Raw genomic sequence first — 121,896 nt, 5'->3', positions numbered from 1 at the left:
GGCGCCCCAAAGTGATCCTTCTCTTAATCACCCTCACTAGTGCAGCCCTCCTTCCCCAAAGAGCAGTAGCAAGTTAGGGGTACTGAGTCCTGTGGCTCTCAGTCCCTTACACAATCTGCTCTCAGGCTCTCTGTCCCTGGCAAGCAAATTTCCAGGCCTCTCCTGACAATAGATTTTAGTCCTCAACCTGATCCTGGAGCAGGCTGACAGGGGGATGGGTCTCAAATTCTTCCTCCCCAAAGGCCCTGGGCTTGAATACAACCTGCTTCCTTCCCTCCCATGCTGTCACCTTCAAGGCCGCTTGAAAAGGGGTCCCCACGGCCACTCAGCCATGTTTACAGAACTATAGGAGATCACTGAAAGAACCCCAGCCTTAACAAAGAAAGCCTGTTCCCACAAGACTTACGCTGTCCACTTAGACTGAGAAGGAGTGGGGAGGGAAGCTTCTGGAGCCCCATTACACACCACAGTCAACTGAAGAAACCACTCCCAGGAGAAGAGGCCCAGAGCTACTGTGTGACAGGACACAACTTGAATTTAGGTCTGTGCCCCTAAAGCCCTCAACCTGCTGTCTCCCAAGACCTTCATTCAACCCTTCCTTTTTCCCTTAGTGGTAACTTCCAGGTGTATTTGTGGATTTTTGCCCCAAAGCCCAGAGAGTAGAAAAATGTTATAGCCAATGAGTAGTTTGAAATCTGATATTTTGATGTGTGGAGGAGGCCAGGAGTATTAGCACTATAAGAAAAAAAAAATCCAGATAGTTACTTAAAATACTGTGAAGAAAAGCTTGTTTCAAAAATACATTATGCTTGGGGCACCTGGGTGGTTCAGTCGGGTAAGCCTTCAACTCTTGATTTTTGGCTCAGGTCATGATGTCACGGGGCGTGGGTTCGAGCCCTGAGTCCGTGCGCTGTAAGTGCGGAGCCTGCTGGGGATTCTCTCTCTCCCTCTCCATCTGCCCTTCCCCTGCTCTCACCCTCCCTCTCTCTCTTTCTCAAGATAAACAAATAAACTTAAAAATATATATATATGCTTTAAAGCACAACCCCAAGCTATCTCCTTCTAGCCCAGTTCATTGTCCTTGAGCTATCTTGCACCTTTTTAAAAATTGCAGGTACTGATGGCTATGGAAACACTTGTCCAGAAGAGCTTCCATTGACTTCTATCCCCCCTGTGGAAAAACCAGTTTTGCCTCCGTTTGCAATTCAATTCTGTCACTCCATATAAATTTGTGCTTGTCAATGTCTCCTGTGTGCCGGCTGTATCATCTGATTGTTCTCGTGTGAATAAAATAAAACTTTACCTCGGGGGTCATTTTTAGATCTGTACGAATTATAAATTTATCTTTCTCAGAAACTTCTCTTAACAAGTTTTTATATTAAAACGAACACAAACTCGGGGCGCCTGGGTGGCTCAGGTCACCATCTCTTGGTTCATGAGTTGGAGGCGGTGACCAGCCCTGTGCTGACAGTTCAGAGCCTGAAGCCTGCTTCAGATTCTGTGACTCCCTCCCTCTCTCTCTCTCTCTCTCTCTCTCTGCCCCTCTCCCCCTCACTGTCTCTTGAAAACAAACACTGAAAAACGATTTTTTTAATAAAAAAATAAAACGACACATATTATGGAGCGGAATGCAATTTTTGCATGTACTTCTAGTACAAAATTTACATCTTGGAACAAATTTTACACCACCTAGGTGAACCCAGGCACACAGCTCAATCCTTTTGGACAGGACTCAAGCCCCCAGGCTTGTCTGAAAAGCTCCCCAGGGAGCTTTGAAAAATGCTGGCGTCCAGGCCCCAACCCAAGCGGTTCCTTGCGAACCTCGAGAGTGGACGAGAGTCTAGGTGTTTGAAACAGCTGCCCAGGTCACTCGGACAAGCACCCCAGGGGGAACTAGTGGCCGGACGAGCATTTACTGACCCTGCAGTGCAGCAGGTGACCTGTTAGGAATTTATTTTAATCCGGTGCGGCCGAATCTACCAGGAATGCCCAGAATTCTTGCCCCCGCCCCTAGGCTGGGCAGCCGTCCCCCCCGCCCCGGGGCTTGTAATCTCGGTGCAGAAAAGCGGTGCTGGAGGGCGCGGGCGTCCCAGGGCGGTCAGGCCAGCCGGCGACCCAGAGGCCATCCCAGAACCGCCCCGGGCTTTAGTGGGGACAATCGCGCTTTGCCATCGGGCTGGGGGCGGAGAGGAGGGCGGTGAATGGTGGCGGAAGCCGCAGAATCCCGGGGGTCCGGGCAGAGGACGGAGAGCGCGGCGCTCCGCTCCCCCAGAGAGGCGTGTCCGGGCGGGACGCACCTGCCGGCCCGCGGCTCCGCGGTGGGGGCGGCGCACTTACCCCCGGAGCCGGCTCGGCAGCGGCGGACTGGGCGCGGGGCCCCGCGAGGACCGAGGGCGCGGTGCGGCGGGAGGACGGCGGAGTCCTCGGCTCCCGGGCAATCCCAGGAGAGGGCGGGGAGCGCCCCCAACTGCCCACGTAGGGTATCGTGACCACGGGACGGGAGGGACGATTTGCGCCGGTTTTGTGAAATCTATAATTTGCGTTATTTGTACCCCAAATCCCCGGCGTCACCTGAGGGCATGTGTGCCCCACAAACGCTGGAAAGCCCCACACCAAACTGTGTAACAGGAATTGTTTCGAGGTTTTATCCTTTTCCTTTGGCTTCTCTGTGTGAGGCTTTCTAGCACGTAGCCCTGAGTTGAGAGGTAAAGTTTAGGAGGTAGAAACGTGCCAACATCCGGACGGACATGGTGGCTTTGGAGGGAGTGAGATGGCTGTGAGGTCTTCTGGGCCACCTTAGGGTCGCTATTTCAGGGGAAGGAGGACTCATTATTTTACCCACCAACGAGATGAATTGCAGCCCCTTACAGTTGACAGAAATCACAGGCCAGGGCGCCTGGCTGGCTCCGTGAGTAGCAGGCCACTCTTGACCTCTGGGTTGTGAGTTTCAGCCCCACATTGGGGGTAGAGCCTACTTTAAAAAATAAGATGGTGGCTCAGTGGGTTAAGCATCTGACTTCAGCTCAGGTCATGATCTCTCAGTTCGTGAGTTCCAGCCCCACGTCCGGCTCTGTGCTGACAGCTCAGAGCCCGGAGACCGCTTCGGATTCTGTGTCTCCTCTCTCTCTGTTCCTCTCCTGCTCACTCTCTGTCTCTCTCTCTCTCTCAAAAATAAATAAACATTAAAAATTTTTTTTAATAAAAAATTAAGATGAAATTGGGCGCCTGGGTGGTTCAGTCGGTTGAGCATCTATCTGGCTCAGATGGTCTCTGGGATGGAGACCCGAGTAGGGCTCCCTTTTGAGCATGGAGCTTGCTTAGAATCCCCTCTCTCTCTCTCTCTCTCTCAATCAGCCCCTCTACCCAACTTGCCCTCTCTCTCCAGCCTGCCGGGTGAAAGCCCGCCTGCCCTCCCAGGCCTTCTGACGTCAGAATGAAGGCCTTAGATATCAGGGAATAGTTTGCTATCACCGTAATTGTTTAGTGTCTGAGCTCTCAGACACATGATGCAATACTCTAATTTTTATATAAAGCTAACATTGGATATAGCCAACATTGGTTAGGATATGTTTGGTTGCAAGTGACATAAAACTCAGCTCAAGTAAAAGACCAAGGGCCACCTGCAGCATGATTGGTCTGAGTCCACTAATCATCCAGGAGAGACACATAGGTCAGTGGTCCCACCTGCTGAGGCAGGCTGCCCTAAGCGATGGAGTGAGATCTGTGCTCAGGCAGCTGGGGCGCGGAAGCTGAAAATTACCCACCACGCTGAAGCCATGCACGTGGTCTGGAAGGCTTCGAGAAGGAGCGGAGCATCCCCCAGAGCTGCCTGCAGTTAGCTAAAACCATCTGCCAGTGGAAAGGTGGGACTCACATCAGCTCAGCTCATCCAGATCCCATCAAACGTTTCTTGCTAGATTTGTTTTATGTGATTTACAGCTGTGCTGTTTGGCACTTTAAAAAACAGAAAGTTCCCGGGGTGCCTGGGTGGCTTAATCAGTTAAGCATCCAACCTCAGGTCATGATCTCACAGTTTGTGAGTTCGAGCCCCACATTGGGCTCTGTGCTGACAGCTCGGAGCCTGGAGCCTGCTTCAGAATCTGTGTCTCTCTCTCTGCCCCTCCCCTGCTCATGCTCTGTCTCTGTCTCTCAAAAATGAATAAATGTTAAAAAAAATTGTTTTAATAAACAAACATTTTTTTAAAAGTTTTTTAAATAGAAAGTTCCTTGGCACACTTGGGTGGCTCAGTCAGTTAAGTGTCTGATTCTTGCTTTCGGCTCAGGTCACGATCCCACAGTTTGTGAGTTCGAGCCCTGCATTAGGTGGCTCGGTTGGTGTCCACTTTGGCTCAGGTCATGACCTCGTGGTTCATGAGTTCGAGCCCTGCATCGGGCTCTGTGTTGACAGATCAGAGCCTGGAGCTGTTTTGGATTCTGTGTCTCCCTCTCTCTCTGACCCTCCCCTGCTCATGCTGTCTCTCTCTTAAAAATAAAATTCAAAACACATTAAATTATAAAAAAAAAAAAATCCATGTCAAACTCTGTACCACACACAGCTTATACTTCCTTTTGCACATGAAACGTTTAGCACATGTGTGTATTAAGAAGAAAGAAAACATCAAGTATCCTCCAAAACAGAAATCTGACAGGCCAAACACTATGTCCAGGATACAATAAACCAGAGATTAGTCACAAAAGTAAAGCAAACAACAATCCTAGCCTCCTTCTTAAGTAACTTTCGAGTCAAAGAGAAAATAGAAACTATAATGGTTGATTGTTTTGAATTAGGAATACCACATAATTACGAGATAATGCCAATTTACGTCATTATGACTTCAAAGGTATTATATGTCAGGCCTTAGCCCTGAAGTCGTGACTATTTGAACATTGTAAAATTTACCAACTTTAAATGCATTCATTTTTTGTAAGAAAAAATACTATAAATAACTGACCTAATATTTCAACTCAAAATTTCAGGGAAAGAACTTTAAAACAAAGCCAGAAGAAAGAAATAAGAAATAAGAAAGAGGAAAGTTAACTTTAATAAATGTGAAAGCAGTAGAATTGATAAAGAAATTCAAAAGTCGATTTTTTTTAAGATTTTTTTAATATCTTAAAAAAATTTTTTTTTGTATGTTTCCATTTGAGAGAGAAAGAGAGAGACAGTGCACGAGCAGGGGAGGGGCAGAGAGAGAGACTGAGACAGAATCTGAAGCAGGCTCCAGGCTCTGGGCTGTCAGCACAGAGCCCAACGTGGGGCTCGAACTCATGAGCCATGAGATGATGACCTGAGCCAAAGTCGGACGCTCAACTGACTGAGCCAGTCAGGTACTCCTTAAGATTTTATTTGTATGTAATCTCTACACTCAACATGGAGCTTGAACCCACAGTTCTGAGATCAAGTCACATGCTCCACCAACTGAGCCAGCCAGGCGCCCCCAAAAGTAGAGTCTTAAACAAAAAAATTAAGCACTTCAATAGTTACAGTTTCTGCCAAATTGAATAAAAGGAGAGAAAAGACAAATGCAATTAGCAAGTTGATGTAATTAACACAGTTTATAATGTAAAATTATAAGAATTACAATTCCCACATGAACATGTGAATAGGTTTTTAAATCTTATTGGAAAGTATGGTTCAAATTAATACAAGAAACAGACTCACAAAGAAAAGAAAATCCTTATGTTCCCCTAAGTGAGGAAGAACCTCAAAGCATTATCAGAGGATCATCTTCCCAGGGGCGCCTTTGTGGCTCAGTTGGTGGAGCAGCCAACTCTTGATTTTGGCTCAGGTCATGATCTCATCGTTTGTGGGATCAATCCCTGTGTCGAGCTCCCTCCCTCTCTCTCTCTCTCTCTCTCTCTCAAGATAAATAAATAAGCTTAAAAAAAAATCACCTTCCCAGAGTCCCTGTAGATCATTTGGTCAGTAAGTTCTTTCAGATTCCAAAGAAACAACTCACTCCAGCCTATGTAAGCCACTGCTGATGTGGAAAAGGACAAACTGTCCAACCCCTTGTATGAAGTCAGTACAACCCGGATGCGAAACCCAGCAGAGCGAGCCCAGCTGCACGATGCCAGACTCCTGACACTCATCCAGAACCCCCTTCCATTTCCTGGTCTTGAGCTCCCGGGTTCTTGCCCTCCCATTTGTCCCTAAATCCTTTTGATCAATAGTCCCCCTTTTCCAGGGCAGACCCAGCCTTCACTTTAATCCCCCCAAGGGGCTTGTGTGCTGGATCATTCTCACCAAAGCTGGGTTTTGCTCGCTGCCTTCCTCAACACACTTAGTGACTTAGACCCGGTTAACCTACTCACCCAACACCCTGTGCCCACACTGCCGCTGAGTGCCTCTGACCCTCTAGCAACCCATGGGCATTGCTGACCAGCTACGGAGCAGAAGGCCCCCTTGGGGGCCTTTTGCATGCCAAGGCTGCCTCTGTTAGGTCTCTGCTAGAGACAGCAGACTAGACAGTGACCATCCTCCCCTCCTGGACATTGCCGATGCCCTCCCCACCCCCCACCTCTGTATTCACCCCACAGCTGTCTCACCAGCACCTCTGCATCTGCACCTCCCTGAGACACATCTCCCCTTCTCATGCCTTGTTCTCTTACAAGGGATGTGGATCCCACAGTGAAATGGCTCAAGTCCCTGGGGGAAATATGGTTCTTTCAGTTTTGCCACAAAGCTTTCCCCTATTCTGGTTGCAGTCACTGGTAACTGACAGAAACCCAACTCCAAACTTGGTCAAGAAAAAAAGAACTTTTAAGTGGATGTAACAAATCTCTAGGGCTTCGGGTATGGCTGGATCCAGGTGCCTAAATGATTGCCTTTCATCTGTTAGCTCTTTTTTTCTCTGAGTTGACTTGATTCTCTAGCAGGCAGCTTCAGACTTAGGTGGTCTTTACAGATCACGCTCCCAAAAGAAAAAAAAAAAAAAAAGTAAGCAGAGTTAGAAGAAGAAAAAAAAAGGAGATACAGCTTTTGTGATACCAGAGAAGTCATTTCAGACCTCCAGCTATTTATGCCCTACTGTGATTTATGCCCTACTTGCCCATGCCCATTGCCCTACTTGCCCATGCACACTTCTTGCAGAACTTTCTACGAGGTGTCAGAACGGGGGAAAAATGCAAAGACCTCGATAGTTAAGGATTTAAAGGGAATGCAAAGATGAATAGTCTCTACCAGGCCAGGAAATAGTCTAACCATAACAGAGACAATAAATCAGTGGTCAAACTCCCAGTGCTGTTTCAAAGGTAAGCAAGGCCCTGCATTCCTTACCCAGGATAAGGATCCCGAGACCTCATCCAGTTTATTCCAGCTCTAGGCTCTTGGAGCATCCCCATGACCCTTCTCCTTGTCCAGTTATCTCTGCCTCTTTATAATTTAAAACCTCTACCCAAGAAGGAGCACAAACCTCATTAACATAACATACAATGTGTAGGCATGTTTCCTTAAGACACAGGCATGACCTTATGCCCGTCTCTACGTACGATGGCAAAGATCTCCTTTCTGAATGTTCATCCTAAGCCTAAAGAAAAGAAACCCACTCACCCCTGCTCAGGGAGCCGCATGGCTTTGGAATTTATTCCCCCCTCATCTCCTTATTTGCCGCAAATAAATTTTCCTGTCTGTGTGACAGCTCCGCCCAATGTTATCTCTATCTGTACGTCACCAAGGAGCAAACTCGCATTCATTCAGTTCTGAAATGAGTATCTTCCCGATATTTCTGGCAAACACTCAAGGAGAGATTCTCCTTAGGCCGGCGTGTATCATATATCCAAGCCGGACCAGTGTTTATGGCGAGGAGAACGGAGTCCACTAACCAGGATATCACTGAGGCCCGGGACAGGGTTAGGCCCATCCAATCCACATGGCCCAAGCAGGATTACAATGAAAGGGGGCTGTCAAGGAAGGATGGATTCCCCAAGGAAGGGGTTAAGAGCAAACAAAAATGACAAACTCAGCCTGCAGCGCCCCAGGCTGGGACAGATTATAGTTGACCCTCACACTCTGCTCAGGATCTGATGCTTCACACCCTTGGCCCCCAGATGAGCCTGGACCCTCCACCAAACCCTTTTCTCAAGAGATTGTTTTCCTCTTGGGAACTTTTTTTTTAAAAGTAATCTCTGTGCCCAAGGTGGGACTTGAACTCATGATCCCGAGATCAAGAGTCACGTGCTCCACAGACTGAGCAATCTGGCTTCCATTCTCTGCCCACCAAAGCCCATCAGGATTGTTCATTCGTGACTGACCTCCAATTTAAACAGGTTCATGGATCTCCCCATGGGGCTTTCAGGTCTATGCAAATCTGGAATTGCAGCTTGGACATCAGATTCTGAGTGAAGGAAAGAGGAACCCAGAGCAGAAAGAACAGGAATTTCCATTCTCTTTGCGCAAGAAGGGGGCCTGCTTTCCAGAACTGAACCTGGGTAGTGAGCTATTGGTACCTAACAAACTATACCAAACTTTAACAACCCAAAACAACAAAAAACATCTCTGGAACTTGGGAGCAAATTAAGTGGATTCACCAAACACAAAAGTTCTAAATGAAAGATTATACAATACAGTTTAGTAGCATATTAAAAGTTCAATAGGGCAAAGGATCTGAATAGACATTTCTCAAAGAAGATAAACAGCCAATAAGCACACGAAAAGATATTTAACATCACTAGTCATTAGGGAAGCAAATCAAACCCACAATGAGGTATCACTTAGGCATCTCATTAGGATGGCTCTTATCCATGAGGATGGCTAATAAAAAAAGAAAAGGGGGTGGGCCTGGCTGGCTCAGTTGGTAGAACATGTGACTCTTGATCTCAGGGTCATGAGTTCAAGCCCCGCATTGGTCATGGAGCCCATTTGTGGGGGAAAAAAGGGAGGGGGAGGGAAGAACAAGTGTTGGCAAGGATACGGAGCACTTGGAACCCTCGTGCGTTGATTGGTGGGAATGTAAAACGATGTAGCCACTATGGAAAACAGTTTGGTGGTTCCTCAGAAACCACTTGATGCAACAATTTTAATTCCAGGTATATACCCAAAAGAACTGAAAGCAGGGACTCAAACAGATACTTGTACATCGGTGCTCATGCAGCATTATTCACAATAACCAAAAGGTGGAAGCAGGCCCCAAAGTCCATCAGTAGATGAATTGATAAAGAAAACGTGGTCTATCCATACAGTGGGATAACTGAATGAAATTGCCACAACGTGGTACATACACGCTGCAACACGGATGAAAACCTCACGCTAAGTGAAATAGAACAGACGCAAAAAGACAAATACCGTCTAATTCCACTTACATGAGGTACCTAGAGTAGCCAAATTCATAGAGACAGAGAGTGGAGTCGAGGTTACCATGGGAAGTGAGGAGAGGAGGGAGGGAGTGTTTAAAGGGCACAGAATTTATGTTGGGGATGATGAAAAAGTTCTGAAGTTGGATGCTGGTGATGGTTGCACAGCTCTGTAAATGTATTTAATGCCACTGAACTGTACGCTTTAAAAAGATTAAAATGACAAATTTTGTATAATGTATATTTTACCACAATAGTAGATAGATGATAGATAATTAAAAAAAAAAATTTTTTTAATGTTTATTTATTTTTGAGGGACAGAGACAGAGCGTGAGCCGGGGAGGGGCAGAGAGAGAGGGAGACACAGAATCCCAAGCAGGCTCCAGGCTCTGAACTGTCAGCACAGAGCCCAGTGCTGGGTCCCTTCCTGGAGGCTGGCCACAGGTTGTACTCCCGCCGCCCCAGAGACAGGCCAATGAGAGGGTACAAAAGCCCTACCCCTGCCTCCATCCGGAACAATCTGAGGGATAGTCCCAGCTCCAGAGCTCCCATGGGAACTGAGACCTCCATTTCAGCTGCATCCCAGCCCAGCTGTTCCTGTCCCCCATCTCCCTCTCTCCCCCCTCCTCCCCCCCTCTCCCCTCCTCCTCCCACCCTTCCTCCCCCCACCCCCAGGCGCTGAGCCTGAGAGCCCTGCCCAGTAAACCTCCTTTTGCAAATTTCCCTCTCAGAGTCTGGGTCCCGGAGACCTGCCCAGTGACTCCACCTATACTTGGTCCAAAAAACTGAACCTCAATCTGATCTATTGTCTAGAAATACGAGGGGGCAGAGAACATGGTAAACACCACCCACAGGGACGTAATCAGCAAAACCAAGAGGAGGCCCATTCTGCAGGCAAATTACTTGATGTCATCGATGAACAAACAGCAAGAAAAATGAAAAGAGGGAAGGAAAATTCACAGACTGAAAGAGCCTCCAGGGGCTCCTGGGTGGCTCAGTCAGTTGAGCGTCTGATTCTTGATTTCAGCTCAGATCATGGTCTCACAGTTCATGGGATCGAGCCCCAAGATGGGCTCTGAGCTGACAACACAGAGTCTGCTTGGGATTCTCTCTCTCCCTCTCTCTCTGCCCCTCCTCCGTTCTCTCTCTCTCTCTCAAAACAAATAAACTCAAAGAAAGAAAGAAAGAAAGAAAGAAAGAAAGAAAGAAAGAAACTCCAAAGCCATGTGTGCCTCCTTTGAATGCAGGTTTGATAAGGGAAGTGAAAAAAAAAAAAAAAAAATGATGAGCTAATCAAGGAAATCTGAACACTGAATATTTGATGACAGCAAGGAATTAATGTTTAACTTGTAAGATGTGATAATGGAATTATTGTTTTATTAAAAGAATCATTAACCTTTAAAGATACATATTGAAATATCTTAAACAAATTAATATAATGTTGGAAATATGTGGACAAAATATTGGGAAAATTGGAAATACGGATGAAATTATATAATATAGAAAATATATTTCAAAAATTTCTGAGGGTTGTGGGAAGGATGAGGGACAAATGAAACAAATTTGGACAAAGCTGGGGGCCGTGGGGTAGCAGGTTCTTTTTTCTGGTCTTTCTACTTTAATATGTGCTTGACAATGTCTCTAATAAATTTATTTTTATTTTTATTTTTTGAATTTTTTGAGAGAGATCATGCAGGTAAGCAAGCAGGGGAGAGGCAGGAGAGAGAGAGAGATTGAGAGAGAGAATCTCAAGCAGACTCCATGCCTGGCTTATGGCCCAACTCAGGGCTGGATCTCATGACGGTGAGATCATGACCTGAGCAAAATCAAGATTTGCACACTTAACCGACTGAGCCACCCAGGCGCCCCAAAAGATTTTTTTAAAACATCAATTTGAACATAAAAGTTGGCATCCTATGTAATGGTAAAACACTTGGGTGGTTCTCAGCATGATCAAACGTATTCCCTCGAGGCCACAATTATGAGCTAACTAGGTCTGGAAGTCACAAAGCAAAAAGATGTGAAACAAGAAAACGGACACGAGAAATAGGACTAGTGAAAAGGAAGTTATGTGATTTGCAGATGACACAGTTGACTACTACAGAAAAACCAAATCAAGTGAAATACGTCACACTTATGACAGTGTAGCAAAGAGACTAAATGCGAGAAGAATAGACATGTGGGGTTTTTTTGTTCTTTTTAAATGTTTATTTTTGAGAGAGCACAAGCGGGGAGGGACAAAGGGAGAGGGAGACACAGAATCCGAAGCAGGCTCCAGGCTCTCAGCTGTCAGCACAGAGCCCAACGCGGGGCTCGAACCCACCAACTTCAAGACCATGACCTGAGTGGAAACCAAGAGTCAGACACTTAACCACTGAGCCACCCAGGTGCCCTAAGACATGTTTTCTGATATGTTAATAACATTCAATTAGATTACATAATGGTGGGAAAGACTCTATCAAAATAACCAGGAAAAAACATTACTAGGGGCGCCTGGGTGGCTCAGTTGGTTAAGCGTCTATTGATTTCAGCTCAGATCATGATCTCATGGTTTGAGTTCGAGCCCCGAGTTGAGCTCTGTGCTGACAGTGCAGAACCTGCCTGGGATTTTCTCTCTCTCCCTCTCTCTTTGCCCCTCCCCCGCTATCTCACACACACTCTCTCTCTCAAAATAAATAAACTTAAAAAAATTTTTTTAGGGGCGCCTGGGTGGCGCAGTCGGTTAAGCGTCCGACTTCAGCCAGGTCAGGATCTCGCGGTCCGTGAGTTCGAGCCCCGCGTCGGGCTCTGGGCTGATGGCTCGGAGCCTGGAGCCTGTTTCCAATTCTGTGTCTCCCTCTCTCTCTGCCCCTCCCCCGTTCATGCTCTGTCTCTCTCTGTCCCAAAAATAAATAAAAAATGTTGAAAAAAAAAATTTTTTTAATAAAATAAGAGAAGAAACATGCAATTCTCCTTTAAAAAATTATTAGGATAAAAAAAAAAAACATTATTTGGAGTAGCCTTAATAATAAATGTAAGAGATGTGTGAAGAAAGGTAAATTTTTTTCTTAGTGATATAAGTCACCTGTTCCAGGATGGAAAACTGACGGTTGTAAGAATGTCGGTCTTTCCAAATTAATGTTAGTGTTTTAATACAATTCTAACCAAAATGTGGGGAGTCTTTTATGCCGTTATTGAAACATACGGACATACAATAATTTCACGTACTGAAAGTGGATAACGTAATAAGTCTGACATGCATACTCATGTCAAACCATGACCACAGTCAAGAGAGCGGACCACCCATCACTTGTGCCCCTAGGCACTCTCTCCCTTCTTTCCTTCTTTGCCTCCCCCTCTCCCTTCCCTGGTCTTCAGCAACCACTGATCTGCTTCCTACCATCATGGATCAGTTTGCATTTTCTGGAATTTTATAGCTGTGCAATCATCTATATAGCACCTACTCTTTTTCATCTAACTGCTTTTACCTAGCATAATTATTTACAAATCCACCCACCCTGTTGTGCATATCAATAGCTCCTTTTCAGTCTTGGTTTTTTTTTTTTTTCCTAAGTAAGCTCTACATTGAATGTGGGGCTTGAACTCACAACCAAGATATCAAGAGTCGTATGCTGTATGGACTGAGCCAGCCAGGCGCCCCTCAACAGCTCCTTTTCATTGTTGAGTGGCATTTCATTGTATGGATATACTAAATTTTATATCTTTTTTATTTTTTATTAATCTTTGAGAGAGAGAGAAAGAGGACAAGTGGGGAGGGGTAGAGAGAGAGGGAGACACAGAATCTGAAGCAGGCTCCAGGCTCTGAGCTGTCAGCACAGAGCCCGACCCGGGGCCCGAACCCGCGAACCATGAGATCATGACCGGAGCCAAAGTCGGATGCTTTAACCGACTGACCCACCCAGGCGCCCCATGGATATACTAAATTGTAATCAGTAGTTGAACTTGCAAATATGAGATCTAAGAATAATGAAGGTCAGCTGTATATACTGAAATGTATTACAAGGAACTGCCTCTCACGACTGTGGGGGCTGCCAGAGGGGGCTGGCAAGCCCAGAATCCACAAGGGCAACCCGTCAGGAAGGGCTGGCTAGAACTCCACGCCCACAAGAGTTGAACTACACAGGCAGAATTTCTTCTTTCGGGAATCTTCCACCCTGCTCTTTAAAGCCTTTCAACTGTTTGAATTAGGCCCCCTTAGATTATGTAGGATAATCTCTCTTAACATCAATTGCCTATAAACTTTCATCACCTCACCAAACACCTTCCTGGCAACACCTAGGCTAGTTCTGACTCCAGAACTGGGGGCTGTAGCCTAGCCAGGTTGAGACATCAAAAGGCCATCACAGTCACTGGACGAAACCACGCTGTAGCTGCAATACTGAAGACAGAGGACTATGATAAAAGCTACGTATTATCCCGCTTCACGTTTAATAACGAACATGACAGAACACAAGAGCCAGTGTTCTTGTGCTGGAAAAATCTCGCGAATGAATGGGAGAATAAAACCGGCGACACTGAAAGGGCATGGCGCGTCTGGCCCTCCCAAAAAAAATGCATTTAAAGATGCAGGGGGTTTTGTTTAAGGAGAGCTCAATTCGGGAAAAGTTGGAACACTCCCGACACTGGATGGGCTCACAATAAGCTTTTACTGCCGCGGGCTCTGAAACTGCTCAGCCGAAGACAAATCTCCCACACTGTTCGAGAGACGTGTGGAAGGCAAGGGCGTGCGCGAGGAAATTAACGAGCTACTTTTTGGGTTGGATCAGAGGACAGCAGTGGAAGCAGTTCCTTGTCGAACGGTGTGATATGTTCTAGAATAGATGACCTTTCTTTTACCAGTGGAAGCAGGTCGTTGAGGAAACAGCCTCGCTTTCCCCTCCAGCAGGCAAATGGACGAAACCGCAGACCCCTCTCAGCGAGGGGGCATCTCCTTGCTTTTGGTCACGAGGGACGCGCTGCCGCTTTCTTACTTTGTGAGTCGCCCCGTGCAAACTACAAAGGCTGTCGACGTTTTGGAAGCGCTAAACACGTTTTTTGCCAAATCGGTTGTGCCTGGAAAGAAACGCTTCATTCTCTGGCCAGATGGACCTCCCGCAAAGCTTATTTTGCAAACTCGAGTGATAAAGAGAGCTCTGCACGTCGTCATCGCTCGATGCTTTTTACGCAGACCGGCACAGGCAGTAGAGACTTGCCCAATATCTCTGAGAGATGTGTTGTCAACATTCATCAAAGTCATCAACTCTGTCGGAAGCAGGTCCCTCCATCACTGCATTTGAAAAAGTTTACGAGGAAATGGGAAAACAGTTTATAGAGGGCTTCTCACTGGCTTTTAAAGAACAAGTTCTTTTTTATTTTTTAATGTCTTTAAATATTTATTTTTGAGAGAGAGAGAGACAGAGAGACAGAGAGACAGAGAGACAGAGTGAGCAGGAGAGGGGCAGAGAGAGAGAGAACAGAATCCCAAGCAGGCTTCAGGCTCTGAGCTGTCGGCACAGAGCCCGATGTAGGGCTCAAACCCATGAACTATGAGATCAGGACCTGAGCTGAAGTCGGGGGCTTAACCGACTGAGCCACCCAGGCACCCCAGAATGTTACTATTCTTTGAGAAAACCCTGTCTTCACCTAGTGAAGCAAGCCTTGGACGCTTAGATATATATCTATCCAAATCAAGATTTTCTGGACTTATACCAGAAAAAAAGAAAGCTGTTACAAACATTTTCATACAATTTTTGTGTGTGTGGACACATTTTAATTTCTCCTGAGTAAATACTTAGAAACAGAACTGGAGTCATAGCGTAGGTATATGTTTAACTTTACAGTATTATAAACTGTCGGTGTAGCTGTATGTTGAATTTTATAATAAACGGCCACTTTCCAAAATGGCCGTACCATTTGACATTTTACTGGCAATGAGTAAGAGATTTGGCTCCATAGCCTTGACAGCATTTGCCCTGCCAGTAGTCTTAACTTTAGCCATGCTGGTGGGTAGACAGTGGTATCTCTTTGTGGTTTTGATTTGTATTTCTCTGATGGCTAATGATGTTGAGCACTTTTTCATGTGCTTTTTTTTTTTTTTTTTTGCAAATTCAGATGTCTTCTTTTATAAAGTGTCTGTTTAAGACTAGTCTTTTTATTGGGTTATCTTTTTCTTGAGGACTTGTAATCCTGTATAGTTTATGGGTACAAATCCTTTATCGGGAATTCATTTGTGAATATTTTCTCCCAACTTATGGTTGTCTTTTCATTTTCTTAACAGTGTCTCCTGATGAGGGGCACCTGGCTGACTCAGTCAGTGGAGCGTGCGACTCTTGATCTCTGGGTTGTGAGTTAGAATCCCACGATGGGTGTAGAGATTGCTTTAAAAAATAAAATCTTAAAAATAAATAAATAGGGGCGCCTGGGTGGCTCAGTCGGTTAAGCGGCCGACTTCGGCTCAGGTCACGATCTCGCGGTCCATGAGTTCCAGCCCCGCGTCCGGTTCTGTGCTGACAGCTCGGAGCCTGGAGCATGTTTCAGATTCTGTGTCTCCCTCTCTCTGACCCTCCCCCATTCATGCTCTGTCTCTCTCTGTCTCAAAAATAAATAAACGTTAAAAAAAAATTAAAAAAAAAAGAAAATCTTTAAAAAATAAATAAATAAATAAAACACAAAACAAACAAAAAGTGCCTTCCGATGAGCAGACATTTTAATTTTTTTTTTAATGTTTATTTATTTTTGAGACACAGAAAGACAGAGCATGAATGGGGGAGGGTCAGACAGAGAGGGAGACACAGATTTTGAAGCAGGCTCCAGGCTCTGAGCTGTCAGCACAGAGCCCGATGCGGGGCTCGAACTCACGGACCGTGAGATCATGACCTGAGCGAAGTCGGACGCTTAACCGACTGAGCCACCCAGGCGCCCCCCGATGAGCAGACATTTTAATTTTGATGAAGTCCCATTTAACATTTTCCCCCATTTATAGTTAATGCCTTTTGTATCCTAAGAAATCTTTCCCTACCCTAAGCCATAAAGATATTCTCCTTTGTTTTCTTCTAGAAGTTTTGTAGTTCTATGTTTTGTATTCAGGTCTGTGATCCACCGTGCATTAATTTTTATATATAGGGTGGAGTAAAAGTTGAGGTTCATTTTTTTTTAAATATAAATAACCTAGTTTTCTAAACACTATTTGTTGAGAAGACTGTCTTTTCCCCCCATTGAATGCCTTAATGCCATTTTAAAAAATCAATCAAATCAATATATGAGGAATTACTTCCAGAATACCTTCTCTATTTCATTGATATATTTATCCCCACAACAGTAAGGCACTGCCTTGGTTTCTGCAGCTTTCTAATAAATTCTAAATGAATTGAATTCATTTAGTGTGAGTCCTCCAGCTTTGTTTCTTTTATTTTTCAAGGCCATTTTAGCTATTCTAGTCCTTTGCATTTCCATATAAGCTTTTAAGTCATCTTGTCAACGTCCACTAAAAACGTTGCCGAGACTATGATGATTGGATTGAATCTATAAATAAATTTGGAGATGATGACGTCTTAACAATATTGTGTCTTCTCATCCACAAACGGGGTATATCTCTCCAGTTCCCTAGTTATTTCAGTTCTCGCAATGTCTTCTCATCTTTTGCTGCAGTTATTTTGGCGGTAAGATGCATGGGAGGAGGCTCCCGCCGGGACAGCAGCCGCGCGTGTGGCGAGGGAGGGAGCGGCGAGTAGCGGCCGCCAGGGCGGCGCCCGAGAGCGGGGTGGTGCGCGGACTGGAGAGCCAAGTGGGCCCCCCTCTGCCTGCCCTTCTCTTCCGGTCCGCACGCGAGACCCTGAGCAGCACCTTGGGCCAAAATCCGAAAGGGCGCCCGACGCTAACCACAAGGGGGCGCACGAGCCCTCAGAAAAAGAACAGCAAGAAGCAACTGAACATATGGATGAAGTACAAAATGCAATAGTCAGACTTAATGGCCAAGCCAGTAAGGAGACTTTGCAAAGACAACAGAAACATAACAAACCCCGCCAACCATTTTTTCAGGAGGGGTCGGAGCTGGTGGCCCAAATTCCACATCTGGGGGGAACGACATTTGTCAGCCATCCTCAAGTATCTGCACCGCTTAGGGAGGAGGATGAAGATGTGAGCATTGTTCGCCAAGAGTGGAAGCGACAGAACTTCCAGGTATTAAATCAGGTGACAGAATAGATTTTTATCTTGGTGAAAACCTCACTTCGAAAACAAAGTGCTTTCCAAAGAAGTTCATCGGAGTGTTGATCCACCCCCAGGGCTCACGGAAGTCAAGTGGAAATCTGGAAAGGATTTGGCAAAACGTTCAAGTCCGACTCAGAATCAAGCCAGCAGGAGGAGAGAGCGTGGGAGCCAGAGGGTGTCCTCCTCTGGTTTACTGACCAGTCTGCGCAGGTGCGGGTGAGTGGGGCGGGGCAATCAGAGAGGACATGTGGCAAATCCATGGCAGCACTCCTTGGCTCCCGACATGGATGATGAAGAAGAGGAAGGAGAAGATGATGACGGAGGAGGAGGAATGGAAGATATTGACAAAGTGAGGATGAAGATGATGTTGAGCGGGAGGAAGGGGAAGGACGAGGAGGGAGAAGCCGACTCATGGAACAGGGATGGATTCCAGCCTTCCTTCCTAAATCGTCTCCAGTTCCTGGAAGCAAATTGCAGCCTTCCCCCCCCCCCCCCCCCTCTCCTCTTGTGCTCTGTCGCCCTGTTTTTTGAGGTCCCGTTTCTCTCTTTTACACCAGCAAAGGCTCTCAACTATCTGGGGAGGAAAAAACCTTGAGCAGAATACATTGGCGGGAAAAATCTCTACTCCTTTCTGTTCCAAATTCATTTTCATCCCTTCCTGTCTCAACAAAAACTTTATGGAATCAACACCGCCGGGGAGCGGGGAACAAAACCAAACCACCTTCTGCTCCCTTAATTCGCTGGCCGCTGAAGGGCGCTAGGCCCCTGTGTAGAAGGGCATAGAAGTCTAGCTTCTCCCCTCCTATCTCCGTCTGTGGGCTAAGTAAGAGATTACACTGCGTCTCCATGTGCGTATAGACGGTTGGCATTTACCAACGTGTATCAGTCCACCTTCTCTTGTGTAAGAAAAAAAATTTTTAGGGGCACCCTGGTGGCTCGGTTAGTTAAGAGCATCTGACTCAATTTCAGCTCAGGTCACGATCTCACAGCTCGTGAGATTGAGCCCCGCATTGGGCCCTGCACTGACAGCACGGAGCCCGCTTGGGATTCTCTCTCTCCCTCTGTGCCCCTCCCGCCCCCTCAAAATAAATAAAATAAACATGAAAGTTTTTTTTAACTTTAAAAAATGGGGTTATGAAAGGTCAGCAAAGGGTGGATTTGAGATGTTTGGGTGGATTAAAGGAGGCATTTTGACATTTGGCTTCTCCTTTGGCACGTTTAATTGTGATGTGTTTTACTTTTACAGGTTTTGACTTTAAATTTGTTAGTTCACATACAGTATCAAATTAGTTTCAGGTGTAGAATTTAGTGATTCAAAATGCACGTACAACAGCCAGTGGCCGTCACAAGTGCACTTTTTAATCCCCATCACTTATTTAACCCATCTCCACCCCCCCCCCACCCCCCACCTCCTCCCTGGTATGATCGTGATGTTTAATAGACATCTCTGCATGTAAAATGACACTTTAGAAATAAAATTTTCTCCTAATAATGACTTGAGCCCTGCCTCTTGGTGAGACAATCAGCAGAACCTGTAGGATTTTATCTGGAATTGACCTGCTTCCATTGTGGAGTGTTTATTTAAAATTTGTATTTTGTGTCCCTGGAAAGCTGATGCTCAGTTTTAAAAGTAAAAATTGCACAGGGGCGCCTGGGTGGCTTAGTTGGTTAAGTGTCCAACTTCAGCTCAGGTCATGATCTCACCGTTTGTGAGTTCAAGCCCCGCATCCGGCTCTGTGCTGATGGTGCAGAGCCTGCTTGGGATTCTCTCTCTCCTTCTCTCTGTCCCTCCCATGTTTGTGCACTCTCTCTCTCTCTCTCTCTCAAAATAAATAAACTTAAAAAAAAAGTTTTTAAAGATATCATCCACTGTCTTATATTTTTCTGATAAGAATGTAGCCATTATTCTTACCCGTGTTCCTTTGCAGGTAATAGGTCTTTATTGAGTGGCTGTTTTAGTCTTTGTTTTTGAACAATTCGGTTATGATGTGCAGAGGTGTGGCTTTCTTCTTGGCTCTGGGGGTTGTTTCTCATCAAATTTAGAAAATTCCAATCATTATTTTTCAAAGAGATATTTTTCAGCTCCATTCATTCTCTCCTGTCCTCCGTGGACTCAATTACACGTACATGAGGCAATTTGATATGGTCACTGAGGCTCTCTTCAGTTTTTTCCCTAATCTTTTTTCTCTTTGAGCTTCAGTTTGGATAGTGTAGGGGAAGTTCTGGGCTTGGAGCCCCTGTAACAACAGATAAGTTAACAAGAGAAAAATCACACAAATTTCTTTAATGTAAGTTTTACGTGCCACGGGAGCCTTCACAAGGAAATGAAGACCTAAGCAGTGAAGCCTAACTGTTGTTAAGTTTGACAAAGAGTGGAGAGCTGTGGGCACGCCTGGTATCCGACTCTTGCTTTCTGCTGGGGTCATGATCTCACGGTTCGTGGGTTCGAGCCCCACATCGGGCTCTGTGCTGACACGGCAGAGCCTGCTTGGAATTCTCTCTGTCCCTCTCTGTCTGCCCCTCCCCTGCTCATTCTCTCTCAAAAAATAAAAAAAAAGACAGAGTGGAGGGTCGTGGGAACATGTGACAGGACCAAAGAAAGAGAAGGTATGACCTGAGTTCATGCAACAGGGGCAAATCCCATTCCTTCATCTCCTCTTGGTGTCCCTGTCTTCAGAGATAAGGGTGCTCCTTTCACTGAAGGGCCTATGACCCGCCTCAGGGAAGGTCACAGAGTCCTTCCGGAATCTGCTCTCACATTCCTTCCGCTTGAAATACTCAATATGCCAAGCTGCTGCTGTATTTTGGGATACCGTGTGCCAAACTCTGTCAATAATTTCTGTTGAACTGTCCTCTGGTTAACTGATCCTTTCTTCTGCTGTTAAGCCCTTCTAGTGAATCTTTTGAGATATTTTGTTTTTCGGTTCTAGGCTTTCCATTTGGTTCCCTTCTTAGAGTTTTCATAGCTCTCCAGAAACACCTCCATTTCTTTATTATATATACTCCTCTTCTGCAAATTGTTTAACATATTTATGATTGAAGTCTTTGCCTTCATATTTCAATATGTGAGTTATGTGTTTATCGACTTTATGATTGCGGACTACATTTTCATACTTCATTGCATGTCTAGTAATTTTTAATTTTTTTTTAATGTTTGAGAGAGAGAGAGACAGAGAGTGGGTGAGGGGCAGAGAGAGAGAGGGAGACACAGAATCCGAAGCAGGCTCCAGACTCGGAGCCATCAGCACAGAGCCCAACGCAGGGCTCGAACTCATGAGCTGAGATCATGACCCGGGCTGAAGTCGGACGCTTAACTGACGGAGCCACCCAGGCGCCCCTGTAGTAATTTTTTTTTTAAAAGTCAGCTCTATGCCCAAGGTGGGGCTCAACCTCATGACTCCAAGATGAAGAGTCACATGCCCTACAGACTGAGCCAGCCAGGTGCCCCTAGCAATTTTTTGCTTACTGGACATTGTGGATGATGCACTGTAGACAGTCTGATTTCTATTATCCTTCTCTGAACACTGTTGAGTTTTGTAGGCAATTAAATTCCTAACACGTCATCTTGAGCATGAGGAGGGGCTCAGTTTCAGGCTTGAGGCTTTGTTAGGGTGAGCCTATTTTGGTTTTGCGTTTTGCCCCGCATCCTAGGCTCAGTCCTTAGGTGTGGGATGTGACTGTTACTTCTGAATTGTGACCTTTCTAAGTCTCAGAGAAAAGCTTGAAGTGCTTATTAAAAGCCTCTATCTAACTGGGCAGAATTTGAACTCCAAACTCTGCCTCCCCAGCACTCGGCAGCTGCTGGCATCTATAGCCAGCTCTGTTAACTTTCCAGTTGTTTTCCCCTGGGCTCGTCAGAATCTTGGCCTGTGCATACACAATGTAGGACTTGGCTGAGAATTTGAAGGCAGTTAAGTGTGCAGGTCTTATGGCTCAGTGTCTCTTTTATTTTCAGGAAAATTTCCAGACTTAAACTCCAAACGGACTCCTCAGCGCAATAAGACAGGCCCCCTTTCTGATTAAACTCTGCGTCTGGGGATCCATGCTAACTCATGGGTACCCAACAGGAGAAAACTGGCTAAACATGGATCTCACTCAGTACCCTTGTCTTCTAAGGGTGATAGACATCTGCTTCAGTTTCTATCTGGTATTATCTGTCCAACAACTTTAAAAGCTGATTTATATTTTGTACAGTTTATAATTGTTAACAGAACGGTCTGTTTTCAGACACTCCATCATTACCAGAATCAAACCCTAACTTAACTGTATTTTAAATGCAAATACATCTTATCTAATGCATTAGTGAACGCATATAATTCTATCACAAAAGTTGTGCATAAATACTTTAATAAATTTACTTCAATATAATTGGTTTCCCTTGTAATCCTTTCTTTTAAAGCAAATAATCTTGAGAACGTTATTCTGAGAGGTTCAAAGTCTTTACCAGGACCCCCGACATGCAAATGTTAAGAACTCCTGGCCTAGGTTCTCTCCTGCTGCTATCACAGCTCTTTCCCTGCATTTGGGGGAAGGACTTTCTCCGGGGTTCCGTTTATCACTTACTGAGTACCTACTGCATGTCAGGCACTGTCCTAGGCCCACGGGACAGAACAATGACATCAAGCCCCTCTACTCAGAGGTTGGCAGGGATACATGTGTGCTTTTCATGTTTCCACGTGGAGGGCCCAGCAGTAGAGGAACTCTCCAGGCCTTTTCCCGGCGTTGCTGGGTTACCTGAACTGCGGGGGATAGCCACTGGCTCCTATCTAGAAACTGGAGAGAATGAGCCTGTTGAAAGGCTCTAAGCCGAGGGCTGCTTGCTCTTCCCCTCTCCACCTCAGCCAAGGGTCACAGAGGGTCACAGCGCACACCGCTCTACTGTCTGCCCAGGTTTTCTAAGGGCGGGGAAGGGAGTTTCAGGCAGGAAGGAGGGCTCATCTGTCAAATGCTGCAAGGAAGCAAGGGGACATAAGTCACAATGCTAGGGACAAGGAGTGGGACGCAGGAGTGTGGTCCTTCTCAAAGTTTGGCAATGAAGGCAAGTGGCAACAGCTGGGTGGGGAGGTCGGGTCAGGGGACAATTCTTTTGACGAGAAAACTTTTGGCACTTTTTTAGGCTGAGGGGAAACAGATTGAGATACAAAGAGACAGTGAACCAAGCCTACAAAAATGGGATACCTCTGGGAAAGGGCACAGGCCAACCATTCCATGAAATTGAGTTCTCTGTGCATTCCACAGCATCTCTTAGTGTGCTGAGTGGACTTCCTGCAGACTCCCAAGCCCCATCACTTAATCCAAGTGTAAATCTGAAGTTAAAGACACATTGGCCTGGGAGCACCTGGGTGGCTCAGTTAAGTGTCCAACTCTTGATGTCGGCTCAGGTCATGATCTTCCAGTTCCTGGGCACAGACAGCACAGCACAGAGCCTGCTTGGGATTTTTTTCTCTCTGCCCTTCCCTCGCTTGTGCGCTCTCTTTAATGTGTTAAATAAACATTAAAAAAAAAAAAAAAAACACCACGGGGCACCTGGGAGGCTCCATCGACTTTGGCTCAGGTCATGATCTCACTGCTGGTGAGTTCGAGCCCCACTTCAGGCTCTGCATTGACAGCTCGGAGCCTGGAGTGTGCTTCAGAGTCTCTAATATAAAATGAAACAGAAGAAAAAAAAAAAGTAAAAGAAAAAAAAACACATTGCCCTGAAACGCAGCCTTAGGTTTCCACATCCTTGTGGATGTGCTGCCACCTACTGGAAGAATGACAGAAGTGGCGACAACCATTTGCCAACGGGAGCTACTTTTCTAAAATGGCTGCAAAACCTTCACCCAGCCCACCAACCTGGAGACCAGACCAGTGTCCGGGAGGGAAGAATTAAGACATTTGCAGGATTCTAGTCCCTAAAGGTAAGCATTAATGCTCCTCCTTCGCCCTCCAGGGTGAAGGACTACCCTCCAACCTCCTCTCCATTCCACACAAGTCAGCACACCACCCCCTGGAACAACCAGTAATAACAGGACTCGACGGTCCCCGATTTAATGGTGAGGAACCGAACAGCAGAAAGGGAGAACGAACCTTACTTTTCCGCCCACATCAGGTGTATGGAGGGGCTGAGGGGAGGGGCTGAGGGAAGGGCCTGAGGGAAGGCACACCATCAGCAGCATTCGCTTATTAAAGTAGATGTGTACAGTGATTCTAGATTTTTATGTTTATTTTTGAGACAGGAAAGGAGGGGCAGAGAGGGGAACAGAAGATCCGAAGTGGGCTCAGGACTGACAGCAGAGCCCGATTTGGGGCTTGAACTCACAAACCAGATCATGACCTGAGCCAAAGTCAGATGCTTAACTGACTACACCAGCCAGACACCCCAAGAGCAATTCTAATGGTGGAATACGTTTCCCTTCCCTTCAGCAAGGGAACCTACAGACACCCCACACCTCTAGGGCTGTGAAGTCCTATTTAGTAACAGGTACTTAAGCACTGGCTGTGCTGGGCCTGGACTCATAGCAACCCTGGTCTCTGTTCCTAATGGCCAAATAACTTTTCAGGTTTATTTAAACCTCTAGGCCTGCCAGGTAGAGTAGCCAACCAAGGCAAGCACCTACACGAGAGAAGGCTGTAGGGTCACGACAGCCCTAGAATCCTCCTTTGCTAGGTCTCAGGAGACGCAAACACCAACCTCACAGGCCTTGCTAGCCCAGTTTTGGGACACTGTTTTGCCCAGATGCAAATTTTGACATTAGGCAGTCTGAACTCCACTGAGTGAACAGCAACTTTTGAATCCAGAGAAACACAGGCTGCCAAGCTTTTTTTAAAGTTTATCCAAGAACATCTGCTTGCTGGCTTGACCTTCATAGCAGCAACAAGCTTCCACTGGTGCGCTCACCCTCAAAGCAGGCCATCATAGCTATCCCCCATATCCACAAGACTAGCTTAAGCTGCAAAAAATATGCATACAGCTGAGATTTCCTTAACCCACAGTGAAACTCAACCAGGTCTAAAACGAACATTTACTTACAAAAACACTTTTTTGATGTTTATTTTTAAGAGAGAACATGAGCAAGGGAGGGGCAGAAAGAGAGCTCCAGGCTCTGAGCTGTCAGCAGAGCCTGACGTGGGGCTTGAACTCATGAACGCTGTGATCATGACCGGAGCAGAAGTCAAATACTTAACTGAACCACCCTGGAGCCCCTTTTCTTTGTACACTCACATTAAAAATGTATTGTAAGAGACACCTGGGTGACTCCATTGGTTACGCGTCACAAGCGGTCCGCAGAGGCCACTTCCATCCTGTCCTCCTCTCTCTGCCCCTCCCCTGCTCTCAAAAATAAAGATTTTATTTGGCTAAAATGCAACAGTTGGTTTTTTAAATGTTTGAGAGCAAGCACAAGCAGGGGACAGACAGAGAGGACCGAGAACCCCAAGCAGGCAATCCCACAAACCCCAGAGATCATGACCTGAGCCAAATCAAGATTTTTTTTTTTTTTTTTTTTTAATGGTTTTTAATGGGGCACCTGGGTGGCTCTCTCAGTTGAGCATCCCACTCAATTTCAGTTCAGGTCATGATCTCACGGTTTGTGGGATCAAGTCCCAGGTCAGGCTCTGCGCTGACAGCTCAGAGCCTGCTTGGGGTTCTTGCACTCTCAAAGTAAGTGTTGAAACTAAAAAGTCACATGCTCTACCAGCCAGACACCCACCTACATTTTGATTTGGCACTTTGACTAGTCTAAAACAGGTGGTTAGAGTCCATGGGCTTTTTGGATGGCTGTTTTAACATCTCTGCTCCGCAGCATCTAGGGCATCGTTCAGTAATCCTGTTAATCTGCTGGCACAGACCTTGGGGCCCTCGATTATTAGTAGTGCTAGAGGGAATAAGGAGTAAATTAGTGAATACTGAGTATCGTGTAATACCAAAGCCCTTACTTGGTTGGTTGAACCAGAGGTTGTTGGAAGATTTACAAAACACAGGGGCCCACCTACTGGACTTGGTTTTCTTCCCCAGGCTCACCATAATCCCCAAGCCCCCACCGTTCCATCCGTCTAGCACAAATTCTATTGAATTATCGCCAATTCCAGAATCCATGCTCTCAGCTGCAGGTTTCAGGAGGCCTGACCGATGTGCTCCTAGCCCCTCTCCAGAGTACTTCTTCAGAACACCTGATCCTCAGGCCTGCAACAAACAGGATAAGCCACAGCAGATTTCCAACAAGTCTTTCAAGTCACTTTACCAACCATCTCACCAAAACTTGTAGCCGGGATACTTGAACCCAATGTAACGAGCATTTCCAGGGCAGGGGGTGGGGTGGGGTGATCTGGAGCCACAGAGCTGGCTCCGCCACGCTCCATCCACCTGCAGCGGTATTCCGGGAGACACTCTAGGAAGTACAAGTCTGGCACCAGAGTTTAGGACTTTTAATTTGTCCCAAAGTTGCTGAAGCAAAAATCATGATAAAACATTCTGCTTTCCTTTACACCCCCCCAACGCAAAAAAACAAAAACAAAACTATTCGTAGGAAAAAAATGGTTTTGTACATGGGAAGAAACAATATAAATTCAAAACTTACAGATAAGGATTAGCTCTATCACTCATCTCTTTAAAAAGTTTATATGAATATCCAGTCAAAACCAACAGGGTATCTCCCTTGAAATGTTATCTATACCAACTTCCAAGTAGACCACAGGACCGTATACTGTCTTGGAATGTCCTCAGAAGGCTCTGTCATTGATCAGGTAACAGAGTAAAAACCCCAGAGTCCTTTTCTTTCAAACAGAAGAGGGTAAAGACAGAGGGATGGAAGAAACTATTCAAACTTCGTCTTCTTTCCTTGTGGCTTGTGGTCTCCCCCTCCTCCTCTGCCTCCTCGGAAGCCTCCTCGCCCTATAGGAAGCCAAGACATTGAAGAATGAGTACAAAGCACCCAGGAGTCCTCCCCTCCCCACAGTGATCGGTGACAACCTGGAGGTTGATGCAGGAACCCTGCCCTGGGCTCTGGACACATCGTGAAGGACACGTGCCAGTGTCCAGCGCACACATCGAGGAAGCCCAGCGTCCTTACCTCCAAAGCCTCCCCGGCCTCTGCCACCAAATCCACCTCGGCCTCCTCTGCCACCACCTCGGCCTCCAAAGCCACCTCTGCCTCCACCGCGACCTCCAAAGCCACCTTCGCCCTTCGGTTTGGCCCAGTCCAAAGTAACTCTGTTTCCATCAATTTCACCATCTTCCATGGCCTCCTTGGCGGCTTTGGCATCTTCCTCACTGTTGAAGTCTACAAAACCAAACCTGAAATGCCAAATGAGATTACTCGTTATAGAAAGAACACATACTGCCAAGTGCCGAGATTAACCTCACATGTTGGGACAGTGATTCCACAGAAGTAGATTTGCTCAGTGCAGGAAAGACCCAAGTGACAGAGCGAAAGGCTTCCTTGTGGAAGGCTGGAACTCATTTTATCGACCCCCAGAAATGTCCCACAGATCAGCAGAATATACCTCTGTGAAGACAGAGGGCAAAATAATGCTAACTGTGAATTGTCTCTTCTTCTCGTGCGAATCCGTAAACTGCCACCAGTCGACAGAAAGGAGCTCAGTGAGAAGGTATACTACAGAGGAGGTCTCCGCTACGTGGACAAGTATTTCCTTTCATCTTACCCTTTGGAGGACCCAGTCTCCCGGTCAGTGACTATCCTTGCCCGAACAGAGCCGTCGAACGATTCCTTTAATGTTTCTTCTGTGGTATCCTCAGACAGACCTTTGACAAACAAGGTTTTGGACGGCTCTATGGAAGAAAAATCGCACATTTTACCTAAAGCCACAATAACCAGATGGTAGCTTTTAATAACGTCCAGTATGGGACTACTGGCCAAGAACACTCGGCTTAGCAGAAGCTAGCCTTTCACTTAAAAATCTCTGGAAAAAAGGCACATAAAAGCAACTTAGCAAACTAGTGCTCAATTAAAGCAAAAGGCATAGATCAATCATCTCAAGTTTATACCGATCACCAGAGCAGCTGAGGTCCTGTCTCAGATCCTTTATGGGAAGAAGGAGAAGCAATGCAAAGACCGCAATCCCTAAACAAGCGGGCAGCTGTTGCAATCACCACATAGGGCAGTAACTGTGGGCGAATGTGCTGCTAGAAGACCTCACTGGATCAGAACTTGACTATCTAGAGGAATTTTCTTGGGATTTCATCAGTTATGTTCTCAGATAATCAATCATCATATCCAGTATCTTTCACTCAGCAGCAACAGGAAACACAAACGTTAATGATGAAGCATAGCACCGAGGAGTGCCGACCCTCAATGTAACACCATGTCAAACGTAACTCACGGCTTCTTGCATTAGGTGATCCCCTGGGTCCTTGCAACTCCAGCCTGATTGCTCTGCCCTCAATTTCCCTTTTATTACAGGAATTTAAAGCTTCTTTAGCATCTTCAAATGAAGCAAATTCTATAAATGCATACCTGAGAATAATAATCAATACTTAGAGTTAGTTACCAAGCACATAGTTGCTGGGCTGCACACATCTAATGCCACCAAAGAGATACTTAAATGATGCTCTTTATACCCAATTTGTGAGCTAAAATGATTCAGCCTCTTAAAGCCCATAATTAATATCCTAACCATACTAATTATTTTACCCTTTAGATTTGCCATTTTGGTTCTGGGGCACTTTAATAAAAGTCGCCTTCTCAAATACTTCTTGAAGAGTTTCTTCTGTTGCATTGTAGGAGAGATTGCTTAAAACCAGAGTTTTTGATTCACCTACAAAGAAAAAAAAAAGCCAAATGAAGACTCTGAAACAATAGTTCCTAAGTTCAGTCACAGCTATACCTTATTCGAGAACTTCTATGACTGGGAAGAATTAACATGTCAATGGACATGCAGGTGGACTTCCACTTGTTACTCATACTGAGTACTTACCATGCACTGTTATATTCCTATTACCTAAATATGTAAAAGCTATTTGTTTATACGTTCCTAGAACAAATATTCTAATTTAAAGACGCATATCATCGAAGTCCTTTAAAGGGTCAAACACACAGGGAGATCTATGTTCCAATGCAAAACGACTTCATACACCTCACTCAAGACACTGAATTACTATCATAGAGATACAGAACTTGACCGATCTAGAGCTATATCTAATTTACTAGTGAACTTTAAAAAAAAAAAAAAAAAGGCAGTAAAAATGCAAAGATGTCCCTCCATCAATCCTGGAATTCTGTAAATTCTTACCACTCCAAGTGCTATTCTTTCCACCTCTGTAGTCTTGATTTTGACCCTTCTCTCCAGTATAGTACAGGGAAATAGATCGCCCATCTATCTCCGTTCCCTGCTTTTCTTCCAAGGTTTTTTCTGCATCAGCTTCTGTCTTAAATTCAATATAAGCAATCCTGCAACAGTAGAAAAAAAATAAAAAGACATTAAGAACTTAAAAAACACTGATTTTTAAAAAAAAAAAACCATGTAGGGGCGCCTGGGTGGCTCAGTCAGTTAAGCGGCCGACTTCGGCTCAGGTCATGATCTCATGGTCCATGAGTTCGAGCCCCGTGTCGGGCTCTGTGCTGACAGCTCAGAGCCTGGACCCTGTTTCGAATTCTGTGTCTCCCTCTCCCTGACCCTCCCCCGTTGATGCTCTCTGTCTCAAAAATAAACGTTAAAAAAAAAATTAAAAAAAAACAAAACAAAACAAAGAAAACCCATGTTAACACAAATGTTCTAATCTCACCAACAGAACCTTGTTTCAAATGAGTACAATAAAAATGTTCTTGAAGAACTGAAATGTTCTGGTTTCCTGCCATGTTTCACTTGTCCATTAAAATTTTCCTTCCACTACAGAAGGTTGCCAAGCACACCTAGAAAACTTGTTCATGGTAACCCCATCTCACTGCACAACTGCTATTACTTACAAAGCTAGGTACATTTCACAATACTTTGTATATATTTGAAGTCTTTTACAATGACCCTAAAGTATGTTTTCCCACTGCACAGGTAGAAAGTTAAGGCACTGGTTAAAGATTAGTTTGCACCAATCACACACCTAGGAAAGTGAGATCAAAATTTCTTTTATAAAATCAGAGAAGTACATTAATTTTAATAGAAGTCGACATTCCTTACACACAAAACATACCCTTTACTCTTTCCATCCTTGCTGACTAATCTGATTTCCACAGCATCTTCAAATACTTCTTTTAATTCATCCTGAGTAACTTTGTAAGGCAGATTTTTAGCCAAAAGTGTTCTTGCGTCTCGATCTAGATTAAAAAAAAAAACAAACAAATGAAGCATATTGCTTGAAAGACATACCCTCCCCTCCCTGAAGAACTAACGGAAAAGTTCTGTTCAACAAATAATTCGAGATCCTAAGATATACAAGGCATGTACATATACGTACACACACTTATACATGGCATGGAAGTATAGAGATGCAGCAAATGGCAAAAACACAAGCTGCTGTCACCAGTGAAATCAAATTGCGTGTTGGATACTCAGAGCAGTGCTCAAACTAAAACAGGTGCTAAATGCTTTTTGAATTAAAAAAGATTACGATCATACATTTTGAAACGTGACAAACAAAGAGAGAAAAGATAAAGAATACAAAAAGAGTAGTTAGGATCTAATCTAGTTCTATTGAGGAAAGACCTCTATTAACCAATTCTTTTTTAAAGAAGTCTATTCTTGCTCGGGAATTTAGAAAACCGGCAAGCAGTACATTTATCACTTGAACTCATTTAAACCCTCACATTATAAGGAAACCAATAAAAGTTAAGCTATTTACCCTGGCCAACTAGCTCCCAACTAGATATATAACCATTAAGAAGTTAGAGGTCAGTTATCACAATTACCCAGTCTTACATACCTTTCTTACTGTCTTTTCCCTTTGGTTTTTCTAGTTTAATTTCATTGCCAAAGACTTTTAAACCAGTGAGTTCCAAAGCTTTTTCCAGATCTTCAGCAGATTCAAAATCCACATAGCCAAACTTCCTTTAAGACAGTAAGATGAAAAATACAAAATTACGAATGGGGGGGAAAAAAAACCCATGAAAACATGACTACACAATCCCTTCCGGGCAGGCAAAATGTGACGATGTGATGATGCAAACAAGAATTAAGCAAAGAAACACCTATGGTCTTAACAGAAGTCAAGGCTCTATTAAACTGCTGCTATAGAGCAAGGTATCAGGGAACTGATGCAAGCTCACCTTTGAGGTCTGTATTAGCCATACTGCTCCTAACAACTGATACTAACAGCAATCAAAAGAACCCGGTTTAGGGGCTCCTGGGTGGCTCAGTTGGTTAAGCGTCTGACTCTTGGTTTCGGCTCAGGCCATGATCTCACAGTTTCCTGTGCTCGAACCCCACACTGGGCTCTGTGCTGGCAGCTCGGAGCCTGCTTGGGATGCTCTCTCTCCCTCTCTTGCTGCCCCTCCCACACTTGTGCTCTCTCTCAAAATAAATGGAAGTTAGAACCATTACATCTCTTCAAATCCAGTAGTTTCAGATCTTTCTAGAAACCTAAGATTCAAATCTTGTAACTTACTAAAAATTAACGCTGTAACAAAATGTAAGGGAGATTTTAGGAACTTCAATTTGGGATTTTACGTTTTGATAATCTAGTAACTTAACTCATTAATGTCTAATATTTGAAAACTTGCAAATCCAGGAGTAATGTGCAGAATTCCTCCATACTCACCTAGACACACCAATTCTGACATCCACAACAGCAAGATCATTTTTAGCAAAAATATCACTAATGCCTGTTTTTAATTCAGGAGCAGATTTGCTGAAATTCAGGTTTCCAACAAAAAGATTGAATGATGTAGTTGGTTCTGTACCTGTACAAAACAGGAATTCAAATTAGTCTATTTATAAAGTATGGCATGAACTTAAATTTCCAGCGTGAAATTTCTACAGAGCACATCAGACATCACAATATCACATCAGGCTTCAGTATTAAGTCCCTCTGCTGTTCATCACTTGTGCGATCAGGTGCCACACCCTTCCCCTACCCCCCCATTCTGCCAAGTTACCTTCTACTTTCTGTTTCTTGGCTTCAGGAGCCGCTTTCTGTTTGGCCATTTCCTTCTTTCGCTTTCCAGGTGCTTCTTTAATAGGCTCTGTACACAAGATTTTCAACACTGTTACCAGTGAGTAGTCACACATATTGAAGTGCCTTTTCTTCCCCCCAAGTAACCTCTATAATTTTTATCACTGTACTTCAGAATCTAACTTGATTACCTTCTTCTTCTTCTTCCTCCTCCTCCTCCTCCTCTTCTTCCTCATCATCATCCTCCTCTTCCTCATCCTCCTCCTCCTCATCTTCATCCTCATCATCCTCCTCCTCATCTTCATCTTCAGCTGCACTCTTGGCCTTCACAGGAACGGCTTTTGCAGGAATTTTCTTTCCTTTGGCTGGTGTGGTCTCCATAGCTTCTTCTTCAGAGTCTGAAAGAGATGCAACTTACTCAAAAACTCAAGAGAATTCTCCCCAAACCAACTTTAGTTCTTGGAAAATCTAAAGGAAAAGAAATGCAATCCTACCAACGCCACCGTGCTTAGCAGTTACAGAAAGGAGTAAACAGATCTGTTGGGAGCAAATCCCACCTTATGAAAAATACTCACAAAATAGGCCATTTTAAACATTTTCTCAGGGGCAGGCAATCATTTTGGGTGACTTAAGACTTCTGTACCACAGACACCCAGAAAATCCCTGGGAGGATTTTCATCTAACTCCTAGACCGTCCTGGAATGTGTAGCATTACTGCCAAAACCTCACCTCTAATGCACCTTCTAAAAACTAGTCCGGAAACAAAAGAACTCCTTACCATCGTCATCCTCATCCTCATCCTCTTCCTCATCCTCATCATCTTCCTCGTCGTCGTCGTCGTCCTCATCATCTGAGGCAGGGGCAGCAGCGGCGGCTTTCATCACTGCCGGCTCGAATTCATCCTCCTCTTCATCCTCCTCTTCCTCGTCCTCCTCTTCACTGTCCTCGTCATCTTCCTCATCACTGTCTTCCTTCTTGGCATTCTTCCCATTCTTTGCTCCCTTGGCTGGGGTGGCTGCTCCTTTCTTACCAGGAGTTGCTACCAATGCCTTGCCCGGGGTGGCTCCCTTCTTGCCAGGTGTTGCTACTGCTTTGGCTGGTGCAACGGTTTTTTTGGCCGGTGTGGCTGCTGCCTTTTTGCCAGGGGTGACAACTGCTTTCTTGGCTGGTGTGGCGACTGCAACCTTTTTTGTTGGGGAAACCATCACCTTCTTTGCTGGAGTTGCGGCAGCCTTCTTGCCTTTTTTCTGAGGAATGATAACCTGAAGAATAAATAAAACCAAACATAAATCTGTTTCCAATCCCGAAGAGTGCCTTGGTCCCATGAGCAAGTACTAAATTCTCACACTGGTTCTGGCTCAAGACCACACACATTAGATGTATGTTAGTGTGTTAAACTACAGGGCCATGACATTGGGTCCTCCCATGTGCCTGAAGTCACAGCCTTCTTCTTCAGATAAAATACAATACTGAAGCATAAAAAACTGCTCTTAACAGTTAAAATACCTCTGAATTCCTGTACTTCATACATTCTAACTGCATTTAAAGTGGCACAGCTTAATATGGACTCTGACAACAGTCAGTTTGGATCCTACCTGCCACTTTAGCAGCCTTAGGAAAAGCTTAAAATAACTTTTAAGCCTCAACTTTTTTTCCTCATCTGTAAAGGATAATAACATCAACCTCTCATACTGTTAGAGAGATTATGAGTTGGCATATCTATTAGAAGTCTTGCACACAGAAAGCTCTACTTGTTAAGTACTACTTAATCATTTAGGATTCTTACAGTGGGTGCTGGTATAAAAAGCTCATTCTTAGAACTAGAAAATAAAATGAGTAACAAATAGACTGGACAGTCAACCGTTGCAAAATTAATAAAGAGTGAGCATCTTAAGCTTGATAAAAACTTCCATTCGTCTACCTTAATTTTACACTCAAAGCCACTTTTTGCTCCTAGTTTCATCAGGTAATGAATTAACAGTAAAACCTTTATCAAATCCTCAACAAATCTAGGCAAAAATATAGGGATTAGTGGTCTTTACCGTGAGCAAATAGTAGCCAGGCATGTTATCAGTTAATACAGAGAGGTGGCCACCGTCAACCCACACCAAGAGGTTAACAGTAACTAGTATCACACAGCTCATAATCAATCCTCCTTGGAGGCTAGGAAAGGATCTGGTAAGGCTAACCGAGACCTGAAAACAATGCTCAGCAATGCCACTTACTAGACACTTAACAGTCCAGGCTGTTTATTCATCTAGTGTGTTGGCCTAACATACTAAAACTAGAAAAATGTCACGATTTAATACAACATATGGCACCAAGCCCTACAGAGAGCACAGGAAAAGGAGACTCTAAATCTTTTCTGTCAAATTCATTCAAATACTTACCCTGTATCTCAACATGCCAATGAAGAGCTTGGGAAACAATCTCCACAAACCATGGATGAATGAATATAATCTTATTTTTGCCAGTATTTTCAGACATCTGATACCACCTGTTTTAACTCTCCATTTCGTAGTTTAACACAACTCGGCATGAAGCTATATAGAATTACCTCTTCTCCACTGCTATCATCATCTTCATCTTCTGACATTTCCTCATCTTCACTGTCTTCTTCTACCTCCTTAGGAGGAGGAGCCATTTTCTTGGGGTCACTTTGATTTTTACCAGCCTAAAACAAACAATTAGCACATCACACCTCCAACATCTCAGATCATTCATATTTTCCCATCATTCCTAAGCGTAGTAAGCCACCTGCTTTTTTTAAATCCGCTTTTCAGACTGCTGGATAAAAATACTGACACGTGAACTACTAGGTAAACTAGTACTGAGGTCAACGGTAAAGCGGTAAGACTCTTGAGCCCCGCTCCCCCATTTTTCCTGTGATTTACAAACATCACGAATGCTTTTAACACTACAGACAACTGGCCCATTTTAACGGCCAACAACCCACAGCTCTTTACCGCGTGGGGGGGGAACTACCTTAAAAAAGCCTTTCGTTAATTCTGGCACCACGACCGACACTCTCGCCTGAATCCAAATTCGGGGTGGTGAGGGTCTTTAAGACAAGTTTTCAAAAAACCACGCTAGCCCTTACAACCTTCGCTCTTCCTAAGTTCTTTCCCGTGGAAACCCCGCCCCTTCCAGACCCCGCGGAGCCACGTGAAGATACCGCGCAGGTCACCATGTGCGCGCAGCACAGCATAAAAAGCACGAGGCAGGGCCTCCTCCTGGAGCCCACCTCGTGCCCGCCCGTCTGGCCGGAGCCGACATCCCGTAGGCCGCAGGCCCTCCGTTTAAAGCAGTCCCGCCTCTGCCCAACTCACGGCCAGGTCCCCTCCGCAGACGCCGGGACACACGCGGCGCGGCCCACGTGGCGGGCCGCGCGCTGGGGCACGTGCGTCAGGAGGCGGGGCCCCGCTTCGGCCCGTCGCAGGAGTTTGGCATCATCCCTCCACCCCAAGGCCCGGCGCCCCCTCCCCACTCAGTCTCGAAGTCTTTCCGCCCCACCACAACCACCCGCGGAACCTGCCGAAGCCCTTCACCTCGCCACCGATTAGCCAAAAAACGCGAGACCTCCCCGCTAACCGCGCGAGATTTCCCGCAGCATGGCGCCCTCGAACGCGCCCGGGACGGCGCGCAGGCCCTCCTCCTCGCGGCGCCGCGCGCGCCCTCCTCAGAAAGCAGGCCTCGACGTCCATGCTTGCGCAAGCAGGCTTCTTACTTTTGCGAGCTTCACCATGATGGCGGCGTATGCCGGCGGAGTGTGTGGCGGGCGAGTGGCGCAGACGAGTCCAGAGGAACCCAAGCGACGGCGATGGCGGCCGCTGGTACAGAATATCCCGGAGCACGTATGCTTGGCTGCCAGCTAGAGCTCGAGACTGAGGCGAAAGACTGAGCCTGCCCAGTAATCGCCTCTGGAAAGGCGACGACGGCGTCCTCGTGACTCCGTCTCGGCCAACCAGAGGTTGCGTCCATCCTATGGACCAATCGCGAGCCTCTACCCAAGAACGGCGCGAGGCGGGGCGCAGGCAGGAGTGGGCGGGCCGAGGCGGGCACGGGAGGGGGAGGGGATTCGGTGGTGGCGCCCTGGGGGCGGGATTCGCTTTGTGCAAGGCCGGCTCTGATTGGGTGGTAGGCGCGCGGTTCCTGAAGAGCCTCTTCGCTGCCCGCGCTCGCGGCGCTTGCGCCGTGGGACTGACGCTTTTGGCGCCGCTAGTTCCCGAGACGCGGGCGGCTGCATATGGGTAGTCTCAGGTACCTGACCGTGTCGGTGTCCTGTCTACTCGGGGGAGGGAGGGGTGCGTGGAGATCTTGGGCGGCCCCACGAGCGGCTGCAGCCCGCTCTCCACGCTGAGCCGCCCGGCGGCCGTGGAGAGAGTAGTTCGTCCCCATTTCCCTGCTGATGAGCCCGAGACCTCCCGAAATAAAGGGACCACCAGGTTCACAGCGCCCGCGTAGGAGGCGCACTTCAGCCTGGCCCGCCAATGAACCCGAGCCAGAAAATCCCCGTCTGCAGGTGATTCTCTCCCAGGCCACGTGCCTGAAGCTGCCTCCTAAGAGCTGTTAATAAAGACAGTCGCCTATGTCTGTGAACAGTGCACAAACATTACATTTAGTGTCAAGTAGCCTCATGAGCTGGGTATTTCTCCCAACGAGGAACAAGACCGGAGAGATAACTTCCTGGTGGCCACCGGGCATTATAACTGCGGTGGGGAGAGGAACTTGGTGAGGCCAACCACAGGCCAACCCTTTGACCACTCACAAGTTACCCTTTTTGTTATCTGGGACTAAAACATAAATTAAAATGTGACTTAGAAGTCAGTCTCACCAAATGGTCCAGGAGTTAGTCAAGAGGCAAGGAAAGGTTTCCTCAATGGCAGAGGCACAGGAGATTCTTTGGGTGGTGCTTTTGCCAGTTCTGATGGGTCACTGCGGGCAAATTTAGTTGGTGCCAAACTTGACCCAGAGCACTTCCTTCAGTATAGAGCCTGCCTAGGATATATCCTGGGCATCTGGTATCTAAATGTCTCTGCAGGGTTGCCTGGGTGGCTCATTCGGTTAAGCTTCCAACTTCTCAGGCTCAGGTCATGATCTCACGGTTCATGGGTTCTAGCCCCACATCGGGTTCTGTGCTGACACCTCCGAGCCTGGATCCTGCTTCAGATTCTGTCTCTCCATCTCTCTCTCTCTCTCCGCCCTTCCCCCCTCAAATAAATAAACACTAAAAAATATTTTTTTAATAAGAATAAACGTTTCTGCAAAACCAGGATACCTTCAGCTATGATGATATTTCCACAATTGAACTGATGTCCAGAGTTGCCTCTGGAGATTCTAATTAAAGAGGTTTGAATTGGGGACCAGGATTTTGTATTTTAACAAGGGCCCATGGGGATTCTTAGGGAGCAATCAAGTTATTTTGCAATGCTTAACTAGCATACTCCTGGGACTGAGTGTGTAGGAAACCCACAGCTAGCCACTGGGGCTCTGATTAGGGAGGAGGTTGGGGCCAGTTCTGGGGTCAGCACCCTGCTTTTCTGACCTATGGAGACCCCCTGAGGAAGTTCATATTTTGAACTCTGGGATGGGGACCAAGGGGACACTTACTGGGTTATGGGGGACAAAAAGAACAGCATGGGCCCAGACATGGTGGAATAAGAAGACTCTGGTGTTTTCAAGCAGTTTGGCACAGAGCAAGATTAGGGTACTCATAGGAAGAGCCTGGAGAGATGAGAGATGAGAGGTGGGCATGATCAAGTGACAATATTCTACAACTTATTGGTGTGGCTGGCTTCTTGTCATTCAGATCTCAGTTTATATCACCTCTTAAGAGGTGATCATCCTTGACCCTCCAATGAAAGGTATCACTTGGGGACTCCCTATCACATCCCCCTAATTGAGTCATCTGCAAGTACTTATTACTGGCATTTTTCTTGGCCGTTAATTGTCTGTTTGCTCCCTCTCTGGCCTTGAGAACATAGACTTTGTTGTCTGCTGTATTCCTGGCACCTAAAGCATTGCCAGACACCGTAGAGGTGAAAATTATTTGCTAAGTGAATGAGTGAATGATTCAGGTAAAAGAAGTAATGGGACGATTCAGTGTTGTTTAGTGTTCAAGTGCCTTGCTTTGGAATCAGTCTGGGACAGAAAAATAGTAATGCTTAGTATTTATATAATGTTCCCCGAGCTCTGCTGTATTCCTGGCACCTAAAGCATTGCCAGACACCGTAGAGGTGAAAATTATTTGCTAAGTGAATGAGTGAATGATTCAGGTAAAAGAAGTAATGGGACGATTCAGTGTTGTTTAGTGTTCAAGTGCCTTGCTTTGGAATCAGTCTGGGACAGAAAAATAGTAATGCTTAGTATTTATATAATGTTCCCCAAGCTCCAAACACTATTCCAGTTCTTTGTATATTGATTCATTTACTTTTATAAGAAAGGTATCTCTGTTTTACAGAACTAGGGCGTAGAGAGGTAAATTAACTTGTCCAGGGTCACACAGCTAGTAAGTAGAGCAGCTAGGACCCTACTCTGTCATCCCAGGTGCTTTATCTATGAAATGGGGATAATAATAGTACCAGCCTCTTGGGTCATAATGTGTATTAAGTGAGATGCTGCGTGTACTTTTCGAGAGCACATACTAAGCCCTCAGCCCTCAACTAATATTAGTTATTGTCATTATGGACAGATTTGGTGACCCAAATAGAGGAAGAGAGGATAATTTACCCATTATCTGTTGAGTGTGTGTGTGTGTAAGTGGAGTGATACAAACAGGGCCATAGGTTTTGGAGGAAGCTAATGAGTTCAGTGTGGGACATGTTGCGTGCATGAGGGATCCCCGTTGTTTCAGGAATGGTCACACAGCCACAGACACAGGTGGTATGAGGAACATGCCCAGAATAGCAGCTAGAACAAGGAGAGGAGAAGGCTGGGCAGCCCAGGCCCGGTGATGAGAGACGTCTCGGAGTGGGAGAAGGCCCAGAGGCAGAAGCAGAGCTAAGACGGGAGTTTTAGAAGCCAAGGGATCCGCGGGTTTCAAGAAGAAAGAAAGAACAGCGCCCAGTGCCATAAAAGGGTCAGATGAGGTGAGGTCTGAAGGAGTCTGCTGGATTTGGGACTGAGAAATGATGGAGATCTTGGCAAGACTTGTTTCAGTGTGCTGGGGGAGAAGCCACACCGCCCTGGACAGAGAACTGGCAGCGCTAAGTGCAGGGTGCCTGTGTAGGAAACACTCCCGGGGGAGAGGAAGTGTTCCCTCTACTGATGCTGCTGGAAGAGGAAAATGAACGTATCTGTACAGCCTGTGGGGAAGAGCCGGTAGAGGGAGAGATGAGAGGTCAGAAAGGAAATGAGAGGACAAGATTCAGTGAGGAAGAATTCTTGAATAAAGGGGCTGGTCACCCCTTGATATAGACCAGTTTGAGAGTAAAGGTAAGAGCACCTATGTAGCTACCCAGTGAGTGTAAACCAAAATGTAGGCTGAGGGGCGGGGGCAGCAAGGCTTAACCGTCCGTCTGGTGCAGTGAGTGCCTCCTGAGTGCCCAGACAGTGCCTGGTGCATAAAAGGTGCTTAGTAAAGGGGCATCTGGGTGGCTCAGTCGGTTAAGCATCCACCTTCCGGCTCAGGTCATAATCTTGCAGTTTGTGAGTTTGGGCCCCCTGTCGGGCTCTGTGCTGACAGCTCAGAGCCTGGAGCCTGCTTCCGATTCTGTGTCTCTCTTTCTCTCTGTCCCTCCCCTGCTCGCACTCTGTCTCTCTCTTTCTCAAAAATAAACAAATGCTAACAAAAATAATTTTTTTTAAAAAAAAGGTGCTTAGTAAATATCCACTCAATGAATGGAGTGTGGATGTGAGAATCATGGTAGCTCGTGTCTGTTGTCTTCTAAAGGAGAGGGAAGGGGTGGGATGGGAGTTTATAGAGCAGAGAGTAGTAGGAGAAAAGGAGCCACCCAGGTGCCCCAAAAATAAAATCTTTAAAAACAAAAGATATGCAAGGGAATGTAAATTGGTGCAGCCACTATGGAAAACAATATAGAGGCTTCTCAAAAAATTAAAAAGTAGAACTACTGGGGTGCCCGGGTGGCTCAGTTCAACGGCCGACTCTTGATTTTCACTCAGGTTGTGATCTCACAGTTTGTGAGATCAAGCCCTGCGTGGGCTCTACGCGGACAGTGTGGAGCCTGCCTGGGATTCTGTCTCCACGCCCCCTCTCAAAATAAATAAATAAACATTAAAAAAAATAGAACCATCATATGATCTAGCAATCCCATTTCCGGGTATATTTCCAAAGGAAATGAAAACAGGATCTCAAAGAAATGTCTGCACACCCATGTTCATTGCAGCATTATTCACAATAGCCAAGATATGGAAACAACCGAAGTGTCTGTCAATGGATGAATGGATAAAGAAGATGCGAGATATATATATATATATATATATATATATATATATATATACACACAATGGAATATTATTCAGCCATAGGAAACAAGGAAATCCTGCCATTTAGGACAACATGGATGGACCCCGAGGTCATTATGCTAAGTAAAGTAAACCAGACAAAAACAAATAATGCATGTTATCATTTGTATGTGGAATCTACAAAAGACAAACAAACAAAAACAAAAACAAAAAAACCCTCCTAGAAACAGAGTAGAAAAGTGGTTGCCAGGGGGTGGGGGTTTGAGGAAATAGGGAGAGGTTGGTAAAAGGGTGTACACTTTCAGCTAGAAGATGAAGGTCTGAGGATCTAATGTAAAACACAGTGACTATAGTTGGTAATACTGTATTGATAATATTGTACTGTATAACTGAAATTTGCTAAGAACAGAACTTTCATGGTCTCACCAAAACAGGAAAGACAAGTATGTGAGATGACGCATGTCGTCAATTAACCAGTTGGGGGAATCCTTCACAACGTCTATGTACATGGAATCACCACAATGCATACACTTTAAATATCTTACAATTTTAAATGTCAACACTGAAATTAAAAAGAAACACAGAGCATCTGAAAATAAATTAAAAAATAAAAGGTGAGTAAACGCCATGTGAAATAAATTGCTTATAGCCAGCACGAGACAGAGCAGACCATTGCTTTGAACACAGGATGATGCCCTTCAGGGTGGACCTCCCTAGCAAGGCCCAAATACATTGGACCTTGGATGAGGGGAAACTGTAGTCTGAACCTGCAACCTGAACCTGGTGGCAGATATGAAATATGAAATATTGCCTCTTCACTCTGATCTTCTGCCTCTGTGTTTTTCATCTATTAAATGAAGGCAGGGATTATTTTTCCCTTTTCCAAGGATACGGCTAAGTATGTTTTTAATGTTTATTTATTTTTGAGAGCGAGAGAGCACGCGCGAGCATGAGCGGGGGTGCGGCAGAGAGGAAGTCACAGAATCTGAAGCAGGCTCCAGGTTCTGGCTATTAGCACAGAGCCCGATGTGGGGCTCGAACTCACAAACCACGAAATGGTGACCTGAGCCTAAGTCGGACGCTTAACCGACTGAGTCACCCAGGCACCCCAATATGGCTAATTATTAAAAGTAAAGCAAAGGCAGCTCAGATCCACGTCCTTGGGGGTTCTAAATCTGAAATTCTGGAAAGGAAACCTTAGCTACCCAAATACCCAGAAACTTAAGTAAGGCTAACTCCAGTTTTATTCTCTTGCTGCTAGAATCCCAATGCTCCCTAACCTCTCCATCTATCCCTAACCTGTAACTGAGACCACGGGACCTACCCAGAGTAGAGTAACCACAGCACAGGAGTTTTGTTTCCAAATGCTGCCTTTTTTTTTTTTTTTTTTTTTTCAGTTTTCTAAAAATGACTTCTTTATTTGTTGTATTGCAAAGCACACACATGGTATAAAGTTCAAAAAGATACACAGTAAATGGTCTCCTCCCTCCCTGTCCCCCGGCCACCCTGTTCCAACACAAGTGCCAGCAGTAGCCTCTTGCATATCTTTCCAGATTCGACCAATGCATTTACAAATAGACATGTATTTATTATATTTCACACAAATGCTATATGCATACTATACACTCATCTGAACTTGGCCTTCTTTTTTATTAACTAGCCCTCTCTTGTAACTCGCATCAGTGCACGCAGAGCGGCCTCATTCTTTTCAAGAGCTACAGAGTGTGCCTCCTGTGGGAGGATCCTTTATTTAACCATTTGTCCTTATTGCTGGACATTTGGGGTTGTTTGCTGTATGTTTCCACAACAAGGCCGCCACAGTAAATAAACTTTTTACATACTTTATTTTGCACATATACAGTTTGTATCTGTAGAATAATTAAATGTAGAACAGTGGGGTCAAAGAGGACAGCCTTTCACATTTTGGTAGGTGCTCTCCCAAGTGTGGCCTTCGGTTGGAGTTCTTGGAGGCAGCTCCAGCCAGGGGTGATCCCCCCTGTCTGGCTGGCTGGGGTTATCTGCTGCCCCCGGAGCTCCAGGGCTGAGACAGCACTGTACATTTTTGCAGAGGAGGGATGAGATGGGAGAGAGGTGTGAGGTCACCACTTCCACCGGGGTATAACTCTAATTCTTTACCTTGAATTTTCTTTTTTTAAATATTTTCTTTTTTTTAATGTTGATTTATTATTGAGGGGGAGTGGGATAGAGGATCCAAAGCTGGCTCCGCGGTGAGAGCTCGCTCCAACAGAGAGCTGGATGCGGGGCTCGAACTCACAAACTTTGAGATCATGACCTAAGCAGAAGTTGGAACGCTTAACTGACTGAGACATCCAGGCACCCCTCCTTGAATTTTAATACTAGGCATCCGACCAACTTCTGACAACAGCCTAGGGCCTGGGGTACTGCCTTGAACAGCCAGTGGCCACCTCTTCTACCCACTGCCTGGCACAGCCCCGTTACCAACCCCCACTCCCACTGCACCTGTCTGCACTGAGGTGCCCACTCTGAGCATCCACGGGCACTTCTGCACCCCGAGGCCCAGTCGGCCACAGTGAGCCTCACATCCCACAGGGCAGCGGAGGAAGTCTGTGCATCTTCAGAAGGAGAAACTCCAATTCCCAGATGCGGCCTTCAGGAACCCAATGCCTCAGTCAGGCTCCAACCAGCAAAGAAAAATTGCCTCAGATATTTAAAACAGAGGGAGGGGTGTGTGTGTGTGTGTGTGGTGTGTTTTAAAACAGAGTTTAAAGCAGGGAACTGGTTGACTGAATTGCCGAGAAGGCAAATGGGGGTGTGAGGCACAAGCAGGAAACTGCTGCCACCCTCAGCCCAGGGGCCCGTGGACGGCTAGTCCACTGAAGGGAAGGCCAGTCCACCGAAGGGAAGGCCACGGTGGAGTGATCAGGGCAGATGCCCAAACCAGAGGGTCAGCGCTCTGAGTAGGGGGAGGGGAGGGAAGGGTGCAAGGCAGCAGAGGGCGCCCTACTGGCCTTGAGAGGAATTCGCAGCCTCAAGTCCAGGGCTCCGAGCTTGCTGTGAAGAGGTGAAGACGGGCAGAGCCAACTTCCCTTTACCAACCCGAACCCTGCTTCTGCCTTTTTCTGTTTCGTGGGGCCTTCAGATGCTGTCCAGAACTCTTCCTTCCTTGCTAGGCCTTGCATGGTGTTTAGGCCAGTGTCCCCATGTGTGAGGCGACCTGTGCACGGAAGCCACCTAGCCTTTGTCTTCTCTCGCAGCCCGGAGCCAGCCCTCAGCTCCCACCTCAGCTCCCAGCCCGCCCCCAGGAGGGATCCTGTATGACAACCATCCTGTTCCCAGCAGGGCCCAGAAAGTCTTCCTGGAGCTCCCAGGGCTCATGGGCTCTCATTCCCACCTCCCTAGCACCTACCCGTGCCTCTCTCCGGGGCCCCTCACCTCCCTCCTCTCACTCTGGACTGTTACCCTACCCTCCACTTCACAGAGAAAAACAGACCTCCCCAGGGCACTCCCACAGCCTGATTTACATCCAGCCAAGTCCTTAGCTCCCCTCCAAGGCTCCAGGGCCCGGAATCTTTTCTAAAACAACATCCTTTCTCCCAAGTCCCTCCCCGCCTTCCTCCTGGGGGCCACTGCGGTGATCTCCTCAGCCACACCTTCCATTTCAACACCTCCTCTCCTCTGCGCTGCTGTCCTTCACTGGAGCAAGCCTCCGGAATCATTGAGAAAAGATGCTGCCAGGCCCTTTCAGACTCCGCAGGGGCCTCCAGCCCCGTGCTCTGGGGGGACCCCACACACCCTCTTGCTTGCTAGCCCAAAGGACACTTTAGACCTTAACTTTCTGAACCTTTCTGTGGCTTCTTTCTCTTGCCCACAAGTTCTCCTGGCCTCCTGCCTCCATTCCATTCTCTCCCGGGATCACCTCCATGTCCGCATGTGTAGAGCCCCCGCCTCCGGCCCCTCTGCTTGGGGCACCTTCTCTGGTGGCAGCAGCCGCCTCCCAGCGGAGGACTGTCACCCAACGTGTGCAAATGGGGGGAGGGTGCTCTTCAGAAGCAACTTCCTCCTGGGCTCCAGGCTCGTTAACCCTTTGCCTGCCAGACGTCTCCCTTTGGTGTCCTATAAATCTCAAAAAGCAGAGCACCACAAACTGAACTCAGCTTCTTCCTCCATGCTGAACTGCCATCTTTCAAACCTCAGTAAATGAAACACAGCCAGCAGCCCTCCTAACCCTCCCAGCCAAGAGCCAGATGTGTGGTAGATCCTACTCTCTCTCTCAGCTCCAGCAGCCAAGGCTTCCCAAGGCCTGGCCTTCCAGTGACTTAGGAATCGTCCATACCCTTCCCACAGCCTCTCTCTCTTCAAGCCTTCATCATTTCCTGCCTGGATTAACACCTCCCCGACACCAGTCTTGCCCTGTATCTTGATCTACCCATACAGTAGCCACCTTGGTTATATTTTTATTTTTATTTTTTTAATTTTTTTTTAACGTTTATTTATTTTTCAGACAGAGAGAGACACAGCATGAATGGGGGAGGGGCAGAGAGAGAGGGAAACACAGAATCTGAAGCAGGCTCCAGGCTCTGAGCCATCAGCCCAGAGCCCGATGCGGGGCTCGAACCCGCGGACCGCGAGATCATGACCTGAGCCGAAGTCGGACGCTTAACCGACTGAGCCACCCAGGCGCCCCACCACCTTGGTTTTAAAAACAATTTTTTTCGGGACACCTGGGTGGCTCAGTCGGTTAAGCGTCCAACTTCAGCTCAGGTCATGATCTCACGGTTTATGAATTCGAGCCCCGCATCAGGCTCTGTGCTGACAGCTCAGAGCCTGGAGCCTGCTTCAGATTCTGTGTCTCCTCTCTCTCTCCACCCCTCCCCTGCTTGTGCTCTGTCTCTCAAAAATAAATAAACGTTAAAAAAAATTAAAAAAATTTTTTTTCTAACGTTTATTTATTTTTGAGAGACAGAGAACATGCACATGCAAGCTGAGAAGGGGCAGGGAGAGAGAGTGAGAGAGAATCCTAAGCAGGCTCCACGCTGACAGTGCAGAGCCCAAGTGAGGCTCGATCTCACAAACCATGAGCTTATGACCTCAGCTGAAATCAAGAGTTGGACGTTTAACTTACTGAGCCACCCAGGAGCCCCGCACCTCGGTTTTCAAATCAACAGATACAAACAATGACTTCTGGGGCACCTGGGTGGCTCAGTTGGTTAAGCATCTGACTCTTGATTTCAGCTCAGGTCATGATCTCATGGTTCCTGAGACTGAGCCCAGAGTCAGGCTTGCACTGACAGCACAGAGCCTGCCTGGGATTCTCTCTTTCCTTCTCCCTCTCTGACCTCCCCCCTCAAATAATAAATAAATAAGCTTAAAAAAAAAAAAGATTCCAATGACTTCTCATAGGGAGTGGGCAGGATAAAATCGAGTGCCTTAGCCCACGACTGAAAACACAGGATCAGTAATACTGGGGTTACTTTTGCCTTAGGCTCCACTGTAACTGGTGTAACCACTGTTACTGATCCTGTCTTTACTTAAAATTTAACGTTTTGTTCATCATGTATTTTCTTGCATTAATTTTGGTTTTTATTTTTATTTTTTAAAAGCGTTTATTTATTTATTTTTGAGAAAGAGAGAGCGCAAGCAGGGGAGGGCAGTGAGAGAGGGAGACAGAGGACCACAAGCAGGCTCTGCACTGTTAGCACAGAGCTGGACACAGGGCTCAAACACATGACCCCGTGAGACATGACCTGAGCCAAAATCAAGAGTGGGACTCTCAACTGACTGAGCCACCCAGGCGCCCCTAATTTTGGTTCTTATTTATTTACTTATTTATTTACATAAAACTTTTAAATGTTTTATTTAGGGTTTTTTTTTTGAGAGAGAGAGAGAGAGAGAGAGAGAGAGAGCGTGAGCGAGCGCGCGTGGGGGAGGGGCAGGGAAGGGGACAGTGGATCTGAAGCGGGCTGTGCTGCTGACAGGGTGACAGCAGCAAGCCCAATGCGGGGGCTCAAACTCACCAACTGTGAGATCATGACCTGAGCCAAAGTCGGATGCTGAACTGACTGACCACCCAGGCACCCCTAATTTTGGTTTTTATTTTATTTATTTTTATTTTATTATTAGTTTTTTAAATGTTTATTTATTTTTGAGAGAAAATGAGACACTGCATGAGCGGGAGAGGGACAGAGAGTGAGGGAGACACAGAATCGAAAACAGGCTCCAGGCTCTGAGCTGTCAGCACAGAGCCCGACGCGGGGCTGAAACCCATGGACTATGAGATCATGACCTGAACCGAAGTCGGATGCTTAACCGACTGAGACACCCGGGTGCCCCTAATTTTGGTTTTTAAGTCTTGCATTACAATATCATATTGGAGGTGCCTGGGTGGCTCAGTCAGTTAAGCGTCCAACTCTTTTTTTTTGTTTTTAAGCATCCAACTCTTGATTTCGGCTCACATCATGTTCCCAGGGTTGTGGGATCGAGCCCCGCATCCGGCTCTTCACTGAGAATGGAGCCTGCTTAAGATTCTCTCTCTCTCCCTCTGCCCCCTCCCCTGCTCACATTCTCTCTCTCTTTAAAATACAAAATAAAAATATCATATTGATTACTGAGGTTTCGGCCTTAAATTTTGCACCCAACTCCCTCACTTGTTTCAACCTAGTCCTGGTCCTGTGCCTTGCTATGGCCTCCAGGATTCAGCCAACTGGACTACTGTCCTTTTCTTAGTGGGCCCTCTGGTCTCTGTCCCATTAGCACCTTCTCCTGTGCCCCTCCCCCACCTGAAATGACCTGCCCCATGTCCAGCCTCCTGGTCAGCTCTCAGGATTCGACCATTTCTTCCAAGAGTCCTCCTGTTACCCCTAGACTGAGATGAGGGCTCCTCTTTGCCCCCAAAACCCCAGCTGTCACAACACATATGGGTGAGTATGCTTGCATTTCTGTCCCTCCACTCAGCAATGAGTTTTTGAGGCTACGTAGAATTCATCCTAAAAGGATTCATCCTTTTTTTTTTAATTTTTTTTTTTAACGTTTATTTATTTTTGAGACAGAGAGAGACAGAGCATGAACGGGGGAGGGGCAGAGAGAGAGGGAGACACAGAATCGGAAGCAGGCTCCAGGCTCTGAGCCATCAGCCCAGAGCCCGACGCGGGGCTCGAACTCACTGACCGCGAGATCGTGACCTGAGCTGAAGTCGGACACTCAACCGACTGAGCCACCCAGGCGCCCCAGGATTCATCCTTTTATTGGTGCTCAATAACTGCTGATTCCATGGACGATGCCCATGTGCCTTAGAGCCACCAGAGGAACTTCAGGATTATTGATGAAGATCCCCAGAATTCCAACAGGTATTCCAGGAGACTGTGGAGATCCCAGGAACTCCAGAGAATAAGGCAGCTGCCTCCAGGTCCCACAGCCTAACCCCAGCCCACGGCCACCTCATCGGACCTGGGGCACCCTTCCCAAACAGGTACTGTCTTTCCCGAATCTCCAGCCCCCACCTGGCCTCAGCCTCTGTTCCCGCCCAGTCCTCCGGTTGTCCTCCCAGGTCTAGGGCACTGTGCCCTGTGCAAAGGACTGAAAGAAGGTGAGCTTGTAAATAGACGAGGGTCTGGACCTTAGCTTTGTAGGTTCAGAAACCTGAACTTTAAAAAGATAATTTATCCCTCACACTTAAAAAACAAAAAGTGCTAGTGAGGATGTGGCGAAGGTGGACCCCTTGTACACTGTTGGTGGAAATGTGAAATGTTGCCGCTGCTATGGACACCAGCGTGAGACTCCTCAAAAACTTGAAGATGGAATTACCATTTGAGCCGGCGATCCCACTTCTGTGTATATATCCAAAAGAATTGAAAGCAGGGCCTCGGAGACATTTGCACACTCATATTCAATAGCCACGTCTGGCTATTATTCACAACAGCCAAAAGGTCACAAATGTGCATCAGTAAGTGAATAGATAAATAAAATGTGGGTAAACAAACAAAAGACAAAAAAATATATACATGCGCCACATTTTGTAGACGTGTACATACCCATTCACACGATGGAAAATTACTGAGGCTTGAAGAAGAAAGGAAATTCTGACACATGCTACACCATGATGAGCCTCGGAGACATTATGGTAAGTGAAATACGAGAGTCACAAAGACAGTATGCTTTCACTTACACGAGCCAGCCAGAGTAAAATCACAGAAACAGAAAACAGGATGGTAGTTTCCAGAGGCTGGGGGGCAGAGGGAATGAAGGGTTATTGTTTAATGAGTGCGGAGTTTCAGTGTTGCAAGATAAAAAGAGTTCCAGGGGGGCCTGGCTGGCTCGGTCAGTGGAGCATGTGACTCTCAATCTCAGGGTTTTAAGTCCAAGCCCCATGTTGGGTGTAGAGATTACTAAAAAATAAAATCTTTGATGGGGCGCCTGGGTGGCTCGGTTGGTTGAGCACTCAACTTCGGCTCAGGTCATGATCTCACGGATCGTGAGCTCGAGCCCTGCGTCGGGCTCTGTGCTAACAGCTCAGAGCCTGGAGACTGCTTCAGATTCTGTCTCCCTCTCTCTCTCTCCGCCCCTCACCTGCTCATGCTCTGTCTCTCTCCCAAAAATAAATAAACATCAGAAAAAAATAAAAATAAATAAAAAATAAAATAAAATAAAATCTTTGGAAAAAAACAGAAAAAAAAAGAAAAAGTTCTGGAGCTTGGTTGTACAACGATGTGAATATACTTAACGCAGCTGAACTTTTTTTTAAGACTTTGCTTTTTTTTTAAGCGTTTATTCATTTTTGAGAGAGAGAAAGAGAGAGGATCCAAGCGGGCTCAGCTGCTGAAGGCACAGACCCCGATGTGGGGCTCAGACTCACAGACCAGGAGATCATGGCCTGAGTGGAAGTCGGACGCTCAATGGACTGATCCCCCAGGCGCCCCTGAACTGTAACTTAATGTTAAAATGGTAAATTCTATTTTATGTTTATTTTACCATGATTTTTAAAAAGATAATTTAAGTTTTTGATAAGAAATACATTCAAGAAACCAGACAATATAAAAGGATAGACAGTAGAAAGTGTCTCTTGCCCTCCCGTCTCCCATTTTCCTTGTTCCTATTCCTCTACCCTGCACAGGCAACTGCTTTTTAAAAAGTGTCAACCATAAAGAACAAAAACCATATACGCATCTCAACAGATGCAGAAAATGCATTTTACAAAATCCAACACTCTTTCATGATAAAAGCACTCAACAAAGAAATAGAAGGGTACTTCCCCAATCTGCTAAAGGGCATCGACAAAATGGCTAACACACTTGATGGTGAACGACTGAAAGCTTTTCCCCTTAAGATCAGAAACGAGACAAAGATGTCTACTCTTACCACTTCTGTTCAACATTGGATTGGAGGTTCTATCCAGGGTAATGGGGGTGGGGAAGGCATCTGGTTTGAAAAGGAAGAAGTAAAACTATCTCTACTTGCAGATGAGATTATCTTATATGTAGGAAATCCACCAGGATTCCCCCCCCCCCAAAAAAAAACCTGTTAGAGATAATGAAAAGTTCAGCAAGACTGTATAAGATCAGTGGGCAAAAATCAATTTTATTTCTATAAAATAGCAATAAACAATCAAAAATGGGATTAGGGGCGCCTGGGTGGCTCAGGGGGTTAAGTGTCTGACTTCAGCTCAGGTCACAGTCTCACAGTTCGTGGGTTCAAGACCCGCGTCGGGTTCTGTGCTAACAGCTCAGAGCCTGGAGCCTGCTTCAGATTCTGTGTCTCCCTTTCTCTTTGCCCCTCCCCCGCTTGTGCTCTCTCTTTCTCTCTCTCTCTCTCTCTCTCTCTCTCTCTCTCTCTGTCTCAAAAATAAATAAACATTGAAAAAAAACGTTTAAAAAAATGGGATTAAGAAATCAATTCTGTTTATGCTGGAATCAAAGAAAATAAAACACTTAGGAGTAAGTTTAACAAAAGATTGTACACTGAAAACCACAAAGCACCATTAAAGGAAATCCTGGGTTCATGGATTAGAAGACTTAATTTCATTAAGATGGCAATACTTCCCAAATTGATATACAGATTCAATACAATCCCAGTAAAAATTCCAACGATTTTTGCAGAAATTGATAAGCTGATCCCAAAACACATGTGAACATGCAAGAGACCCAGAATAGCCACAAAAGTTTTGGAAAAAAACAAAGTTGGAGGACACACTCTTTGACCTCAAAACTTACCCCAAAGCTGTGGTAACCAAGGCTGTGTGGTACTGACATCAAGATCGACATATAGATCAGGGGTGCCTGGGTGGCTCAGTCGGTTGAGTGTCTGACTTTTGCTCAGGTCATGATCTTGTGGTCTGTTGAGTTTGAGCCCCGTGTCGGGCTCTGTGCTGGCAGCTCAGAGCCTGGAGCCTGCTTCGGATTCTGGGTCTCCCTCTCTCTCTGCTCCTCCCCCACTCATGCTCTCTCTCTCTCTCTCAAAAATAAATAAACATTAAAAAACATTTTTAAAGATAGACATATAGATCAACGGAATAGATTGGAAAGTCCAGAAATAAACCCATACATTTATGGTCAATTGATCTTGACAAAGGTGCCAAGACAACTCAGCAGAGAAATAATCTCTTCGACAAATGGTGCAGGGATGGCTGGATAACCACATGCAAAAGAATGAGACTGGACCCCTGTCTCACACCGTTTATAAAAATTAACTCAGAATGGATCAATGACCTAAATGAGCTAAAATGCCAAACTTTTAGAAGAAAACATAGGTGTGTGTCTTCCTGATCTTAGAGGAAGCGATGGTTTCCTAGATAGAACACCAAAAGCATAAGCAACGAAAGAAGAAGTGGATACACTGGACTTCAGGGGAAGAAAAAAAAAAAAAAAAGAATACAAACCACTGCCACACAACTCTTGTGTTGCAAAGGACATGATCAAGAAAGTTGAAGACAATCCACACAATGGGAGAAAATATTTGCTAATCATGTATCTGATCAGGGTTAATATCCAGAATGTATAAAGAATTCCTGCAATTTAATGATAACAACAAAAATGGCAAAGGCAGAGTGCTTGGGTGACTCAGGCAGTTAAGCGTCTGACTCTTGATTTTGGCTCAGGTCATGATCTCATGGTTCGTGAGATCAAGCCCCAAGTCAGGTTCTGTGAGTTCTACACTGACAGGATGGAGTCTGCTTGGGATTCTCTCTCTCTCTCTCTCTCTCTCTCTCTCTCTCTGTCCCTCCCTCACTTGCACTCTGTCTCTGCCTCTCTCAAAAATAAATAAACATTTTTTAAAAATTAAAAAAATGAAATAAAATCTTTAAAAAAATGGCAAAGGATGGGGGGGGGGTGCAGAAGGTAAAGGATTTGAATAGACATTTCTCCAAAGATATACAAATAGTGAATGAGCACATGAAAAGATGCTCAACATCATTAACCACCAGGGAAACACAAATTGAAACCACGATGAGATACATCTTCATACCCACTAGGACAGCTACAATCAAAAAGTCAGATCCTGCGGTGCCTGGGTGGCTCAGTCGGTTGGGCGTCTGACTTCGGCTCAGGTCATGATCTCATGGTTTGTGAGTTCGAGCCCCACGTCGGGCTCTGTGCCGACAGCTCAGAGCCTGGAGCCTGCTTCGGATTCTGTGTCTCCCCCTCTCTCTGCCCCTCCCCTGCTCATGTTCTGTCTCTATCTCTCAATACTGAATAAACATTAAAAAAAAAATTAAAAAAAAGTCAGATCCTAACAAGTGTTGATGAGGATACGGAGAAACTGGAGCCCTCAAACACTGCTGAGGGGAATGTCAAATAGTGCAGTTGCTTTGGAAAATAGTCTGGCGGCTCCTCAAGTGGCTAAACATAGAGTTACCATATAACACAGCAAATCCACTTCTAGGTATATATGGCCAAGAGAAATGCAAACTATGTCCATGCAAAAACTTGTACATGAACATTCACAGGAGCATTATTTATCACAGACAAAAAGTAAAATAACCTAAATGTCTAACAACTAATGAATGGATACACAAAATATCCATATAACAGAATATTTTTCAGTGATAAAAAGAAATGAAGTGGGGCGCCTGGCTGGCTCAGTCAGAAGAGCATGTGACTCTTGATCTCTGGGTCATGAGTTCAAGCTCCATGTTGGAAATAGAGATTACTGAAAAAAAAGAAAAAGTACTATGCTACAATATGGGTGACCTTTGAAAACATTATGGTAAGTCAAAGAACCCTGATGCAAAATACCACACATATTTCATGATTCCATTTATATGAAATATCCAAAATCAGCAAATCTTTAGAGACAGAAAGGGGATTAGTGGTTTCCAAGGACTAGGGGAAGGAGGAAATGGGGAGTAACTGAGTATGGAGTCTCTTTTTGAGGTCATGAAAATGTCCTACAATTGGATAGCTGTGCTGTGAATATACAAAAAACAAACAGTGAATTGTATACTATAAAAGGGGGAATATTATGGTATGTGAATTATATCATGATGAAAAAATTCCTTCGGGGCGCCTTTGGGTGGCTCAGTTGGTTGAGTGCCCAGCTCAGCTCAGGTCAGGTTCTCACAGTTCATGGGTTGGAGCCCCGCATTGGGCTCTGTGCCGACAGCTCAGAGGCTGGAGCCCGTTTGGGGATTCTGTGTCTCCTTCTCCCTCTGCCCCTCCCCTGCTTGCACTCTGTCTCTCTCTGTCTCTCAAAAATAAATAAATGTTAAAAAATTAGGGGCGCCCGGGTGGTTCAGTCGGTTAAGCGTCCGACTCCGGCTCAGGTCGTGATCTCACGGTCCGTGAGTTCGAGCCCCGCGTCGGGCTCTGTGCTGACAGCTCAGAGCCTGGAGCCTGTTTCAGATTCTGTGTCTCCCTCTCTCTCTGACCCTCCCCCGTTCATGCTCTGTCTCTCCCTGTCTCAAAAATAAATAAACGTTAAAAAAAATTTTTTTTAAAAATTAAAAATGTATGTATATGAACCTTCAAGGAGAAATACAGCCCTCACTGTACCAGGACTGTATTATTCATAAATTGACAACGGAAGCTAAATCGGAAGGTAGCTTGGCAGACATGGAAGGCCAGCTGACCGCTTTCACAATAGATCTAGAATCCTAACCCTCCTCACCATGTCGGCACTCCCGTGAGAGTAAGATCTATTCCCAGCTCCCTGACTCTGCTTTCCAGCCCTGCCGGTTTTCTCTGAAATCTCCAGATTCACCCAGCCACGTTCTGCTGTCTGAGGACATGAGTGTGAGTCTTTGACTCAGGTTGCCTCCCCTGAGATCACCGGCATCTCCAGAGCCCCCATGGGGTGTGGGGCCCTAGCCTGCTGTCTGGCAGAGCAGGAGCTCAGCAAATGTTTCTGGAGGGAACTGCAGTCAGGAAGAGCCTCGATGAGGAGATGTCATCTAGGCTGAGACCATAAGGGTCTGTGGGATCTGTCAGCCTGGTGGGCAAGGGGAGAGTGCCCTGGGCAGGCACAACGGAATGTGCAAAAGCCTGGAGAGAGAGGGCTGGTGCCATGCTGAGGACTCAAGGGAGACTGAGGGGCTTGAAGACTCACGATCAAGAGGATGGGAAGAAAAGCTAGAGCAGATGGGGCTAGACATGCAGATGAAAGATTAGATACCTTTCATTGTAAGCAGCTGCTCAAACTGTTTAAATACCCAAGGGGTTCATTGGCTCTCAGCACCACAAGGTTCTGGGTGCCCCGTCTCATAGCACTTCAGGGCTGGCTTGATCCGGCAGCTCAAAGATGTCCTGTACCAGTTTTTTTTCATCTTTCTTTCCCCACTGTTCTGTGTCAGCTTCATGCTTAGACTAGCTTTCATCACGGTGTCAGTGTCTTTTGCTGCGGTCAAAAAAAGAACCTCATGTCTATACATCCTAGAGTCTAGAGGGAGCTAAAAAACATTTTTTCCAGCAGCCCCAGCTAAAAAAAAGTCGTCTCCACTGGCCTTGGGTTAGAGGCCCACCCTGTGGCCCAGTAATGGGATTATGCTGGTCAGTGTGGGCCTGGGCCACCTGCCCGAGCCCCAGGCCCAAGTGAGTCAGCACTTAGGCCAGTGGGTACCCTCAAAAATTATTAGGGACTAAGACAACAGAGAAGGGTTATGGGAGGCAAACACAGTAGTCAAAAACTCGAATTCTTCCTTTCATTTACTCATCTGTGCAGGGTATCATCTCTCTTTTGTGGGGTTGTAAGAACAGAGAAGTTTAAACGTGACAGTGAGGTGCTGCCATCATCATTGGGGTGCTGTGGCTGGTGTGACATCAGCAGAATGCCCCAGGGGACTGTTTCTCTTCAGTGAAGGAGGGGCAGCCTTGGTCACTTGGTCCTTACGGAGCTGAGTTTCTCACTCTATCCAAGGTCCTGTTCTCGGAAGGGAGGTGCAGTGGCATGACATGGCCAGCAGGTGGCAGCGCCAAGGCAATTTCTGCTTCCCGCCAAGCCTGTGAGCCTGTTCTCCATAGAGACCCTGCTGGCTTCTCCAGACAGATCCTGAAGCAGCTGCGACTTCTTCGGGGCCCTGACTTTCAGGTGGCAGCAGGGCCAGCTTCATGGGTGTGTGATACATACTTTGGAGTGGCCTGGGACTGGTTTAGTGCTTCACTGTCACTATCTTGAAATCTTAACAATTGTTAAGGGGGAAGATGGAGACCTTACGTGGGGAGAATGGGGACCCTACAGGGGAAGGATGGCGATCCTACATGGGGAGAACGGGGACCCTACAGGGGAAAGACAGGGACCCTACATTGGGGGAAAAATAAATCTTTCCAGTGAGGTCATCAGTGGCCTCCTGGTTGTTACATCTGCTGGAAACCTGGGTCTTACCTTAACTTGACCCCTTTGGTATCTGACACTCAAGGTCTCTATTCTAAACAGTCTCAGGACTCCCCTCATTCTCCTCTGGGCTCTCTCCTCACGGCTTCACAGCCATCAGTGTCCCCTGGGCTTCCTTCTATTTTTAATTTTTTTTTATTGTTTGAGAGAGGACACGTACAAACAGGAGAGGGATGGAGGGACAGAGAGGGAGAGAATCTTAAGCAGGCTCTGCTCTGAGCTGTGAGATCATGAACCTGAGCTGATATCAACAGCCGGACCCTTAACTGACTGAGCCACCCAGGTTACCCTCCTTCCATTTTTTTTTTTTTTTAAAGAAATTAATTTTTTTTTTAACGTTTATTTACTTTTGAGACAGAGAGAGAGCATGAACAGGGGAGGGTCAGAGAGAGGGAGACACAGAATCTGAAACAGGCTCCAGGCTCTGAGCTGTCAGCACAGAGCCCGACGCGGGGCTCAAACTCACGGACCGCGAGATCACGACCTGAGCCGAAGTCGGACGCTTAACCGACTGAGCCACCCAGGCGCCCCCCTCCTTCCATTTTTTAAGAAGTCACCTACTAAGGTGTAATTTACATACAGTAAAACTCAACCTTTTTGGGTGACAGTTCAATGAGTTTTAGTAAACATGTACAGTCATGGTATAATGGAGAAAGAATGCTGCCAGCCCCCCTTAAGTTTCCCTCATGCCCTCTTGTAGTCGGTCCCAGCCCCCACAACCCCTGATCCACTTGCTGTCTCTATGGTTTTGCCTTTTCAGGAAGGTAATGGAAATGAAATCATACAGCAGGTAGCCCTTGGGGCCTGGCTTCTTTCACTTACCATCAGGCCACTCCCACTTTTGAATCTTATTTTTTGGTGTTCCAGGCACAGCCACAGACAGCTTAAAGCACCACTCCCTGCTGAGGACACCCACGGCCTACCACTGCAGACCCTCAGCTTCCCTCAAACCAGCTCCTCTGCCTTCGTTCTCTCTGTTGGTCACCAAGCAAGAAGCCTGGGAGGCATCATTGACACTTTCTGGTGTCCCTCCATATCCAGATGTCACCCTCCCGACAGTCCCCTCTGGCACTGCCTCTGTTCAGCCATGCCCACACCTTTGCTGATCTCCCTGCCTTCTCACCCTGGCCCTGTCCCAGTCCGGTCTGCGGGTATCAGCTCCCAAGTGTAGCAAGCCAGGGCCCTCGCCCTCATCTGGCCTCTGCCTGTCTCTCCATTCTCTCCTGTCTTCTCTGTTCCTTTCAGCCCCACAACAGAGAGATGATACCCTGCACAGATAAGTAAATGAATGGAAGAATTCGAGTTTTCGACTACTGTGGTTGCCTCCCATAACCCTTCTCTGCTGTCTTAGTCCCTAATAATTTTTGAGGGTACCCACTGGCCTAAGTGCTGACCCACCTGGGCCTAGGGCTCGGGCAGGTGGCCCAGGCCCACACTGATGAGCATAATCCCATCACCTCCCCTCCTCAGAGCCTTGTATTGGCCAGATGTCCACCTCTCACTTCCCCCAAATAGTCCACGCTGTTTTTCATGCACAAGAGGCAAGACTATTCAACAACTTCACAAATGCTGATGGTGAACTTGATGAAACGGAACTGTAGGTGAGTAAGCAGCACCATAACATAATAGCTCACAAGGTCTCCTAGCAATTTCCAAGAAACTGTTAAGTATAAAAAGCCAAGTGCAAAAGCAATCTATAGTAGGCTTCCTGTCATGTAAAGAAGGGAAACGTGTGAAAAGAAATACAGTAGGGATAGAGCAGAAACTAACTGAGGTTGGTTACCTGGCTGGTCACGGGGTGTGAAGGTGGGAGAGTGGGACGGGTGGAAGGCACGGGGAAGTGACGCTTCTAGGGACATGGCTGTATGGTTCTGACTTTTAGAATCATTACTATTGAAAACATTTTTTAATCAACAAGCAATTGGGGAAGAGGAGGGGTGGAGATGACCCGAAGTGAAATATAAACAGGAACAAATGACCCCAAGTGTACTACAAATGAATAATAACCCTGAGGACACGGGGACAACTCAAATAAGCAACTTTAGAAAAAAGTATTTAGACCAAATACCCTGAGACTAAAGAAAAAACTTGTGCAATATTGTACCCTAAGTAGTAGGTTTCTTTTTCGTATCTGCACTAAGCAGATAAGAAAATTATACTGACTGGGGCACCTGGGTGGCTCAGTTGGTTAAGCATCGACTGTTGGTTTCAGCACAGGTCGTGATCTCATGGCTCATGAGTTCAAGCCCTGCATCAGGCTCTGGGCTGACAGTACGGAGCCTGCTTGGGATCTCTCTCTCCCTTTCTCTCTGCTTCCCGCACTCATGCTCTCTCTCTCTCTCTCTCTCAAAAATAAATAAATTTAAAAAATTATTTAAAAAAAGGAAAAAAAGAAAATTATACTAATAAAAGCCAGATTTCTGTCATAAAAATGAGTTAAAAATATGGAAAGGGGGTCAGCTAGAATAAACACTGTGGTGTTGGGCTGGAAGTAGAGCCATCATTGTGAACTCATAGTTTTCAAAATTACAGACAGATTTGTCAAAATAGCTTTTGGTATCTATGTGTATGTACATACATTTCCTGACCATCCACTGAGAGGGCCTGAAGGTCCTAATGCCCAACATCAGTGACCTCACCCAGCACCCAGGTCTTGGTGTCTACTGCCATTCTGTAATGAAAGTCCCCAAGACTTCTTGGGGAACAGCCATATCTTCACGGCTGTGGCAAGGAAATTACAAGATGAGCCTCTAACACCTTGTGGTGCCAGAAGGTAAGGAAGGGTTCAAATAATAATGGGGACATGTAGACCCATATCAGTAGACACAGGAGGCAACTTGAATGGGCTCCCATGCCAAATCTGGGACAATCTGATAGACAAAATAAATAACGATCATAAAGGATTATAACCTTTAGAATAAGAAGCTATAGGATAAAATAAGAAGCTATAGGATTAAATAAGAATCTGTGAGTCCATATGGATATAAATACTTGAATGAATGAAGAAAAAAATTAATGAGGGTGAAGGGAAAGGACTTCCTCATGGAATTCCAACCAATAAATATAGAATGAGCAAAATTGAAAACTACCATTTGGCAAATACCCCAGTGGTAACTGTTTCAGGCAAGAATCAGCAATAGACGTTAAAATTAATAGGAGAAAGTAGGATAAGAAACAGACTATTTAGAGAGTCTCTTAGTATCTGTCCATGAGATACTTATAAACAAGTAATATTATAGTGAAGGAACCTGACAGGAACCATCTTAAGCAAATGATCAAAGATAACATCACCGGGAATGGGGCAAATGGACTCCATATGCCTCCTGATATGACACAGAGGATACAACATTTTGGGGTAAGGATATCACATAAGTGGAAACAAAAAAGGAGAGGGAGGGGTGGCCTGGGGGGGCGGTCATTCTAAGGTGGGTCAGGAGAGGCTTCTCTGAGGAGGCAACACTGAAGCTCTGACCTGGGTGGTCAGGAGACCCGGAGAGGAATATTCCAGGAACAGCTATGCAAAGGACTCAAGGCACAGAAAGAAGGCAAGTATCAGGTGTGCAGCCAAGAGCAAAGTGGAGAAGAAAACAGGGAGACAGGAGAGCCCCTATTACATATGGCTTTGTAGACCCATCGTAGGTGAGGAGTTTGGGGTTTTTTTCCTCTTGATTTTAAATTTTTTAATGTTTATTTATCTTTGAGAGAGACAGAGAGAGACGGAGAGAGAGAGAGAGAGAGAGAGAGAGAGAGAGAGAGAGAGAGAGAATCCAAAGCAGGTTCCAGGCTCTGAGCTGTCAGCACAGAGCCTGACGCGAGGCTCAAACTGACAAACCTCAAGATCATGACCTGAGCCAAAGTCGGATGCTCAACTGACTGACCCACTCAGGCGCCCCCTCCTTTTTTTTTTTACCGGGTAAAGTACAAATAACATGTCATCTTAATTATCTTTAAGTGTACAGTTCAATGGTATTAAATGTATTTGTAATATTGTGCAATTACTACCACCATCCATCTCCAGAACTCTTTTCATCTTGCAAAGCTAAAACTCTATACCCACTAAACACGAAGCCCCTCCCCTCCATTCCCCCCGCACTAGGATCCTGACTGACGACTCTAAGCTCCTAAGTGGAATCATCCTATATTTGTTTGTTTCGTGATTGGCTTATTTTACTCAGCATGATGTTCTTAAGGTTCACCCATGTTGGAACATGTGTCAGAACTTCCTTCTTTTTTAAGGCCAAATGATATTCCAATTTTATGTATATACCACATGTTGCGTATGCATTCATCCGTTGGGAGACCCTTGGGTTGCGTCCATGTTCTAGCTGTTGTGAACATGGGTATACAAATATCTCTTCAAGACCCTGCTTTCAGGTCTTCTGGGTATACACCCAACAGTGGAATCGCTGGATCAGATGCCAATTCTATTTTTAAATTTTGAGGAATCACCATATTGTTTTCCACAGTGGTTGCACTATTTCCCATTCTCACCGACAGAGTACAAGGGTTCCAATTACCCTACAGCCTCTCCAACACTTGTTTTCTGTTTGCTGTTGTTTGTGTTATAGTAGCCACCTAATGAACGTGAGGTGGTATCTCATTGTAGTTGTAATCTGCATATCCCTATTGATCAGTGATGCTAAGCATCTTTTCATGTGCTTACTGGCCATTTGCACATCTTCTTTGAAGAGATGTCTGTACAAGTCCTTTGACCACTTAATTGGGTAGTTTTTTTTGTTGAGTTAGAGGAGTTTGACTTTTATTATAAATGATGTAGGGAAGCATCAGAGAATGTTAAGCAGGGGAGTAATGTGACTTAATATGATTTTGTTTTGACTTATTTTTTGGTAACTCTATGAAGAATATTTTGGAAGCCGAGAATTGTAGATGGGGAAACCAGAAGCAGGGAGACCAGGTAGGGGCTTTTGCAGGAGTTCAAGCAAGAGATGACAATGGTCCTAACTAGGGTAGTGTTCACTACTAATGGGATTGTAGAGAAGTGGGAAGATTGGAAACCTTGGTTAAGTAGTATAATCAAGATTTGGCAACTAAATAGAAATGGGAAGTAAGTTAAGGAGGAGTCCAAGATGACTGCCAGGTTTCTGCCTTGAGCCAGAACTGGTGGATGATGGCACCATTCACTAAAATAAAGAAAACTAGAAAAGAATTGGCTTAAGGGTTTGGGGAGAGAAATGATGAATTAAATCATCAACACCATGCATTGAAAGGGCCTGTGGGACATCCCAGTGGAGAGGTCCAGCGGCTTCCAGGCTGGCATTTAGAAAGAAGTGCAGGGCTGGAGATTCTATGCTGAAAGCTTGCACATAACTGAAGCCATAGGACTAGATATAACTGAAGCCATGGGACTAGATGGTCCCAAGCTGGGCTTCTAGGGTCTGGAGACTTCCTGAAAGTGTGATAAAAACACACATGTAGGTACATGTGTGCATAGTTCTTGGAAAAGGGTTTGTATCTCTTGAAGTTTATTTATTTTTTGTGGGGGAGGGGCAGAGAGAGAGAGAGAGAGAGAGAGAGAGAAAGAGAATCCCAAACAGACTCCATGCTATCTGCGAGTGGGTGGAGCTGACCCAGGGCTCCATCTCAGGAACCATGAGATCATGACCTGAACCAAAACCAAGAGTCGGACACTTAACAGACTGAGCCACCTAGGCGTCTTAGGTTGGTATCTTTTAAGTGTTGCTTTAAGAGAGCCCTGACTGACCTCCCCTGTGCCCTGCCACCCCCGCCCCCATGCTAAAAGCCACCGGTAAATTGTAGGGAAGAAAAGTCACTGGAGGAAAATCATCATTTAAAGGACCGAGGAAGGAGAGGGCCTGAGAAGAAGCATTCCGAGAGGAAGGAGGAAAATGAGAGTGAGATTTCAAGGAGAGGGAAGGGAGGGCAGTGGTGGCAAATGGTGCAGAGATTAAGGTCAGATCTAGAAAGCTGAGCTTCTTCATGCTCATTAATGGTCCCAGAACCTCTGCCCAAAGGCTGTCCTGAGTGTCATCAGACGTAATCTCCCATTCCTTCCCCAGAAAACAGGGTGTTTCTCTGGCCTTCTCAGAGCCTGGCAGAACAGAAAAATCAATCCTATGGCTTATGCGACGCCAAGAGAACTCACCCTGGCTGCCAAAGGCCCGTCAGTACACACCTGACGCAATCAGATAAACTCAACTTTGAGCTTGGAAGACTGATAGATGCTTAGGATTTCACTGTTAAGAGGGGAGGGGGGAAGGAGAACAGAACACAAAATGATTCAGACATAATGCACTCAACCATATAAAATAATTCATAGGAAGTGAAAGGAAACAAACATATTTAAATATTTACAGGGGTTACCTTTAGTTGTTGACATTATAGACTTTTCCCTCTATTTCTTTATAGTTTCCAAATGTTCTACAATAAGTACATTTCACTTTCATAATTGGACTATTTAAATTTTTTTTTTTTTTTTTTGAGAGAGAGAGAGCGAGCGAGCACAAGCAGGGGAAGGGCAGAGGGAGAGGGAGACATAGAATCCTAAACAGGCTCCAGGCTCTGAGCTGTCAGCACAGAGCCCGACATGGGCCTCAAACCCACGGACCGTGAGATCGTGACCTGAGCCGATGTTGGACGCTTAACCAACTGAGCCGCCCGGGCACCCCATAATTGGACTATTTAAAATACAGTGTCTGTAACAGTGAGCAGTCATGTCCCAATTTCACAGTGGAAAAACACATTTTGGGTCACAGACCTTTGCAAGGGGCTGCTGGTACCTATGGGCCTTCTCCCCAGAATGATGCTCATAAGCTCTTCCGCACACGGACACCTCATTCTGCATCCCCTTGGGGGCGGCCCTGATGGGGAGGAAATGCCTATCCGTGCCTGTGAGAGGCAGAATGGCTGTGGGCCCAGCCACAACTTCTTCTAATGCTGACCAACAACTTTGAAATTTCAAAGAAATGTGTAAATGCAAAATGGAAGCACCAAAAGAGAAGCCGAGGGGCCAGTATTGGCTATGCGGTCCCAGCTCTCTCCAGGGAGGGGGCTGAGTCTGTCATCCTTGGGGACAGAGCTGCTCTAGGCATCTAAACACCCCATTCATCCAGCGGACTCCCTGGTTCACATCCCCGGTTCACAAGTGCCTTTGGGAAAAATGCGATTGCTTCTAGGGCAGAGGTTTACCAACGTGAATCACTCTTCAGGGCCAGAAAGGTACGGCAGGGGAAAAATAAACCGCCAAGGTATAATCAAACTTTATTTTATACGTGATAAGATACAAACGTAGGATGCCAGAGATTGTGGTTTAAATTTGACAGTGAACAAATACAATTTGGAAATAGAAATAATCAAAGTCTCATAATGTATTACTCCTTAGATTTGAAATCCAAAACGTGACACTCCTTTCTTAAGCCCCGAGGTGTCATTCGACGCCAGGGTGTGTATCTGGTGCAGCAACGCCCCGCAGGGAAGTCACCCCTGAATCTTTTAACTGGGGGCAATACTTAGTAGTTTTCTGTTGTTTCATAACTGAAAATAGCTGCTCACAAACGTAGGTACTTCCAAACATGGACAGAATCTTTGCACAATGGTTTTTATATTTAGGGTAACCATTCCCAAGGTGTTTGTAGAATTCTGGGATTCCGACACAGTCGTATTTCGTTTTCAGTATCGTGTTGCACTGTAGTTCAATAACCTCCATCTGTAGCTCCTCGCTCACGTTGTTAATATTAACTGAGAAAGGTGAACTGAACAATGTCAGCTCGTTTTCATAAAGTTTGAAATCAGAGAACCGTTTTTGGAACTCAGTCTTCAACTCTTTAATTCTGGGAATATAGTTCAGGCCATCTCTTTCATTTTCGGAAACTAATTTCAGCGTGGGGAAGTGGGCCAGATTGTTCCTTGCCAAATGAGTCTCCCAAAGACACAGTTTCATTAAAAACGAGTGAATTGAGTCATACATCTGCGTAACCACTTGTGAACGCCTTTGCAGGGAGATATCCAACATGTTTAGGTAAGTCATAATGTCAACCAGAAAGGCTAAGTCTTTGACCCAATCTTTGCTAGTAAGCTGGGGAACAGGTTTTCCTTTAGAAGACATGAAAAAATCAATTTCTTCCAACAGTTCGAAAAACCGCCTTAACACCATGCCACGACTCAGCCACTTAAGTCCCACGGAGAACAAGCTTCCATACTGTGCATCTAACTCACTGAACAAAGCACTGAACTCTCTGTGGTCTGAGCCATGGGAACGTATCCAGGTTATGGTGTGAATTACTATGTCCATGACATGATCCATTTTTAACTTTTTAGTGCAAAGTGACTCCTGGAGAATGAGGCCGTGCACAGACTTAAGCTCTGTGTCTTTGCAAAGCCCCGACACCTTAGATTTAAGTTCTGTAACAAGTTGTTCAACACCAACCAGTGCAGAATTGCCATCGGTGCTAACACTGACTAATTTCGACCAGTCTACATTAAATCTTTTAAGACTTTCCTCAACACATACAAATAATTCGTTTCCTGATGAGGTGCCTGTCATGGGTACCATGTCCAAAAGCTCTTCGGTCACATCAAAAGTTTCGTCAACACCACGAATAAATACAGCCAGTTGGGGGGCATTATCTACATCAGCCCCTTCATGAGCTGCAATGGAGAAAGCCACAAATGATTTACCTTTTCCTCGCAACTTGTCCTGTAAGTTCCCAGCCACATCGCCAACGTGCCGCGGAACAATATTAGCGCTTAGTCTTATGTTCGCAAATGCGTGTCTCTGTTCAGGGCACATAATCTCCGCGGCACTCAATAGACATTCCTTTATAAACTCGCCATCTGTAAAAGGTTTGGATGCCCGGGCAATTTTCTCACTTAATACATAACTGCATTTCATAGCAGCATCACTTATTTTATTCACATTCAAAAGGACATCGTGTTGAAATTTCAGTCTTTTTTTCAGCTCATTTAGTTTTTTATCACGCATCTTTTCTGTATATCCCTCATGGTTCCTGCTGTGGTTTGTTTCATAATGGTGTCTGAGGTGATACTCCTTCGACACAGACACGCTTTGTTTGCATATTAAACACGTAGGGACATTCTTTACCTCCACAAAGAAATAGGCTCGCTCCCATTTTTCTTGAAATGTGTGGCTTTCTTGTTCTAGCTTCCGTTTTCCCACTTTTGAAAGAGACAAATGCATAAGAAATATTAACATGTCACCTTCGCTAATGCTTTGCAAGAAAAAAGTACTGACTCTATTTTTGCAAAGTGTAAGTGTGCTGTTCGCTCCTTCAGTTAGGGAAGAACTTAGTGAATGGTGGGGGTTGTAGTCAACAGCTAAGAGGAAGCCTCTGATTTTCCTGTGCAGACGACTGCAGACACGTAGGAATGCAGCCCCAGGGACACCAGATTTTCTGATGCAGCAGCAAAAGAAGCTGGAAATCCAGATTTCTATGTGAAATTTCTTGATTTTTAAAAATATTCATAATAAATTGTGGGTTTTTTTCTCCCTGTAAATACTGTAGAAGCCATTATGACTACTCACTAGATTAGGCAGATTAGGGACTCGTTTGGGGTCTCTGGTTTAAACCTGACAAAAACTCTACTTGAAGAGAATTAAATATCTAATTTCTGAAACCACAGCTTTACGAACCTGTCCAAACACAATCCTAGAGAGCCCCCAAGAAGGGGAGCTAAGCTGATGTATCTCAAAGTGCTGTGTTTTTGCAGACTTCAAGGTTACAGTTAACTAGGACAATACTCATTAACTTGATCTGAGGAGGACTTACCCATTTTTAATACAGGGAGAAATTGTATTTAAGTGTCCCTATCCTGAGGGGCGCTGGGGGGCTCAGTCAGTTAAGCATCGGCTCTTAGTTTCAGCTCAAGCCACGATCTCACAGTTCGTGAGTTTGAGCCCCGTGTCGGGCTCTGTGCTGGCAGCGTGGAACTTGCTTGGAATCCTCTCTTCCCCTCTCTCTTTGCCCCTCCCTTGCTCTCTCTCTCTCTCTCTCTCTCTCAAAATAAATAAACTTAAAAAACAAAAAAGTGTCCCTATCCTGATTCCAGCCCCTCTCTGGGGAACCCGGCTGACAACCCGACCCTGGCAAGTTTCAGTCTACGGAGCTTTAGCGTCCCTTACTTCTCCGCGTGCTGTTCTTCCAGCCTCTCTCTTCTTGGCCTTGACTTTTCTCTCCAACAGGGTCCAGAGCTATGGCAAGCCCTCCAATCTTTGTTCCTTGCTTGTCTTCCAAGGCCCTCTCTGCATCAGCCTGTGATCTGAAGTCAGCATAGGCGATCCTGCAATTGTGGGGACCGGGTGGAGGGGAGAAGAAAGCATAGTCAGCATTCAGTACTTTTGGCTTCTGAATTAGTAATACACATACAAGATTCAAAAGGCAAAAGGTAGAAAAGGATATGGTGCAGTGTGCCTTCTGCCCAATTTCTATCCTCAGAGGCAACATGCTGTACATATAAAAGCAAATGTACACATATACACACTCTATTTTTGTTAATGTTTTTATTTATTTTTGAGACAGAGAGAGACAGAGTGCGAGCAGGGGAGGGGCAGAGAGAGGGAGATACAGAATCCGAAGCAGGCTCCAGGCTCTGAGCTGTCAGCACAGAGCCCGACGCAGGGCTCAAACTCATGAACCGTGAGATCATGACCTGAGCCAAAGTTGGACGCTCAACCGGCTGAGCCACCCAGGTGCCCCACACTCTATTTTTTAAAGCTTTACTGAGATATAATTCATGTATCATAAAACTCATCCATTTAAAGTGCACAGTGAGGGGGCGCCTCGGTGCCTCAGTCGTTGAGCGTCAGACCTCGGCTCAGGTCATGATCTCACGGTCTGTGAGTTCGAGCCCCGCGTCGGGCTCTGTGCTGACAGCTCAGAGCCTGGAGCCTGTTTCGGATTCTGTGTCTCCCTCTCTCTCTGGCCCTCCCCTGTTCATGCTCTGTCTCTCTCTGTCTCAAAAATAAATAAACAGGGGCGCCTGGGTGGCGCAGTCGGTTAAGCGTCCGACTTCAGCCAGGTCACGATCTCGCGGTCCGTGAGTTCGAGCCCCGCGTCAGGCTCTGGGCTGATGGCTCGGAGCCTGGAGCCTGTTTCCGATTCTGTGTCTCCCTCTCTCTCTGCCCCTCCCCCGTTCATGCTCTGTCTCTCTCTGTCCCAAAAATAAAATAAAAAACGTTGAAAAAAAAATTAAAAAAAAAATAAATAAATAAACATTAAAAAAAATTTTTTTTTAAATAAATAAAATAAAATAAAATAAAATAAAATAAAATAAATAAATAAAGTGCACAGTGAGGGGCACCTGGCTGGCTCCATCAGTGAAGCATGTGACTCGTGATCTCCAGGTTGTAAGTTCAAGCCCCATGTTGGGTGCAGGGATGACTTAAAAATAAAATAGCGTACAACGACTTCTAATGTAGGTATAGAATTCTATAACCATCACGATAATCTGATTTCGGCAGATTTTTATCATCTCCCAAAATGTCCATCAGTGGTTACTCCTCGTTCTCCCAAGTCATTCCCAACCCTTGGCCCAACCACTATGCTATTTGCCTATTCTGGACATCTCCTACAAGTGGGATCACAGGACCGTGCAATCTTTTGTGAGTGGCTTCTTTCACGTAGCCGAATGTTTTTCAGATTCTCCGTGTTGTAGCATGTGTTACTATTTCATTCCTTTTTATGACAGAACGGTATTACGTTGCATGGAAGAACCACGTTTTGTTTATCCGTTCATTTGCTGGTGGACATTTGGGGTTGTTTCCACTTTGGGGCTAGTAAGGATGAAGCCGATATGAACATTTGTCGAAACGTGTGGATATACGCGTTCATTCCTTTTGGGTGCGCACCTAGTGGCAGAATTGCTGCACCATATGGCAACTCTATGTTTAACGTTTTCGGAAACCGCCAAACCGTTTTCCAAAGCAACGGCACTAGTTTACGTTCCCGCCAGCAACGAACGAAGGTTCCAAGTTCCCCATATCCTTGCCAACACTTGTTACGGCCTGCCATTTTTTATAGCCACTCTACTGGTTGTGAAGTAGCATCACACCATGGTTTTGATTTGCATCTCCCTAACGACTCATATCGAGCATCTTTTCATGTTCTTATTGGGCACTTTTACACCTTGTTTGGAGAAATGTCCATTCAAGCGCTTTGTCCATTTTTTTAAAAAATGTTTATTTGTAAAAAATGATAAAAATAAAGATGTTTACTTATTTTTGAGAGAAAGAGCGATCGCAAGTAGGGAGGGGTAGAATGAGAGGGAGAGAGAGCATCCCAAGCAGGCTCCACATTCAGTGCAGAGCCCGACGTGGGGCTCGATCCCACACCTTGTGATTATGACCTATGCTGAAATCAAGAGTCACACTCTTAACCGAGTGAGTCATCAGGCACCCCAAGCCCTTTGCCCATTCTTTAATTGGGTTGTCTTATTATTGAGTTCTAAGAGTTCTTCACATATTCTGAAGATAAGTCCCTTAACAGACACATGATGTGCAATATTTTCTCCCAGTCTGTGGAGTTTTTTTGTATAGTGTCCTTTGAAGTACAAATGTTTTTAATTTTAATAAAGCCCAACCTGTCAATCTTCCATCACCTGTGCAACACCCTAACCTAAGATCACAATGATTTACTCCTGTGTTTCTGCCACAGTCTTGTTTTAGCTCTTCTGTTTTAGGTCTTTGATCTGTTTTTAACATTTGTGTTTTGTACACAAAACACAACCTCCATTATATTTTTACATAAAAAGTAGAACATCACACACACTGTTCTATATTTTGCCTTTATATTGGAGATTATTTCCCATCAGTACACAAAATGCTGTTTCACTTCTTTTTACAACTGTATACTAGAATATCTTTTGGATCTACCAGAAAATTTTAGTCAGTTTTCTATTGACAGATATTCAGGTCAATTCTAATTTTGCACAACCAATTTTGTAACACATTATGTCACACTTGTCTGACTCTATCTGCAGGATAAAACAGCACGTGCGACTATAACAGATACTAACTCATCTCTATAGAGACTTCACCAATATATCCCTTCTACCAACGAAGTCCGAGCATGCCAGTTTCTCCAACCCTCTAGCACTGTGGTGATACATTTTTTGATCTGTGAACATCTAACAGGTAGGAAGTTGCATCTACATTAAATTAATTAAAATTACATTTTTTTTTTAAGAGTAGACTTTTTTTTTAAATTTTTTTTTTAATGTTTATTTATTTTTGAGACAGAGAGAGACAGAGCATGAATGGGGGAGGGTCACAGAGAGGGAGACACAGAGTCAGAAGCAGGCTCCAGGCTCCAAGCTGTCAGCACAGAGCCCGACGTGGGGCCCGAACTCAAGGACCGTGAGATCATGACCTGAGCCGAAGTCAGATGCCCAATTGACTGAGCCACCCAGGCGCCCCTTAAAATTACATTTTAATTAACAATTATTTTAGTATGAATGAGGATGGGTGTCTTATGTTCAAAATTCCTTTGGGAATGCAAGCTGGTGCAGCCATCTGGAAAACAGTATGGAAGTTCCTCAAAAAACTAAAAACAGAACTACCCTACGACCCAGCGATTGCACTACTAGGCATTTATCCAAGGGATACAGGTGCGCTGTTTTAAAGGGACACATGCACCCCCATGTTTATAGCAGCACTATCAACAATAGTCAAAGTATGGAAAGAGCCCAAATGTCCATCGATGGATGAACGGATAAAGAAGATGTGGTATATATATACAATGGAGTATTACTCGGCAATCAGAAAGAGTGAAATCTTGCCATTTGCAACTACGTGGATGGAACTGGAGGGTATTATGCTAAGTGAAATTAGTCAGAGAAAGACAAAAATCATATGACTTCACTCACATGAGGAGTTTAAGAGACAAAACAGGTGAACATAAGGGAAGGGAAGCAAAGACAATATAAAAACAGGGAGGGGGACAAACCAGAAGAGACTCTTAAATACAGAGAACTGAGGGTTAGGGAGGGATTGTGGGAGGCGGGATGGGCTAAATGGGGAAGGGGCACTAAGGAATCTACTCCTGAAGTCATTGTTGTACTATATGCTAATTTGGATGTAAATTAAAAAAAATAAAAAATAAAACAAGTTAATAAAAATAAGTAAAATTTAAAAATAAAGGAAAAAGATACACATAAAAAAAAAAATTCCTTTTCTGTGACCTACCTGTTCATACTTTGCCAATATTTTTACTGGATTGTTGGTCTTTTTCCTCATTGATTTGTAAGATACACTTTATCAACAAAATTAGCCCTCAGTTGTTTTTTTTTTCATTTCTTTAATGTTTATTTTTTTTTTGAGAAAGACACAGTGTGCGTGGGGGAGGGGCAGAGAGAGAGGAAGACACAGAATCCAAAGCGGGTTCCAGGCTCTGAGCTGTCAGCGAGAGCCTGACGAAGAGCTTGAACTCATGGACTGAGAGATCATGACGAAGAGCCAAAGTCGGAAGGTTAATCGACTGAGCCACCCAGGCACCCCTATTAGCCCTCAGTTTTGATAGAAATTACAATTTTTTTTTCCTGGTTTCTCACTTGTCTTTTGACTTTGCTTAAGGGATTTTTTCCCCCACACAGAAATACTTTATATTTATGCAGTCAAACTTATCTATTCTTTTAGGGCTTCCAGGATTTGTGTCACACTCAACGGGTCTTCCCCTGCTGAAGATTAAAAACAAACAAACAGCAGAGTCCAGCTGGTTCAGTTGGACGAACATGTGACTCTTGGTCTTGGGATTGTGAGTTCCAGCCCCCCATTGGATGTAGAGATTACTTAAAAATAAAATCTTTAAAAACAAACAAAACAAAAACATTCTCCATGTCTTCCTCTAGTACTTTATGATTCCATACTTTCAACGTAAACCTTCATGAACCTGTAACTTACTTCGGTGAAAGATAAGTAGAAAGGATCTGCTGAGTAAGAATATTCTTGAAGAATGTACCACACTCGCTTCTGACATAGGTATTAGGCTTTATTTAATACGGCCATGGATTCCTTGGCTTCCGCTATCTCCCCTTTATAATAATTCTTCATGTAAAGGAATGATTCTGAAGACTTAAGTATATGTAATCAAAACTTATTTAAATATCATTAGAGAAATTCTATGATTTTTGGCAGCAACTTTTTGTTGTTTTCCAGTGTTTCTGACTGTAAGCATGGCAGAGTCCCCAATCTCCTCACAGAAAACACTGACAATAGCTAATTGCTAACAATATGGGATTCATCCTTTCAGACTTGTTTTCTGAATTGGTAGGATTCTTTTCTAGAGATGTTATTCAGAATATACTGGTATAGACTATTTTAGAGTTTACCTACTCCGACAATTTTCGCTCAAATGTATCTGTAACTCTCATACGCAAGCTGCACCTCATTAAGAATTCCTCCAAAATAGGGGCCTCTGAGTGGCTCAGTTGGTGGAGCATGGGACTCTTGATCTAGGGGTTGTAAGTTCGAGCCTCACAGTGGGTAGAGATTACTTAAAAATAAAGTCTTAAGGGCTGCCTTAAAATAGGGGTACCTGGGTGGCTCAGTAGGTTAAGCGTCCAACTTCGGCTCAGGTCATGATCTCATGGTTCATGGGTTCAAGCCCCACATCAGGCTCTGTGCTGACAGCTTGGAGCCTGGAGCCTGCTTCAGATTCTGTGTCTCCCTCTCTCTCTGCTCTTCCCCCACTCACGTTCTGTCTCCCTCCCTCAAAAATAAACATTAAAATTTTTTATTAATAAAATTTTAATGGGCACCTGGATGGCTCAATTAAGCGTCCAACTCTTGATGTTGCCTCAGGTCATGATTTCACGGTTCATGAGTTCAAGTCCCACATAGGGCTCTGTGCAGATGATAACAGAGCCTGCTTGGGATCCTCTCTCTCCCTCTCTCTCTGCCCCTTCCCCACTCATTCTTTTTCTTTCAAAATAAAAAAACTGAAAAAAAATTATCAAAATCTTAAAAAAAAAAAAAAAAAGAGGGTTGTGTGGGTGGCTCAGTCAGCTAAGCATCTCACTCTTGATCTCAGCTCAGGTCTTGATCTTAGGGTTCTAACTTCAAGCCTTACATGAGGCAGTTTTGAGCTTACTTTAAAAAAAAGGGGGAGGTGGTGGTGGTGCCGGGGTGGCGCAGTCAGTTAAGCGTCTGACTTCCACTCAGGTCATGATCTCACAGTTTGTGAGTTTGAGCCCCACATCGGACTCTGCGCTGACGGCTCAGAGCCTGGAGCCTACTTTGGATTCTGTGTCTCCCTCTCTCTCTGCCCCTCCCCCACTCATACTCTGTCTCTCTGTCAAAAATAAACATTAAAAAGATTTTTAAAAAAAGAGAGTTCCAGGGGAGCCTGGGTGGCTCAGTCGGTTAAGCGGCCGACTTCAGCTCGGGTCACGATCTCACGGTCCGTGAGTTCGAGCCTCACGTCGGGCTCTGTGCTGACAGCTCAGAGCCTGGAGCCTGCTCTGGATTCTGTGTCTTCCTCTCTCTCTGCCCCTCCCCTGCTCATGCTCTTTCTCTGTCTCAAAAATAAGTAAAAACATTAAAAAAAATAAAAATTAAAAAATTAAAAAAAAAAAGAGAATTCCTTTCAAAATACATCCTACTCCATCCTTTCTGATTTCACCACATTCACCCTCTTACTCTACCAAAGCCTAGATACGTAGTGCTAGTGTTTCATTAATTATTACAACACAGTTCTTTTTAAAAAAAAATTTTTTTTAAATGTTTATTTTGGAAGGGACAGCACAAGCAGGATAGGAGCAGAGAGAAAGACACAGAATCTGAAGCAGGTTCCAGGTTCTGAGATGTCAGCACAGAGCCCAGTGTGGGGCTCGAACTCAAGAACAGTGAGATCATGTCCTGAGCCAAAGTCAGAGGCCTAACCAACTGAGCCCCCCCCTTGTTTTTTTTTTTTTTTTTTACCGATGATGGCTTTAAGGTTGTTGTTGTCTTTTTAATATTTATTTATTTTTGAGAGAGAGACAGAATGTGAGCAGGGGAGGGGCAGAAAGCTAGGGAGACACAGAATCTGAAGGAGGCTCCAAGCTCCGAGCTATATTAATACAGAGGCTAATGCGGGGCTCAAACTCACAAACTGAGATCATGACCTGAGCTGAAGTCGAATGTTTAACTGAGCCCCCCAGGCGCCCCTGTTACAACGTAGTTCTAACGGGCCAATTCAATGCTTGTTTGGCCACCTGTCCAGGCAATTCACCAAGTGTGCTGTTTTACTGGAGTCAGCCCTGGAGAGAGAAGAATGGAGATGATCTATGACTGAATTCTTCCAATCTTCAGTCTCGAACTTGGTAGCATAAGCCTTCATTTCTCAATGACACCACTACAGTTTTCTAGAAACTTCTGACTGTCCATTTATGATGCCCCCTTCAGTTTTTTTTATTCTCTTTTTTCCTTTTTAAAAAATTTTTTTAATGTTTATTTATTTTTGAGAGAGAGACAGAGAGAGAGTGCAAGCAGGGGAGAGGCAGAGAGAGAGAGAGGGAGACACAGAATCTGAAGCATGCAAGGCTTGAACTCACAAACCGCAAGATCATGACCTGAGCCACCCAGGCGCCCCTGCCCCCTTCAGTTTTTTATGCCTACTGGTAGAAAGGTTGGATAACTACTCTTTTGTTTTCTAAAATCAGGCCTAAGTGACTTGGGAGAATGTAGTGAAATTCTGTTATGTCTGAACCCAGTAGAAATACATTGTTTTTCAACACCGGTACAAAACACACCTTTTATTCATCCCATCCTTGCTCACCAATCTGATTTGAAAGGCATCCTTAAACACTTCTTTTAACTCACGCTGAGTGACTTTATCAGGCAAGTCCTTGATCAAAAGTGTTTTGGTATTTCGAGCTATGTAACACAAAAGCATATTTTCAGTCTGAGTTCAGATCTAATAAGCATCAAAAGTTCTACAAGGGAGGAAAAATACTTCTCCAAGAGTTAGGGGGTGTTAATAGCAATACATAGTCCTTCATTTAACAAATGTTTGAACACACATCTGGGTGAGGGCCTATGCTACATGGTACATGAAAATACAGGTTTCTACTCTCGGGAACGTGGCCTTGGAGGAAAAGGCTAGCAAACATACAGTCACATAATTACAAACTCTGATAAGTGCTAAGAAGGAAAAGTAAAAGGGAAATGAGAACATCTAGTAAAGACTTAACCTAGGGGCGCGTGGCTGGCTCAATCAGAAAAGCATGCAACTCTTGACCTCTGGGCCATGAGTTTAAGCCTCACATTGAGTGGAGAGATTACCGGAAAGGAAAGGAAAGGAAAGGAAAGGAAAGGAAAGGAAAGGAAATCCCCCATACTCCCCCCCCCCCCCAAAAAAAAAAGACTTAATCTAGTCTGGAAGGGAAATTTTTTCTGATCTGAGGAAGTGACCTTTAAACTGAGATTCTATGGATGGGCTGCAGGTGGTCAGGGACTGAGTCCTACAGAGAACATTATGGCAGAGAAGGAAAGATACATAATGACAGAGAGCACTGTAGACAAAGGATGCTATGACAGGGAAGGTGAGCCAGGCAGCTAGAGCACACAGGGTGAGAGCAATGCAGATAAAGTTTGTGCTGTGGAAGCAGGTGACCTGGTGGTAACTAAGTACTTGTACACAATAAGAAAGAATCTGATACTACTAGTTCCTGACCCAGAGCCTTCTAGATACACAGTTATCTATAATGTTTACTTATTTTTGAGAGAGAGAGACAGAGTGTGAGTGGGGAAGGAGCAGAGAGAGGGAGACACAGAATCCAAAGCAGGCTCCTGGCTCTGAGCTGTCGGCACAGAGCCCGACGCGGGGCTCAAACTCACGAACCGTGAGATCATGACCTGAGCCGAAGTCGGCCGCTGAACCAACTGAGCCACCCAGGCGCCCCCACAGTTATCTATAAATAAATTACCTTGTTTACATACCTTTCTTTACTTCCTTTCCTTTTGGTTTTCTCAATTTAATTTCATTCCCAAGGACCTTTGTCTCACTAAGTTTCAGGGCTTTTCCCTGATCATTAGCAGATTTAAAATTCACATAACCAAATTTCCTACAGAGATGTAAAAGGGGAAAAAAACAGCAAGTAAGATCAAGAGGCACATGACTTCTGGTTGGCTAGTCACACTGGGTGTGAAAGTGGAAATCAGCACTGAGTCATTTACAATTTAAAACTAAGGCTCCACCAACCAGCAATAAGAATGCCCATCAAGTAGCCAAAGGAGTGGTTCTCACCTATAGGCAAGTTTGACGATGTCTAGAGACATTCTGGCTGTCACAACTGGGGGAGTGCCTCTACTACTCAGTGGGGAGAATCCAGGCACACACTGCTACAGAGCCTGCAATGAACTGGACAGTCCCCCGCAAATTATCCGGCCCAAAATGTCAATAGTGCCAAAATGGAGAAAGCCTGTTCTGGATCAAGGGATGAAGTCAGTGCAAATTCACCTGCTGAAATCTTTTATTAGTTTTCTGTTTAGCGACTGACCAAATTTAACCAAAACCTATAGAAAATGAAGTTTAAAAGTAAGGTTTTGAATTTTTGTTTTAAGAAAAATCCATGTGCATTCGTGAATCAGAACAAAAATATCACTCCTAATGAGGAACGTATTAGCAAACGCAAGGGCTATTACAGAAAGATTTTTTTTTAATGCAAAAAGGGTTCTTATTTATTGCAAATTACAAACAAAAAGTTAACAAAAACCGTAAGAGCGATGTGACAAAAGTTGTGGCGTAGGCTCTGGAGCCAGAGTGCTGGGTTCAACTCCAAGCTCTGCCACTTTCTAACTGTGTGATGTTGGGCACATTACTTAACTTCTCTGTGCCTAAATTTTCTTTGTGAAATGGGAAGAACAGCAATAATTACCACTGAGGATTGTCTTAACAGGTTCAATGAGTTAATAGAAATAAGGAACGAAGAACAGTGCCTGGAACAGTGAGTGCTCAATGAATGTTTACTATTATTATTATTTTTTTAATGTTTATTTATTTTTGAGAGAGAAAGAGACAGAGTGCAAGCGGGGAAAGTGCAGACAGGGAGACACAAAATCCGAAGCAGGCTCCAGGCTCTGAGCTGTCAGCACAGAGCCCGACACGGGGCTCGAACTCACAAACTGCGAGATCATGACCTGAGCAGAAGTCGGACGCTCAACTGACTGAGCCACCCAGGTGCCCCTGTTACTATTATTATTTTTTGTTTGTTTTTACCTAAGACAGTCTGAGTACTATAAAATATGCTCACACCCAGGAAATACGCTTCTGATGAAAAAGAAGTGAGAAAGATGAAATTCAACTTGGCAAAAAAAGCAGAAGTGATACAGAACCTATATTTGCCACCAAAGTGAGGGGGCTACGATTAAATGTGCAGCTTAGTTTAAAATAATTCTGGGCAGGGGCGCTTGGGTGGCCTAGTCCATTAAGTGCTGGACTCAGTTTTGGCTCAGGACGTGATCTCACAGTTCATGAGTTTGAGCCCCCTTCGGGCTCCAAGTTGACCGTGCGGAGCCTGTTGGGATTCTCTCTTTCTCCCTCTCTCTCTGCCCCTCCCTTGCTTGTGCTCTCTCAAAATAAATATATTTAAGAAATAATAAAGTAAAATAAAATAAAATAATCGTGGGCAAATAACATCACTCACTGTAGAAAATCATGGAAGTATGTTTCTGTAAAGACAAGGAGAATCTCGGGATTATTTTAACATTTCAATTGGAAAAATGGGATAGCAATTTAATATGATGGATTTTTTTAAATAAATTTTTTAAAATTTATATTTATGAGAGAGAGAGTACATGCATGTGAGTGAGGGAGGGGCAGAGAAAGAAAGGGACAGAGGATCTAAAGCGGGCTCTGTGCTAACAGCAGAGAGCCCCACATGGGAACTGAACTCACGAACCGTGAGATCGTGACCTGAATCCAAGTCAGATGCTTAACTGACTGAGCCACCCAGATGCCCCAATACAATGGATTTTCTAAGAACCATGGAAAGATTTTAAATATAGTAGCCCCTCTTATCCGTGGTTGCAGTTATCCACAGTCAATTGTGTGGTCTGGAAGCAGACAATCCTCCTTCTGACCTAGCTTCAAAATGTCAACAGCACTCTAAAGCGAGGTCACAACGCCTATACCACGCACCTCACCCCATCTCATCACGGAGGCATTTTGTCATTTCACAGCATCACAAGAAAGAGGGTGTGCATAGCAGAGTAAAAATATTTTGAGAGACAAACCACATTCATGTAACTTTCATTATAGTATACTGTTACAATTGTTCTATTTTGTTGTATTGTTGTTCATCTCTTAGTGTGGTTAAGTTATAAATTCAACTTTATCACAGGTATGTTGTAAAAGAAAAAACATAGTATACGCAGGGTTCAGTACTATCTGTGGTGTCAGGCATCCACTGGGGATCTTAGAATGTTTTCCCCGCGGATATGAGACTACTGTACTCACTTTGAACTGCCAGAGACTGATGTGAAACCCCACTAAAGGGTGAACAGCAGGTAACAGAAGGATCCGATGAGACAGAAGTCTGGTAACCCACAATGAAACAGAAAAATACGGGAACTCATAATTTCTCCAGGGATAATAATGCTGGGCTGATCGATTTAACATTCTTCATCTATCAGTATTTACCTGGACATGCCAACTCTGACATCAACCACTGTGAGATCATTTTTAGCAAAAAACTCACTGAGACCAGTTTTTAGTTCAGCAGCGGTTTTGTTGAAATTCAGGTTTCCAACAAACAGTCTGAAAGTTACAGGTGGTTCAACTGCCATACAAAAAGGTTAAGAAGAAAGAAAGAAAGAAAGAAAGAAAGAAAGAAAGAAAGAAAGAAAGAAAGAAAAGAACTCAAATAAACAGTTCAGTAACAATGATGCTAAAAGAAAACTCCGTTAAAGTTTCTGGCATATTGTAACGCCAAACTGCAATAAAAATCCCCTTGTTTATCACTTGGGCTTTCGCCTTGTCCACAAACATCATACCTACACTTAACCAATACGCAAGTCTCCATGTTTTGTCTTGTGCTTTAAAACACAACAAACAAGTTACCTTCCAATCTCTGTTTTTTGATTCCAGGGAAAGCCTTCTGTTTAGCCATCTCCTTCTTCCATTTATCAGGTGTTTTTTTGATAGGCTCTGTGGGCAAAAGCCAGAATACTATATTTTTAATGATCTGTCTGTACCACTAATGAGTAAACCGGAAGCTTTTACTCTAATCACAAATATCATACCTATGGTATGTCTACTCTTCACAAAACACATAGGTTAGGTCTGGTCAGAGTACTTGTGAAAGCATTTATAAACTAATCAGAAAGTTCTTCAAGTTGCTAAAAGAAATCCAACAGCCTCTGCCCAAGGGCTTCCCTTACAACCTGAATTCCTTGATACGGGCCACCCCTCTACTGAACTGATTTAGGTCATTCTGACCTTCCTCTTCCTCTTCTTCCTCACAGCCCTTTTCCTCAGTCACTGTCCCCAACCCCTACAGGAAGAGCTTTCTCCCTCTGACCCATGTAGAATACACATCTTCTTTTTCAGATTCTAAATGAAAACCTACCTAATCAATTAGACAGACTTATTAAGAATGAGAATAACAAATTGTTCTTTCAGAAAAACTTCCCGTAAATCTGGCTATAATACACAAACCAAAAAAAAAAAAAAAAAAAAAAAAAAATTCACTGCCACTTTAACCTCTTATTTTGAAATAACTTTAAATGCATTCCCATTGTATTTTAATAAAAATATAATAATTACTTATTTGGAAGCAGTATCTTTTTTTTTAATTTTTAAGTAATCTCTACACTCAACATGGGGCTCAAACTCACAACCCTGAGATTCAGAGTCATATGTTCCACTGACTGAGCCAGCCAGGCACTCCTGGAAGCAATACAATTTAAAATGTTACATAGATTCCATCAAGACAAAAACAAAATCACTGAGAATTAAGTTTGGGGGACTATTAACGCGCGTGGCTCACGGCACCACGACAGAAACAATCAATGTATAATGTTCAGTGAAAACTGATTCTGGTCATGGGGACAGCAGAGGTCAAATGTCCACTGAGATTTCCTCCTCAATGAAACCAGGCCTGAAAAATCAGCCAGGGATTGCCACGGCAACTTTCTGAAGGGGGGTATCTTGGCAGAACGCCTCTAACAGCAATGTGGAAGGACACAGGACTGACCCTTGCTATCTTGTAGCCACTAGCCAGGAACGCCTCTGGAAGAGGACTCGTTACCTTTCTCATCTTGGCCCAACTCCGTGTTCTTATCTTCTTCCTCCTCATCGTTCCCACTTCTCTTCTTGGCACTCCTCCTGTCTTTTGGCAATTTGGCCCATGTGGCTGCCTTCCTGTGTGGTGATGTTAGTTTCTCAGCAACCACGGGAGCCAGAGACGTTTTCCCCCCGACTTTATTTTCTGGAGCGGTAGTAACCTTCCCACCATTTTTCTGAGGGACGACAGCCTGGAGGAGAAGTAGCAACAATGAAAGCAGGTCCTCCCCCTGCCCAAGAGGTTACAGCCACATATACAGTCAGCAAGGGCAAGATTTGGTCAGGCACATATGTCAATGTCTATGTTGATCTGCGATGAACTTCTCAATGTGCAGTAAGAGAGCTCCCAGCGCCACCTGACGTGCTCGTCTTAAGAAAAAGGAAAAGAAAAACAAATTCCTAGACTTCACTTAGAGTTATCCAATCAGAATCTTTACAGGGAAGGAGCTAGTTTCTAGGAGTATCCAAGCTACTGCCCTAGGAAAATATGCCAAGTCAACTACTGTTTAGATGGTTCCACATGCCTTTAGAGTGCCAAATCTTTGCATACAAATATACATCAGAGTGAAGAGCCTCCCACAACGGACGACTAGAACATACCCGGGAATGAGAGCCAAGCCCCAAACATTGAGTCTCATGTTTTCTTTTTTTTCTTTTTATTTTTTTTTCAACGTTTTTTATTTATTTTTGGGACAGAGAGAGACAGAGCATGAACGGGGGAGGGGCAGAGAGAGAGAGGGAGACACAGAACCGGAAACAGGCTCCAGGCTCCGAGCCATCAGCCCAGAGCCTGACGCGGGGCTCGAACTCACGGACCGCGAGATCGTGACCTGGCTGAAGTCGGACGCTTAACCGACTGCGCCACCCAGGCGCCCCGTCATGTTTTCTAATTATACCATCAATTCCCACCCCACGGCTACTAATAACTGGGCGTGGTATTATAAAATTAGATACCTAAAGATGACAATTTCAGTAAAGCACTGAATGCAGTTTCACCATACACAAAAGAACAAGATGGGCAATTAAGAGAAGCACTGTCTTTATCTTGCCAGTGCTACCTAGAACCGTGTCATAATACAGGGAAGGCATTACTGGTGTTACGGGCTGAACTATATCCCACTAAAATTCATATGTCAAAGTCCTAATCCCCAGCATCTAAACATATTACTGGGGGCGCCTGGGTGGCTCAGTCGGTTAAGCATCCGACTTTGGCTCAGGTCATGATCTCACGGTCTGTGGGTTCGAGTCCTGTGTTGGGCTCTATGCTGACAGCTCAGAGCCTGGAGCCTGCTTCAGATTCTGTGTCTCCCTCTCTCTCTGCCCCACCCCCACTCACGCTCTGTCTCTCAAAAGTAAATAAATGTTAAAAAATTAAAAAAAAAAAAAAAAGAATATTACTGTATCTGGAGACAGGCCTTTAAAGAAGTAATTAAGTTAAAATGGGGTTGTTACACTGGCCCTAATCCAATATGACTGCTGTCCTTATAAGAGATTAGGCCACAGATGACAGACGAATGACTATGTGAATAAACACTGAGAAAGCAGACATTTACAAGCCAAGGAGAGAGGCTTCAGAAGACCAAACCTGCCAACAGCTTGATCTTCAACTTCCAGTTTTCAGAACTGTGAGCAAATAAACTTCTGCTGTTCAGCCACCCAGTCTGTGATATTTTATTAAGGCAACCCCAGCAAACTGGTGTGTATATATATATAGCCCTCAATCCACATCATAGGAAGAGATAAGTACATGTGATTAGCATTACTGATTATGAACACAATTTATAGGCAAGCAGATGAGGGGGACCAGTGCATCTGGCATGGTAATGATGTGGGATCAGGGAAGTTAGGTGAAAGAGATTAGGGTTTTATTTATTTATTTTTTTAATCTATTCATTTTTAGTAATCTCTATACCCAACGTGGAGCTTGAACTTACAACCCAGAGATCAAGAGTCACATGCTCTACTGAGCCAGCCAGGTGTCCCAAAAGATGAGAGTTTTAATGAAATAATTTCAATGAGCCAGCTTTAGGTTCTGGTTACCTTAAAAGTTCATCTAATTGCAACAGTATTACTACATGCTGCACTAATCAAGGATTATAAGAACCACACTTTAATGACCAAGGGTGACCAGTGTGAACAGTCGAGAACCACATCACATGCTTATCAGCCTAAGAAAAATATTATGTGACTACTCCTGTTTTCCTCTAAGCTACCAGAGTCTGAGTTCCAAAGCAAAAGTTGCATTCACCAATGGGAATGCAAGTTGGTGCAGCCACTCTGGAAAACAGTATGGAGGTTCCTCAAAAAACTAAAAACAGAACTACCCTACGACCCAGCGATTGCACTACTAGGCATTTATCCACGGGATACAGGTGTGCTGTTTCGAAGGGACACATGCACCCCATGTTTAGAGCAGCACTATCAACAATAGCCAAAGTATGGAAAGAACCCAAATGTCCATTGATGGATGAATGGATAAAGAAGATGTGGTATATATATACAATGGAGTATTACTCGGCAATCAAAAAGAATGAAATCTTGCCATTGGCAACCACGTGGATGGAACTAGAGGGTATTCTGCTAAGCGAAATTAGTCAGAGAAAGACAAAAATCATATGACTTCACTCACATGAGGACTTTAAAAGACAAAACAGATGAACATAAGGGAAGGGAAACAAAGATAATATAAAAACAGGGAGGGGGACAAACCAGAAGAGACTCATAGATATGGAGAACAAACTGAGGGTTACGGGAGGGGTTGAGGGAGGGAGGATGGGCTAAATGGGTAAGGGGCACTAAGGAATCTACTCCTGAGGTCATTGTTGCACTATATGCTAACTAAGTTGGATGTAAATTTTAAAAAACAAAAAATAAAATTAAAAAAATAATAAAATAAAATAAAAAGTTGCATTCACCAAGAACCTCTGGCTGATCGGTATGGAAAGCTAATGCAATGTATAGTGACCATCATAATACATTAGATGTTCTCTTAACTGTGTCTAACCATCATATAACATATCTATGGCTAGATTAAATGACAGTCTCAATTCCAAACAGGACTTACTAACTTGCCATCCATGAAATGCCAAGCATGTGTGGCTAGCAGGTTCCTCTATGGTACTCAAAATACACCCAGGCATTTCTGTTCCATATGGCTAAACTATATCCTTAAAAAGCATCAATTGCGTTTGTTCCAAACCTGCAAGCGACCATCGTATTTGCAGTTTCAATTACATAGCCAAATCATACAAACCAATCATGCAAAAAGTAAGTTACTAAATCTATGAAAACCAAGTTGAATGCTTTGGACATATTAGATAAAGCTTAAAAACCTGTAGTCAGGTTAGGTGTGGGTGAGCAGCCATAAAAGGATGGAAAAAATGGTAAATATGTAGGAGTATTCAAATCGCTTTACTAGTAGTCTCTCTGGTTTTCTTTGCTCTAAAGAAACAAACTTGGGGCACCTGGGTGGCTCAGTCGGTTAAACATCCGACTTTGGCTCAGGTCATTATCTCGAGGTTCGTGAGTTTGAGCCCCGCGTCAGGCTCTGTGCTGACAGCTCAGAGCCTGGAGCCTGCTTCAGATTCTGTGTCTCCCTCTCTCTCTGCCCCTTCCCTGCTCATGCTCTGTCTCTCTCTCTCAAAAATAAAATAAGCATTTAAAAAAAATTTGGGGCGCCTGGGTGGCGCAGTCGGTTAAGCGTCCGACTTCAGCCAGGTCACGATCTCACGGTCCGTGAGTTCGAGCCCCGCGTCGGGCTCTGCGCTGACAGCTCAGAGCCTGGAGCCCGTTTCAGATTCTGTGTCTCCCTCTCTCTCTGCCCCTCCCCCGTTCATGCTCTGTCTCTCTCTGTCCCAAAAATAAATAAAAAACGTTGAAAAAAAAAATTTAATAAAAAAAAGAAACTTCAGGGCGTCTGGGTGGCTCAGTCAGTTAAGTGTCTGACTCTTGATTTCAGCTCAGGTCATGATCTCACAGAGTTCAAGCTCCACATCCGGCTCTGTGCTGACAGTGCAGAGTCTGCTTGGGATTCTGTCTCCCTCTCCCTTGCTCTCTGCCCCTCCTCCACTCATGCTGTCTCTCAAAATAAATAAAAATAAACTTAAAAAAAAAAACCTTCAAATTACAGAAGATGCACTTATGGGTGTACTTTGTACAGGGAAGACAAATTATTCCAATACTGAACCCAAAGTCAAAGACAAAACCTTAGTCCCACATCAAAGGATTGGTAAATGAATATATATTTAATGTTTTAAATTAAAATCAAACGGTATGTATGGATAATTTACTTTTGATTGATTAAAACAACTACTAGACTGAATAGGGCTGAGGAAAGTTTCTTTTATACAACTGGTTGCTCAAAGTGGACAATAAATGATTGTTGACTGCCTCTTACAACGAATGCTTGGGGGGAAGACAAAAATAAGCTGGGAAGGGGTAAGGGCTTTGGATTCTGCAGAACCATGGATAATCCTGGCTGTGTCGCTTATTAGTTCTAAAACCATGGGCAAGTTAGTTAATGGCTACATCTGTTTTCCCATCTATAAAATGGGGCTGATGCCGCCTGCCTAATATGGTCACTTAATGCATTAAGCCCGAGCACAGTGGCTGCAGACATGAAACATTCACTATTCATTAGCTGTGTCCTCACTCATCCACCTCAGTTCTTTCAGGACTTAACTTAAACCCGTCCATATTCAAATGCTAATACAGAGGCTCCCAGCCAGAAGCAGAGAATGTAGTAGGGTCCTAAACATTTGTCAAAAGAATAAATATGGAAACAGAGATGTTTGGCGGGCATACAAACTAAAGACATTTAATGGGGCAGTCTGACAAATCAAGAGATTTCCTTTCAAGCCAGTATTTCCAGGCAACCAATATCACTTTTCAAACAAAAAAACACTTTCGCATTCCCCCGAAACAAACCTCACTTCTCACAACGTATCATTATTCTTTTTACAGGACGCGGGTAGTTGACTCCATAAGATTCTGTTTGGAATTTCTGCATCCATGCTCATGGGAGTGGTCTGTAATTTTTTTTTTTCTAAAAGTGACTGTCAGATTTTAGCACTGAGTCTAGAGGGTGGGCTTGTGAAACTAGTCAGAAAGTGTTCAGGATACCACTTTTGAGATTAAACAAGGCAGTTTAACTGTTTTACTCTGGATTCTGACAGTAGGAAGTCATTATGCCACGTGCTGTATATATAATTACCTCATCTCTACTTCCATCGTCTGACATCTCATCTTCCCCATATTCTATCTCCTTTGGAAAAAAACTCATTTTCTTCAGTTCATCTTGCTTTTTTTCCTGCTTACAATGGACAAGATTATTAGGCTCATCACAGGGCCTTTGACATTCCATGCTAGGTACCTTTTGCCTCTAGTATCTGCAATAAGTTTCAATTTGCAATAAATTCTATTTGTAAGAATTCTACTTGTAATAAATTCAGGCCTTATCCTAAAGTTAGTTATATTTGGAATATTTTGCTCACACTGGGGAGTAACAAAATATATCGAAAAAGATAATTTTTGGTAAATGTCTGTAGGTCAGATGTCCCATACCGTGACTTCTGCCAAAACCTAGAAATGGTAACTCCTCAAGGTATTAGGCCAGCTTCCAAGAATTCCTCCCTTTCCCTCTCATCGGCTCCCTTCACCACGCGTTTTCAAATAATTTCGATGTTTTTAAAAATTAATTCCACTACCAACTGCTCAAATGAAAGCACACCGGGCCAAAATAAAGCCCCCATACAGGTAAAAAATCAGTACCTACAGTTCAAATGTCTTTACCTTTCCAGACTGAGAACTCAGTGTTAAGTAGAGCAGCGTCCATCTCTACCTCCGTCCAAATTTACAACACAAGTGAGGAGTCTCGCACCAGAACCTAGAGCCGCCACTTCTCAAGTTAACCCGCACAGTCTGGTCCCTCCTTTACAGGCGACTGCGGGGGTGCGGCCCCGCCCACCCAGGGCCCAGCGAGCCACCGCGCACTGCAGAGCCGAGCAGGGAGCCCCTGGCGCCAGCAGACCCGGAGCGCCCTCCCAGCGGCCGCCCAGGACTCTAGACCCGTGCTGAACGCTCTCCGGAAGGAGACGGAGCCCTCGTGCCTCCGCGTCGGCCAATCAGAGCCCGCACAGTCTCTGGGCCAATCCGAGACGCGGGCCCCAGGAGGAGACTGAGAGCGCGAGCCTGGGGGCGGGGTCTCGAGTCAGGGCCACTAATGCTGCGCCTGCGCACAGGGCGGACATCTTGGTTGGTTTTCGTCGGTTTTCGTGGGCGGTTCAGGTTGGCAGAGGAGAAGGTGCAAGTCCTGTTAGGTTTGGGGACCTGGCGGGTGGTCCCACGTCCCGGTACACCCTTGTCGGTGGGTCCGGAGAAAGTGAATGGCAGTCATAAAAGCAGCCACTCGTTGCCCGCTCGTGAGCAAGGGTAGATAGGTTCCAGGCGCTCAGTTAACCCGGTGAGGCCGCCACCTGCTCGTAGCCGAGAGGGAGGCGCAGGGCATCAGAGGCTGCGACCCGACAGGAGGGATTGGCGGATGGTCTCTCGACCCCGGGCACCGCCGCCACGCCGCCAGTGACGTTGGTGATGGTTCTAGCCCAAATCATCAATACCTGTTTTGTGCCCGGCATAGTTGCTTTTCACACATTTTATCATGGACTTCTCGAAACACACTTGTGATTTACGTGTTGTTAATAAAATACCATATCATTTGAAATAATGCCTATCTGTAAAAGTGAAAGATGTGATGACGCTAAGTAAAAAGCATTCTTATTAAAATCAGGAATAAGAGGGGTGCCTGGGTAGCTCAGTCCGTGCAGCATGAGTCTCTTGATCTTGGGGGTTGTGACTTTCAACACCACATGTGGTAGAGAGTTCACTTAAAATTTTGTTTTAAATCAGTAATAAGAGACATATTAATAAAAGACAAAAATGGACAAAGGATACGAAAAGCAATTTTCAGAAGACGTTTAAGTAGCACAAAAGAGTGTGAAACCGTGCTCGACCATACAACTGTCAGGAAAATACAATTTAATAAGATACCATTTGTATCCGTCAGATTAACAGAATTTAAAACCTCAAACAGTATTTTGGGCAGTATTTTAGGATTGTGGGAAACTGGCAAATTGCTACTGTAGGGAAGAAAATACATTTTTTTTTTTTTTTTTTTTTTTTTGCTCTATCCTCCTAAATTCTGGGTTGGGGGACAAAAGAGGTAAACAAGAGAAAAGCATGTACGTTTCTTCATCATAAGTTTTATGTAACACTGGAGCCTTCAAAAGGAAGACCTGAAGAAGTGGTTAAGCCTGAGTGTTTTATGCTGTTTGATGAAGAGTGGAGACTTGTGGGAACACAGAATGGGACAAAGGAGTGTGAGCTCAGTGTGGGAAACCAGAGAAAACAGCAAGGCCTGTTGGTTCATATTCCTCATGGTGTCTTGGAGAAAAGGGTGCTCCTTTCCTCCGCATACAGGGAGGGTACCCTTTGCCTCAGAGTCCTCTCTGCACCTGCTTTGTTCAAATTCATTTAGCTTAAAATATTCAATATGCCAAGGTGCCATACTTCGGGATAGTGTGCCCTGAGCCCCCTCATTACAGTCACTCACAGAGAACTTTGTCAATTTCCAATCAAGGTAAAAATTCTCATTCCTTATATTTAATAATTCCACTTATAGGTATCTAAATAATAAAGAAGCAGTCACACTGATAGACGTGAATTTTTTAAAATATTTCTTAATGTTTATTTTTAAGAGAGAGCACAAGAAGGGGAAAAGCAGAGAGGGAGACAGGATCCGAAGCAGGCTCTGTGCTGTGCTGTCAGCAGAGAGCCCGGTGTGTGGCTTGAACTCATGAACTGTGAAATCATGACCTGAGCCGAAGTCGGACACTCAACTGACTGAGCCTCCCAGGTGCCCCCATAATAAAATTCTTTTTAAGTTTGCAATAAAGATTTCACACATTAGGGAACCTGGGTGGCTCAGTCGGTTAAGCGTCCCAACTTTGGCTCATGTCGTGATCTTGAGGTTTGTGAGTTCAAACCCTGCATCGGGCTCTGTGCTGATAGCTCAGAGCCTGGAGCCTGCTTCCGATTCTGTGTCTCCCTCTCTCTCTGCGCCATCCCCACTCATGCTCTGTCTCTCTCTGTCTTAAAAATAAATAAAACATTAAAAAAAATTTTAATAAATAAACATTAAAGAAAAAAGGATTTTATTATGAACATTTCCAAACATACATTAAATAGAATAAAAAATGAATCCACTTTTACCCATCACCCAGGTTCAAAATTTCAATATTTTTGCCAAATTTTTTGCAACTATTCCCTGCCTTACTTTCCCCCCTCTTCCCTTCATTTTTTTTTACTTGAGTATTTTAATGTGAATCCTAGGCATCCTATCATTCTACCTATAAACACTTTATTATGTACATTAACATGATATTGGCTTGATACCAGTTAATAGCTAGTCTGTGTTCAATTTTCTGTCTCCAAAATGCCTTCTTACTGTTGGTTTGCTTGAATTAAGATTCAAAAGTTTCTACACATTCCATTTGGTTGTTATTGTCTCAAATCATTTAAAATCTTTAATAGAAAACCTCTTTTAAATGCTATCTATTTATTGAAGAAACCAAGTCATTTGTCCTATAGAATTTGACCTCATTCTGGATTTGGATGACACCTTTAAGGTATCTTTTTTTTCTTTAATGTTTATTTTTGAGAGCGAGCACTTGAGAAAGTGGGGAAGTGGCAGAGAGAGGGGAACAGAGGATCTGAAGCAGGCTCTGCGTTGTCAGTGCGAAGCCTAATGTGGGACTCAAACTCAATGAACCATGAGATCATGGCCTGAGTCAAAACCGGATGCTCAACCGACTGAGCCACCCAGGCGCCCCTCTTCATGGTATCTTGAACATATTCGTCCAACCTCAGTGTTCTTTTAAACTGGTAGTTAGATCTGGAGGCTCCGTTACATTAAGGCTCAGGGTTTTTTGCAGAAGACTTCATGGTTGGTGGCGTGTAATTCTCTTGCCTTCCTCTAGGAGGCACTTAGGGTCTTGTTGTCCCACTTTAGTGAAGTTAAAATCGATCAGACTGTTCCGGGTGTTGTCAGCTTCATCACCCATTGTAACCATTAATCTTCTACCTGATGGTTCTAGGCAGTTTGTTTTGAAAAGCAAATGATCGAAAACAATCTATTATTCATTGTGGGGGGAGGGGATATGTGTGGGGACATGATAGGAATCAAATTGCCAAGAGCCTAACAGTGGTTTATGTAGGTGTTGGGAACAGAAGTATCATTTTCATTCTGTATACTTCATTGTTTAAAATTGACTGAAATAGAAACAAAAGAAATCCTGCCTATGCATGTCTAATGAGGTAAACCAGCCAGGGAAAACGACTGGCAGAAAGATTCCAAATCCAAATTCCAGGAAGGGCAGCCAGGGAAGTGCGCAGAGTGAAAGCCATGAATGTGGAGCGCAGTCTGCTTTGCTGTGTTTTTGCCTCCTGGTGTCCCTTCCTCCTTCTGACAGCCTGCATTCCCTCTAGGGTCCCTCCCTTCCTCCCCTGGATTCAGTTTTGGTGGAATTGTCATAAGAGAAGTTCCGCCTCTCCTGGCCAAAGCTCAGAGGCCAGTCAGTCTCCTTCTCCCCCGCCTTTGAGTCTTGAGCAGCATCACGTCCTCCTGGACGCCTTCCCTCCACTGAGGCAGGTGCCCCCTTCGGTGCCGCCCCGAGTTCCAGCTGTCAGAGCACTTCTAGGCCAGTAGGTTTGTATGCCCCGTCCTACCCCCGTACAATGGCTGGCACGTGGTGCTAGCTGAATGACTGATGCCCACATTGCTTTCATGCTGCTGGAGACACTTGAATAATAGATAAAAAGATCCCGCTCCTCTTATAGATGTTCCAGAGAATGTGGTAGCAGCTTCCGGGCCTTCCAGTCTAGCCCCAGCCTGTGGCCACTTCTCCTGAGCCAGGGGACTCTTCCCCAGCCAGGTACAGCCTTCCATGAATCCCTCACCTGGGGGCTATCTACTGTCAGCACAGAGCCTGCTTTGGATCCTCGGCGCCCCCCCCCCCCCGCCCCTCCCCAGCTTGTTTTCCTCATGCTAGCTCTCTCTCTCTCTTTCAAAACTAAACATTAAAAAAAAAAAAAAAAAGAATTGGTATGAATCCCTCACCTGGGCCTTGGGACTCTGTTCCTAAACAGCCCCCTAGTTGTCCTTCCCTGCCCTGTGCAGAAGCTTGAAAGAGGGTGAAAGGGGACTGCATTAAAGGAGGTCACACAAAGGGACATTTACCTGAGAGGGTAACTACCATCCTCACACTAAACCTTGTAGATTTAGGAACCTGGACACTGTTTGGAAGGATGCTGTCTTCTTAGCCTGTGAGTTCTCTTATTTGTGTGCAGGCAGGTTGCACATTCTTTGTTCAGAAATATCAATACCTTTCAGTCCAGTCTGACTTTGGCCTAAGGCCATTCTGACTTTTAAGGCTAATTAGCTGCTAAGCCGAGATTCAAACCCAGGGGGCCTGACTCCAGAGGCCTTGCTCACCACCTCTGTACCCTACTGCTTTGTCGCACTCAGGTTCTTTTCTTGTGCTGAAGAGGTTTAGGCTGTTAGAAAAATGTACATATGTCTCTAGGATCAAATGCCTTAAATCTGTCCTCGTCTTTTCTTGCCTTGAAAAAAAAAAAAAAAAAAGCTAGTTTTAAAAACAGCGAGAGAGAATGATGATTAAGAAGTATTACTGTAGTTTGGGCTTTTAACAAACAGTGATAGTATCTGCTCATCTTAGAAACGTATAAAGATAACCACTAGTAGAACAAACAGAATGCGTCATCTTCAAACCAGTGAACGGATGCACGTGTTAAGGTTCTTCGTTGCAAAAAACAGCCAACGACTCTGGCCGACTCAAGAAGAAAAGGAATTTATTGAAAGGCTCCCAGTAGCTCACAACAGCAACAGGAAGGCCAGGACAGCTGGCAGAGCAAAAAAGGGCAGAAACCAAGGAGCCTGGGTGACGGGAGCTCCAGGAACCAGCCCGGACGGGATGCTGCTGTTGGCACTGTGGGCCTGGACACATCTGCCCCTGTTGTCACGGGTCTTAGGATCACTTGCTCCAGACAGGAGTCCCATGTCAGATCAGCCAAGCTGCCTGAGGGCGAGTCATGGGCCACTTGGTGATGTCAGCGGTAGAGTGTCCGGAACCCTTCCAGTGTCTGCAGTGGGAGCCTGGGTTTGGTCTCTTGACGAGGGTCATACTCTGAGGGACTCCTGGCCCACACACACACCAGGAATGCGGTAAATATGCCAGGAAGCTCCCAAAAGGCAGCTCCTCTCTACAAGGAAGTCCTGGGACAAAGAAAACTTGGCGGATCCATTAGAAGGGAACATGGGGAAGGAAGAGTCTGAGAAGTATACAACACGAGGTGGGTCCCCACACGTCAGGACTGATTTGGAAATACCATCTGACTATGTAGCAATAGATGTGAAGTGCCGTGTCCTTCACATTTTCTTTCTTTTTTTTTTTTCTTAGTTTATTTATTTCTTTTGAGAGCGTATGCAGGAGGGGCAGAGAGAGAGAGTCCCTAGCACTGTGGAGCCTGATGCGGGGCTCAAACTCACCAACCATGAGATCATGGCCTGAACCAAAATCCAGAGTTGAACACTTAACTGACTGAGCCACCAGGCGGCCCCTGTCCTTTACATTTTCTGAATAGATACTTAAAAGAAGGAAGAGTGGGGAAAATGCAGCTTTGTTTGTTGAGACTAGTCTTGGGACTGTGAATTCCCAGAGAAAATAAACCTTCTGAGAAGGATGATTCCAGCATGTTCACCTTGGCGCTTAGAGATTCTGGCATAGAAGGTTGTGTGTGACCTGGCAGAGAAGGACCATGGGATGTAGGACACATCCGAAGGGAGGTGAAGATGGGAGGAAGCTGATGAAGTGGAGGAAAGCAGAGCAGTCGAGAACGAGGAAGGCTGGCTGAGGTAGAAGAATAAATCTATCATAGGGGAAGAGCAGGAAGGAGGCTGTCATGGTCAAGAGTTCCCCCTTCCAGAAATGGAAAAACTCCTGGAGGTCCTGGGAGGGAGGAGGTCACCAAGGAACCAAGAGGCGGGGTGGAGGAGAGGTCTCCAGAGCTGAAGGAAAGATCGGGAACTGAAACAGGGCAGCAGTGGGACATCCATGTGGACTTCGATGCCTCCCAGGATAATGGCAAGAGTGGAATAGATGGAGGGGTGCCTGGGTGGCTCGGTCGGTTAAGCGTCCGACTTCGGCTCACGTCATGACCTGAAGGTTTGTGAGTTTGAGCCCCGCATCGGGCTCTCTGCTGTCAGCACACAGCCACTTCAGATCCCCTGTCCCCCTCTTTCTCTGGCCTTCCCCCTCACGCATGTGCACTCTCTCTTTTTTAAAAAAGGAGTGGAGTAGATAGGAAGTGGAGAGAGCCCCAGCTCTTGAACACAGAGGAGGAGGGATGTGGGTGACCGTAGCCAGGAGGGGGAGGTGGCTCGAGCCCCAGAAACCCCAGACACTTAAGAAGAGTTGGGGACCCCTGGCCTGGGAGTAGCCCCGGGCGCTCCGGGGAACGCTGCCCCACCCTGACCGGTGCAGAAGGGCCTGCCGCAGGGGACTCACTGCCGGGGAGTGGGATCCTGCTGGCTGGCCTTTCCACCTCCATCCCTTTTGCTCCAGGGCAGAGCCCAGAGTGGTTTTTTTCCACTTTCCATGGTAACTGGTGACCTGTGACAAATGGGACCCAGCCACTGACACGTTGGGGAGACACTTGAGAGACAGGCATCGAGTTTACACTAAGGGGAGCCATGCCTTCTGATAAGTCACATCTCCACCTTCCCCAGTCAGCCCAGCACTGCTCTGCAGCAAACCTCCCATAACCGCACACTGGCCCAAGCTCCTCGGGACCATAGGTCATCTCTGACAGTCGCTTGAGAGAGGTCCCTGGGAGCCCACGGTTAGTCTTTGGGAACCGCAGGCTCCAGCCTGGAGTCCGGGGCCTGGCTGCTGCCCCTGGCCAGCCCGGAGCCCCGGGAGCTCACTTCAGAGGCGACCTTCTGTGCTGCTTCTTTTCACAAGCCCCTCTCTCTGAAGGCCCCCGTCTGTCTTCCACACAGTGGTTACCTCGGGAGAGTAAAGCTATGGGTGGTCTCTAACTTTCCTCTTTTCCTTTAGACTTAATCCTTCCTCCCTTCCTCCCTTCTCCCTTCCTCCCTTCCTTCCTGTGCTGAGAGAGAATGTGAGCAGAGGAGGGGCAGAGGGAGAGGGAGAGGGACAGAGAGAATCCCAAGCAGGCTCTACACCCAGTGTTGAGCCCGACGCAGGGCTCCATCTCATGACTTGACCCAAAATCAAGACTCGGATGATTAACTGACTGAGCCACCCAGGCACCCCTAGCCTTAATCCTTTCTTTAAAAAAAAAAAAATTGTGGCAAAATACACATAACATAAAATTTACCATCTTAACCATTTAAGGGTGCAGTTCAGTATTAAGTACAGTCACACTGTTGGGCAACCAATCTCCAGAACGTTCTCATCTTGCAAAACTGAAACCCTGTACCCGTTAAACAACTCCCCGTTTCCCCCTCCTGCCAGCCCCAGCAAAGATGGTCTTTAATTACTTAAAATTCATTCATTTTTGCTTATCTGTACTTTCCAATTTTTCTACCAAGAGCATTCGAAATTTTTATAATTGAATTTCAAAACCTCCAGAACATTGTGCACAACCCTGTACAATCTCTCCACATCATGGGGAGAACCTGGGCAAACAGACCTGCGTCACGCCGCCTTCTTCACTCTGGGCACCTGCAGCACCCGCCAGGGAGGCTGGGAGTCCTCCCACAGCAGTCCTGTCTCAGGAAGGGGATGGGGTCCACAGACTTGTAACAGGTCAAGTTCCAGAAACCGAGTGGGTCCTGACTGAGCACGGCGCCAGCCCCCAAGCATTTGGGATGGGGCTCATTTCAGGACTTACATACTTACCCCTGGTCGCTCTTCCCTCACTGAGCCCCAGGCAAAACTATCTTCACGGTCACTCCTTGCCCTTGGTTGGCCCATGTGTCTTACCTCCGGAATCCTCTGGTCAGCCAGGCCCGGGTTCTGCCCACCTCAGGCCCCCCAACCAGCCCACGTGGAGGCGAGGACTGAGGCAGTCAGGGGCCTCGCTCACACGCTGGCCCTCAGTTGCTGTCAAGCAAAGAACATGCCTAGGGTGGCTCTCAGTGCAGTGGCAGGGGCGGGGGGTGGGGGGTGGCGCGGACAGGGAGGTCAGGGAGGGAGTAGGAGCTGGAGGGTGGTGAGGAAATACAGAGTAATTTCTGCCTTGTCGATCCTGGGTCTTCCATCAGTTTTGTTACAAGCAGTGACTTAAGCACACGCACCAAAAAACTGCGGCTAAAGTCAAAGTGTGACACTGTACAATGTCAGGGCCCCTCTTATTTTGCAAACAAGGGACCAAGGCTTGGAAAGGTGATGTCACGCTGCAAGGTGGTGGCAGCAGGGCTGAGACCAGAACCAGGTCCCCCGGATCCCCGGCACCCCTGCCACCCAGCGACTCCACCAGGGGGAGATCCAGAGCAGAACGAGCTGACCGGGGGCCACGGAGGGCCAGGCTGGAGGGGGCCCCGGGTACAGACCAAGAGCTGAGAGGGCCGGAACGGGCCGGAACCTGCAGAATCTCAACGAGAAGTGGGAAGGAAAGGTGGGACCCAATGAAAACATTTCAGAAAATGGGAGTGAGGGGTGGGAGGGAGGGGAGAGTGGGTGATGGGTACTGAGGAGGGCACCTTTTGGGATGAGCGCTGGGTGTTGTATGGAAACCAATTTGACAATAAACTTCATATATTGAAAAAAAATAAACAATTAAAATTAAAATAAAAAAAAAATGGGGGTGAGGTTGGGGGAGAGCCCAGATGGAGGCTGGCTCCGCCAGTTAACCAGCTGCCATGTTTCTGTAGAAGAAGGGCTTTGCCTGTGGGCCTGGGGCTCTGGAGGGCAGATAGCAACGTTATATTCCTTCCAAAACTTGGGTGGGGGTAGGAATCACCGAGGTGCCAGTCAGAGTTGAGAGGCTGAAGTGGGGACGGGCACAAAGGGGGACAGGCCACGAAGACACCCCAGCAGAAGAAGGCGAGTGTGGCTCCCAAAACTGCGTGTGGCACTCTGGTCTCTCTGGGTGTAGCTGCTTCGAGGCTCCGCTCAGAAGGGGTCAGTCTCTTGCTGCCCCTCTCGGCCACCATTCTCAGTCAGAGGGTGGGCCCTGGTGCCCGGTCACACAGGGTGCTGCCCATGGTCACCCTGCTGAGGCTGTGGGAGTTGTGGCAGGGCCTGTGGTAGCGGCGCCGGGCCCCCAAGCACAGGGCTTCCTGGAAAGTCTCCCTGAAACGGCTCGACATGAGGTTGTAAAGCACAGGGTTAATGGCGGAGCTGAGGTAGAAGAAGACGCCGGAGATAATATGCACGTACTGGAAGGCCAGGTACACGCCCTCGGTCCAGCTGGACACAAAGCTCCACATGAGGCGATCGACGTGGAAAGGGGCCCAGCAGACTCCAAACACCACGACCAGCACGACTGCAGGGACACAGAGGGGAGACTTTGGTGCCTGCCAGAGTCCTCTCAACTAACCGCCTTCCCTGGGCTTCAGTGTAGGCTGCCCACTCTCACCTTCCCACCCCCGCCCGTCGTCCATATGGAAGTTTCTAGAAGTTTGCCCGCCCTGGCCTCATCACCCCTTTCAGAGAGGTTGGTCCCACCGCTGTCACTGACAGGGCAGTGGGCATGTGCTCTACCCCCCTTCCCCCCGCCCCCCAGCCACAGTCAACTGGACCGGGTGTGGACATCTGAGCCAAACTGGCCCGGTCTGGCTCTCTCACCACAGAGTTTGGAACTAGGTGACTCTAAGAGTTCACCCAGCTTCCCAGAGCTTCCCTCCAGCTGTGGTGTTGACCAGCCACGCCCTTCCTGGGGTCTCTTTCATGGGCTTGCCTCGATTTCTGTTTATTTCTTGTGTTTGCTTCTGTGACTGTCTATCTTTCCCCTGCAGTGCCTTCCCCACCACACCCCAGCACGGTTTTCCCTCCTAATCCAGGATTTCAATCAGGATGCTGCTTACAATATCCCCACCAGGCCCTCAGAAAGTAAAGGTGGGGGAAGGAGCCGGGGAGGTGGGGAAAGGAGAAAGCCAGAGCCCCAGGCCAGCAAGCAAGGCAGGCTTAAGGAAGCACCCCAACTTCCCAGGGGGAGAGCCATCCCAGCTGAGCAGACTTGACCCCCATGGGACAAGGAAGTAAGTAGAAAGCAGAGGCAGAATGGGCAGGGAGCAGGTTGTCTGCAGTGCAGGCCTCACAGAGCTGAGGGGCAAGCATGGAACTCTGGGGTCAGCCTCATTTTAGGGAGCAGCACAAGTGGCCTTGGGCTCTGGGACACTTTCTGGAGGACACGATGAGTGGGTCTCTCCCTGGGAATGGGGCAGTCCCCTATATAATCCCATGGCTTTGACCAGGGTCTCACTAGCTCTGTCTTGCCCTGGCTCACCCCACCTACCCGATTCAGACCCTGCTAGGGTAGGGCAGGATGGGGACGAAATCAGTGATTGGCTTAGTGTCATTTTGTCTGGCTTCCCCAGGGCCACTGTTTTTGAAAAAGAGCCAGATCTAGATGACAGTAACACCCAGAGCCTCAACCCAGCTGGGCTTGCCACGGCCTGCCCCAATCCACACTTCTGCCCTGACCTTCACAAATATGCCCCCTGATGAGACTCTTTTAGACAGCAGTGGCCATTCCTGTGGTCCCCTAGGAACCAGAGATATAGCATGGAGGGAATTTATCATCTTGCCTCTCCAACACCTTGCTCCCCTACTTTGGGGAATTTTGCTCCCCCCAGATCCCACCACGTGAATCCATGGGGACTGCAAACCTCAGCATCCTGCACTCTGGGCCAGGGGCGGGCTGTGACCTAAGCCCACCAATCGGAATCCTTCCCTGGGATTTTTCAACAGCCATTAAGGGAAGAGGGCAGTTCCTCAAGAAAGGGGAGTTCTGTGCCCATGGCCATGCCTCCCAGGCTGCTATAGGGAAGGACAAAGCCAAGACGTGTTTAGGAGCAAAGATGGGAGACCTGGAGATCCAGCTGCCACAAACAGCTCTGCCGTCCTGGAACCCAGCCACATGCCCCGGCCCTGTCTGTGGTTTGATTCCATGAACCAGCACCAGCTTCTGCACAGGCCTCCAAGCTGAGAAGGACCCTAGGCTTCGTGGCTTAGTTTATGCTCGATTATTGCTGTCTGGACAGTCTTTTTTTCTTTTCATGTTTCTTTATTTATTTTGAGAGAGAGAGATTTAGAGCACGAGTGGGGGGCGGGCAGTGAGAGAAGGAGAGAGGAGAGAGAGAATCCCAAGCAGGCTCCACACCTTCAGCGCAGAGCCCAACGCGGGGCTCAAACCCACGAACTGTGAGATCATGACCTGAGCCAAAACCAAGAGTCAGACGCTTAACCGACTGAGCCACCGAGGTGCCCCGCTTGCCTGGACGGTCTTAATGATTTTTGAACAAGGGACCCCAAATTTTCATTTCACACTGGACCCCACAAATTATGTGGCCCATCCTGCCATTTATCTTTGAGTTTCTTACAGAGCAATCGCACAGGTGCGTGCACACACACAGGGCGGCATGGGCGGCAGCGGTGACGACCCCAAACTTCACACTCAGCCCCCATCTCAAACCCAGACACTCAGCCCCCAGGTCCTGGAAGCTCTAGCCCCTTACCCAGGGCCTGGCTCAGTCCCTCTTCCCCGCCGCAACACTTACACAGCATCTTGGTCACCTGTGTCCGACCCTGATCCTGCGGCCGCTGAAACCTGCGGCTCTCGCTGGACTTGGCCCTGCCCCCGGCCTCCTGCCTGAGCAGCAGCAGTCTCTCCCGCTGCAGCCGAAGCCCGATGAGCAGATAGAGCACGCTGATGGTGGCCATAGGCAAACAGAAGAAGAACAGAGTGGTGATTTGCACCACCAGGTTGTAGAGGGCCCGCGAGCGGACCAAGGTGCACACAGCTGAGTGGGGCACCGTGCCCCGGCAGGGCACCTCCAGATGCTGGATGCCGTGCAGGCTGGCGTTAGGCAGAGAGCACAGCACGGCGAGGCCCCAGATGGCTCCGAGTACGCGGCGCACGTGGACCCGAGTCATCGTGGATCTGGCCTGCAGCGGGTGCACCACGGCCACGTAGCGCTCCACACTCAGGGCGGTGACATTGAGCACCGAGGCCAGGCAGACCGTCTCGAAGAGCAGCGTGCGGAAGTAGCAGCCACCAGCGCCCAGCAGGAAGGGGTAGTTGTGCCACATCTCATAGAGCTCCAGGGGCAGGCCCACGAGCAGCACCAGCAGGTCCGACACAGCGAGGCTGAGGAGGTAATAGTTGGTGGGCGTGCGCATGGCCTTGTGGCGCAGGATGACCGTGCAGGTCAGCCCGTTGCCCACGGCGCCCACCACGAAGATCAGCAGGTACGTGGCGCAGATGGGCACGAACAGCTCCGTCTGCCGGGGGCCCCGGTACTTGAGTCTCAGTTCCTCATCGGTCAGGTTCAAGTCCTCAGGGCCAAAGACCCCCCAGGCCCTACTGCCATTGCAGGGCACCGGGCTCCCTGCCTCCGTCGGGGACATGTCTCCAGGGAGGAAGGAGCAGTTGAAGCAGAGAGGAGTCTGTGGAACAGAAGAGAGAGACCCCCCCGGAAACATCACTCAGAGATCCCTGGTAATTCATTAAACCAAAGGTGCCGGCGACACTAGGAGGAAGGTTATCTTACGTACCACTGAGAAACAAAAAACCGTCATCCGTTGTAAGGTGTGTTAACAATTTCAGAGATGTAAAAATGTACATCTTGGAAACGATAAAAAGCGGGACTCGGTCGGAGCGCCTGGGTGGCTCAGTTGCTTAAACGTCCAACTTTGGCTCAGGTCATGATCTGGCAGTTTGTGGGTTCGGGCCCCGCGTCGGGCGCTGTGCTGACAGCTCAGAGCCTGGAGCCTGCTTCAGATCCTGTGTCTCCCTTTCTCTTGGCCCCTCCCCCACTCACACTCCGTCTCTGTCTCTCAAAAATGAATAAACATTGGGGCGCCTGGGTGGCTCAGTCGGTTAAGCGTCCGACTTCGGCTCAGGTCACGATCTTGCTGTCCATGAGTTCGAGCCCCGCGTCAGGCTCTGTGCTGACAGCTCAGAGCCTGGAGCCTGTTTCAGATTCTGTGTCTCCCTCTCTCTCTGACCCTCCCCCATTCATGCTCTGTCTCTCTCTGTCTCAAAAATAAATAAACGTTAAAAAAAATTTTTTTTTAAATGAATAAATATTAAGAAAAAATTTTTAAAAAGCAGGACTCAGTTATAAATTTCACAATCCACCGAAGCTTTAAATAAACAATGGATCCTCCAGAGCATGGGCTTTGCGGTCAGCAGTCTCCCCTTGGGTCTGTCCCCTTTCAAGCCCTGGACTTTGGGAGAGAGACTCAGTTTGGGCATCTGTAAAATGGGCACAACATGCAGTATCTTATCAGTACGATTTTTGAGAACAAGGTCTCTGGAAGCAACCGCCCGGATTCAAATCCAACTCCTCAGTTCTGGGCTGTGTGGCCATTTGTAGGGGAACCTTTCTGTCTCCTTATTACAAGGATGCAGGGAGTTTAAGCTACAAAAGGTATTAGCTCAGGGCCTGCCTGACACACAGAAGGGCCCGGTTATCAGCCATCTCTCAGGGAGGACTGAGTCATTGTGGGGACGAAGCGAGGGGGTCAAAGGCTAAAAACTAGAATGCTAACCCCACAGCTGGTTCGTGTTCCTGTTTCCTATCACCTGCACTGTTAAACGTTGAAATATTTGACAACCGTGACCCTGCTAGTTCTGGGGCTCCCTCTCCTCTGTTGGGTCCCTATCTCTGCCAGTCCATGGGATATAGTGGTAAGGACCCAGACCACAGAGCCAAACATGCTGCTTTGGGGTCAGACGCCAACTCTGCTACACTCTAGCTGTGACCTCACCTCACTGTGCCTCAGTCTCCTCATCTGTGAAACGGGGGTGTCCACAAAGCTTACCCCCTAATTTCTGTGAAGATTAAGTGAGGGAACACCTATCAAGTTGTAAGGGGTGTGCCTGGCACGTTTTAGGTGCTCGAGATCAATGCATAGGAACATTATCCTTACTTCCCACGTGGAAACGGAAGATTAGTCCAAGGGAGGGGCACCTGGCCGACTCAGTAGGTAGAGGGTGCAGGGTTGCGAGCGTGGGCCCCACACTGAGTGTGGAGATCACTCAAAAATAAAATATTTTAAAAAACAAATGTAAAAAAGAACCGTCCAAGGGAGATGGGACAGGGGCCGAAACAAGATTCGGCTGGGCAGATGGTTTGGTGGGACAGGCCGGGAGCTGGGGACTGTCCTCCTTAGGCTTTTTGCCAAGCCCGCCATCACCACCACCCCTCTCCTCAGGGCAACCTCGGATTTTCAAGCTCTCTTCCTGGATCCTCTCCCTATTCCATCACCTACATTTCCTCTTGCCAACGGGGGCTTGGGGCATCCCCGTTGCCCATGTACCTGCGCGGCCACATTTCAACTTTCGTTCTAGGTCCTTTTCTGTCCCAGACCCCAAGAATTCTTAATCCGGAATGTCTTCCTCCTCACCAGAACCTCCACCCAGAAGTCTCCCCCAGCCTCCCTGCCAGTCCCACACCTGATCCCCGAACCCTGGGATGGAACGCATTTTCACCCATCCAGGCGGTTCACCTGCCTGCCTCCCAGGCTGGGGGCAAGAGCCGAGCAGGCAGCCGCGGGGAGGAGCTGGGGACCCGCAGGCGCCGAGCAGGGTTCGAGGGAGAATCTCTGCGCCACCGGGAACGGTCGCAGCGCCCGTGGCCGGCAAAAAGACAGAAATAACCCGGAGGCTGCGAGTCCTCCGGGAAGGGGGGCGCCTCCGATCCCTACGGCCCTGGGGAGACCCTCTGTGCGCGCTTCCCAGTCCCGCGCCCCAGCCCCAGGCCACCCGCGCGCCCCGTCCAGCCGCCCGCGCCCTTGGCCTCGGCGGTGTCGCGTTCACCTACCCTCCCGTAAGCGGCTGGAGACATCGAGGCGCGCGGCGGCCGGCGGAGACCGACGCCCAGACGCGGCGCCAGGAACCAGCCGACTGGAGGCTGGACGGCGACCGGCCCCCGAGTAGCCCTTCCCGTCGCCCCGCCTGTAGTCTGGGCGACCCGAAAGGGACCGCCACCAGGGGGCGGTGCTCCCCCCGCATCGCTGGACCCAGACACCCTCATCTGGGGTCCCCACACCCACCCCTAGTTGTTTCCAGGCGTCTGGCGCGACACTCCCAGGAGCACCATTATCGAACTCCCACGGAACCCTAACGGAACCCTCACAACAACCCCTTTACAAATGAGAAAACCGAGCCTCAGAGACACGAAGCGCGAGTGGTCTGGCTCTCACACCCTTGCCAGGGTCTCCAGCGTGCTCTGACCCTAACTCCTTATTATGGGGTCTCTCCAGCCCCCGCCTCCTCCTGCCGCACATTTCAGACGCACCTGAAAGTCCACGTGCCCCAAAGGGTCTCCTCTCCCTCTCTGGGGCCCCAAGTCCCAGGGCAACAGTCTCCACCCCTCTCCCTAGGGTTCCCGGCCCCTGAGCATCTCCTCCTGCCCTCCCAGGACTTCTGCCTGCTGCGGGAGCCTCCGTCCTCCCTCCAGTCTGTCCTCCCACTGCCCAGTGGGAGCCCCCAACACCTCACTCCTCTGCTGGAAAACCTCCCCAGCCACCCACCTCACTTCCTTCTGAAAAAGAACATACCAAAGTCTAGCTTGGTGTTGGACCCCATGCCCCACTTGCCTTCCTGCCTCCCCCCACTATATTCCCTCACCCCCAAATACCCTCCCTCTCATCCATTCAAATGTTTCTCCATCCCTCTCACCCCACCGCAGGGTGCCCAAGGGGGAAGGAGGGAACTGTAAGGGAAGACTCATGAGTGCTGGGATCCCAGCCTCCTCCTGCTCCCAGAAGCTGTAGACAGGTGAACTCCAGCAGGGAGCCCCTTCCCTGCTCTGTCCCTTCCTCCAACCAGCTCCTTAGCTGGAAGTTATTTCATTAGGAACTTTCTAGGGAGCCTACATACATGGATCTTGCAGACCCTGGGCCTCTTCCCAGGGTCTGATTCATTTAGTCTGGGCAGGGTCCAGCAACCTTCATTTTCGAGGAACACCCTCCAGGGAGCCCCAAACCTAAGAATCACACTTTGAGAAGCACTGGAAGGGGTTAAATACCAAGTCCCAGGACCCAGAAGGGCTGCCTGAGCAGTGTGAATGGGAAAGAGATCAGCCCCTCTGTGCCTTGACTCTCCTTCCCGGTGGAATGTGTAACCATGTGTTCCTTGAAACATCAGTGCAAAGATTTAGCACAGGGCTGGCATGCAGCCAGCACTCAAAAAAGTCTATGTAACGACAAGTGGAGGTGTGACCTTCTTCCCCCCAGACTTTCCCTGCCTCCCCTTCCCCCATGAGTCACTGTCTGGCCTTGGGAACTGGGAGTCAGACCCTCTCAGAGCTTCCACAAGCCCTGCCTTCCCAGGAACCCCACGTGTAAACACAACCCCAGGCACAGGGAAATTGTAGGCCAGTGCAGGGGCAGATGTCCTTGGGGAAAAGAATCCTAGGGTGTCCCTGAGAATTAACTACTCCACCCCAGATGAGTGACCCCACCCAGAACCTTCAAGGTCCAAGCTGCTATTATATCAGAGGAGCGTTGAAGGGTAGGCAGCATCACTGGGAAACAGCCCACCATGGGGTCAGGGTGGTACTTAGCATGTGATGAGCATTGTCAACCCCTGCCCCCATCACTGGAATCACACTCCCACCACACACACCACTTTGCATACACCCTGAGCATCCTGAAACCCACTGTGGACTCATTGGAGGTGCTCCGAGCCGAGGAAAGGAAAAGGAAGGACCTATTTCTGCCTGACAGAGACACAATGGTTCCTGCCAATAGGAATTCTTTAGCTGGCTGCATCATTCACAACATTAACTGAAATCAAAGACCATGCCAGGCTAAAAGACAGGGGTAGCCCCCCCAAAAGGGGAGGCCCAATGGCCATCATGGCTATAGCCACCCCTGCACTGTTCAGAGGGCCCTGGGTGTCCCAGCCTCAGGCCTGAGCTCAAGACCGCCATGGCAGCATGTCCCATCGGAACTGATGGTAGGTATGCTGCTGCCTCCCTGCTCCATCCTGAGGGAGCTTCTCCAGGGCCACGTTCGCTGGGGTACTGCAGGGCTGAAGCCTGGAGTAAATGCATCTTAGGTTTTCTGGGTATACATTTCAGTCTCCTGGCCTGGCTGGTGGGCATCTGCCCAGACCAGGGTGTTAAGGGCCCCACTGTGCACAATCGCAAATGCCTCAGGGGTCTACGGGAGACCTCTCAGGTCCTGGAGTCTGTGCAGGGCTCGCAGGGCCTGAAGTACATGATTAGCTCCATAGCCTTTCCTCACCCTGCTGAGAGCCACAGAAGGGCAGCTGCCCCAAGTCAAGTCTTCACCGGCACCACCTGAGCAGCTTCTGGAACATTCACCATTCACCCCCACCCCTCCCCCTGCTCTACTGCCTACAGGGACCAGACAAGGAGGATGAGATGAGCTTGGGGACACCAAGGTATTGGATGGGAGAGAGGAATTGTTCTGAAGGCAGTGGGGACAGCCCAGAGTCCACCAGTAATCAGGCTCAGCAAACATGGAGAGCTGGGCATAGCAAACATTTGGAGTGGGGAGAGTGCCCATGCTTACCTAGGAACTTCTCCACGTCAGACACCTGTCACCTGGCTCTGCTGGGCTGGACCCGGGCCAGGCCAGGGCTAAGGGAGAGAGGAGGAAAGGTCTGAGTCCCTTCAGAGTGGGGGAGGGTTCCCCAGTGCAGGGGCTGGGATTGCACCTCAGTAAGCCATGCAGCCTGTGTGTGGTCATCTGCACTCCCCAAGTCCCCCGGCCTGGATCCACTCACAGAAACCAGCACACTTCCCAAGGAGTGAGAAGGCAAAGGAAGGCAAGGAAGAGTGAGGCCTGGATGAGAATCCTTGCTTGTACTGCCACAAACTGGCTGTGTGGCCTTAGACAAGCCTCTGTGCACTCCAGACACCGGCTTCCTGGTCTGTAAAAGAGCAAGAACAGCACTTACTTCTCTAGATGCTAAGTGAGATAATGTGGGTTAAAACACCTAGGGTTGACACACTCAAGAAATGGTAACCGTAACTGTGCTCAGAATTCTCTGAAAGACACTAGAAAGCTGCCAGGAGTCAGGGCTGGGGCGGAAGCTAGAGAACAGAAAAGCTTGCTCAGCAGGGCTTGGAAGGGCAAGGTCCCCAACATCCTAGGGCAGGAAAGCTACTCCCCAGTGAGAAGAAGGAAAACACAAACTTATGGGGAACCTGGCCACAGTGCAGGAGGCCCAGGCCCTGCAGTTGGACCTCGGGGACCAGCGGCCAAGACCTCCAGTTAGCATCGCCTCTGCCTCTCCTGCCCACGGAGAGGGCCACTTGGGACTAATTGTCTGGCTTCTTGCCGTCTGAGGGCCATGCGGCCTGTCTCTGAACCATCCCGGTCTCTCGGGCAGGGGCTGGGCTACAGAGTCAGTCCACTTGTGGCCAAAGGGAGGACAGACTCAGGTGGCACATCGAGAGGGCCAGAAAATGCCTTGGTCTCTCTTGTCCTGAGTCTGTGTGTCCTTCATCCCACCCCGGGGTGGGGCTAGTTGTCACTGGTGCTCCTGGCACCTGCTTGTCCACACAGCCTTCTCAGTTAACCGCAGGGAGGCCCCTCCCGGGATCTTCCCTGTTATGAATGCTCACGGTTAGTTCATAACCAAAGCTCCTGACCTCCTTCCAGTGACTGCTGTCAGAGGGCTTAGGGACTCGTTAGTCACATGGGTTTGCTGTGTCTACCTTAGTGTTTTTGTCTTCCCTTTGAGTTTTTTTATACCGGCATAATCTGAGAGTCAATTGCAGCCATAATGCCCCTTCACCACTAAATACGTCAACTCTGGTTTAGTTTCAGTGTCCCATGAATATCATTAATTCCACCTGGGAGGAGTAATCGCTTCTCATTTAGCACGTCTGATAATAGAAAGCAGACGACTTTTAGTTAGTCTGAGTACTGTTTTATATTTTATCATGGTTATTGCCATTCCCAAGGCCTCCATAGTCAACAGATACAAAAGCAGTAAATATTCGAAGTGCTGGCAAACAGACGCTCAGGATTCCAAAGGATATAACATGAAATAAATTTCAAAACCTGCAGGTAGTGGAAAAAGGACAGTTGCTCATGCATATGGAATGAATCTTTCTAGAGTTATCATGAGGTAAGTGAAAAATGCCGGGCATATCAACCAGCAACCATGAGACGTGGGGCAAGGGACGGAACACAGGGACACTGGGAGTATGCGGTGGAGGGCTGGACCCCAGTGTGGACACAGCAGGCCCCAAGTAAAAAGAAGGCAGGAATCTGAGCACTTGAAGGCAGTGGGCCAAGAGATGCCGCTACCGAAATTCTGGTTGCAAACGATAGCGGGCTCCTGTGCACAATGTAAGGATCTTGGTTTGCAAATAACCAAACTGGCTCTAATTAAGGCAGAATTTCCTGGAGACTATCAGGTAGCTGGAGGACCAGGGAGGCTGTTCGGTGTGGCCCACCGCCCCAGGCATGTAGCCAAAAGGCCTGGGGGTGTGGCCCTACATCTTCCGGATGCTTGCCCTGGGCTGGGACCACATCCCTACTTTTTAAGGCACTTGCCTGGACTTCCTGCCCCGGGTGAGGCTTGAGATGCCCTGAAGTGAAGTTGGATCTGACCCCGGTGTTCTCACTGCTTGGGACAGGTGAGCCTTCTGGAGTGGAGAAGGGCAGATTCCCATTGCGTGGATCATTGCTGGCAGACAGCCCGAGTGCCACGCAGCTGAGACAAAGCGCATGGGTCCCTGCCACTCACAGGTTCAAGGCCTCTTCAAATGCACCAACATCAGAAAAAGGGGCCAGCAGCTCATGTGGGCACAGTGGGACACAACTTTGGGGGTGGGGAGTGGCTTGTCTAAAAGGCTCACTGAGCCGACAAAACCTTTTTGGAAAATGATGCCCAGGAGAACATGCATCTGCAGGGAAAATAAGAGATTGCAGATTTTAAAACTCGGAAAGACCAGCTCACCCTCCTACTTGGGGAAACCACATCCAAGAACTGAAAGTTTAAACCTTTTCTGATCTTTTTGGACTCAAAAAAAAAAAAATCAGACTTATAAACAGCCTGTTCTCAAGTAGCAAAATGTCTGTTACTCTTGCCAGCTGCCTTAAGATGGAGGTTATGACAAACTGGCCTTAAACACAAGGAAGCAGTGAGTCTGAAACATTGAATAACTTGTCCAAGGTCCTGTAGCTAACAAGTGCTGGAGGTGGGATTTGGGACTAAGTTTATCCAAATAAAAAACTTTCCACCTTTTACTCTATGGTTCTGACACTACATCCCCCATTTCCAAAGACAATCAAATTTCAAGAGTCTGGACTCAAAAATTTTTTTAATGTTTATTTTTGAGAGAGAGAGACAGAGACAGAGAGACAGAGTGCAAGCAGGAGAGGAGCAGAGAGAGAGACACACACAGAATCCAAAGCAGACTTGAGGCTCTGAGCTGTCAGCACAGAGCCCAACGCAGGGCTCGAACCCATGAACTGTGAGATCATGACCTGAGCCAAAGTCAGGCGCTTAACTGACTGAGCCACCCAGGTGCCCCTCAAGAGTCTAGACTTAAAAATAAATGTCCACATGCATTATTCATCCCCTCAGAGACTGGATTTTTGTGGCCATGCCTAGCCTGGTTCCCCTTCTCAAGCCCATGTTGCCTCTCCCTCGCTGGGTTATGAGTTGTCTTCAAGAACCGCCCTGCCTGGTTCTTAGTGGCCCTGAACTGCTTAGAAGTGTCACTTTCCATGGGCTGGTCTGTTCCCTCCATGTTCCCAGCCCATGGGCAGCTACTGAGTGCCTTTCCCTGGAGAGCAGCATCGGTACCCATTTGGCTTTGGAACTTTTGGAAAAAATTCAAGAGTTTCCTAGTTAGGGCTTGGTGCCTCCCAAGGGGTTAGGACGTGTGGTTGCAGCTCAGAGGCTGTGAGGTGAGTTTCCAAGGATGCAGTTTTATAACCTCTGTTCTGAAGCTCTTGGGGAGGGGTGCATGTTGCTTAGACTTTCTATGCCTCAGTTTCCTCATCCGTAAAGCGGAAATGACAACAGACCTACTCATGAAGTCATGAGAGGATTAAATGAAATAAGGATGTAGAGTGCCCAGAAAGCACTTAGCTGGCACCTGATAACTATTTTTCAAATAAAAGAAAGTAGGTGCATGTCTCAGAAGCTTGGTACCTCTTGAGCAAAAATGAAGGGATTTTTAGTATTTCTCTTCTGAGGCAGCAAGAGACAATAATGTAGAGGCTTCTCCACCCCCTGGGAGGAGAAGTACGCAGAGAGAGACAGAGGGCCAGAGGAGTTACAGGAAGGAGGCAGGCCCCATCCCCGTGTAGGTGGCCCGACAGGCCCTGTCCACCCTCAGGCTAGCATCCTGCCTTCCGGCCACTCATGTTCCCATGAACTTCTCAAGTGTGTTTGTGTGCAAGCACTGTAAACAAAGATGGAAACAGCAGGCTGCAATAAGCAGGCCTTTATTAGGGCAGAACCAGTTCAGTCAGGCTGAACCCCTCTCCCTCAGGAAAGGGACCCAGGAGGACCCCAGCCCCCACCTGGCTCCAGGCTGGCTCTTTCCCCGAGCAGAGGTCATTGTGCGGTGAAAGAGGGCGGCTGCAGCAAAAGCAAGGACTTGGATGTGTGACCTTGGACGAGTCCCTTCCCTCCCCTGACCTCAGCTTCCTAGTCTGCAGAAGGGGGACACGTAGTCCCCTCCATGGAGTTGAGGACGGAAGAACAGGTTGAGGTTCTCCCGCAGCCCCCCACCCTGCCGTGGCCAGCGTGCAACTCACGGGCTGGGGAGTGAAGCAGGGCCTGGCGGGAGGGGCGGCTGTGTTCCGAGTCTCTTCCTGCGTCTGATTCTGAAGTGAACAGTGGTTACCTCTGGGGGTTGGTTAGGGTGGGAGGAGGAGGGGAGTTAGAAATTTGTTTCAACAGTCAAATTTGTTCCTCCTATTTTTTTTTTTTTTTTTTTCATTTTAAAGTGCAGTTCCTTGGGGGCGCCTGGGTGGCTCAGTCAGTTAAGCGTCCGACTTCAGCTCAGGTCATGATCTCAGGGCTCCTGAGGTGGAGCCCCCCGTCGGGCTCTGTGCTGACAGCTCCGAGCCTGGAGCCTGCTTCGGATTCTGTGTCTCCCCCTCTCTCTGTCCCTCCTCCTCTCATTCTCTTTCTCTCTCTCTCTCAAAAATAAACATTTAAATAAATAAAATTAAATAAACAAACGAATAAATAAATAAATAAATAAATGCAGTTCTTTGGAGCACCTGAGTGGCTCAGTGGGTTGAGCACACAATTCTTGATTTCAGCTCAGGTCATGATCCCAGGGTCATTCCTCCAATTCCAATCTAACCAACAACGGCATTCATCCCCTTTCGTTCATCCCTCCCTGAGAGTGAGAAACGTGCCTTTTGTTATTTTCAGCATATTTATTGGTAGGGTCGACCCCCCCCCCCCCGAGTGTGTAACCAGTCTTCCACGCTGCCACCCTTTGCAGACCCCTCCTCACCCTCTCTAAGCCTCTAAGTTGTCCCCGCTTCTCCCCACGTTTATCTGGGAGGCATACAGGACACCCTCCTCGCCGCACGCAGCCTCTCAGATAGAGGGGAACAGGCTTCCTCGCCAAGGATGAGAATTACAGCATTACCGGAGACAAACCTGGCAGCAGGTACCAAAATATAGAGATGTCTCTCTCTCTCTCTCTCTCTCTCTCTCTCTCTCTCTCTCTGGCCCTGCAACTCTACCTCTAAAAATGTATGAAAAAGAGTCCACCTGCGGTCCTGACGGCTCCAGGTGCGTTCACCCCGCCCAGCTCCTGCCCGTGACCGCCACGGCCGAAACTGCCCAGGGGTCCCCACCCCGCTGCTGAGATGGCCACGTGCTCCTGCCATGAGGAGGCTCAGAGGCTGAACGACAGCGCCAGCTCTTCCTGTCCAAGGTGCTGAGGGAGGAAGACAGCACACAGTGCGTGAACCGCAAGCTCAAAGGTCCTCCATGGGCTTCCTGGAATATTGGTGTGTTTATTTGCATCAGATGTGCTGGAATCCATAGAAATCTTGGGGTTCATTTATCCAAGGTCAAGTCAGTCAACCTAGACGCAGTGGACACCAGGACAGATACAGGGCATGCGAGAGATATGGGAAATAGTAAAGCAAGACTATTCTATACAGCCAATCTTCCAGGGAACTTTCGAAGACCACGGGTAGATCAAGCAGTGGAATTTTTTTTTTTTTTTGTCAGAGACGAATATGAAAAGAAGAAATACTACGATAAAATGCAATATTGGGGGGGCGCCTGGGTGGCTCGGTCGGTTAAGCATCCGACTTCGGCTCAGGTCATGATCTCGCAGTCTGTGAGTTCGAGCCCCGCGTCGGGCTCTGTGCTGACAGCTCAGAGCCTGGAGCCTGTTTCAGATTCTGTGTCTCCCTCTCTCTGACCCTCCCCCGTTCATGCTCTGTCTCTCTCTGTCTCAAAAATAAACATTAAAAAATTTTTTTTTTAAAAATGCAATATTGGGGCACCTGGGTGTCTCAGTCGGTTGAACATCCAACTTCAGCTCAGGTCACGATCTCACAGTTTGTGGGTTCGGGCCCCGTGTCGGGCTCTGTGCTGACAGCTCAGAGCCTGGAGCCTGCTTCAGATTCTCTGTCCCCTTCTCTCCCTGCCCCTCACCAGCTCATACTCTGTCTCTCTCTCTGTCTCTCAAAAATAAATTAACATTAAAAAAATTTTGAAAATAAAAGTACCAGCGCTAAAAAAGTCGCAGAGCCCACTGCCAACCTTTTAGGACCTGATGGCGCTGCTGAGGCACCAGTGACCGATGGGAACATAACCGCGCTGCCAGCCCTGAGTGATGATCTGGACACCTTTGGACCAATGACTTCGAATCCCTTACCTCCAACCGTCTACGGCCCCAGCTCCGGGGACGTCCTCTATACCTGCTGCTGCCACTCTGTCTACGTTAATATCTGGGGTGCTCGATCTGTTCACTCAGCAAGCTACAAAGTCAGAAGAGGTGGGGAAGAAGCGACGCTCCAAAGACTCCATCTTCTCTCTGTGTGGAACCGTTCGGCAGAAGAGTACTCCTGGTGTGCTTATGGGACCCACAAATATGCCATTTGCCTCCCGAGCACCGTCTGTCTTTCAAGGCTTTCCATCGACGGGCACGCCTGTGCCTCCACCTGCAGCTCCTGGTCTTCTAGGAAATGTGATGGGACAGAGCGCCAGCCTGATGGTGGGCATGCCCAGGCCCAGCGGGTCTATGGGAAACACATGAACCGGTGTGATGTCACTTCCTTCAAATGTGGTCGGCCCCCAAGGAGGAACCGTAGGACAGAGGGGCACACCCTCGGGTGAGCTTGGCCTGCCGCAAGCTCAACGGCCCCAGTAGAACCTCTCGCAGATGAATCAGCAAATGACTGGCACGGGTATCAGTAGCACGAACCCTGCAGTGGGTTTTGGCCAGCCCCCAACACAACAGCAGGCTGGCCAGGAAGCTCATCCGTTCAGACTCTCGGCACACAGCTGTGGAAATGAAAACTGCGGGGCAAGTTACATCCAGAACCTGACATTCTTTGCTAAAACACATCTCGTTCCCATGTTTACTTATGTACTTTTTTTTTCTTTTTCCCCATTTGTTCATATTAAGAATTATCTGACTGGGGCACCTGGGTGGCTCAATCGGTTGAGCGTCCAGGGCATGAGCGTCGGCTCAGGTCATGATCCCCAGGGTCATGGGATCGAACCCCGCACCGGGCTCCGTGCTGAGCGTGGAACCTGATGAAGATTCTCTCTCTCTCTCTCTCTCTCTCTCTCTCTCACACACACACACACAAATAAAAAAAATTAAAAAGAATTATCTGATTGACCATGTTGGTCTGTACTGATTAAATGTGATGTGGGGGCACCTGGGTGGCTCAGTCCGTTAACCTCCTGACTCTCGACTTGGGCTCAGATCATGATCTCACAGATAGTGACTGTGAGCCCCGCAATGGCCTCTGCACTGACAGTGCAGGGTCTGCTTGGGATTCTCTCTCTCACCCTCTCTCTTTGCTCTTCCCCCACTCGCACATGCACTCTCTCCCTCTCTTAAAATAAATAAAGTTTAAAACATTGAGGGGCACCTGGGTGGCTCAGTCAGTTAAGCATCCAACTTCGGCTCAGGTCATGATCTCACGGTTCATGAGTTCGAGCCCCACATCAGGCTGTGTGCTGACAGCTCGGAGCCTGGAGCCTGCTTCGGATTCTGTGTCTCCCTCTCTCTCTGCCCCTCCCCCTGCTCTTGCTCTGTCTCTCTCTCTCTTTCAAAAATAAATAAACATTAAAAAAATTTTTTTTAATTAAAAACATTGATGTGAAAAGCAAAAAAAAAAAAAAAAAGAATTGTAGCTCAAATACAGAGATGAGGTAAGAAGATACCAGGCACAGCCTTTCTGTAAAATAATGAGTAATTGGAGACAAGCTCAGTTTTCTTTGCCTTAGCTCCTGAAGCAGAGCGGCTTACATGCCTCCCAAACCCATCTGCCTGGAGGACCAGATAATTGGTTGTTAATTGGCTTCCTCCCAGGGCTCTTAGCATCCCTGCATTTTCTGGTTGTGTATGTATGAGAATCCAGAGGGCTGTTGTGTGTCAGAGAAAGTCCCGGGGCAGAAAGTAGAGGGAGCAAGGCAGGCACTCGAGTCGGGACCCTTCCTCCGTAGGCACAGCTGAAATCAGAGTTAGGCCAAAGGGAGGCCGGTCTTCAGCATGATGTGTCTTCAGCATGTTCTGGTTTAGGCCAAAAGTTCCAGGGACTTAACACCCCAGGAGCAACCCTCCCACTGAGGGATGGGAGTGGGTGGGAAAACGTCTCATGTGGTAAGTGACTTCCAAGATGGCCTCCGATGACCCCTGTTTCCCGGGACTCACGCCGTGTGTATTTCCTTTCCACACTGAAAATGGCTGAACTGTGTGATAGGATGTTACAGAAACGACAGTGTATGATATCCAAGGCTAGATCATAAAAGAATTGTAGCTCCTGCCTTTTTCCCTTTTGGATCTCTTGTTCTTGGCGGAAGCCAGCTGCCATGTTATGAGGATGCTCAAGCAATCCAGGGGAAGGTACACATAGGAAAGGTGCATAAGGACCCCTGTCAACAACCAACACTCCCTTGTCAGGCAAGTGAGACAGCCATGTGGCCATGTTGGAAGTGGATTCCCCAACACAGTCAAACCTTTTGATGATTCCAGCCTCATGAGAGACCCTAAACAGAACCCTGAGCTAGAACCACCTAGTTGAGCTGCTCCTGGATTCCTGACCCTCGAAAACTGTGATATAGCAAACATTTATTGGTTTTTTAAATGTTTATTTATTTTTGAGAGAGACAGAGAGCACGAGAAGGGGAGAGGCAGAGAGAGAGGGAGATACAGAATCGGAAGCAGGCTCCAGGCTCTGAGCTGTCAGCACAGAGCCCAACGCGGGGCTTGAACTCAAGCACCGCGAGATCATGACCTGAGCTGAAGTTGGACACTTAATGGACTGAGCCACCCAGGCACCCCAAATGTTTATTGTTTTAACCTGCTAAGTTTTGGAGTGATTTGTTGTGCATTAATAGCTAACTATATTCTCATACAGCCCTGGAGGAATGGAAAATGGTGTAGTGACTTTGGAAAACAGTTTGCTGGTTCCTCAAATGATTAAACAGAGAGGTACCGTATAACCCAGCAATTCTACCCCTAAGTATACACCCAAAAGAAATGAAAACATATATCCACAGAAAAAGTTGTGCATGAATGTTTACAGCAGGATGTATTCAGGATAGTCAAAAGGTGGAAACAACCCAAATGTCCATCAATGGACACATGGAAAAATAAAATGTGATACATTCATACAATGGAATATCATTTGGCTGTAAAACGGAATGAAGTAGAGATACATCCTGTAGCCTTGGAAAGTGAAAGAAGTCAGTCACAAAAATCCACATGTTCTGTGACTCTGCTCATATGAAATGTCCAGAAGGCAAGTCTATAAAGACAGAAAGTAGGTTAGTAGTTGCCTAGGCTGAGGTGGGGGATCGGGGTGACAGCTAAAGGGTATGAGATTTCTCCTTAAGGTTATGAAAATATTCTAAAAGTGACTATGGGAATGGCTAACACACATTTGTGAGTAAACTAAAAATTACTGAATCGTCTACTTTTAATGAATCAGTTATATGTATATGAGTTACATTTTAATAAAACTGTTTAAAAAGCTGGTAATGAAGGGGTGCCTGGCTGCCTCAGCTGACAGACCATGCAACTCTTGATCTCAGGGTTGTGAGTTCAAGCCCCACGTTGGGCGTGGAGCCTACTTTTTTTTAAAAAAAATGCTGATAAGGAATACACCCCAGCTTCTTCCCCGCTGGTGAGACAACTCTGAGGCGTGTTCCACACAGTCTCTCAGAAGATGCCCTGTAGGACTGATCCCATTTCCCACGGCCGTATCATGCCTGTTAATATGCACTTTCTTTTCTCTCCTTTCTTCCCGGTCTCATTTCTCCACCCCGTGCTTTCTGGGACCACATCTCAAATACACTTCTTCGCCCAGTTCTTGTCTCAAGGTTTGCTTCTGAGGGAACCAAACTAAAGCAATCATGTTCTTCAGGTTGGAGGTCAGGATGCCCTGGCATGGGGCTCATTCTGCACCCATCCATAGAGAACCCAGATGGGAGGGCGGTGCCCACTGGCAGACTGTCCAGGGTGAAGGCTTGAACCAAAGTCCAGAACGGTCACAGAGCTGGCCCCCATCCTCCCCAGCATGCCTGGCATGAGCCTGGCACGATTTACATGCACACACACTTTTAGGCATGGGAGAATTAAACAACCCAGCCTGTCACTGCCCTTTACCCCAGAGTCAGGCTGTGTGGGACATGTTCATTTCCCCTTTGGCTTATTTTGCTTGTCTCTGTGGCTGGGCGTCATCTGACCACACAAACTACACACAAAAGACAGAGAAACAGAAGGCTCTGAAGGGTTGTGTGGAACTCAGTCAGGCAGTCAGACCCTCTAATGGTGAACCAGAGGTATCTGATGGAGGGGAAAAAAGATTGCACAGCTAAGACTTGACATTAAAGATACAGGAACATCCCTGGAGGCCCCCCCGCCCCAGGCAGAGGGGCCGGCATGGTAAGGCACCTCCCTCACAGGTGACTCTGGCTGCAAACCTCACCAACTGTCGCCGAGCACAGGCTGACTGTCCAACAGGAGAGGGAAGACGCTTGGGCTCGACTCAGCTTCTCGCAGCAGCCTCCAGGTCCAGACTGGGAAACGGGTGCCTGGAGTTTTATGCTTTCCCTGATTTAGTTCAGCCGTGGTCAAATGCCATCATCTTCAACCAAAAGACAGCTGGTGGATGTTAATGCTTCCAGCATTCACACACAGGGTTACCCAAAGCAACAGAACTAAAGAGCTCCGATTGGCCCAAAGATTTCATAAGTTGGTCCTAGAATAAGGACTTTGATTTCACTTTTTATATATTTTACTGTGATGCTGAATTTCATGTGTCAAGATTGGCTAGGCTATAGTACCCAGTTACTTATTCAAATGCTAATCTAAGTGTCGCTGTAAAGGTATTTTGTACATATGGTGAACATCTAAAGGAGTTGACTTTATTACTTTCCATAATGGGGATGGGCTTCGCCCAATCAGTTGAAGGCAGCAGCTGCAAAAGCTGAGGCTTCCCAGAGAAGAAATTCTGCCTCGCGATGGCACCATCAACCCCTACCTGAGTTTTCAGACTGCCAGCCTGCCCTACGGATTTCAGAGTTGCCAGCCCTCCAGTCACATTAGCCAATTTCTTTAAAAGAGGGATAGAAAAGGTATACACCTATCACCTATTGGTTTCGGTTTTCTGGAGAGCTATGACTGATACATCTACCTCTAGAGGAAGGTAAGCCTGAGAGGCCCTGTGTTGTGGGGCATCACAAACAAAGAGTCCACCTTTCAGGGGGCATGAGCGTCTGTCCTGGGGGAGACAATGCCAAGGTCACAAGGAAGCAGGTAGGGGATTTGCAAAAACACGTCCTGTGGCTCTGCACCCATAAAATGCATCCTGCTGTTGGTTTAACCAAATTGGCTAGAAAACATAACTCCCACAAAGCTATCCCAAGATAGTGCTGCAAACGGAAAATCACAGAAACCACTCAAAGGTCTCACAAAATCCAGGTCCCATAAGCCGGCTGCCACATAAATCAGAGCAGGTCACAGCACTGCCCTGATGAAAATCCTCCCGAGGATCTTACAATAAACCCGAGTTTAGCTCAGCCTGTAGCCCAGCCTTGCCCACTCCTGCTCCCCTTCTCCTTCCCTTTGCTCTGCTGGTGCACTCTCTGCCACCTCAGGATCTTTGCATGTGCTGTGAAACTCCTTTCTCCTGGCTCCTTGTTTGGTGCCTTCTCTTCCTTGAGGGCTCTGAGGTGGCCTTCCTGACCACACATTCTGACGTACCCCCCTCCACCCCTAAAACCATCTTCTGCACCCCCTGTTCATGCCCTTCATAGAACTTTCCACAGTCTGGGGGCACCTGGGTGGCTCAGTCGGTTGGGCATCTGACTTCGGCTCAGGTCATGATCTCACGGTCCGTGAGTTCGAGCCCCGCGTCGGGCTCTGCGCTGACAGCTCAGAGCCTGGAGCCCGTTTCAGATTCTGTGTCTCCCTCTCTCTCTGCCCCTCCCCGTTCATGCTCTGTCTCTCTCTGTCTCAAAAATAAATAAACGTTAAAAAAAAAAAAAAAAAAAAAAGAACTTACCACAGTCTGGAATGATTTTGTTTGTTTTCGTGCTTATTGTCTGTGTCTGAAAGTTCCAGAAGAATGTGCCGCACCATCTCATTCTCTTGTGCCTTCCCCACACCGGGTCATAGGAGGCAGCGCCCGACACATATTGAGTGAATAAATGATTCCTCAGCTCCTAAGCTCATCCACATTCAGGTCAGGGCCGCTTCCTGCCTTCCCACAGTGCCCTGGGCTGACCCATCATGTCTCTCGGTGATCCACAGTAGAGCCGTGGCATCTAGCTATCCAGAAGGCTGGCCCCCCTGCCTGGAGGGTGGAGGACTTCGATACTTGCACAGGGTTACAGGGTTGAGCCTGAAGAGAAAGTCGTGTTGTTTAACAAGGTGGAAATGAACTGAGCCCTGAAGAGTGTTCCTGGCAGAGAGAACAGCAAGGGGGGGAAGGCCTCAGGGCAGCATTTCCAAGGACTGCCGGGAAGCCAGAGAACCAACCTCTAAGAGCCAGGAGGAAAGTGGCAGGAGCAGAGGGAGGGCAGGGCCTGAGGGCAGACTGAGATCCACAGGGGGATTTTCAGTAGGGAAATGATACGGCCTGATACACACACACACACACACACACGCACACACACACACACGCTGAAAATCCAGATAATTCCTGGGCTGAGGGAATAAAGAGTAGGGGTGAGAAGGAGACTTTTTTAAAAAACATTTTTTTAATGTTTATTTATTTTTCAGAGAAAGATCATGCAAGCAGGGCAGAGAGAGAGGCAGACAGAGGATCCAAAGTAGGCTCTGAGCTGTCAGCACAGAGCTGGATGCGGGGCTGAAACTCACGAGCGGGGAGATCATGACCTGAGCCTAAGTCGGAGGCTCAACTGACAGAGCCACCCAGGCCTTCCGAGGCGTTTTTTTAAACTATGGTATTAGCTAGACTGCTAGCTATTTCTTTTTTCACTATGTACACGTATTGCCTTAAAATTTAAGCACACGATCACTCTGGCTGATAGGTAGAGGCTGGACCGTAAGAGGCAGAGGAGATTGTGGCGGGGGCCTATGTCAGACTGCAAGCTGCCTGCCTGATAGCCATTCTCTTCCCCCTCCTCTCCTCACTGACCGACCCGACTGTCTGCTCTCCCAAGTGACCATTCACACAACGTGCGTCCGCCTAAAAGACTAAGTTTCCCAAAGAGCAGATACCACTGAGTACAAGTCGCTGAGTGGAACGTTTGAGGGAATTGTTAAAAGAGGGACAGGCAACTGATAAGGGCCCTCTTCTGCTTCCTTGGCTTTGACCCTTTATGACCTCCACTTCAGTAGGGTTACTTTCCACGGGGGCCCCTCACTCCTGAGTCATAGAAGCCAACCTACAGCTTTGCTTTCGCCACTCAAGCCCCTGAGATTCATTGGTTATGATGATTTCTAGGCTTTCTGTGTAACTTCAGAACCCCTGCCCTTGGCTTTGAAGGTCAACAGCTGTCTCCTGATCTCCATGAGCCATTTCTGCTTCTCCTCTTGCTAACTTCACTGGTTTTATGTTCCCTCTGCATTCCTGGCACCTGGGAGTTTCCCTCTTTGAGTTTAAACCTGGCTAGGTATTCAAAAAATCATTTTACTGTATTTGAAAAAAAATTTTTTAATGTTTATTTATTTTTGAGAAACAGAGAGGGACAGAGCACGAGTGGGGGTGGGGGGTGGGCAGAGAGAGAGGGAGACACAGAATCCGAAGCAGGTTCCAGGCTCCAAGCTGTCAGCACAGGGCTCGATGTGGGGCTCGAACGCACGAACTGTAAGATCATGACCTGAGCCGAAGTCGGACGCTTAACCGACTGAGTCACCCAGGTGCCCCTATTTTACTGTATCTATAATCATTTCTTGCATCCTGTCTTATCTTCTTGTTCATCTATAGCACACAATTTGACAATTAATTACTTCAGCGTGTATATTGTCTCCCTAACTAAATGTAGACGCTCCCAGTTACATTCCTGCAAAATTCATATTGAAGTTGAAGTCCTAACCCCCCAGTTAGTGTGATTATATTTGGAGATAAGGTCTCTGAAGACATAGTCAAGGTTAGGGGTACCTGGGTGGCTCAGCCGGTTAAGTGTCTGTCTTCAGCTCAGGTCATGACCTCAAGGTTCTTGAGTTCGAGCCCCACGTCAGGCTCTGTGCTGACAGGTTGGAGCCTGGAACCTGCTTTGGATTCTGTGTCTTCCTCTCTCTCTCTCTGCCCCTCACACACTTGCACCCTCTCTCTCTCTCTCTATCTCTCTCTCTCTCTCTGTCAGAAATAAGTAGACATTAAAAATTTTTTAAAAAGTAGATTCTCATGAGAACAAAATGAAATGAAGGAAGACACTATAGATGGACAGGCACTGTTACCAAGTGCAGTGACAGCCCGGACACGTGGCCGAAGTCTAGATTGGATGGAGTCTAGAGCAGCACCCCTCAGGCGCTCTGCCATCTTGGTTTGCCCCTCCTCTGTGACCTCCTGAGTGACCCAGCTCCAAATCCAGTCCCTGGGGGGCTTCACCAGGCCCTGGGTGTCCATCTCGGTGGGTCCTAGACTTCCTAGGAGGCCACAGTCATCGTCATCTCCTAGGAACGCACGCCCAACAGGGCACCCCAGCAAACATCCAAGTGCCCACAAAGCAAGCGCAGAGGAGCAGGGGAGGCCACCTGGCTTCAAGCTGTGAGGTGCAGGGAGGTCACCTCCCAATGTATTTCTGAGGTGCTTCACTTAGGACACAAGTGGTTTTCCCAGAAACTTCCCTTAAAAACACAGTTCTGGGGGTTCCCATCTGACCCTGGGTGCTCTTGCCTCCCCTTGACCTGGAATCCCTTCCCTAAATCGTCAGATGCCAGAATCCTCCCCTCCCAATGCAGAAGCGCCCTTCTGACTTGGGGCCTTCCCTTCTCTGACTCACATTCTTCCTCCTCCTCCTTCTGACCCTGGATTCTCCAACACATACAGCTCCCCAGCTGTGGACGAGGGTCCCCCACTCGCTGTGACCAAGAGGGCTCCTGCCCTTGCACCCAGCACCCACAGGCTGTCCTGCGGCCTGGTGGCACTGGCAGTCTGTGGGCAGGGGCAGGAAAGGGAAGCTGGGAGGGACAGGGGAGGGACAGGGGAGCATCTCCGTGGGCATTCCCCAACCAGGGCTGTCACTGGACCAGCAGGGGAAGGGGGCTCGGCCAAATACCAGGAGGAGGACACAACTCTGTCTAGTGGAGCCCAGGTGTCAATCTTTGGTGTCCGTCAGAGTCACCTCATTGGTGACCGCAACAATTCTGTTGACTCAGAATTTCTGAGCCAGCAGGGCCGAGGCGAGGCCCGGGAACGTGCATTTCTAACAAGGTCCCTGGTGAGGCGGTTGCTGTCTGTTAGGACTGGCCTTTGAGAACCGCTGATGCCCATGGTCTGCTCCTCAGTTTCTGGTGTCCGTTAACCTGGGTTCCAGTCACAGCTCTGCCCCCTGCTGGCAAGCGGCCTCTTAGACAAAGAAATTCTTCCGCCCAAGTTTGTCTCCATCAGAGAGATAAATGGAATATTTACTTCCTGCTGTGGTTTTAAGGATTAAGTTGAAATAACTTGGGTAAATTATTTAGCACAGTTCCTGGCATAGAATACGACTGGGGACAAATCAATCCTTTTTCAGTTGGTTGTGGTGTGGGAATTTGGCTGGAAGGAAGCTGCTGTTTGGAAGGTTTTGTTTTTTCGTAAGCCTTAATGAATTATTTGACTTTAAGAAAAAAAATTTTTAAGTCGTCTCTACGCCCAACGTGGGGCGAAACTCACGACCCCAAGATCAAGAGTTCCAGGCTCCACTGACTGAGCCAGACAGCTCCCCCGCCCGTGAATTATTTGACTTTTAAGAAGATGGGGTGCTTGAGTGGCTCAGCCCCACTGACTTTGGCCTTGAACTCCTGATGGGGTGTATGTGACATGACCTGCAGCAGAGATCTGAAGAGCCATTGCTCATTTTTACCTGTTCCCTAGCTCCTGTCCTCTGCCAGAAGTCTGATGTGTCCCTGGTGGGGGTTGGTCCTTCCCTTGTATTCCAGAATGAAGAAGAATCACAGCCACAGCTGACCCACAGCCAAAAGGAGCCAAGCCACAACCAAACCGTGAAGGAAATGTATGACAGGCATGGCTGCGAGCTGCTGAGATGTTAGGACACGTTACTGCAGCTAAACTTAGTGACAACCGAGTAAAACTATCCTAAGAGAGACATCTGGCTAAATAAAGCATGATGCGTCTATATGATGGGAATGTAGCTAGTAAATTTAAACATTTTTTAATGTTTATTTATTTTTGAGAGAGACAGAGACAGAGACAGAACGTGAGTGGGGGAGGGGCAGAGAGAGACGGAGACACAGAATCGGAAGCAGGCTCCAAGCTCCCAGCTGTCAGCACAGAGCCTGTCACAGGGTTCGAGCCCACAAGCCAAGAGATCATGACCTGAACCGGACTGACGTCCAGCCGTCCAACCGACTGAGCCACCTAGGCGCCCCGCAGCTAGTAAATTTAAAGTTACATTTCATTTATTTTTTTAATGTTTATTTATTTTTGAGAAAGAGAGGTGGGGGCAGAGAGAGGGGGACAGAGGCTCTGAAGCCGGTTCTGCACTCACAGCACAGAGCCGGATATGGGGCTCAAACTCACAAACCATGAGATCGGGACTTGAGCTGAAGTCGGACACTTAACGGACTGAGCCACCCAGGCGCCCCTTAAAGTCACATTTTAAGTTACATTAAATTTATATTTAAATGCATGCAGCTATTGACATTACATGTAAGGATATAGGAAATAGCTAAAAGTATCATTTTTTAGCAAGTAAACAAAGGCAAAATTTCAAACTGAAAGTACAGAGGGATCCCAATTTTGTAAATAAAAACATATCTTTTAAAATATATATCTTGTATATATTGTATATGTTGGTTGAAGTAAGTTGGGTAGAAACTTTTCCTAGAGAAAAAGAATTGGGGTGAGGGGAAGACACCTAAATATTTTAACCATAGTTATCTCACGATGGTGGATTAGGGGGCTGCCTGTTCTCCTTTTTACTTATCTAAACTTTCAACTTGTCTGTAATAAACATGTCATGCTTTTATACTTTAGAAAAATAGTTATACTATACAGGTATGTTTAAAAGAATCAATAACCTAGAGGCGCCTGGCTGGCTCAGTCGTAGAGTACAGGACTCTTGATCTTGGAGTTGTAAGTTCCCATGTTGGGCGTAGAGATTACTTAAAAATAAAATCTTGGGGCGCCTGGGTGGCTCAGTTGGTTAAGTGTCCCACTTCAGCTCAGGTCATGATCTCGCGGTTTGTGAGTTCAAGCCCCCCGTCGGGCTCTGTGCTGACAACTCAGAGCCTGGAGCCTGCTTCGGATTCTGTGTCTCCCTCTCTCTCTCTGCCCATCCCCTGCTCTCTCTCTCTCTCTCTCTCTTTCTCTCTCTCTATCAAAAATAAATGTTAAAAAATGTAAAAATAAATCAATAAAATAAAAATAAAAATAAATCAATTGAGGTGCCTGGTGGCTCAGTCAGTTGAGCATCCAACTCTTGATTTCTGCTCAGGTCATGATCCTAGGGTCATGGGATCAAGCCCTGCATTGGGCTCCTCATTGAGTGTGGAGACAGCTTAAGATTCTCTCTCTCTTGGGGCACCTGGGTGGCTCAGTAGGTTGAGTGTCCGATTTTGGTTCAGGTCATGATCTCACAGTTCATGAGATCTGCCCTGGCAGCATATAGCCTGATTGGGATTCTCTCTCCCCTCCTCTCTTTGCCCTCCTCCACAATCTCTCTCTCTCTCTCTCTCTCTCTCTCTCTCTCTCTCTCTCTCTTAAAATAAATAAATAAACATTAAAAAAAAAAAGAAAGAAACAGTCACATGTTGTACCGATGGAGCCAGCCAGACGCCCAGTAAATTTTGAGTTATATGTATTTGACCATCAAAAACAAGCCTCTAGACTCAACTGCAATGCAAGTCAATTCTTATGTAATTATATGGAACTCTAATTTAAGGTAGGCTGTGGGTGACCTTCAGTGTATCTAATATGTTGTGAATGGGACCCCAAAATAAAATTTCCCCAGAAGTGGTGGTGGTTGCTAATGATTCCTGTTCTCCTGTCACTGGATACCTTGTGGAGTGACAGTGAACGTGCAGCTTTTAGGGGGCAGGGGTGGGAATGGGAGGACTCCTTCTCAACTGCCACAATGGGGTCTGGGGCTCAGACCCTGACCCTGAGAGGGATCAGCCACAGAACCAGGATCCTGGATCAGGGGTGGCACCCTCCTGCAATGCCGAAGAATCAGCACTAGGGGACAGCCGAGAGCCAGGTCAGGCTGGGAGGGCGCCTGGGAGCTTCCCCGCATGCTCTGCTCTCCCTGCCAGTCTCCCGCCTGGGACCATCCCTACCACCAAGACAGTTGCTACAGCTTAGAAGACGGTGCCATTTTTCAAAAGGGAATTGCTTTGCAAGTAAACCTAAGTGTTTCACCGGCTCCTTCCAGTGGGATATTCAGAAATATTCAAGATAGGTCAGAGGGGTTTTTTAATTAATTTTTTAATGTTTTTATTTGTTTTTGAGAGACAGAGAAACAGAGTGGGGGGGGGGGGGTGGAAGGGCAAAGAGAGAGGGAGACAGAGCATGAACAGGGGAGGGGCAGAGAGAGGGAGACACAGAATCCGAAGCAGGCTCCAGGCTCTGAGCTGTCAGCACAGAGCCTGATGCGGGGCTTGAACTCACGGACCATGAGATCACAACCTGAGCGAAAGTCAGACGCTTAACTGGCTGAGCCACCCAGGTGCCCCTTTTATGTTTATTTTTGAGAGAGAAAGAGAGAGACATAGACAGAGCTCGAGCAGGGGAGGGGCAGTGAGAGGGAGACACAGAATCTGAAGCAGGCTCCAGGCTCTGAGCTGTCAGCACAGAGCCCAATGTGGGGCTCAAACCTTTGAACCAAGAGATCGTGACCTCAGCCAAAGTCAGATGCTTAACCGACTGAGCCACCCAGGCACCCCAAGATAGGTCTGTTTTTACATGTTTAACACAGTCTACCATTTAAAACATGTTCTCAATTCCTCCGTAGCCAGTTTGTGGCTAATTTTAGGGACTGACCTAATACAGTTCGCATCTCATTTTTGTGCGGTATCCCTTCAAGGTATTTTCACCTGATGCTCATCATGCTGATACTTTCAAGAGGTTAAAAAACTTTTAGTAGTGAGATTGGTGGCAAGGACCATTTCTCTGCAACACTGAGAAGGTTGACGTGGCACAGACAGAAGCGTCCTGAGAAGACCACTCCGCAGAATGCCGTGACGTCATGAGTTTCTTCGAACTGGCCTTTACTAGCATGGAACAAACCACCTCAAAAGTAAGTAGTTTAAAGCAATTACCACTACTACTATATTTTGGGGGCCGGCCTGAGTGGAGTGGTTCTTCCGCTGGGCTTCCCTCCCTGGGTTCACTGTGTGGCTGCAGTCAGCAGGCAGGTGGGCTGGAAGCTGGTTGGTCTGGGTCTCAGACGGCACCACTCAAGGGTCTAGTGTTTGGCTGGGGTGGCGGGGGGCAACCAGGCCATGGTGATCTCATTCTCAAACAGGTCAGATTTCTTCACTTGGCTGCTGGGCTCCAAAAGGAGCAAGAGAAGCCAAGCCCTCAGCGCCCAAACACTTTTTACGCCTCTGCTCTGTCGTGTTCGTACTGTCCCCTCAACCAAAGCAAATCACACGACCAAGCCCTGGTCAGGGGTAGAGAAAAGAGTCCCCATCTCTCGACCCGAGGAGCTGCAAAATATCGTGCCCTTAAAAAAAAAGATCTACTATGTGCTCTTTCTCCTCTCCTGCCACTGCCAAGGACATCTTTACCCAAGCAGGGACGGATGGCAGCCCCTCCCCCTCCCCCATTACCCCTG

At 46.8% G+C, this 121,896-nt stretch overlaps 2 protein-coding genes, 2 long non-coding RNA genes, 3 other non-coding genes and 3 pseudogenes across 11 annotated transcripts in view; 3 read left to right on the top strand and 7 right to left on the bottom strand.

Annotated features, from left to right (window-relative positions):
• Positions 1-2,201: 2,201 nt before the first annotated feature.
• On the top strand, positions 2,202-18,471 carry LOC132671077 (uncharacterized; annotated as a pseudogene).
• Positions 18,472-25,869: 7,398 nt separating this feature from the next.
• NCL (nucleolin) lies at positions 25,870-35,431 on the bottom strand. Of its 2 annotated transcripts, none has more exons than XM_060624110.3 (14): positions 35,247-35,431; positions 34,077-34,193; positions 32,298-32,781; positions 31,703-31,917; positions 31,503-31,587; positions 31,166-31,307; positions 30,332-30,456; positions 29,603-29,726; positions 28,708-28,865; positions 28,110-28,233; positions 27,799-27,932; positions 27,121-27,247; positions 26,529-26,752; positions 25,870-26,350 (listed from the first exon to the last, which is right to left on the bottom strand). In XM_060624110.3, the coding sequence occupies exons 1-14, from the start codon at positions 35,262-35,264 to the stop codon at positions 26,274-26,276; spliced, it is 2,154 nt and encodes a 717-aa protein (XP_060480093.2). In that variant the 5' UTR covers positions 35,265-35,431; the 3' UTR covers positions 25,870-26,273. The 2 variants fall into 2 exon arrangements, with proteins under 2 accessions (XP_060480093.2, XP_060480094.2); XM_060624111.3 differs by having other exon boundaries at positions 31,503-31,589; positions 31,711-31,917.
• Positions 26,934-27,068, bottom strand: LOC132674068 (small nucleolar RNA SNORA75). Its single transcript, XR_009608381.3, has one exon. It is a non-coding gene; the product is annotated as a small nucleolar RNA SNORA75 (small nucleolar RNA).
• Positions 27,615-27,695, bottom strand: LOC132674090 (small nucleolar RNA SNORD20). Its single transcript, XR_009608401.1, has one exon. It is a non-coding gene; the product is annotated as a small nucleolar RNA SNORD20 (small nucleolar RNA).
• LOC132674081 (small nucleolar RNA SNORD82) lies at positions 31,388-31,456 on the bottom strand. Its single transcript, XR_009608392.1, has one exon. It is a non-coding gene; the product is annotated as a small nucleolar RNA SNORD82 (small nucleolar RNA).
• Positions 35,432-61,961: 26,530 nt separating the features above from the next.
• LOC132672275 (uncharacterized) lies at positions 61,962-84,069 on the bottom strand. Of its 4 annotated transcripts, none has more exons than XR_013557157.2 (6): positions 83,785-84,069; positions 83,207-83,305; positions 77,960-78,185; positions 76,771-76,857; positions 64,857-65,014; positions 61,962-63,892 (listed from the first exon to the last, which is right to left on the bottom strand). It is a non-coding gene; the product is annotated as an uncharacterized LOC132672275 (long non-coding RNA). The 4 variants fall into 4 exon arrangements; XR_013557156.2 differs by having other exon boundaries at positions 83,207-83,302; XR_013557155.2 differs by lacking the exon at positions 83,207-83,305 and adding an exon at positions 73,650-73,774.
• Positions 84,070-92,806: 8,737 nt separating this feature from the next.
• NMUR1 (neuromedin U receptor 1) lies at positions 92,807-99,298 on the bottom strand. Its single transcript, XM_060624124.3, has 3 exons — positions 99,086-99,298; positions 95,816-96,704; positions 92,807-93,579 (listed from the first exon to the last, which is right to left on the bottom strand). The coding sequence occupies exons 1-3, from the start codon at positions 99,296-99,298 to the stop codon at positions 93,254-93,256; spliced, it is 1,428 nt and encodes a 475-aa protein (XP_060480107.1). The 3' UTR covers positions 92,807-93,253.
• Positions 99,299-107,099: 7,801 nt separating this feature from the next.
• LOC144612743 (stromal membrane-associated protein 1 pseudogene) lies at positions 107,100-107,679 on the top strand (annotated as a pseudogene).
• A 306-nt stretch (positions 107,680-107,985) lies between these two features.
• On the top strand, positions 107,986-108,765 carry LOC132671078 (stromal membrane-associated protein 1 pseudogene; annotated as a pseudogene).
• Positions 108,766-110,601: 1,836 nt separating this feature from the next.
• The window catches only part of LOC132672278 (uncharacterized), a 13,902-nt gene continuing 2,607 nt past the window's right edge, over positions 110,602-121,896 (bottom strand). The window contains exons 3-4 of the long non-coding RNA XR_009607455.3: positions 113,994-114,332; positions 110,602-111,233 (exon numbers count right to left, since the gene is read on the bottom strand). This is a non-coding gene — a long non-coding RNA (uncharacterized LOC132672278). The remainder of the gene's footprint in view (positions 111,234-113,993; positions 114,333-121,896) is intronic.

Source organism: Panthera onca, chromosome C1, assembly GCF_046562875.1.
Source record: "Panthera onca isolate mPanOnc1 chromosome C1, mPanOnc1 haplotype 2, whole genome shotgun sequence".
Classification (NCBI taxonomy): Eukaryota; Metazoa; Chordata; class Mammalia; order Carnivora; family Felidae; genus Panthera; species Panthera onca.
This window is presented reverse-complemented; position numbering and strand designations above follow the sequence as displayed.

Bases quoted from the DNA above. Each gene is read 5' to 3' on its own strand.
- NCL (XM_060624110.3), bottom strand. The intron at 30,457-31,165 runs GTGAGTATGGAG...ACTGTCTTAAAG, and splicing joins GTCAGAATTGGTGTGTCTAG to GAAGTTTGGCTATGTGGATT. The intron at 27,248-27,798 runs GTGAGTTACGTT...TTTCTTCCATAG, and splicing joins ATCACCTAATGCAAGAAGCC to AGCCGTCCAAAACCTTGTTT.
- NMUR1 (XM_060624124.3), bottom strand. From the start codon at position 99,298: ATGAGGGTGTCTGGGTCCAGCGATGCGGGGGGAGCACCGCCCCCTGGT. The intron at 96,705-99,085 runs GTAGGTGAACGC...TCTGTTCCACAG, and splicing joins CTCCAGCCGCTTACGGGAGG to ACTCCTCTCTGCTTCAACTG. The intron at 93,580-95,815 runs GTAAGTGTTGCG...GTGTCCCTGCAG, and splicing joins ACAGGTGACCAAGATGCTGT to TCGTGCTGGTCGTGGTGTTT.